The sequence below is a fragment of the Notechis scutatus genome, chromosome 3 (genome assembly GCF_049901735.1).
Source record: "Notechis scutatus isolate UNSWTSFEM ecotype Mainland chromosome 3, rNotScu1.2, whole genome shotgun sequence".
In the NCBI taxonomy this organism is placed as follows: Eukaryota; Metazoa; Chordata; class Lepidosauria; order Squamata; family Elapidae; genus Notechis; species Notechis scutatus.
The window spans coordinates 37,749,634-37,890,140 of NC_142011.1; the positions used below are offsets into that span (position 1 = coordinate 37,749,634).

The 140,507-nt window shown below is 37.1% G+C and overlaps 4 protein-coding genes across 7 annotated transcripts; 2 read left to right on the plus strand and 2 right to left on the minus strand.

Annotated features, from left to right (window-relative positions):
• Positions 1–16,016: 16,016 nt before the first annotated feature.
• IGFN1 (immunoglobulin like and fibronectin type III domain containing 1) lies at positions 16,017–45,620 on the minus strand. The gene is made up of 24 exons (XM_087958978.1): positions 45,602–45,620; positions 44,388–44,510; positions 43,896–44,035; positions 43,620–43,719; positions 43,127–43,168; positions 42,515–42,560; positions 41,642–41,819; positions 41,195–41,311; positions 40,368–40,539; positions 37,658–37,744; positions 33,693–36,848; positions 33,443–33,567; positions 31,441–31,582; positions 30,177–30,473; positions 28,671–28,970; positions 27,581–27,754; positions 23,341–23,469; positions 22,172–22,474; positions 21,909–21,992; positions 21,143–21,231; positions 20,380–20,575; positions 18,334–18,633; positions 17,471–17,797; positions 16,017–16,553 (listed from the first exon to the last, which is right to left on the minus strand). Exons 1-24 carry the CDS (start codon positions 45,618–45,620, stop codon positions 16,549–16,551), a joined length of 6,651 nt encoding a protein of 2,216 aa, XP_087815104.1. The 3' UTR covers positions 16,017–16,548.
• A 12,516-nt stretch (positions 45,621–58,136) lies between these two features.
• Positions 58,137–79,437, minus strand: LOC113420760 (uncharacterized). 2 transcript variants are annotated; one of them, XM_026680838.2, is made up of 6 exons: positions 79,223–79,437; positions 63,286–63,406; positions 61,211–61,270; positions 60,268–60,429; positions 59,500–59,584; positions 58,137–58,469 (listed from the first exon to the last, which is right to left on the minus strand). In XM_026680838.2, exons 1-6 carry the CDS (start codon positions 79,384–79,386, stop codon positions 58,213–58,215), a joined length of 849 nt encoding a protein of 282 aa, XP_026536623.2. In that variant the 5' UTR covers positions 79,387–79,437; the 3' UTR covers positions 58,137–58,212. The 2 variants fall into 2 exon arrangements, with proteins under 2 accessions (XP_026536623.2, XP_026536624.2); XM_026680839.2 differs by having other exon boundaries at positions 59,489–59,584.
• A 924-nt stretch (positions 79,438–80,361) lies between these two features.
• TMEM9 (transmembrane protein 9) lies at positions 80,362–92,289 on the plus strand. 2 transcript variants are annotated; one of them, XM_087959538.1, is made up of 6 exons: positions 80,362–80,621; positions 85,997–86,091; positions 87,647–87,738; positions 88,061–88,169; positions 88,766–88,897; positions 90,114–92,289. In XM_087959538.1, the coding sequence occupies exons 2-6, from the start codon at positions 86,026–86,028 to the stop codon at positions 90,261–90,263; spliced, it is 549 nt and encodes a 182-aa protein (XP_087815664.1). In that variant the 5' UTR covers positions 80,362–80,621; positions 85,997–86,025; the 3' UTR covers positions 90,264–92,289. The 2 variants fall into 2 exon arrangements, with proteins under 2 accessions (XP_087815664.1, XP_087815665.1); XM_087959539.1 differs by having other exon boundaries at positions 80,615–80,792.
• A 1,553-nt stretch (positions 92,290–93,842) lies between these two features.
• LOC113420762 (proton-transporting V-type ATPase complex assembly regulator TMEM9-like) lies at positions 93,843–110,505 on the plus strand. Of its 2 annotated transcripts, none has more exons than XM_026680842.2 (6): positions 93,843–94,143; positions 101,418–101,512; positions 104,647–104,738; positions 106,016–106,124; positions 106,672–106,803; positions 108,821–110,505. In XM_026680842.2, the coding sequence occupies exons 2-6, from the start codon at positions 101,447–101,449 to the stop codon at positions 108,833–108,835; spliced, it is 414 nt and encodes a 137-aa protein (XP_026536627.1). In that variant the 5' UTR covers positions 93,843–94,143; positions 101,418–101,446; the 3' UTR covers positions 108,836–110,505. The 2 variants fall into 2 exon arrangements, with proteins under 2 accessions (XP_026536627.1, XP_026536629.1); XM_026680844.2 differs by lacking the exon at positions 93,843–94,143 and adding an exon at positions 94,193–94,316.
• The last annotated feature ends 30,002 nt before the right edge of the window (positions 110,506–140,507 follow it).

A 140,507-nucleotide genomic window follows, 5' to 3' on the forward strand; every position in this document is an offset into this window, starting at 1 on the left:
AAGCAGGAGAGGCAGGAGAGAGAGAGAGATCAACAACAGCCACAGCAAATCTCATAGTTCTCTACTCACTCCAGGACAGGTGGAGAATAATGACCCACTTATTGTTATGTAGCCCAACCAGGGAACTTGGAATAGGATAAGATAGGAAAATGAAACATAGAAGCAAGTGTGGAATATTTATTTATTTATTTATTTATTTATTTATTTATTTATTTATTTATTTATTTATTTATTTATTTATTTATTTGTTTGTTTGTTTGTTTGTTTGTTTGTTTGTTTATTTATTTATTCAAGCGATTATAAGATAACAGGTATAAGTATAAACATAGTTATGAATACATGAAATTGATACATATAAGAAAAATAAAAAGAAACAATAGGACAGGGATGGTAGGCACGTTGGTGCACTTATACAGACCTCTTAGGAAAGGGGTGAGATCAATAGTAGACAGTCTAAGGTTAAAGTTTTTGGGGTTTGGGCAATGGTGGGATTCAAATTTTTAACAACCAGTTCTGTGGGCATGGCTTAGATGGTGGGTGTGGCTTGGTGGTCATGTGACTGGGTGGACATGGCTTGGTGGTCATGTTTTTGGCTGGGTGTGGCCAACTCAATATCACTCACATCGAGATACGCATCTCCTTGCCTGGTCTCTCATGATTGTGGGGATGCTACAACAGTTGTAAGTGTGAAAAATGGTCATAAGTCACTTTTTTCAGTGCCATTGTAATTGTAAATGGTCATTCCACACAAGCAAAGTACCAGCAAAGGAGGGGAAAAAAACTCCAGAGATGTTCCTGAGAGAGGAAGTCTAGTCCTGCCAAGAATGTAATAAGGATTAATGGAGAGGCAGTTTCTGTAAAGCAACACCAGAATGTTTCCTTCCTGCCTTCCTTACAGGATTAGGCCAGGAATTTCTTCTAACAACCAGTTCTTCAAACTGTTTAGAATGTTAACAACTGGTTCTAGTGAATAGGTGCAAACTGGTAGAATCCCACCCCTTGGTTTGGGGAAGAAACCACAGAGTCAGGTAGAGTATTCCAGACATTGACCACTCTTTGCTGAAGTCGTATTTCCTGCAATCAAGTTTGGTGCAGTTTACCTTGAGTTTGTATCTATTGTGTGCTCTTGTATTGTTATGGTTGAAGCTGAAGTATTCATTGACAGATAGGACATTGCAATGTATGATTTTATGTACTATACTTAGATCGGACCGAAGGTGGCGTAGTTCTAGGTTTTCTAGGTCTAGAATTTCGAGTCTGGTGGCATAAGGTATTCTGCAACAAGTAGAGGAGTGGAGAATCTTCTTGTGAAATATTTCTGGACTTTCTCAACTGTGTTAATATCAGATATGTAATGCGGGTTCCAAACTGATGAGCTGTATTCAAGTATTGGTCTAGCAAGTGTTTTGTATGCTCTAGTTAGTAGTGTGATATTACCAGAGAAAAAGCTACGTAAGATTAGGTTAACAACTCTTAATGCCTTTTTGGCTATGTAGCTACAGTGGGCTCTAGCACTTAGATGATTTGAGATGAGTACTCCTAGGTCCTGACAGAGTTTGGATCATCAACAAGGTCTTGACTATTCAGCTTGTATTTTATTTTCTGATTTTTTTTTTGCCAATATGTAAGACAGAGCATTTATTTGTTGAGATTTGAAGTTGCCACTTGTTTGACCATTCTGATACATAATCTGGGTCTTTTTGAAGGGTAGCAGTATTGTCTGTGGTGTTGAATAGCTTTACATCATCAGCGAAGAGAATGCAGTTGCTCTTAATATGATCACAGATCACTTATGTAGACCACTTATGTAGAGTATGAAGAGAGTTGGTCCTAGAACACTGCCTTGGGGGACACCACTGGTGACAGGTATAGAATTTGATAGGACACTCTCAATTTTGACCATTTGTTGTCTTTTGACAGGAATGCTTCTATCCAGTTATGCATATGTCCAGAAATACCATAAGATTTTAGTTTTAGGAGTAGTTTGTCGTGTACCACTGAATCGAAGGCTTTACAGAAGTCTGTGTAGATTGCATCTATTGCTTTGCCCTGATTGAGTTGTGTAGTCCATATGTTTTTGCAGTGTAAGAGTTGCAGATTACATGATAGTTTTTTCCTTAAACCAAATTGTTTATTAGAGAGTAGGTTGTTTGTTTCTAAGTGGAGGATGATGGATTGGTTAATAATTGATTCCATGACTTTACAGGTGATGCAGCATAAAGAGATTGGTCTGTAATTTTCAACTAGGCTGGGGTCTCCCTTTTTGAAGATGGGGATGACCGTGGCTTGTGACCATAGGTTTGGCAAGGAGCTGTTCCTGAAAGATTTTTCAAAGATTATGCTTAGAGGTTCGGCTGTGGCAGTGGATAGCTTTTTAAAGAAATAGGCACATATTCCACCCAGTCCAATAGATAGAGATGATTTTAGATTAGTGATTTTTCAACATTGTCTTCTGTAAAATCGATATGTATTAGATCATTGTATTATGTATCATTGTATTATGTATTATCACAAGTTAGTTAGGTAGCAGCTTTCTAGCTTATGTTATTCTGAATAAATCCAAGATTAATTGTGCATAAATGTACAATATTGGGTAACCCAGGAAGGTAGTATACGAAATATCTAAGGTGTGGTTATTTATTTATAAAATTTATAGGCCCCCTATCTTACCTCAAGGCAGTGGTGGGGTTCAATTTTTTTTACTACTGGTTCTGTGGGCGTGGCTTGGTGGACATGGCAGGGGAAGGATACTGTAAAATCTCCAGTCAGAGATGGTATTTGCCGGTTCTCCAAACTACTCAAAATTTCCTCTGTTGGTTCTCCAGAACTGGTTAGAACCTGCTGAATACCACCTCTGCCTCAAGGTAATTCTGGGCAGCCTACAATCATAAAAAATAAAACTGTATCAATTAAATAAGTTAATACCAATTGATAAATTGATGGTTAGCTGCTTATATCTTTTCTGTATTCTCCTACGCCATTAACAAATGACATTCACAAAGGTTGACTGGAAGAAGAGATTGTCATTTTATACATTTAAATGCAGTATAACCATTCATCAGTTTTTCTTGGAATTTTTGCATCTACATCTATTCTACTTTATGTTTATTTCATTGTGATTTCATATTGATGTTTTTTATCATTATATATTATTGGATGGTGCTAACAATAGTTTAGCCTATACAATAAATAAACAAAATGTGATATATATGGCGGGCTATCCATGAGATGGAGAGCCAGTTTGATTTAGTAGTTAAGACAGGGGTGTCAAACTCGCATCGTCATGGTGAAGTCACGTGACGTTTCAGGACTTTTCCCCCTTTGCTAAACTGGGTGTGGCCAGCGCGTGTCGCATCTGGCCCACAGCCCGTGAGATTGACAGTCCTGAGTTAAAGCATCAGGCTAGGAACTGAGAGACTGTGAGTTCTAGTCCTGCTTTAGGCATAAAGCCACCTGGATGATCTTGGATCAGTCACTCTCTCTCAGCCCTAGGGAGGAGATAATGACAATCCACTTATGAAAAACCTTGTCAAAAAAATTGCAGGTAATTGTCTGGGCGGTTTCAAGGAATTGGACATGATTGAACAGAATAAAAAAATGAATACATGAATTATTATTAACCGTTTTTCACTTATTAATTATATTGTTGTGATACCTCCTCTGACAATAATACATCAGAATCAATAGACATATATAATCACTTAATTAAATCAGTATAATAATCAGGGAGGGAAACAAAACAATATTAGCACTGCTGCCATTAGAATCAATGATGTCAAAATGAGCTCAGGTGTGCCCTAATATTGTGACATTGTAATGCAAATTATGCACTTACATCCTGATGCAAATACAGAATTGGTATCATGATATATGAGATGTCAATTGACGTTACCTTCTGGATAGCCATGAATATTAAGAAAGGAAGAGACAGACGCACCATCAAAAAAAAAGTTAATTGTGTAAACAAAGGATAACAAAAGGATGGCTGGTCTGGTCACCTTCATGGCATGGAACCAGGTAGTAACCTGAAGGACCCTCTCTCTCTAATTTCATCTTCCCAATGTACCAGATTCAACACAGAGGGCATGCTATGTGTTCCGGTGCCTAGGGAGCTAATTTGCTGAGCCCTAGGAGGTGGTCCTTTTTTGCTCTGGTGCCTGCACTGTGGAATATTCTCTCTCCCCCCTTCCCCAAGGTGAGGTTGGCCTCATCACTTGAATTTCTGGAGATCCCCCAAAATATGGTTATGCCAGCATGCCTGGGGATCCTAGGGGATGGGAGAACTTGTGTGGTGATTCTGCTGTTTTTAACATCCCTCTGTCTATTATTCTTGGTTTTAGTTGGTTTTTGTATTTCTTAACTTTATTTTTATATGTATTTATTCTTTATTTATTATAGCATTTATTAATTGTTTTTGACTTTGTTGCACGCCACCCAGAGTTGGTTGTTTGTGAGACTGGGCAATTACATAAATTGGTCTAAAAATAAACAAAACTGGTTTTTGCTATATTTGTTGCTTAATTCTACCAATCAGTTTGACAATATTTGGGCCAAAACTCTTGGGAAGCACCCAGCCTGGGGGCAGGGGGGACTCAAGCACAGAATCACTGCACCACTGCAAAATGGCTAGGACCAACCCTCCCCCCCCAAGCTGAAACCTTATCTAATTGTTCCCAAAAGAATGCTATGATATATATTTCATTTTTTTCTTTTTAATAAATTTACAGACATTTCTAAAATTCTGTTTTCACTTTGTCATTATGAGGTACTGAGTGTAGATTAATGAGGACAAAAATGAATTTAAACAACTGTAGAATCAGGCTGCAGCAAAAAACAAATTGACAAAAGTGAAGGGGGTCTGAATACTTTCTGAATACACAGTAATTTCCAGTAGCATATACATTGAGTGGGGGGCAGAATTTTTTTTTCTAGCTTGTAAAATGTAACAAGACAATATTCATTGCTATTTTGAACAAAGTCATTAAAACAATTAAGAGATTATGCTTTTTTTTCAAAAAGTGAGATTGCATAATAAAATACACCTACATTTTATATTGTGTTATTATCTAAAATTAGAACCATGGAATGGCTTCAAGAAGTTAATATATTTCAATAGCAGTTTGATTTTATAATTAGAAAAGTGCAAGGCTCTCAAGTGCTTCATATGTTAGACTTGAGAAAGAACAAGTAGCTGATCTAAACTTTGCTCTTGATTTGGGTACCACCCTTCTCATGATATTGACATCATCACATTCTTCTTTAAGTAGATGCTGTGATATGTATCATTAATGAGAATCTTGCACCATTCTTGGAATGCAGTCACTTGGAACTCACATCCCTCTGTCCTAACACAAACAGCAGGATCTGTGATTTCTCTAGGAGTGGAAAATCTTTTGGCCAATCAGTAATTAAGAATTTATCTTCTTTTTATACATTGGTATAAGGGAGAGACCAAAATGCTTAAGAAATGGTTTCTGAAATAGAGAAAAAAAAAGATTGTATCAGCCTGAGTTCTTTGATTAATAGTGGTCATGTGAAAATTAGAAGTGACTCTAGGAAGTTGAAAATAACAACAACAACCAACCTTCTAATCGCTATAACATGGAATTATTTGAAAGATATCTTGACATCCATCTAGATCAGGGGTGTCAAACTTGCATCGCCATGGCGTCATCCCCCTTCGCTAAACCACGCATGGCACATCAAGCCTGCAAGCTGCGAGTTTGATAGCCCTGATCTAGACCAACAGACTGCCCAATGCAAGAACGTAATAATACAGCATGTCCAATAGAAAAGATTATAAAAACTTCAAACTTATAACCTAATTAAAAAATAGGCCCAAATAAGAAGATTCCAGGAAAATTTCTGCACCAGACATTTTTCATGTGAAGCCTTACATTAATTTTATTTTTGATTTTTTTTATTAAATTTGATGTACTGACCCCCCAAAGAACATCACATATTGTATAACTTTACCATTAGCTACAAGATGCCAAGCATGCCAAAGATTGCACTCAACAGGAAGCTGAGGAAAGGAGTGCACAGAATTCCACCTTTCAAAGATGAGGAAAGGGAACTTTAAGTGGCTTGGATGACCCACCCTGCCCTGTCTGGTCCTTGCTGAATGAGACATCTTAGCAAGTTCCCTGCAGTAGCACGAAATAAATACAAAGAAAAGTATAATGTGTCAGCAATCTGCCTTGGTTCCTTAATTGCTGTTCCACAATTAAGTGGATCCAAATTAAATGCAGAACTTGCTTAAGAACAGACTAGAGTTACCATAATGTTTAAACAAAACAAACAAACAAACAGCTCGTCCAATTAAATAATTTGACCTTTGTGATCTCTATCAAAATTTCACGCAAAACTTTATTCATTTCACTTATATTCAGGAAATGAATACTAAATAGCACTTTTAGATATTTAGGAGCAGGCATGGCATGGCACTGATAACATTCCAAAATAAATCTAAGCAATGGTGGGAAGTGAAGTTCAACTCTTTTTTTTAACCAATCCTCCATAAATCAGCTATCTGAACTTCAAAGAAAGTTCCCTTTGGTAATAGTGGGATTTTTCACTGAAAAAGAAATCAGAACTTTAAACAGGTGATTTTTTTCTTTTTTCTTTTTGGCAGGGAAATAGGGTGCTGGTTCCCCAATCCTACTTTCTTTAGACTATGGTTAATATACAAAGCCATCAACTGTTTTAATATACTTAATTAATGTATCATTTGGGTGTTGCTACTTCAGCAGCAGCCAGTGAAACTCAGTTTGCAGTTGTCTGTTCCCAGGGAAACCAAGGAGGGAGATTATGGGAAAAGTAGCACAACCAATCAGACATGGTGATGTGTGATGGTGCATTCAGGATAGAACTGGGCACATGGCAGAAAAAACCTATGGAGCAGTGTTTCTCAATTTTGGCAGCTTGAAGATGTGTGAAGTTCAGTTCCCATGCTGGCTAGAGAATTCTGGGAGAAGAAATCCACACCTGCCATGGTTGAGAAACACTGGTTTGGAGATGCAGGCCACTGACATGTAAACTAGCCAGTAAAGAATAAGCACAGAATGATATGGAGGGGGGGGGGGGGGGGGGGGGGGGGGGGGGGGGGGGGGGGGGGGGGGGGGGGGGGGGGGGGGGGGGGGGGGGGGGGGGGGGGGGGGGGGGGGGGGGGGGGGGGGGGGGGGGGGGGGGGGGGGGGGGGGGGGGTGGGGGGGGGTGTGTTTTTTTTTTTGTTTTTTGTTTTTTTTTTTTTTTTTTTTGTTTTTGGGGGGGGGGGGTGGTTTTTTTGGTTGGTTTTTTTTGTGGGGGGGGGGGGTGTTTTGTTGGGGGGGGGGGGGGGGGGGGGGGGGGGGGGGGGGGGGGGGGGGGGGGGGGGTTGGGTGTTGTTTTTTTTTTTTTTTTTTTTTTTTTTTTTGGTTTTTTTTTTTTTTTTTTTTTTTTTTTTTTTTTTTTTTTTTTGTTTTTTTGTTTTTTTTGTTTGGTTTTTGTTTGGTTTTTTTGGTTTTTTTTTTTTTTTTTTTTTTTTTTTTTTTTTTTTTTTTTTTTGGTTTTTTGGTGGTTTTTTTTTTTTTTTTTTTTTTTTTTTTTTTTTTTTTTTTTTTTTTTTGGGGGGTTTTTTTTTTGGTTGGGTTTTTTTTGGGGGTTTGTTTTTTGGGTTTTTTTTGTTTTTTTTTTTTTTTTGGGGAATTAACAATATATTTCAATAAATAAGTCCATACAGTAGGGTAGAGGAGAAATACATTTTGCAAGGGTGTAAGGAATATGCTTAAATGTGTCACCAATTCTAGACAAATGACTTGACATTCCATTTCCACCACTGGCCAATCTCAGTTATTTGAGACATGGGGTTTGAGACATGGTGCATAATTTTCAGGCCTTCCTTTATACTAGTCTCCCAAGCCAATATAGCAACAGCCTGAGAGAGTTGAGGAGGAGAAGAAGAACAAGGCAGGGTTTGAAATAATGAGAGCCAACACCCAACATCTGAGCTGGAATACTGGCATGAATGGCAGGAACTGAACCTATGGGCTGTGCTACCTGAAAGTAGCTAAGGAAACTCCCTACATTCATTTAGTCTCTGGAAAACTAGAGATACACCAGCTCTCAAATTTGGCTGGGCGGCAGCTACCATTGTTCTTAGAATTCTGGGGAGGATTCATCCACCCATCATGAAGTTTCTATCAGTAAAACTGTTTTGCTTTTTCTCCCATGGCCTCTTTGAGGATGTCCTGATTTAAGCTGAATGATCTCACGTGGCTGCCATGGGAGTCTTATGATGCAACCTCTTGCCTCTTTCACAGGATTGGCACTGGATGTAATTAACTGCTTGCAAAGTATTGAGGAATGGCCAGATGAAAGGGCAGAGCAGAGAGACCATTTGGGTCTGTGAGATCAAAGACAGGAAGCAGAGCAGAGTCAGAAGGGAGTTGCACTTGAGCAGGCTTTCTCTTGTCCAACAGTAGCATCACATAGACGGAAGAAGCCACAGCATTGATTGACATTCTTTGGGTGGAAAATTAATTAGAGAAAATAAGAAGGTTAATTTCAGAAGTGAGATGGCGCTGCTCCCTGAATTCATTGATACACCAACTGAATCTCAAAAGAGAACTACCTACCAATTGTACATAAAAGTACTTAATATTTCCATTTCCAGTGCTAGAAAATCTCATTTACTTGAAAGATAAATCTCATTTACTTGAAAAATAAAATTAAGTTTGTTAAGCTACTGTTACATATCACCAAGTATCTTGCAATGTACAATAATAAAAGTCATATAATAGGCTTATTAATGTAAAAACATTAAAATGTTCAGCAATTAAAAGCCTTGAAAAATCTAGTAAAGTGGTCATCTCGACACTCAGGCAGGGAATGCATACTAGAGATTTATGGCAGCAACCATGGAGCATCTGTCCCAAGATGCCCCATAAAAACTGCAAAGCATTCTCATGGGTAACCAGAAACCAAACCATACAGGGCTTTCAAGGTCATAATCAGCACTATATCTGATATGGAAATACATTGTAAATAATTTGGACCATGGAATGTGAGAGTTGGATTATATCTTGAAATGATTTTGTCCAACCCCCTGATGAGTACCCATTACTACATCATCTCTAACAGATGGTCAACTAGTCTCTGTATAAATGTCTCTAATGAAGGAAAATCCATTCTCTTCCATGGCAAATTGTTTCATCATTTAACAGCCCTTATTATTATTTGGAAATTCTTCCTGATGCCCAATTGAAATCTTCTTCCTTGTAACTTAAACAATTGTGTTTAGTCTCACCTTCTGTAGCAACACTGTACAATCTACCACATATTGCACATGACAGTTGTTTAGAGACTTGAAGGTAGCTATTATGTCTTTTACTATTGGATTAAAATTATCCAAGTTCAATAATTTTCTTCTTCTGAAACATTGCCATGTCTATTGCTTCCCTTTGCACATAAGGTACTTCAGATTGTTAATGTGCTTTCTAAACTATGATGTTCACAATGGCACATAATATTCTAGGTGTGGACTAAATAATTCAGAATGGCGAAGAACACTGAGTTCTCTTGAACCCGGCACTATTCTTGTATTTTTTTCAGTCTATCATTGCTTTTTTGTTGTTGCTAATGCTCAGCTTGTGATTCACCAAGGCACCAGATCCTCTTCCCATGATTACTGCTGGGTACAATTGCCCCTATTCCTTTATACATCTATGATTTTTCCTACCCAAATAAAGAATCTTGCATTTGTTCTTGATGATAGATTAATCATTGTTTCTGTTTATTGTCAAGATCCCCCTTATTCTTGATATAGTTCTTCAAGACAATTGCTGATCTCTCCATGTTTGCATTATCTACAAACTCATATTAACAATCATTTTTTTCATCCTTCATCCAATTTGTTAATTATCTTAAAACATAACAAGGCCCCATATGTAGCCCTATAATCCATTGCCCCCTTTTGGCTTGATGCAGAGCCATGGATATACACTCACTGCATATAATTATTCAAACAGTTCTATAACCATTTAATGATATTGTCACTTCATTCAGCCCTTTGTTCATAATTTGCTGTCTTCTTTATTGCAGTTACATGGGAGATACTCTCAAAGGTTTTGCTGAAGTCAAGGTGTTATATGTCCTCTGCATTCCCATGATGATGTAAACCAGACATTCTATCAACAGAGAAGATCAAGTTGATTTAGCATGACTTGTACCTGATAAACTCATGCTGGTTTGTGCCAAGCAATGCAGTTTTCCCAAAAATGCTCACAAAGTACTTGTTAATTAATGAGTTCCAAAGTTTTGCTAGTATGGACATCATGGTAATGTATCCATAGTTACCCAAGTCCTCTTTTTCTCCCCCCCCCCCCCATCTTTCATGATTTCTTTATGATCATGGAAAATGACATTAAGATGATATTTGCATACTCCTTTAAGACTTTCAGACACAACTGATCAGGCCTTGGAAACTTAAATTGGAGAGAATTGAACCAAAGTTGATTAGCTCTATCCTCTCCCTGTCACCTATTACTATCCTATCATCTTCTTCAAACAGTGGTCCCACACCTTCCTTCCTTTTTTTTCTATTTAGTCCCTAACACTTCTTTTGTTGCTTTTATTTTACTTTGTGAGCTTAAGTTGCTTTTGTGCTTTGTATTCAGCCTTCTGACTTTCCTTCTGCAGATCAGATATTAGCTATTTTCTGGAAAATCTCCTTGGTGATTATATCCATCTTCTATTTCCTATTCAGGTCCCATTCAACTCTAATCTCAGTAGACAGTCGCTCCCTATTTAGATGAACAATCTTTTGCTCAGAACAGAAAATACATTGAGTGATTCATTCATGGGAGAGGTTGTGGTGTGGTATGTTCTTTCCCAGAGGGTTAATACTTTAAATATCCTGACATGGCCATATGAGAAAACTATGAATCATTATATGGCACTTTCATTTATAAAAACACACATAGAGAGACCAAGAGAGAGAGAGAGAGAGAGACTGTGTCTCCATCTATCAGTTCAAAAAGTTACAGGTGGAACTATTTCTGATAAAAGCAGGATAGAATTTGTAAGAAATACAGAGAAAGTATTTTCTCCCTAGTGACAAAATATTTCTTCCATAAATATTCACTTGTTGGGGGACTATAGCTAATTCTAACTGCATGGTAAGATGCCTACATGTTTGCAAAATATTGCTGGTTTTTTTCTGCTATATTTCTATAAATCTCTTTAAAATATATAGTGTGATGTGAACCTGGCTAAATAAAGGATGGTTACAAGCCAAAACAGTAACAAGGTGTAACAGATCTTCTATTATGACTATAAGTGCAGTTTTGTTGTAAACTGCTAAAGTAACTAATAGCTTGGGATATTTCCAGGGGTGGGATTCTACCAGTTCTGTCCAGCTCTGTAAAACCGGTAGCTCTGAAGAGCAGCAGACATAGAACAGGTTCTATGTCAGCTGATGTTTTGGCCCACCTGCCCACCTGGGCTCTTACCTGACCTTTATTTCCTGCTTTTTCAAGCCCAGCTGCTGTGCGAGGCATAGCTGTAGTTGAAAAAGCAGGAAAAAAGTGTTGTTTCAAATGCTGCTTCTCTGCACTCAGCACTGGTAAGCTGTCCAGGCAGCAAATTGATAATGATTTACAGGCGCACACAGCATGCAGGGAAGCACATCGTAAATCACCAAACCTCATAAATCACCAAACCTCGTAAATCACTGAACCAGTAGTTAACCCTGTCGGATCCCACCCCTGGATATTTCTATATCTTCTATTTAAGAAGTGTCATTTTGAAGAAGGTTGGATTCATCTGCTGAACTAAACCAACATTTTTCTGTAACTGCTGCAGGAAAATATTGTAGGGAAAGCTGAAAAATGCTTTATTACAGTTCATTAAGCAATAGATGCTCTTCACTAGAAAGGGAATCTACTTTATTATAGGCTTCTCTTTGCTTCTTTATTATTCATGTTGTTTTAAGTAAAAAAAACACGTTAGAATAAACTTGGGATAGACTCTAATACCTTATTGTACTCAATAGATACATTGTATTCAGTTCCTTAAATCGTCTTCAAATTATCTATAATTTTCATTTCCATGTTAGTTGGTCACACTGCAGGCAAATTCTGTGCAGCCTGCCAAATAGATATTTTCAGCAAAAACGGCAGTGCATATTGGTTTCCATTTGATTAATGCACACTCCTATATTATATTTCATTTCGTTGATGTATGAACTGTTCATACAAGTATGAACCTAAAAGAAATTTTGATAGGATACATATAACAATATTACACTAAGCAAGTTGTCTGCAGCTGTTTCTGTAGCATGATATTAATATACTGGCAATCTAAAATGTCTGCCAGAGTTCTTGTGTTATGTTGAGACAGGATCACTACTAGACTTTGATACAATACAAGAACCTTCTTCAACCATGGTGGCTTCCCAGGATTCACTAGGCCAGGGGTGGGCAAACTTTTTGGCTCGGGGCCGCATTGACTTTTAAAATTTGACAGACGGGCCGGGTCAGCACAAGATTTTTGGGAATCGCCCCCTTTCCCCCCTCTTCTCCTCCTTCCACTCCCCTCGGAGGCCCCATGAGTCAGGAGTTGCTACCGCCGGCGCGGCTCCGCGCAGCTCCAGTCCCGCGTTGCCTCGGGAAGGGAAAGGCAAAAGGAAGAGCCGCGGCGGTGCTTTGCAATGGGAGCAGCGGCACCGGAGGCTCAGGCTCAGCGGCTCCTGGTTTTGCCTTTTCCTTCCCAAGGCAACGTGGGACTGGAGCCGCACGGAGCTGCGCCGGCGGTAGCAACTCATGACAGCCCCAGCCGGACACCTGAGCGGAGCCCGGGCGAAACTGCCTGTTGCTGCTGCCAGAGCACCGCCGGTCGCCTCCTCCAAGCAGCCTGCCAGCCCACCGGGCTTCCCCTCTGCCACGCGGCTCGGGGCCAGGCGCGAGCGCCCGCGAGTTAAAAGGAAGCCGAAAGTTGCTGGGAAGTTGCTTGGGTGCTGGGAGCAGGCTTTTAAAGTGCCGCCCGAGCAAAGTTTAAGCAGCCCGCCGCCCACCGGGCGGAATCCTTCCTGCTCCTCGGCGGGAAGACGCTCCAGCCTGCAAACTTTGCCTTTGCAAAGTTTAAGCCTGGAAGCCCGGAAACCAAGCAACTTCCCAGCAACTTTGGCTTCCTTTAACTCACAGGCGCCGTGCCTGGCGGGGAGGGAGGCCCGGAGCCTCCTCCAAGCAGGCTTCCCCGCCCGCCCGCCCGCCGGGCTTCCCCTCTGTCGTGCGGCTCAGGGCCAGGCGCAAGCGCCCACGAGTTAAAAGTTGCTGGGAAGTTGCTCGGGTGCTGGGAGCAGGCTTTTAAAGTGCCGCCCGAGCAAAGTTTAAGCAGCCCGCCCGCCCGCTGGGCAGAACCCTTCCCGCTCCTCGGCGGGAAGACGCTCCAGCCTGCAAACTTTGCCTTTGCAAAGTTTAAGCCTGGAAGCCCCGAAATCCGAGCAACTTCCCAGCAACTTTCGGCTTCGCTTTAACTTGTGGGCGCTCGCGCTCGCTCCGAGCTGCACAGCAGCCCGCTCCAAGCAGCCTGCCCCGCCCGCTGGCGGAACCCTTCCGCTCCTCAGCGGGAAGACGCTCCAGCCTGCAAACTTTGCCTTTGCAAAGCCCTGGAAGCTGGAACCCGAGCAACTTCCCAGCAACTTTCTGCTTCGTTTTAACTTGCGGGCGCTCGCGCCGCCCGAGCTGCGCGGCGGAGGGGAAGCCCGGAGCGCCGCCGGTCGCCTCCTCCAACCAGCCCGCCTGCCCGCCTGCTGGGCTTCCCTCCGCCGTGCGGCTCGGGGCCAGGCGCGAGCGCCCGCGAGTTAAAACGAAGCGGAAAGTTGCTGGGAAGTTGCTCGGGTGCTGGGAGCAGGCTTTTAAAGTGCCGCCCGAGCAGGACCGCCGAGCCGGGAAACGGGGCACCAAGGCAGGGCAAGGCTCCACCAGCAGCGGCCTAGCTTTAGGTGGCTCCAAGCAGCCCGCCCGCCCGCCAGGTGGAACCCTTCCCGCTCCTCGGCGGGAAGACGCTCCAGCCTGCAAGCTTTGCCTTTGCAAAGTTTAAGCCTGGAAGCCCCGGAAAAAAAAGGGGATCGGCAGGGACTCACCTTCGGAGAGGTCGCACTCGAAGGTGATTTCGAACTCCCAGCCGAGGCCTTTGCAAATTTCTTTTCTTTCCTACCCCTAGATCGCTCCGCACTGTTTTGCAGCTTTGGGGCCACGCGGCACAGGGCAATACGCCACGCCCAGCGATTTTTTTTCAGGGGCGGGCCGGATTGGACAGACCAATGGCAGCGATTTTTTTTCAGGGCGGGCCGCATTGGACAGACCAACGGGCCGGATGTGGCCCGCGGGCCGTAGTTTGCCCACCCCTGCACTAGGCACTGTGGTGTTGTGGTGCTGGGAATCCTGAGTGTTGAAGCCACATATCTGGAGGCACTAAGTTTAAGGAAGACTATTGAACAACTGCACATATAGCTAACCTCTCTGTTTCTAGTAGCTGTACAATTTCTACCATTAAACTTTTTTGTACATATTATTTATTAAATCTGCATCATTCAGAAACAAGGAAGGATTAACACGAAGATAAAAATATTTGGTAACATTTGAATCAGGGCTTTTTTCTAATTTTTTATTTCCTTTCTTCTCTTCTCCTTTTCTTCTTTCTATTTATCTATCTTTCTTTCTTTCTTTTGTTGGTCTATGCTACATTCATTCAGTTTAGTTATGGTAGTTAAAGTAACACCACTGTTTCGTTTTGTTGTTTAAAAAATAGATAAAATACACTGTAACTTGTTCATATCATTAGTTACAATTTTTGCCTGTTGATGCCCATATGAAAAGGCTTTCCTTTCACATTTAACAACAATCAAATGAACAGAAGTAAATTATTCTCCAGTTTTCACTTTTCCTCAAGATTTCCATGCAGCTTTTGAAATTATGGGCAGTCAATAGTTTAGAAAGAGTCCCTCTAGTGGTAAAATTGGAGAAACTTTCCTACTTCCTGAGGGTTTTCTTTATTCCTTGATTACTTGTAACATTTTGAGGCAGCAGGTTCTATCACTGAACCTTACTCTTCTAAATATCAATTCTGGAGAATCTGCATGTCATTACCCTGGAAGAAATAATCTGAGGATAAACTGATGCGCTGAACAGCTGCAAAGCACATACTTCAATAACATATACACAAGATTTGTGTCACAGATTTGTGCTTGGATAGGATTCCAGAAAGATGCTTCAGAGAACATTAGCACCAGCCTGCAAATATTTTCTAAATTGGCTACTGCTTAGTCCTATTGTATGCAGTTATGATTACTTGAGCAGCAAAACACATTTGCAACCCTTGGCATCTCTAGTTGAAAAGTTTCAAATGATAATCCTACTGTGAGTCAGTGGTTTGAATTAATAATACAGATCTAGGCTTTGCTGATATTTTGTTTAGAACCAAAGATCATTCTGATCAGTGGTAGGATTCAAATTGTTTTACCATCGGTTCGATGGACGTGGCTTGGTGGGCCTGCTTTGTTTAATGCCGGCACGCAGCTTTCCCCATACCAGCTGAGACCTGCAGCGCCATTTAGCTGAGAGGATAAAGAAGAGAAAAGCGCAGGGACAGGTGGGAGGGTCTGAAGATGGGTCATCTAATTGTTCAGTCAGACAGCCTAGAACAGGGCTGTCCAACCTTGGCCCCTTGAAGCCTGGCGGACTTCAACTCCCAGAATTCTGGGAGTTGAAGTCCGCCAGGCTTCAAGGGGCCAAGGTTGGACAGCCCTGGCTTAGAACCTATAGAAATTATAGAAATCTAATGAATGAATGAGTGAGTGAATGAATGAATGTTCTGCTTTTGGCTTTCTGTAATTATTGTTATTTTGATTTAAGATATTAAATGTAAAGATAGTTAGCTGCATAACTTAGTAAAGAATACACCACACCTCCCTGGAATGGGACGTTATTTTATTGAGACATTTGGGAAATAATCAGAACACAACGCTCTCTCCAGAAACACCAAAACGTAGTCTTACCTTGATTCTTTTGATGAAACTAACATTGTTACCTCAAAATAAATTAAGAAATAAAATACTGATGAAAATATTCAACTCTCCTTTATACTCTTTATTGCTTTTTAAACTTCCTGCAGAGAAATACAGGCATAAGTAATGCAATGATTGAAACTAATGAAATATATCTTATAAAGCTTTTCTTTTCTTCTGGATGAAAGTTTTCCAAACATTTAAAATGGCAAAAAATACATAAGTCACAGTTTTCAGCAGAACTATTGTCAGTGGAAAAAGAAGCATTTAAGTATCAGAACATCTTTTAGCTAGGGAAGAGGGTGAATTACGACACTCTAGATTTACCTAAATAATATATTACGTCTGGTTGAATGAATAGTTTTGTTGCTGTGACCTATCACTGTGGATGGTGATTTTTCTTCCACCTGTAATTGACTTTTCAATCATTTCCAGAAGTCACTGATATATTTGGATGTTTTCCCTTCTGCTTGAAACAATTGTATGCATATTTTCAAAAGCTTTCATACTGTAAAAGATAGAAGAAAACAAAAGCTGCTGGTTTTTTTTTACACTTGGAACTTCAAGTAGACAAATCCTTCAGAACAGCGATGTAAAAATAAATTTATTGTTCATAGTGGTACTTCTACAGGAAGCCATTATTATATTGCAGGCTGTGTGAAGCTGGTTCAGTGCAAACTGTAATAATATACAGGTTCTTCCATAGGGAAAAAAAACCAGAGACAAATATAGTTGAAAATTTTGGATTTCATGTATACGTATTTAAAAATGAACAAAATGATTATATATATTAAATTCATTATTAGAAAATGGGATAAAATCTATGAATTACCTAAAAGATCAAAATGCTAAGCATTCTAAGTTCTTAAACTACAAATTTTCTGTAATATTGCACAAAGTATTGAGTTGCCTTTTTAAGCTGGGGTTAATGGGATCAAATGTAATTTAAGTAACTTTTTAAGGTTCCATCTCAGCATAGTTGTGCCATTAGAGTTTGTATGCAGATTCAAATAATCAGTTAACATCAGGGCAATTTAGCCTTGAGATTACTGCAACCACTTTTCCAATTTGGATTTACTTCAAAGGTGCAATCAAGCAAAGTTAAAAATTGTAAAATTTGGGAGGATGATTGCCACTGAGAATGAAGTCATCATTGATAGTGGTGTCAAACTCCATCATCTGAATTTTTTTTAGGATTGGTGCAGAAAAAATGACTGCAGGGAATAGCATGAACTAATTACTGGAGCTGGATTTATTCTAAATATTGAGCCACAATCCTTTTATTATTATCCTTACCCCTTTTCTGTCAGTATTTTTTAAAATATTGCCATCTTAAATTAACTGAATTCATGAAAAACAGTCTAATTTGGAGCAAAGTATGTGATTTTATATGGAAGTGAACTTCAACTACCTTTTAATATCCACCTTTCACTGTTAGTTCAGCTTTGCTGATTGCTTGGCCTAGTTCATTGACAGCCAGCACCTTGTATTGGCCGGCATCTGATGGTGTGACTCCATGGATCACAAGGGAGCAAACCCCAAAATCATTTTTGCAGAAAAAAGCAGGATCCTTAGACAGATTCTTGTTACCCTTGTACCAAGTGACCTGAGGGGCTGGATCTCCAGTCACAGCACAACTCATGTGACAATTAAATCCTAAATTCACCACATGTGGTTTCAGTTGGACAAGGAATCTTGGAGGTTGATCTCGGTTGATCCCCTTATATCTTGGAAGCTTCATTTCAGGTTTATCTGGAAGAAGTACAAAAATAAAACCAGGAAAACAAAGGATTACATTAACAACTAAGGATACCTATTTGTCATTGTTATTTCTATTTGCAATATTGGCTTGATAATGATGAATTACAATAAATTATCTACTATTTCTGATCTCATTTAGGAAAAGTACTAAACCATGTAAGTTCAATCTGATATTATTCTATGTTCCAGTTTGTTGATCATTGATCTGGGAAAGTGCTTAGTCACTTTGTTCCAGGAAATGTGGTCAATCATCAAAAGTTGTCCAATACTATGAAGATATCAGATACCCTAAACATGCCTCAGGAGTACTCCAGTCCATATTGCACATGATTCCATTTGTTATAATGTGAATCCAAATAATCCCAAGCCTGGAAAAAAATGCTATTTTTGGAGTCATGTTATAGATGAACTATTTAACAATCTGATTCATTAAAGCAACAGCCTCACATAAAAATGCACTTTCATGAATAGAGATGCTGTTTTTTGAAGTATGCACAGCTCCTCAAACAATAGTTATCTATATTTACCATATTCTTTTTGAATTGTCCAAGGGTTCACTGTTTCAGAAGGCTTGCTGATCCCTACACAATTTTTTGCCAGAACTCTGAAGAAATATTCCCGACCTGAGACAAAATTTACAACTGTACATTTGTTGGTGTAAATATGGTCAGCCACCATTTGCCATGGTCCTTTTCTGGAGTCACATCTCATAACCATGTAGGTTATATTACTGTCTCTCTTTTCTGTGGGTGAGGGCTCCCATATCAGAGTCACCGTCCCAGGGACCTTCTCAATGAGTTGTATAGGGCCAGGAGACTCTGGAATATCTGCAAAATAAAACCAAAATCAGGAAGAATTTCTAAGTGTTTGTAAAGTGGAGCAATTTGATTATTTATTTATCAATAAATTTAGAAACCCTACAGAAACAATATTTAAGTATTACAGATTTAGAAACTATGTGGAAGAGAAAGAATGTAAATATATTGAAGAAAGAAGAGTAGCTCCGTGGACTTCAGTCTCTCATCCTGAAAGTTCTCCTTAATGGATAAAAAAATAGTTCTGTTCAGCTGTTATGTCTTGTTTTTTAATATTTTAAATCCGCTGATATACTTTTATAAGTGTAAATGTGGTCAGCACTTATTTTCCATCTAATAAAGCCAGAGGCAAGGCATAGTAAAGAAGTATGACAAACTAGTTCTTATCAGTGGTGGTATTCAAATTTTTTTACTACCGGTTGTCTGGGCGTGGCTTGGTGGGTGTGGCTTGGTGGGCATGGCAGGGGAAGGATACTGTAAAATCCCCATTTCCACCCCACTCCAGGGGAAGGATACTGTAAAATCCCCATTCCCTCCCCACCCCAGCTCCGTTCTCCTGTGTAGGGCAACAAAAAAAGACCCAGCTGATCAGCTGGGACTTCGATCAGCTGGGACTCAGGAGGCACCGAATAGATGGGGGCAGGACCAACCAGATGTGGTATTTACCAGTTCTCCGAAATACTGAAAATGTCCATTATCAGTTCTCCAGAACCTGTCAGAACTGGCTGAATACCACTTTATCTACTCTTCTCAAGCAAAAGTAATTTACAGGAGGAATCTTTATTAATAGGATTAATATATACTATAAAGATGTTATTAAGAGGTGATGTCTGCTATGATTAAAATAGAAAATAAGGTCAACAGATAACTGTACTAAACTACTACTTCTCTTGAACATAGTAAGACAGGCCTTTTTAACTTTGTATATCTCAGATGGGTTGTTTACAAATCCAAAAATGCCCAGATAATGTGGACAGGAATTTCTGAGAGTTGTTACCTAAGTCCACATTGAAGATGCCAAATCAGGGAGGGGTAAATTAAAATTTTATTCCTATTAAAACATATGTTTCTGTACTACTTTTGCCTATAGTGTCTGTATAATGGACTATTTTCAAATGGCTTCAAACTACTGCTTATAACACGCTAGCATACTCTTGGTTTTAATTAGTTACTCGATCACTTCATAAAAGGTGAGGCAACTAACAGTCTTAAAATCTTCATTGGAACACTTTAGTATATTGCAGGTTCACCCTTCAAATCTAATTGAAAAGGGCAGAGGCTCTCTATAAGTTAGGCAATTTTAGCTTGAAGCTTCATATAGAAAGAAGCACTCGTGGGTAATGCACAGCTGATATTCTTCTTGTAGAAGGGTTGTTATTTAAAGAGTAGTTATGATATTTCTTTTTTTTTCAAGCACTAATGCCTTTGTATACAGAGTTTCTAATGGACAAGGGTGTCTACAGGATAAAGTCAAAAGAGTCAAGATGGTGATCACAGCCATGCAATTAGAGCTCCACCCCATTTATGCAAATGCACATTATATTTAATAATAAATTAAGAATGCATATTAAAAATAGGCAGAACTTCAATTAGGGCCTCCTACTCAAGCAAGGGGTTGGACTAGAAGACCTCCAAAGTCCTTTTCAACCCTACTATTCTAGGCTCTAGGTTCCAAATGACTAGTTTTCCAGGTAAGGTGATAGGCGCAAATGTAGATCTGTAGAAATGTAATTGCAGATTTCCTTGTATGATCTTTACCTTGAACTTGAACTCGAAAACTGAATGTTTCCTTTCTCCCATGCTCAGTTTGAAGGCTGATAGCATAATGTCCACTGTCAGAAAGCTCAGCTTCTGGTATGATGAGTTGGCTCAGTCGTTCTCTGATAGCAGTTGTGGCCTTTACAGGCAGAGGAAGTCCATCTTTCAGCCAAATCACTTCAGAAGATGGAGATGCCTAATAGACATGAAAAAGACATTAATTTTAAATTACTTTTAAAGTATATACATGGCAGTGGTATAAATCAGCTTCCATGTAACAGTACTATATTGCTTCTCCATTTCCCCCCCTTATTGTAGCATAATAGCAGTTGATGACAGAAAGACTGGAGATATGATCCTAACTTTCTTCCATTCGTATTGAAGTGATCTTATCAGTTTGGCTAAGCCAAACAAGAACTTCTTAATTTACTTATATCAGCAAAGAAATATTCCACAGATAATATCTAGAATTCCAAGTAAACATAGAAGACATCATTTTTAAAAAAGATAATGCACATGCACATAATTTTATTGCATTGTCATAGCAGCTCAAGATATACATTTCTCTACTTAGAAGTGATTCCAAATTAGATAACCAAATGATTCTAAGTATTCTAGCTTTTCTTTCATTTCAAGGATTATTATAAAGTAACATATATATTTTTTTAAAAAAATCCAAATCTCTAGATAGCTCCATTTACTGGTATATAAAAAAAGTACAGAAACAAATTTAATACATATTGCTTGCAAAGGCTATACTTACTTCAAAAGGAATACGCACATGGATGGCATCCCCTGCTTTCACATTCATGAAACTTTCAACAGTATCCTTCACTAAGAACTTGGGGTTAACTGGAAATACATACGTAAGTAAGTAAGTAAGTAAGTAAGTAAGTAAGTAAGTAAGTAAGTTTTGGCATCATATTGTTTAGTTCAGTACTGTAACTGCAATATATGAAATGCTCAAAACAAGTCCTCACTCCCCACTGCATATTCTATAGAACCAAGCTGTTTCATCATCTAAGAAGTATACATGCAGACCAGCTGGCTACCAACATCTCAAATGGCCTAATATCCCATTTGATATTAATATATTTCCCTTGTACACTTGTTAAATATCAACAAGGAGAGCAATGCTGTCTTTTCTTCAGAGTCAAGTACAGGCATTTGCAACCATCTCCATTAAAATACTTTCCACAGCTATGAATGATGATAATCCAATATATCTTGAAGGTTTCAAGTTCGGAAATACCCTAGATATGACAGTTGAACTAAATATGTCCCAAGTATTCTTTAGTTTCTTCTTCAATATAACTATGACATGTCTTTTCCAGTTCTCTCTGGATACAATGTCTTCTGGTTTTGGCTTTCTTTCAAAAGTCTTCTGTGTTTTTTCAATAATGTTAGCCTTTTCTAGAACCCTCTAGAGTAACATCCATGATTTATCAGATTGTTTCCTTTTATCTTTCAAGTTCTCCAACAAAACCCAATTCTTTAATAATTGATTTACAGAACTATCCTCAACTTACCTGGGCCTTCATAAGATCTGACTTTTCTGTCCTTATCCTCATTACATTGAATCAAATCATTTCGTTCTCCAGCCTCTTGTCCACCTGTTAAATAACAGCTATATCATAGATTTCACATGCTTTGCTTTTTCCTTTTACTATTTTTGAACAGAATTTCATATAAATAAAAGGAACAGTCATAGAATTTCATATAAATAAGGTATTCCAGAATGATCTCTATAAGTATTTAATTTCCAAAGCAGAATTTACATAGTTTGACTTACCAGAAGAAGGTATCGCCTGAACACAAGTATCAACTTCAACTGGGTCTCCCAAACCACCATCACTAATTGCTCTCACACGTACAAAATATGGCTCCCTGGCTTTTAATCCTCTAAATGTATATGCAGTTGTTTGTATTGGGACAGTATTACACTGGGTCCATTTCAGAGTATCAGAGTGTCGAATCTCAACAATATATCCTTTGACATAACTTTCTTCTGCTGATTCTGGTTTCATCCATGATAAGGAGACACTACAGTAGTCAGTATTAACCACTTTTAGATCTTTTACTGGGCCTGGAGACTCTGGAAAAAAGAGTGTTAAAATGTTGATATCATTTCAGAGTTACTTTTTTACATTGTTTCCCATTGTTTCCTTTGCTTTATTAACTCTTTATGATACATTAGTCTACTGAAAACTAGTAGGAACCCTTGTTCTTGATTCTTTCTTTTCCTCACCACAGAACATTTTATAATAGTAACTTACTTTGTCCTACTGTCAATGGAATAGCTACTGCATTACAATTTCCTAAAAATCGAATATCATCCATTCAATAGAAGCCAGACAAATTCCATTTTATGTATAGATCACCAAATAACTTACTTCATTATTTGGTATATCGTATTCATTCAATTCCTTTTTTAAAAAAATAATCTTATTATATTTTAAAAAAACTAACAGAAATTAATAATTAAATAAATAAGTTTTTTAAAAAGGAATTCGTGAATGTGGTTAATGATTATCTTGTCCTTTGAGAGAATAGGAATGCACAAAATGGACAGGGTGTTTTTTTGAGTATTATGTTTTGGGACGTGAATATATCCAGAATACTGAGAGCTGTTTCAGAAAGGACCCTTCTATAAATAAATAACTATAAACTATTTTGGAATACTTAAACCAGCAAAGAGTAAGTTAAGGGAACTTTCTGGAGAAACACATTTCTGGAGAAACACGTTTCATTTTACTACATAACTGTGAGAGAAGTTATCACATGCCACTACTTTGTATGAAATAACTTTTTCTATTCACATGCTAACTTTGCAGTTTCTCAGTGCCACTACTAATAAACTATTTATTGCAAAATGCTTACAGACACAGTTATAGGGGAAGTAGCATAAATATATATTGAATAATAAGCAAATAAATATAAGAGAGGAAGTAAACTACTTACTCATAGGATCTCGAGCATAAATAGCTTCTGAAGGTGCACTGGCCTCTCCCACACCTGAGTTATTGATGGCAGCCACACGGAATTCATACTGCAGTCCCTCCTTCAAACCATTCACTGTATATTTCCTGTCTACGGCATAAATGAGCTAGTTTTATCTCATAAACAATGGATATATGTATATTATTGCATTTGCAATTATTATCTTGATAACTTAGATAATCCTCTAATATTTGAAAATAATTTATGCATATACTTCATCTTTGCTTTGTTGTGAGGTTTTTGAATTTCATGAAGAAGAAAAAGCTGAGCTAGTAAGAAATATCTATATACATTGGCTTATGCATGAGATTGGGTTCCCAGCTGTTGTCCTAAAGGTGTCATTCTTTCAGTTCTGAGGTCAAAATGAAATATAACTCTTTTGTTATACAGAATTACAATTGTTCTGACCAGATAACAACAATATTCTATATTCTTTGTGTTTGAGTGTTATGATCCATTCTGACCAAATTTCACTGAATTTAAACCTGGAGAATAATAAATAAGGTTCTGCAGCATTCATGAAACATATATAGAAATAGAAGAATAATATCAATCCAATTCTGTGAGTACTGAAATAGAAATGCAAAAAGAATCTCCATGATTGGAGGAGGGGGGAAGGTGCTGTCATATAAATAGGAAATTTCTATTATGACTTTAACACATTATTTTTTATCTGCTGACCAATGATCTTCTGACTTTAAGATCAAATAGACCCAGCGATGTAAAAGGTGTCTGGGGAGTATGACAAAAATGACAGAGAGAAAGTGTATCTTGGGACTGGGACTAATATATGATTGCAGAAATTGAAGAAAGTCAGAAACCACAGGTTGTGGATAAATATCACACACATACACACACACATCTCTGTCTCTATCTCAAATATAAATATAAATATAAATATAAATATAAATATAAATATAAATATAAATAAGTATAAGTATAAGTATATATATATATTTTTTTCTTAAGTTTTCGCGGGTACTTACATGTATGGTATTCAGCTTTGTTCGGGTATTTTCCCACATCATTATAGTTGTGCTTTTAAAGTTGTAGCTACGTTTCGGCAGAATCTCATCTGCCATCATCAGGCTTCTGTATTGTGTTCGTCTGACGAAAGGATTCAATTATGCTATAGCACCCAAAAAAATCCCCACAGAATCCATCATATGTGCAGTAGAATCCAGCCTAACTAAATTAAATACAGATGAAGCTGATAGAATAAGACACCAAGTTACTAACATCCTATGTACAAGCAAACCACCCAAAAGCAACTTGCACAAAGAGGAACTAAAAACCCTGTAAGCCCTAAAGAACGACAGCAGCATAATCATACTTCCAGCAGATAAAGGTAATGCCACAGTAGTAATTGATAGAAAAGACTACGAAACAAAATTGACAGACCTACTCCAAGACTCCACATACAAACTCATAAACACGGACCTAACCACATATCTGGAAAAAATAACCAAGAAGAAAATTATAACCAGCCACATGAGCAAAGAGATCCAACAGACGATCATCCCAAGAGAAAAATCTTCCAGATGCCCCAAACTATACAGCCTCCCAAAAATACACAAAGAAGGCATACCTCTCAGACCCATAGTCAGCTCCAGAGGAGCACCACTACAAAACCTAGCTAAACACTTAGCAAAGCAGCTACAGCAGCAGCTTCACATGTACAAAACTCATACCACTTCTTGGAAATGATCAAAGATCTACACGTGGAACAAGAAGATCTGCTTGTAAGTTTCAACGTGGTTTCACTATTCACTCAAGTCCCAATAAAAGAAACTCTTGAAATCATCAAAAATAAATACCAACCAGCTAAACACCTCATGGAACTAGCAGAACACTGCTTAACCAACACATATTTCATGTACAAAGGTCAAAGTGACAAGCAAATTGAAGGAGCCCCTATGGGATCACCACTGTCACCCATCATTGCAAACCTATTCATGGAAGAATTCGAATCCAGAGCCCTAGCTAATGCCACCCACAAACCCAAACTATGGTTAAGATACATCGATGACACATTTGTGATTTGGCCCCATGGAAAAGAAAACCTAAACAATTTCCTAACACACCTAAACAGCACACACCCCAAAATCAAGTTCACCATGGGAACAGAAACAAACAAACAACTACCATTCCTAGATGTACTAATCTACAAAAAAACAGATGGTACACTAGGACACACCATATACCAGAAGAAAACACACACCAACCGCTACCTCAATGCCCAATCCCACCACCACCCAGCACAGATAAACTCCGTGGCCAAAACACTAATCACCAGAACCAAACACCTGGCAGACAAGACACACTTAAAGACTGAACTATGCACCCTGACAAAAGTACTGACAGCTAATGGCTTCCACAAAAGCAAAATCACCGGCTTGATCCACAAAAACACACTGAGACATAATGGAGACCTAGAAGATGAACAGACCTATGGAATAGCTGTCCTGTCCTACATAAAAAGTACCACAGACAAAATCAGTAAGATACTACACAGGCATCACATCAAGACTGCCTTCAAAACAGACAGAAAAATAGCAGCCATCCTAAGAAACCCCAAAGATAAAATTGATCTGGAAAACCAAGGCATATATGAAGTCCCCTGTGCATCATGCCTGCCACATACATTGGATAGACCAATAGAAGAATAAGTACCCGCCTGGATGAACACAAAAATGCAGTAAAAAAGCTGGAACACACTTCCTCACTAGTCTAACACATGAAAGCCACAGGTCATAGCATCTACTTCAGTGGCACCAAAACCCTAGCCACTGTAGAAAACCCCAGCCACAGAATTATCAGAGGAGCCATAGAGATTGAAAAAAGACCTGAAAGTATGAATAGAAGAGATGATTCCACCAGACTGTCAATTATTTGGAAGCCTGCACTCACAAACAAAAAAATCTCCACACCACTAGCCAGGCAAACACCTGGGCACAAACAGATCCCCCCTGATATCTCCAGCTCAGACACACCCCAACCAGGCACCCAGATAAAACCTAGCTTCCTAATAAATGATAGCCATCCATTTACTCGGAGCCAAGCTGCACTAAAAGCCTCCAATACAGGAACACAATGTTGCCAGCCAATCAAGACAAAAAAAGCCACAAAACAGACAGAAGATATTAGAAACACCAATCAAGCAGAACACAGCAAACTCCAAGACCAATAAACACAGACCAAGACTCCCAACCAATCAGGATGAAAAAAACCAACCATTCTGGCACAGCAGTAGGCTAGCCCCAAATTTAAAACTGAAACGGCTGTGAAAGTCGAACACAGACGAACACAATACAGAAGCCTGATGATGGCAGATGAGATTCTGCTGAAATGTTGCTACAACTTTAAAAGCACAACTATAATGACGTGGGAAAATACCCGAACAAAGCTGAATACCATACATGTAATCCCAACTAATGTGAATATCATTTAATAAATATGATTGTGTTTGGCCACCCAAATTCACCTTCTAACAGCATCAAAATGCCCTATTAAGAGAAGGATTGTTAATTGTTTTGAAACCAATACTTTATTCTGATTAAACTTTACAGAGGTAGTCCTTACAAAGAAAATGTATTTATGGATACTGAGAAAAGAGCAATTTGTACAACTCTAGCCAGATCAAACTTTTTCTAGAGAAAATGCTTCTGACATCTAGTAACATGATCTATTTCAGCATTTAATGGAACTTAATTCAATAATATACTTTCCCAAAATGTTGCAGGTAATTCTTGACATACAACCACCAGAGCCCAAAATTTCTGTTGCTAAGCAAGATCATTGCTAAGTGAGTTTTGCCCCATTTTATGACCTTTCTTGCCGCAGTTGCAATTGTTAAGTTAGTAACATGGCTATAGAGTGAATCTGGATTCTCCATTGACTTTGCTGTTAGAAAGTTGCAAATGGGGATCACATTATCCTCATGATGAATGCAGTACTGGGATCCTGCAACCATTGTAAATTTGAGCTGGTTGCTAAGCATCTGAATTTTTATTATGTGACCCTGGGGATGCTACAACAGTCATAAATCACTTTTTTCAGTGCCATTGTAACTTTGGTCACTAAACAAATGGTTGTAAATTAACCTGCATTGTTAACTATAAAATACAGGTGAGTATTACAATTCCCTTTAATTAAATCTTTTAGCCTCATCCTAGCTCTTATAGAAACATAAATTTCTTACCTGTTATGGGCAAATCAGTGACAGATGTCCAGAAGTTACTGCCCTTCTTGCGTTTCTCAACTCTGTAGCCCAAAATTCGTGAATTCCCTATTTTATGTGGTGCAGACCATGAAATTGTGATGGCATCTTTGTTGGCACTGTTAACTTTAGGTGGAGCAGGAGGGCTTGGAGAAGCTGAGGAATTGTTTCCAAGATTTTAAAATTATGGTTTTTCATTGTCAACTAAGATAATAAAAAACAGCTAAGAGAGGATCTGATTTTAAAAGAGGGATTGGGTCATAGTGAAGATGGCTGTCAACTAATGATCTGCAGATGCGATAATGGTTAACATAATTAGGTTGTGTTGATTTTATTACCATAATATCATATTTTACCCTAAACCCTGACAGGTTTACCCTGAATTTCCCTCCCTCAGTGCTCTAAGACTTCTGCTGTTTTATCTCTGGAGTCCTAAAAATCAGGGAATTCCCTTGGAGCCATTTACAGGGGTATCCCACATCATTGTCCTCTCATTTCCAAGTAGCACCTAAGGTCTCAGTTGCATCATGCATCAGATCCTCAGAAACAAACAGTCTCTCAAGTCCCCTCTGAAACCCAATAGGATCTATCAGATGCCTGGGGATAAATCCTTTCTCCCTGAAATGAGAATCAGCTATACACTATAGTGAATTCCAATATTTTCAGAGAGAGACCTGGCCATAACGAGATGTAGAGATTTTCCTTACAACTGTGAATTTGGCTTTGTTATCCTATCCCAAGAAATAGCAGCAGTTCAGAATGGATTCTTGAATATCTTGGATCCATATTAGCAAAGAGAATAAATCTTGTATTATTATTTATTGTATTAATGAAGATTAATAAAGATAATACATTGGTATTATCTTAGGAGGTTTCTGTAAGAACTGCCAAAATAATGCATCAGATGAATTGCCTGAAATACTCAAGAAATAATATTTGTGCAAAGTACTCATGAGATTGAATGGCAATGCAATCTACATTTAATATTAAAGACAAATTCTTTAGATTTTGCTAGACCATTAGATATTGTCATAATCCTTTGACAAACATACATAAAAAAATGACAAATCACCTTTTGCGGCAGCCATGACTTCATCAGATTCCAGGGCCTCACTGGTACCCAAGGAATTCACTGCTTTCACCCTGAAGTAATAGCTTGTGTCATGTTCTACTTTGTTGGTGGTGAAAATAGTAGAGCTTCCACTTGTTTTTCCCAGTGTCACCCAGGTCTTTCTACCAACCTGTTGCCTTTCAATAATATAACTCTGGATTGATTTACCACCATCATCTCTTGGGGGCTTCCACTGAATAGTTATGCCATTTGCAGAATTGTCTATAACCGCTATGGGGCCTGTTGGCAATTGTGGTTTATCTGAATGAAAGATCAAAACAGAAAACATGGGCAAGGGCTTTATTATAACCACTTGAGAGAAGCTGGCAGACTAAGGCAAATAAGATACAAATAAATTATAAATTATATAAAAAGGAAACTAACAATACTATAAATGCACTATTTACTCCCTTGGTTATATTGAATTAGTGAATCAGACACTAATTGATTAAATACTAGCAACTCATTCTTATTCATCTCCTCATGTTCATCTGTCTACTACTGCAATTGTCTTCTATCTGAGAAACAAGTATTCTGCCCAAATGGAAGAAAGCTCCATCTCTGGTTCCCAATATGAGATTCCCTTTTCCTCAGAAAGAACAGTACACAACAATAATGACCAAACCAAACATTTGGTCAAAGGAAGAGTTCAGAAAGAAAATATTGGTATAATTATAGCAATGTCTCTACCCTCAGTGTGACTGTGGTGCTCCTCAACAAAATATCCATCACATTATATCCGAATATCCATCAAGAGCTTACATCGGTCCTATGTCTGATTTTTTTCATCATAGACCACCCTGTCCATGAATGGCTGGGTGGACTGGACATTAACATTTGAACTACTATAAGTCCACGTATTTGCCATAAACTAAATAAACTAAATAAACAAATAAATTGTATACCAGTATTTCTCAACTTTTTTTTTTGCACATGGCTTTGACCTTTTTTTTTTTCACCTGTAGCTCCTCTATGTCCAGATTTCATTACAGACATGAGACAGTAAGTGATGCATTTTCTGATACAATACACTATTTGGAATATAGTACATTTTGTTTTTCTGTGGCCACCTCACCATATGCTGTGGCCCCTGAAACATGTCTCTCACCAATGGTCCCCTTTAAACGTCCTAGGGACCATAGAGGGCCATGTGGCCCTGGTTGAGCACCACTACTGAACATTGCTTCCATTCAATCACATCCAATATTTGGAGGCTGTCTAGACAAGTCCCTGGGTGGCCCTGGTTGAGCACCACTACTGAACATTATAGTGCTACAAGCAAACTTCTTGTATGTGTCTTTGATTATATTGAAAAGCATTGTCTATTTTATTTCACATCAACTTATTTTTATCCAGCTTCCCATGAAGAAGCAATAAAAATTTATTTCACATACAAATGTTGAATAGTACTTCATTTTTTATATATATTAATAAAAAATAGTTGCCTGAATACTACAGTTACCTCACCTATCACTTCCAGCTTGAAAGGAACTTCAAAACTTCCACACTCATTCTTTAATCTCACTTTATAATCTCCAGTATCCTTCCGGATGGTGCTGGGTAAGGAGAGTCGAGTAAAGTTCTGTGAAGAATCTATGTTTATCTGGTCATCATCCAGAAGTTCCTGGTTATCCTTTAACCACGTTACTCTGATTGGCTTCTGACCTTCAAATGGAATCTTAACCATGGCATTTTTTCCTGCCTTTACCACAATAGGTTCCTTGTTTAGTTTTTCCAGAAGTGTAGAGTCAACATTTGGAGGATCTGAAAAAGGATACACTAAATAAGCACTGAATGTAAACAAAGTTTACATTCTATGTTTGACTTTAAAAAAAAATCTTCTGACAAAAACATGATATTTTCTGGCAAAATCTTCTGGCAAAACATGATATCTTCTGGCAAAACACTTTACTACTCATTGAATGTTTACATTTTCTGTCAACAAATCCCCTGTGGAGACTCAGCTCACTCTCTGACCCTCCTATGCTTCCTATGTTGCTGCTCACGTTTCTCCCTACAACACTGCTTGGGGTCGATCCAAGACTCCTCCTCTTCACTCCCTGTCAGGGGCTGCTCCAACATGCCTTCCTCCTGATTCATCTCAGGCTGTTCCTCTCGGTTGTCTGATGGAACCTGAGGCATTACCAGGGAGGAAGGCATTGCCAGGGAGGAAAGTCCTGGGGAGGAAGGCATTGCCAGTTCCTCCCCTCATCTTCCAGGTCCTCTTCCTCTGACAGCATAGGCTCGGGAGTCGGGGCCACAACATATACCACTTATTAATTCAATGTCATATCCATTCCCTTCAGTCTTATGAACTCACAAAACTCTTATTCTAATGCTAGAATGGTAATTGGTGGCCTACGACTATAGATATCCTTCAACCTAGTTTTATGCATTTTTCCAGCAAATATTGAAAACCCTCTACAAGTGATCAATTACAATTTATGAAAGAAGAATATATGGGGAACCTGGTATGTGAGGACAGTCTCGGAGAAAGCAAAGATGGTATCAGAAAGCAAGAAAGAAAAACAGACAGTATTTGAAAAAGTATTGGAAAAGATCTCCCCAAAAGTGCCTGTCTTTAGTTTCACTAATGTATCGTGACATCTCACTCTGATTGCTTCTAAAGAAAAGGAGAAAAAGATTGCCCATTCATGTATTAAATGCATGATTAACCAGTGGCATTTAGCCATTGCTATTCAATCTGCTAAAATAACATGGCTAGGGTTACCTTCAACAAAAATAGATGCTTCTGTGCAGATGCCTTCAGCTTCAAATTTATATTTTCCAGCATGACTGTCTTCTACTTTGTCAAGTATCAGTTTATGGACTGGGCCATTTTTCTCAATGGAGACTGCTCCTAAACCTGTTATCTTGTGGGAAAGTTGAAAGAATACAGGAAAATATGTTTCTCAAAAAAAAAAAAAAATACATGCAACATTGAACAAACAATTCAGTCTGGTCCAAAGCTAACTTTACTACAGATATGGAGAACCCTGGAGTTAGACGATTGCTTGTTCAGATTTCAAAGATGTGCCAATGAGGTGGACATTTTTCAGAAATCGATAGAATTCACTGATCTTTTTGTAAAAGTCATTAATATTTTTGAATAGATTTATTTTCTCATTTATGAATCATTGCACAACTGTGGTGATTCTTCTTGCTTCAGATTATATTCCAGTCAAATACATATGCATTTTTGTTGTTGATAATTCAACTCCATAATTTATAAACTTATTACATAATTTCATCCCGATGGAATTAAGACACTGTCTCTTTTTACTATAATTTAAATTGGCAGTAAGGAGCTGTTCCTCTGGAATGTTAAATATCTATTTTAGATGTATTTTATTTATGGTTTCTGGTTTTATGTTTGATTGCATTTTTTGTTTATTTATTTATTTTTGCATATCACCAAGCCTAGTAGAAGAAGAATGTAGTTATGACCTCAAGACCAGTTCACTGCAATGTGCGTTATATGGGACTGCCCTTGAAAATTATTTGGAAGCTTTAACTGGTGCAGAAAGGGGTGGTGCAAGCAGTTACTGGCACCAGTTACTTGATGCATGTGATATCATTGGTTCTGAGTGCTTTTGGCGTGCTTCTGGGTGCAATTCAAAGTGCTGTTTGTAATTTTTAAAGTTCTTTGTGGCTTGGAACCTGTTATTACAAGACCATTTTTCCTCAATTGTGTCTATCCACCCTATCTGATTTGGCAGGAGGAGTATGTTCCTGGTACTGATGGCTAAAGAGTCTCAGCAGGTAGGGCCAGAAGGAGAGAATTTTCAGTCATGGAATTTGGCTTTTGACACATCAATTGGAACATTAAGATATGAGATTAGATAGGCCCCATCTGCATTGGCCTTTCATAAAAGCTTGAACAAGCCTAAAGCCCTGAGGAATAGAAAAGAACCTGTTGTCCTGGCTATGTGGCTGATTGGTTGGATAATATCCAGCCTCTATGTCAGGGATGTCAAATTCAAGGCCCACGGCCCACATCCGGCCCATGGGGTGGTTTAATCTGACCCACAGGCCCATCCTGGAAACAGCTAATAACTGGCCTGCAGTGCCTCTGCCAGTGAAAATGGAGCTTGGGAAGGCCATGTGCAGCCCTCCCAGGCTCCATTTTCATCCATAAAGGCCTCCTGAAACCCCCTGCCAATGAAAACTGAGCTCAGGGAGGCTGTGTGTGGCCCGCCTGGGCTTTGGTTTTGGCCGTGACAGCCTCCTAGAGCCCTCTGCCAGTAAAAACAGAGTCCAGGGAGGCCACATACAGCCTCCCCAGCCTCCATTTTCAATGGCAGAAGGCTCCAGGAAGCTTCACAGCCAAAAACAGAGCCTCAATGAGTGACATCAAGATGGCCATGCTTCCCCAGCCACTCCCCGCAGTCCCCCCAAGGTCAAACACAACCCTGATGCGGCCCTCAATGAAATTGAGTTTGACATCCCTGCTCTATGTTATTTTTTATATATATGTTTATATTTATTTTTTCATATTTTATTTATTGTAAGCTATGTAGAGTCATGTAAAAGGGGGATAGGCAGATATATAAATTGAATTAATAAATGGATTAGTTTTATTTTCCTTTTTTTCAAATTATTACATATTACTATGATAGTACATTTGTTCATTGTTGCCAGTACTATCATTTTGATTCCCAAATAAAATTTCATTAGATACAATGTGTGTGAAACAAGGAGTACTTCATCTATCACAAGTTAACAACTCATACCTTCACTCCATCTTTAAACCAAGTTCCCTTGACCTGATCATTGCTGAGACAGCAAGACAACTCAGTTGGTTTTCCTTTCTGAGCATGGACATCAAATAAACCTTGATGCAAATGGCAAATTGGTTCTGAATAATCAAGAGACAGAAACACTCATTTTAAAAAGATGTTTTTTTAAAAAAAATTACACGTCTTATAAATTTATATTAAAACACACTTTAAAAAAAGAACTCATTCATGAATATATAAATACCTCTCAAGTCCTCTTCAAGCAGTTTTTCTCCTCTCCCTTTCCTTGAGAGATCAGCTGGTGTAGATCCACTGGTCTCTAAATCAGACAGCTGCCTTCTTCTGCCACCAGCATGAGATACAGCATCATAAAGGCCAGAAGCCTGGTCATAACCCAGGAACTCTTTGCCAAGTATGTCTGACTTTTTCTCATGTAGTGATCTATTAGCATCTCTAACTCCTATACTATCTGCACAGTGTACGACATCTTCATGGTAGTGATAATTGAAGTTTCTTTCATTATTAAATCCTACCTCACCAGCAATTGTGCTAGTTAATCCACCATCCTTCCCATATTGCCCACTTATTCCCATGACACCACTAATACTTCTACTACCTGGCACTCCATTCTTGCCATAAAGCCCATCTAATTCTCCAGCTACACCATTTCCAATGAGGTAACCATTTTTTTCATAAAGTCCACTTACATTACTAGCACCATCAAGTTTATCTAAGACCTCTCTTTTTGATATATCATTTCTTTCACAGAATCCAGTGCCTTTTTCACCTGCCGTGCAAATAGATTCACTTGCACCATCAATATTCCCAGCTCCAAATTGATTAAATACACTGTCTTTGTCATAAATTCTACCAATAATGACATATCCAGTTGGGCCTGCTCTACATAAAATATTATGTCCACCTACTCTGCCAACATCTCCAAGTCCATAAATGTCTACTACATTTGGCATTTTGTCTTTGCCATAATTTCCATCTACATTACCAATGCCACCAGGTTTATTAGTGCCTGCACTTAATGGTATGCTCTCAATACCATCTTTGTCATATAGACTATGTACTATTGAGCCATGATATCCAATAGTGTATGTTCTATTTGGTATGCTATTCTTATCATAAGATTCATCCATGTCTTTAGAATCAATTTCTTTCCTGCCTGTGACACTTGGTATATCACCCTTGCCATTGAGTTTATTCCCAGCACAGGCTCCATCTGTTGTATCACCCATTCTAAATCCGCCAGTATTTGTATCATTTGGCATGCTGTTCTTGCTATAAAATACAGCAGTGGTTTCACTTCCAATGGGTCCATTAGCACCAATTCCACTTAGTATGCCATCTTTATCATAGAGCCTAGAAACTCCTCCAAGTCTAACAAATCCATCTGACATTCCATTCTTATCATAAATTCTAGCTGTTTCTCCAATAACATTTGCTTTGCTAACTAATCTTTCACCATTACTAAGTTCATCATCAACAGTACCAATTATCATATTATTCTTGTCAAAGATTCCTCCACTAGCACCTACTTTCCCCAATATATCACCTTTCACATAGAGCTCATCTATTTTCCTAACACCATCACCATCCGAATAAAATCCACATGGCATAATACTCTGGCCAGACAGTCCGGTAGTATCTGCTTCATTTTGTATAATATCCTTTCCATAGAATCTACCAGTGTCCTTGCCATATAGCATATCATACCCACTAGAACTATCAGCTCCACAACTGCTTGCTTTATTTGGTATGCCATTCTTGTCATTGAGTCCAGTGATATTCACTGTATTACCATATTCACTAGCTCCAATTTCATCTAGCAGGACATCTTTACCATACAGTGTATCTATTCCACCAATATTACCAGCTATATTAGTGTCTGTTTCACCTAGCATGCCATCCTTGCCACAGTGTCCACTCGTAGTCTCTGTTCTCCCTAGCTTGCCATAGTTTCCTAGTTTCCAATCATAAAGTCCACCGATGCTCCCAGCATCAGCTCCATTTATTTCAACTTCTTTGCCATGGTGTTCATTGATGTTTCTAATAGTATAAGGTCCCCCAACAACAGCTCCATCAAGTGTAGAATGTTTGCAATAAAGACTGCTTATGCTCGTGGCCCTATTTTGTCCAATAGCATCTGTGCCTCTTAATATATCATTCTTATTATAGAGTCCATCTATGTTATTAGCAAGATTGCAAGTACTCATTCCTTGTAGCACAACATCCATATTATAATATCCATCTATGTTCACAGTACCATCAGGTCTAACAGCTCCTTTTAGTACATCCTTCTTGCCACTTATGCAAGCACCAGCATCAACTATCATATTATCCTTGCTATGCAGCACTCTTAGACTTTCAGCATCATTATGTCTATCTGATTCAGGTGACCTTCCTTTTGTCCCACAGTGTACCACTATCCCTCCAGCACTCGGAAATCTAGGCACCACTTCAGATTCAGCTAGCACTACATCATTGACATAAATCTCATTCATTATCCCACCATCTCCAATTTTACCTGCCATATTGCCACAGCTATTTTTCGTGCCATCAAGTCTAAGACCTTTGGCTTTCTCTAAATGATTATCTTTGTCATAAAAATTCCCTGCAACTCCTATATCACCTTCTGTTACACCAGATTCAGCTGTTATGTAAACATCTCTATAAAGTCTACTTCTGTCTCCAACTTCTGAGAGCTTATTATCTTTGAAATAAAGTATATCTGCACCACTTAACCCACCATTTTTAGGACAGAGACTTCCATTGCTATCAAAACTCACTCTTGATTGATCAGAATCACCCAATATAACTTCCTTGCCATAAAGTCCTTCTATCTTTCCTGCTATGTCAAATCCAACTCCAGAGCCACCATTGTATCCGACAATACATTGATTTCTATTGATCTCTGCAGTGCCTAATATGGAATCTTGGAATCCCAGGACTGATCCTCTATTAAATCTGTCTGAAAGATCTGTTCCATTAAGTGTGGAAACTTGTCCTTCTGAATTTTGCCATCCATTTGTACCTTCATGTCCAGTGTTGAAAGCTAACATTGCATTTTTCCCATATTGGGAGGTCTTGTCAGTCAAACTACCTATTCTTCTGATGTTTCCATCTAGCACTACATTCTGACCAAATCCTATCTTCCCATCACTTCTCAAAGATCCATCTTTTTCCAGGCTGTTATAAAGCTGCATATTGCTATCTTGGCCATTTCCATACTGGGCATCTTTGCCCATGTTGAAGTCTGCAAGGAGATCTTGATCTTTCTGCCTTTCTCCTTGGTGACGTTTCTTAGCATGCTCTTCATCTAATGGTTTGCTCCATTGTCCAGCTTTATCACTACTGTCCTCTTCAGATTGCTTTCTCTTTTCTTTAGAAGCTGTATTACAAATATACTGATGGTTAAATTGAAATGGCAAAGCCATTCATTTCTTGTAATTTAATGCAAAATAATGCAATTTAATGAATGAAACACCTTAATTAAATAAACATCACTCCTCCTAGTTTTGCATTGTGATACCAGGTGAGCCTTTTAGTGCCATATCATGATCAGTAGCATAAAAGAATTGTGGGTTTTTTTAAAAAAAAAAACAGCAAATGAAATTATAGCTAATTTATCATTTATAAACATCTCATTTATGAACAGTATATGGTAGCAAAATAACTATTATTATAAACACGGATCTTTAAATTGCAAGGCATTATAACTTCTATGTTATATGAATGATTTGCATTAATTAATATTGATTTAACAATGATCACAGCTATCAGTTTTACAATAGAGTTTTCACATTTAGATAGTTTAGGGATACATATAATGATTCCAGTACTGCTGGAAATATTGCACTATATCAGGCAAATAATTTTTATGTTTTTAGAAACGTATTCTTTGAAATCCTTCAAAGAAAAAAAATTATTTAAGACTAGTACATTAATGGTGTTTGCAAAGCACACTGGACAACATTTCCAAAGCAAATGTTACAGTTTAGAATAACTGGAAGAAGTCATTAATGATTAAGGAATCTTAAAACTTATTCCAGTATTTCTGTCATTTAAATCTCTTTGCAACCCATAATTAGGCATTTCTCATTGAGATCTTGAATATAGCACTGTTAGATGTTTTTAGAAGGGAAAGGGGTACATGTGCAGGGTTATGTTGTAAGAAATCAAGATTAGATCATCACTCACATTTTATTTCAAGCCAAGTACTTGAAGAACAGCTTCCAGTGTCAATGGTGTAAGTCTCTTTGTCAAAGGATTGGATATTTTTAATGCCTAGATGGTAAATAAGGCCATCATTCAAGATTGAGATATCATAATTATAATTTGATTCTAAATGAATTAATAGGCTTCGTAGCAGGCACACTGAAAATAGCATTTTCTTTCTGGTGGCTACTTCATTCTCACTAGGTAGAGAGCAACAGTGTATAGGAATGTCTGAAATAATGAATTAATTGGAAATAGACATACAACAAATTCAAAATGTGGAGCAGAAGAAAACCTGTAGGTGGAAAAAGCATGGCAAATATCTATTTCATTTACCAATGAATGAATTTTACCTATCTACTTTTCAAACTTAGCTTAGAATAATCAGATTTAATATTTAGTGATAAAATGTCTTCCTGACAATGTTGATAACAAAATATCAGGATACATTCATTATTCCAAAAGTATTTTACAATTCATTTTGCCTAGTCAGGATTTCCAGCACACAAACTATTAAAATGTTTTAAATTATATTATTTTGTCTTGTTTTTATATTTAAAATTGGAGGCATATTTTTATATTCAACAAATTTTATATTAAGAAGATAAATTACTCAAATTTCAATTTCACAATATATTAAAATGTATAAAAAGGCTTTAAGCTCACATTTTGAGAAAAATATCCACATCGATACAAGAAGAAATTACCTGACACCAGTTTTTTTCTGTCCTAATTTAAGCTCCCAATTTATACAACAGCTTTCTGCAAATGTTGGCTTCATTTATGAGATTGAGGGTTATTTCATTTTTTGAGGCATTTCAATGTTGATTTTGTACATAATGAATTATACATCTCGGCATCTATGCTTATTATATACTTTGAAAAGGCATGTTTATTCCATGTACATATGATTTACTAATCTGACATTTTTCATATTATTTAAAGAGCTAATATATAAGGATACTATAAAACCTTGGCTTGAATTCTTTAATTGTTCACTTTAATGCCAGTCATACTACAAAATTATGCTTGCTACAATCCTGGCATTAAAGACAATGGGATTTCTTTCCAGGTTACATGCACAAGATCACATATTTGTGCAAAATTGCTTTTCTAGTTGTTTCTATATTAAATTATAATTCATAAAATTATTCATTTGTTAAAATCACATTCATTTTCATTATTATTCTGTTAATTATTGTGCATCATCTTGTTTTCTGCTTTCAACGGAAAACAGAGCTGGAAGTTTAAATCTAGACCTCTATATTTTCTATCCACAAACCATGATGTGAAACATGGCAAACTTTAGGGGGAGAAATGGGGAAAATCTGTCTTTAAGATCACGTTTTTAAACTAATAAAGTTGGGAAAATGTAAGGTTTCTTCACAGTTGTGCTAAGCAAACTGCACTCTTAATATAATATAATATGTGAACCTGAAAGGCAGTTTGGTGTAGTGGTCACATAAGTCTAGGCCTGCCTTAAGGCACAAAGCTGGATGATCTTGGGCCAGTCATTCTCTCTCAGCTCTAGGAAGGAAGCAATGATAAACAACTTCTGAAAACTTTACCAAGAAACTTGCAGGGACTTGTCTAGACAGCCTCCAAATATTGGATGTGATGAATGGAAGCAATGAACCAGTCTCACAATTCGGCATTATTTTTTCCCTATATTTATGATAGTGAACATAAAAGAGGGGAAGAAGAAGGATTGGTGACTCTAAGGAACATGAATATGATTTTTAATATGAAAATACCACTGCTTTTTGATATGCTTTGAAGTTTTCCTCGCTTCTTTGTTTTACTGAAGGGCAGATATTACATGATATTTACCACAGCTGTTCCAGAAATGTGGACACTCAAAAAGTGCTTTGGAAATATAAAGAGCAGCACAAGTAAGATTTGAAAAATCTTTGAATTTAAGTAATGCTATTCTGTATTTTTAATGAGCTCTCTGGAATCCAACTGTGGCTGATAGAAAAAGCTAAGCAGATTTTTACCTGCTTAGGACTTGAATGGTTGACTGCCAGAAATCCATAAGGCTCTAGCTAGAATGGGAAGTTTATGGAAATTATATATAAAAATTATAGGAAGCAAAAGTGGCAAATGCAAATCCCTTTCTTATTGCCAAAAAAAAAAATTGTTCATGCAATCAGGAACAAAGCCTGACTTCGAAGTCTATTTGATTGTTTTATATGTTTATTAGAAGCTGATTTAAAAACAAAACAAGAAGAGAACAAAATGGCTGTCCTATGTCGTTCTCTGGCAGTTTTATCATTTTCTGGCAGTTTTGGTATACCTGATTCTCATGCTCTTTCTAGACCAGGGATGTTAACGTCGTTGTCACTTGAGGTATCAAAACTCCTTTCCCCTTCGTTAAACTGGGTGTGGGCATGGCCAGCGTATGAAGCATCTGGCCCATGGGCCATGAGTTTGATAGCCCTGTTCTACACTCCCTATGTCATAATTAAAATATGACATGCTCCTTCTTATTTCTCATCTATCGTAATTTGAGTCTGCGAAAATGAATGCTAAACATGAGCAACAAATGAATGGCATTTCAAATTTATCTACATCTTTAGCATTTATTTCTTCACTAGTAACAAATGAAAGGAATTAATTTAGTTTGTCAGATATTTCATTTGTTATGAAACAAATGCACACCCACATGGAGTCTTTGGTTGAGAAGGCTTACTTTCTGCTTCCAGTTCAGTGGAGAAGATATCTACATCTTCTACTTTGACCTGATAAATGCCAGCATCGTCTGGCTGCAGATCATTGATTGTAAACTTATAGTTTTTGCCCTCTTGCTGTAGGCGGTGCTTTAAGTTGTCATCATTAACTCCAAAATTGACCTTCTGGCCATCCTAGAAGTAAGATGAGAGAACAAATAAACAGGCAAAGCTACAGCCTTGTAGAATAAATCTGAATTCACTTTAAGATTTGAATTATAGTTACTTTAAGGAAAACATAGTAGGCCCTAATTTGATATTAGCCATATCTGAATTGGTCAAATCTACCAGTAGAATTTTCCTCCTAAAACAATAACTTGTTTAGGGATGAATAGTAGTCAACTTACATTGCTTATGACTGTTATTGAAAAGAAATTAATGCAAAAGAGTACAAAAGACTCAAGAATTAGATTGCTATCACACCCATCAGGACTATTATCTAACCATTTGGAAGGGCTTGCTGTTCTGCTGATTTGTATTCTTTTTATAACATCTAACCTGGATTTGTTTTACTTTCCTCTTCTTTCTTCTTTCCTCTGCTCATTTATCTCTTTCCCTATCACCTCCATTCATTTTTTAAACTGTTCTCCTAATATTTGTGTTTTATATGTTACCACGAAGGAAGTCTATGTATAAAACCATACTGGCAATGTTATTCCTGAGATAAAATTGCTACTGTCGAATGAAGTGTTAATCTGCTTGTTTCCATAGCTGTTTAGTTCCAGTTGAGTCATGGCATTCTCTCATAAACTTCATGTGTCGAGTTAGCCAAATCACTATCCTTCCTTACTTTGTAGAGACAAATTCTGCTCTCTGGGTTTTTCAGTCCCATCTCTAGATCAAATGAAGCATTTTTTTGCTCTTTATTGACTTTCAGATGCTTCAGATTTGCAATACTGTACACATACTGTAAGAACAAGAGAGAGGTAAATAATTTAAGATATTATAACATTTTATGTATAATATTCACACTAGCAAAATAGAACACATTCATTGTTGTCAAAGGAGCAAAACTTTTGCTCCACTTGAAGATGTTAAGACAATTATTTCTCAGTGGAATATACCATGAAATAAACTCAAGACTTGTGACAGTATCCTTTTTAATGATTAGTGGTTACTTTGTCCTTAAAATGCAATGAAAGTTTGCATTCTGATAAAAATTTAATTAACATGTCAATGACAACTTATTGAATATTTATCTAATCAAATCACAGGATATGAAGCAAGATAGTCTCACTTGAGCCTGCTTATCCTCTCTCGCCTTCTTCATTTCCTGAAGTTTTCTCAGCATCCCACGGAAATCAACAACTCCATACTTTATGCAAATCTTCTCATAATCTTTCTTCTCTGCATTTAGCAATATGTGTGCAATCTGGTCCATGTCCATTTTTTTCTTAGGAACAGCTGAAGGTGTTCTACAGGTTAATTCCCAAAAGAGAAACCCAAAATGTACATGAATTGCAAGAGACCTAAAATTTGTCATGTAATTGTGGAAGAAGCATATGAGGAAAATGCTTGGAAGACTACTTTTTATCATTACCTCATTTTTATCATTACATTACATTAGGGAAATTTTGTATACTTTGCAAAAATTTATACTGTTTGGTTTATAATAGCAGACATATGTAAGACATATTAATTACGATGTATTGTTAGAAGCAAAGCTAACTCAGTACTGAAAAACCTAACTTGGGGAGGTGTTGGGTTTTCTCTTGGTTGGTATTGTTAATAAAGAAAACGTTATCAAAAATATTTAACATCTATGCATACATAGTTGAAATAAATAATAAATTTAGGAGTTTTTGCAGGTATCTTTTGTGGGACAGAATCATTTGACATAAATGAAGTCAATATTTAAGAGAAAAAGTTAACTGTAAATAATTGTTGATTATGCCCAATTGTTGATTGATTGATTATATAAAAGATATATTACTGAAGAATCCTTAACTGAAGACAGCTCTTTATTACTAGCAGAAGCAAAACAACAATAAAACAACAGTTTAATTTACTGGAATTGGAACTTCTGTGTGTCATTATTGTACTATTATTGTTAGCACATAACAAAAAGAAAATACAGCTATTTAACATAAGTCGTTGTTGGAAAGCTCACCGTTTCTTTAATGTTTTTCTGAAGTCCTGAATCTCTTTCTTAAGATCTATAAAATATTTTAAACACTAGCATGAAAATTGAGCTTACATCACAAGAAATGTGCAAGCTTTAAAAATGATTTAGAAGAAGTGCTTTGTATCTCCATGTGAACCTAAAACAGTATTTTTAAAACTTGGCAAATTTAAGATGTGTGAACTTCAACTCCCAGAATTTCCCAGCTAGCATATCCAACTTCTGGAAGTTGAAGTCCACACATCTTAAAGCTGCCAATTTTTGTTTAAAAAATACTGGTCTAAAATCAACAGCAGCTTCTTAAAGAGTTGTATTATTAATCTTTTAAAGCAGCAGTATTTTTTCATGAAAAATGCTCTCATGAAAATCTGCAAAAATTCAGATTCCTTTAACGAACAGCAGAGACATGCTACTTGCATGAAGTAAAAAAAACCGTGCTTATTCAAAATCATATTTAAAGGGTACATAACAGCTCATAATTTAAAACTTACTAAAACTTTAAAATGATTCAAAATTGCCAAGCAGCCATTAAAGAACTGGGGTTTGGCCTTCTAGATTACCACTATTATGATTTTTTAAAATAACATTATGGCAACTCACCTGCCTGTTGTGTTACAGGAAGCAATGTTTTCTTTTTGAAGTCTACAGAACCATTTTGATGAGAGATAAAAGAAAAGGAAGAGATAGTGAGACAGAAATTCTTGTTAATTAACAATACCCTGGTAGGACTACTCACAACATAATCAGGTCATGCAGAATTTATAGTAATTATAGTTAGCACTTACACAGTCTTCAGTGAGACAAATGTACATGACTTGTATTAAAACATCTGAACATTGATGGGAAACAGCTTTTTTAGACAACTTACAAGGAACTTAAATTGTGACTTTAGTTTATGAGTAGGCAACATGTGATGCTAGGCAATGTAAAAAAGGAGCAGGCTTTGGTCTTAAGATCATGATATCATCTTTTGGGGGTTTTTTTGACACAAATACACATGCATACTGTTGCTGCCCCTGATTTCAGCCCCAAAATTGCATGTCACCGATAGATTGCTCAGACAGATTATCACATGCTAACACGATTTCATTACCCTCTATAATTTTGAGACCAGCAGTACAGGTCGCTTCCCCATATTCATTCACAGCAATACAATGGTACAAATCAGCATCATCTGAGGTAATTTTGTTTATCTTCAAAGGGAAAATAAAATGAATAAAATTACAGTTTCTTAGACTGGTATAATATATTTCTCACTCTTCTGTTTCCTGAGTAAAAAGGTAGAATGGCTAACCTTGGGAAATTTATATCTGTCTGTCTGTCTGTCCGTCTGTCCATCAATCCTTTAAAATTAAATGCTAAACCTTACCTGCAAGATAAATTCATTTGTGGCAGGATTAAAAGATATTTGGTATTTCTGAGAATCATCCATTTCCCTATTACTGCACTTCCACAAAACCTTTGGTTTTGGTTCACCTTTGACCACAGCTCTGAAAATGGCATTTTTACCTGACAAAGAAGAAAGAAAAAAATACAAGCTGCTTTCATTGGGAAGTAGAAATCTAAAATAATAAATAAAATATTCCCTATGGAACATTGGTCTTGAGTTCTAAAAGCCCACTGTGTATATTAAAAATAAATTCTGCTTTTAGAGAGCAGAATGGGGGAAAGCACAGCAAAAGCCAACAGTGAACTTGTTTTGTTTCTAGCAAAAGATCCCATGCTTCAAATCAGGCATCAGGGAATAACCTGATTAACATTTACCAGGAGTTTTTACACTGATTAAAATAAATTGGTTAAAAGAATTGCTATTCAGTTAGAAATTTAAGAATGGAGGTAGCAAATCCTTAAGAAATCTCACCTTCCTGTAATGTTACAGTGATTGGTTTCCGCTCAAAGTCAGGCAGGCTGTACCCTTTAGGAATATCTTCTACAAATTGTGTAATAGCCACCCCTGGGAGGGCAGATTTATTCAAAGACTTAACTGAAAAGTAATAAAAAGACAAAGTCAAAAATGAAAAGTTAATTGCAAATCAAATAGCTAGATATCTACTTCTACAAGATTGAAAAATGACTTGGCATTAAGGAAATAACATAGATAAATTATGATATACTGTATTGTATTTTTAAACATTTCTATACAAACTAATTAGACCATTCAAATGCAATATGGATATGCCTTTAGATTTATTTATTTATTTATTTATAAATACTATTTATTAATATTATTTATTTGCATTTATATTTATTTATATCCCATCTTTTTTTTTTACAAATAACTCAAGGCAGCAAACATAGCCAACACACTACTTCCTCCTATTTTCCCAATAACAACCACTCTGTCAGGTGGCTTGGGTTAAAAAAGAGTGATTGGCCCAAAGTCACCCACCTGTCTTTCATGGTTAAGGCAAGACTGAAACTCATGACATCCTGGCTTCTAGCCTGGTGTCTTAACCAGCAGACCAACTGGCTCCCCCAAGATGTATTGTTACGGTGATTGATATAGAATCCCAGATTGTAATTGAAAATATGAAATTTTCCAAAATTATCATCTTCGATTCTCTGCTGACATTCCCTCTCTTATTCTATCCACCATTAGAACTCAACATTCTCTGACTCTAAGCGCACACAAAGCTTTTCTTTGAGCTTAATCAGTTATTTACCTCTACACAGATACTGTAGCACTTTCAATTATGAGAACTCCAGAATTATGACATTATATTGGTAATATTTATAAAAGCCAATTTTACTTCTGAACTACCAAAAGTGTGTCAAAAGTGAGACTTGTAGAAATAAATTAGACCTATTTTTATCATATTTTATAAAATTTAAATGATTTATGAGTACATATTTAACTTCAAGAGTTCAGGGGACTTATTTGTTAGAAATGTTCTGTTCGGTAGATCATATATTTTGAAGCATGTGAATTCCAACCATTTACTTCAACTTGAATAAGATTGGATTAAAACTTTAACTGGAGCATAAATATATATGTCCAAGCCATTGAAATAATGTTGAATGAATAAATCCTTTCTTGGAAGAACTAGTTGTCTAAGCTTCTAGTAAAGATCTTACCTCCTCTCCAATTTGCCATTGTTTTCTGTTGACAACTGGAATTCAGCAGTTTTCACTGCAAATCAATGCCTCGTTATTATTAGTGGAAATATCTATCAATATTTAGAAGAAACTGTTTTAAGAGAGGGGGGGAGGGAAGGAAGGAAGGGGGGTGGAGAGGAAGAGAGAATCATAGTGAATAAGCCAAAAATGCTTGTAACACCTTATCCATAATTGGACATTTTCAGAGTTACGTACTTAAGCTTTTAGAATTCTTAGCAGTGCTGTGCTGGTTGAAAATTTTAATTATCAAAGTTCACACATCTGGAAATTGGTCAGCTTACAAAATTCAATAAAGGTACAGTCATGAATGTACTAGAAATAAATTCCACTCATATAGATAGTGTCAATTTTGAGAGCAACTGCTTTTGGATGTTCAATTCTTTTCATGTATTGTTTTTAATCCAGTCTGGACTAATGATCCATATTCTTTCTGGGTGGGGTGGGCATAATGTTATTGACATTATAGTTCCCTGTGCACTGAGATGGGAAGTTGGATTTGCAGAAATGCTGCTCATAAATGGAGAAACTGTTTTCATGCTATCTCATGGATTTCATCTTTAGCATATTTTAATAAGCCAGAAAACTTAGTTTTTAATATCTGTGATTTTGGATAGATTTGTACTCAAATGAGAAAAGAATTGGGAATATCTAGCAAATAAAGACACTAGGTGGTGCTAGAGACAATTCAAAATCAGTAATCATATTTGTAGGCTTAGAAACATTAGCATCTTAGAGACAAAAATGTATTAAAGTTCTGTGCAGTATAGACAGTTAACCCTGGTTGATGAATACAAATATACTGGTGAAAAGGGAAGCAATGGGGAAAAAACTGTGAAACCTATACAAATTTTAAATATAAATCACATAATACTAGGTATTATTTGTAAAGTAATAAAATCATTTTGCTATTCTTAAGCTAATTCTCATATATATATATATATAAGGGTTAAAACAATTCAAGATACAGGTAATGTTATTTTTGACACAATTTTCAACAAAAATAAAATGAATTTTTCTTAGCTGTTGTATACTGGGACCAATATTGTTACTGAAGTATCCAGCTTGGATCTAAGCTCCATTTTTTTGTCAGTTAGAGCCAATAAACCATTATTATTTCTTTCTGGTTCATCACTTTCCACCAATTATAATTGCAAGCTTAAAGGCCATTAATTGAGTTTGGAAATACATATGGATTACTTTGCTGTTGGCTTTTGTTTTTACTATGTGAAATAAGCTGTACCATCCACAAACTCAACCTCCTCGCTGTCACCCCTTCATGAACAAAGAAGGTACAGACCTTTTGGAAAAGAACAGTTCTTACATCCCTTTGGAGATGAGTCTTGTTTGTTAAATCCTTGTCTCTGCCTTTTTTTTTCTAGTTATTAAAGGAACCTGTTTTACTTTTCTTATGCTTTTTAGGATCCTTTGGTGAAAGATTGAAGCTTTTGAAAGCAGTTATGTATTAGATCATCCAGCCATGTGCTGAAATTCTGAAAATATTTGTATTTGTTGTTTAACTGTCCTCAAATGAACATCCTGAAATGCCAAATGTACTTTTTGACCTAGATCTAGCTTTTATTTCCACTGGGCTCAGTCTATTTCTGCTGTGATCCTACCTGCTTAAAGCAGTTGTGAATTTCAGCCTATTTCTTTCATATGACCAAGCACATTTTGCCAGGGTTAATAAAAATGGATCAGGGAAAGCAACTGCCACACTGTCTTGTTGCCTTTCAGTCATTTCAGGATTAACTTTGCAGTGCCCTTTGGAAGAGGTTGGATGTTCTACATTCTCTACTTTTTCCTAACACCAACTCAGAGACTTTGAGAATCACGACGTGATGAAGATATCAAGGATATGGCTAGATTAATCTAGCAGTGTAGAGCTAAAATAGTATGTGGTTTATGATCCAAGCTAATACTATGTGTCATTTCATAGTGCTTTCAAGTGGTTTGATCAGCCAACTTTTACTATTGATCATGATCTATGCTTGATAGCATATTCTTGTAAATGACAGCCAATCAATATTTTAGCATAACTTCACGGGATGGATGGCATAACTGGATGTTTAACAGTTTCAGGGTCTCCAAAGCCTCTGCAAATTTTAAATATACATTTGTACTGTGGTGATTAGCATACAATAAACACCATGGCAGCTGAATGGATTCTAATATGCAGAATTTAGAAATGTCTATAGACAGGTGGACAATCTCCTGAAGCTTATGTAATGTTGATGGAATATTGAGATTAAAGCTGAGTCTTACAACCATTCTATATCTCTTCTCTCCTGGAATAACAATTATTGTTCATTGCAGGCTGTAGCTCTTTGTCCTGTCAATGTCTATCAAGTATACTGATGATTATCCATCAAGTATTTGTATTTTGGTCACCATGACACAAAATAGATATTGAGACTCTAGAAAGGGTGCAGAGATGATTATGGGGCTGGAAGCTAGAATGTATGACAAACAATTGCAGGAACTGGTTATGTCTAATCTAAACAGATTTCCAATACTTGAGGGGCTGCCACAGAGAGAAATTGTGGGTGCAATATTTTTAAGAAGAGGTTTTAAGATGAAATTGGACAGACATTTGGAATGGTGTAGGGTCTCCTGTTTGTTTGGAATAGACCTAGAAGATCCAAGGTCTCTTCCAACTCTGTTAAGTGAGCAGAAGTAGTTGCACTGTTAATGGGTTGCCTAGGCCATTCCAACACAAATATTCTAGCATACAACTAGGCAGCTTGAGAAGACATGCTAAAATTTAACAAATTCAACATTATGTATGTGTTTTTGGCTTAAGCGTGATCACTTCCTTGGCAGCTCCAAATCACTTCAAGGTAAATTTTACTTCATTCTTATGAAACTCTTTGTAGGATTTGAGAACTGTTTCCAGAATTATTTCAAATGTTATATTTTGATACACCATCAAAATTGAGTCATTCATGTGAAAATATAAGGATTAAATGTGCCAGAGAAATGCATACTTCTTTTGAAAAAAAATTAATACAGCAGCCATTTATTACATATTCATTATCTCAGTATTCATTTGTCTTTCAAAGGTCTGATAAGATGTCATAGACTTGAAATTCAGAAGGATCTTGACAGATCTGAGCATTGGGCCCTAGCTAACAAGATGCAGTGGTGAGAAAAATAAGATACTGCAACTAGGCAGGAAAAACCAAATGAACAAATGTAGAAAAGGTTGTATCTGACTCAACTATAGTAACTACAAGAGGGATCTAAGTCAGTGGTGGGATTCAATTTTTTTTACTACCGGTTCTGTGGGCGTGGGTTGGTGGGCGTGACAGGGGCAAGATACTGTAAAATCTCCAGTCAAAGGTGGTATTTGCCGGTTCTCCAAACTACTCCAAACTTCTGCTACCGGTTCTCCAGAACTGGTCAGAACCTGCTGAATACCACCTCTGATCTCAGTGTCCTAGAGGACTACTGCTTAAGCATGAGCCAGCAGTGTGCTACATCTGCAAATTTATAAGTATAAACATGGTTATGAATATATGAAATGGATACGAATAAGAAAAATAAAAGAAACAATAGGACAGGGACGGTAGGCATGTTGGTGTGCTTATGCACACCCACTACAGACCTCTTAGGAAAGGGGTGAGGTCAATAGTAGACAGTCTAAGGTTAAAGTTTTTGGGTTTTGGGGAAGAAACCACAGAGTCGGCTAGAGTATTCCAGACATTGACCACTCTGTTGCTGAAGTGGTATATCCTGCAATCAAGTTTGGTGCGGTTAACCTTGAGTTTGTATCTATTGTGTGCTCTTGTACTGTTATGGTTGAAGCTGAAGTATTCATTGATAGGTAGGACATTGCAATGTATAATTTTATATACTATACTTAGATCAGACCGAAGGCGGCATAGTTCTAGGTTGTCTAGGTCTGGAATTTCAAGTCTGGTGGCATAAGGTATTCTGCAACGAGTAGAGAAATGAAAGTATTAGACAACCATTTGTCTGGGATGTTATAAGTTCTCTTGCCATGGGCAGGGGGTTGGACTAGAAGACCTCCGTGGTCTCTTCCAGTCCTAGATACTATGTAATTAAACAGAGTTATTTGGTCAAACCATGGCTGTTACTTGATTAAATAATTGTGTGTGTGTGTGTGTGTGTGTGTGTGCACATCTGTCATTTGTAGCAGTAATTGGTATACACTTTACCAATTCAGATATTATACATATGAATAAATCTTGTTCAGATATCCAGGGACAGGAATTAATTATGAATACAGTTTTGCTAATGTGAGTTTGTCCCAATGCTAGCTTCATAATGAAGAATGAGATTATCTTTGGAATATGTAGATCTGAATTTCATTCTATGTCCACAGGCTGAAATGCTAAATAATGGTGTATTCTGGATGCATCCAGCAAAACGTGTGTTACGTGTGTTAACTAAAACCTTTACATGTAGCTTTTAAATAACTCTGAAAATGATCTTGACATTGATTATGAAGTATTCAGCACACTTTGAAAAACAGGTGGCCATCTTGCAACTTATAGACCAGAGGCAAGAGATATTTATTTAAAGAGTTCTAAAAGTTTAGCATGCCTTTTCTGCTGTAAGTCCTTTCTCCCAGCAACCAATGTTGACATTCCAATATCCCTATGTAGCTTAAGTAGTTTCTGTATTTGTCTGCCTGTTGGTCAACAAGCAGCAGGGATTAAAATCTAACTTTACAAATATAGAAAGCAATATAGGCAGCTTCCAGCTTTTAAATTAGCTTCTTCCTTTTCCTCAGTTAAATTTGATTTAAAGGGACTGGTCAGCATTGTTTGTTAACCTAATGCATAATTAAAAAAAAATAAAAGCATGCTTTTAAACCTCACATTTAAACTTCTGCCTTAAACACCTTGTTCTTTAGACTTCCAGTTGTTTGTCCCTAAGGTTGCTTTGATGCCTCTGAAAGGCCCTTGCAAGAACAAGTAAAAATATTCGGTAAAAATGTTTGAAAGTAGTTTGAAAATTAACCTAAGCTGATTTTCACTTAATTGTCAGCTAAATTGTTCCACATAGCCTTATATGGTTAACATTCCTGATCAGATGGCTTCTTGCTCCAGGTAAAATTGACATTGCATATTCCAAATGTTGTGTGTGTAATATATCTGGCATATATATTAATATACAAGCAAACTTAAAATATATACATATGGATAAAATCATTGTTTTCCCCATTTGGGAAGAAAGGGTGGTCTTGCCAATTCTGTGCCCTTTTAGACTTCATATCAAATATAAGCATCCTTGCATTCACTAGAATTTATGAGCAAATGACTTAACATACTGTAAAATGCAATCACTGTGATTCTTAAACTCAACATTAACAAAAAAAGCTCTTATGTCCCTCTTTAGATAAATCATCCTTCATATTAGAGTAACCTACACTTAAAAACCAAGTGTAGATTTATCTAATATCCAATTCAAATTATCTTTACATTTTGAATGTACCTATCATTGGTGTGTTGTGTCATGGAATCCACCCAAGTATTATTTCCAATTCATTTTCAATCACTCCACTGACCAGTTGTACAACTCTAATTACAAAAAGGCAATCTTTGAGAAGGGCAACAAAATATGAGAAGAATCCAGAGCAGGGATTCTATGTGCTGCTTCTTTTAGTTCTTTGTACTCCCACTTCCCCAAACAACTTTTAAATTAGCAAAGGAGGGATAAAGGGTCATCAATATGGATTCATAGAGTTCAAATAATACCAATACTAACCAGAAAGTAATTCTTGTCCTATCCTTTTCAATTTATATACCCCGTGAAGATTCAGTTTTAAGTTGAGTTTTGAAATCCACGCATTATTTACTATTGAAAAGTAACATAATTTATTCAATTAATACAGTTAAATCATCAGTTAAATAATTTCCCTGCCGTGCAATAGCAATCTGTAAGAAATCAGGAGCTTCCCAGATTTGTGACTCACCTTGTTACTCTTCCCTTTGCCTTACAAGCATCTCCCTCTTTGCTGCTACTCAGTAGCTTCTGTGTTGCGCCCAAGGCTGTGCAAATGAAGATCTAAGAACTGAATCAGTGGAAGTCTTTTGGCTCCCTCCTAATCTCTCTCTCTCTCTCTCTCTCTCTCTCTTGCCCTCTCTCTTTCATAGGTCAAAACTTGTCAGAGTCGTTGCCCCTGATTTTTGCTGGAAACAGCATCTGTCCTCTGGGCATTATTATTTCAAGCCATGTCAGAAAATGCTGAACAAATTCAAACTGAACTTAATTTTTGACATTTCTTAAATCCAGCTGGTGGGTTAATTTTCTGCCAATCTGATTTTTTTTTTCTTGCAAAAAAGAGCTTTCCCCCCCCCAGAGCTTTCCTCTTGGAAAAGTTTTAAAATATTTCCTTGTAAAGCACACTGCTGCTTCCACAGAACGAAGACTTTTCAAATCTCAGGAGCATATCGCAACCAAATTAAATTTCCAAAGAGTTGTAAATTATGAACAGAATAATTAATATTACTCTTTATTACATTTTTTTTTAATTTTTCAATAACTGAGATTTTAAAGGGTTTATTTTATGAATGAGAGACTGTAAAGGAAATTTACCGAAAGCAAGTTTTAAAAGTTTGCATATTCTCTTTTGACTTGCGGATGAAATTTGACTGCTCAAAGAAGAACATTGGTCACCACTAGATGCTCCATTGGCTTCTGGGTCTTTTTCTGCATTTCAGTAGATGCACACAAACACAGCATAGGAGCCAGGGCAGCAGCATTCATTTGTAAATATAAAGGTAGTTCTCGATTTACAACCACTTGTTTAGTGAACATTTGATGTTACAAAAGCATTATAAGAAGTAACTTACAACCATTCCTGCAGCCCTACAGTCATGTGATCAAAATCCAGGCACTTGGAAAGTGGCATATTTTTACAATTGTTACAGCATTCCAAGATCATGTCATGGCCATTTGCAACTGTCCCAGCTGGCTTCCAACAAGCACTGCAGTAATTCACTTAGCAACCGTGGCAAAAAAAAAAAAGATGAAAAATCAGATGCAACTCAATTAACCTTAGCAATGGAACTTCTGGTCCCTGTTGTAGCTGAAAGTTATGATGGAATATACCTACCTCATTCCTTTTTTACCTTCTGAAGAATTGGAGGGTGCCTGTCTGAGATACTTTTATAAACTTCTGTCTTCATATGGTTTTAGACCATGTTTATCTGTTCATTGCCTTGGTAACAGATCTTCCCTCTCAGTTAAGATCACTGTCTACATAGCATACACTGTCTACATAGCCTGCAATATAATACATTGATCTACATTGACAATAAAGTGTATTGATTTCAAGACACAGTTTTGAACATGCAACATGAGCTGCCCTGAGTACTGTCCTAAAAATCTGCTGTTGACGTTCACCAGGATCTGTATTCCTACTTTTAATCATACAGTACACAAATAAATATTAATACTCACAGTTTAGCAACATGACAAAAACTTCTAGGTGTTTTCCTATGACTTATTAGAATTATAAGTTAGAATTATAATTTAGAATTATGTCAGAAATTTCCATATTTGTTTGAGAAGGTGACAGCATGTGACCACGCTTGACTTATTTCCTCAGCAAGCCAGGTTGAATGTTTGAATAAGAGATCCTAATGGGACTCAAGAGATTTAGAATGTCCTGAGGTATTGGTGAAAAGCTTCCCAGAAAGAGATAGTGGAAAATACCCTTCCTTGAATGCATACATAAAATCAAGCTTAATTTGGAAGATATCCTCTAGTTGAGCTTTATTTCTGACAACTGCATCTATGTAAGCCAGGGGTGTCAAACTCAAGGTCCACTGGCCAGATTGAGCCCGCGGGGTGCTTAGATCTGCCCTGCCCTGCAAACAGCGAACCAGCCCACGGTGCCTCTGCCAGCAAAAATGGAGCTTGGTGGGGGCTGCATGAGGCCCACCCAAGCTCCATTTTTACTGGCGGAAGGCTGCAGGAGGCTGTCACGGCTGAAAACAGAGCCTGGGTGGACTGACATCAGATGGCCACGCCCCCCTGGCCACACACATACACATACTAGCCCCCCAAGGTCAAACATAACCCTGATGCAGCCCTCAATGAAATTGAGTTTCACACCCGATGTAGGTAGCGTTACTGATAGTTATAGAATCTTGTTAAACACAAACATTTCAATGAATAGTCTGGATAGTTTTGCCTTGCCCTGTTCATTTTTCATTCTTAAGGAGTTTAGTTTGTATTTCTGTGATAAATTCTGTATTTCTATGATAAATTCAACCTTACTTAATAAGCAAAAATATACTTGCAATTATACTATTATAAATATAAATAATGTATTCTATATTTTGATAGGCTGTCCAAATCAAAAATGTGCTGAAATTGTAGAAACACAGTATTGGCAATCTTTCCCCCAGATGGAAACCAGTAAAGGAGCAGCATAAAAATATTGATACTTGGCTTCAAATGAAACATCGTGTGTGAATTCAAGAACAATTTCAAAAATTTAAATAGCACATTCCTACACATTTACCGATTCCCTCTTGTGGGTATATCACAGCCTTTGAAAGAATGATGCTGATACTAAACAAATAGCATAGTGTGAACAAGGGACCGGATGCGCTGTGAAATTAGTTGCGATAGTACTTGCATAAAGATGAAGACTTAAAACTAATCTAGTTGGTTATGGAGCAAGATGGGTGTTTGAACAAAAATGAAAAAGAATGATTAAAGCATGAGAAATTAGAGTTACAAAAATTCAAAGAAGTCACAAGAAACAGGTTTGAAAGACAAATCTTTAAAAAATGAATGGAAATCAATATGGAAAAATCTATTATTAGGTTTCCCTTCCCTCACTCAACCTCTTCAACACATTCTTCAGTTCAGTCTTTGTAAATAGCTCATGCCCCACATTCCCTAATCATACCACAACTAACTGCAATGATCTACTACATATTGACTTTTTAGAAGATAACATAGAAAAGGCACTATGTAACCTAAAACCATCCCTATCTATTGGCCCCGACAGATGATGTGCGTATTTCTTTAAAAAGCTCTCCACTGTCATAGCAGGACTCCTAAGCATAATATATGAGATATCATTCAGAACTAGCTTCTTACTGAACCTATGATCCTTAGCAACGGTCATCCCTATCTTCAAAAAAGGTGACCCCAGCCTAGTTGAAAACTACAGACAAATCTCACTGTGTTGCATCACGTGCAAAATCATGGAATCAATCATTAACCAATCCATTACCCTCCACCTAGAGTCAAACAACCTACTCTTCAAAAAACAATTTGGTTTCAGGAAAAAATTGTCCTGCAATCTGCAACCCCTACACTGTAAAAACATATGGATACTCTATTCAACCAGGGTAAAGCAATAGACGCAATTTACATAGACTTCTGCAAAGCCTTTGATTCAGTGGTACACAACAACCTACTGTTATAACTAAACTCTTACAGCATTTCTGGATCCCTTCATAAGTGGATTACTGTGTTCCTGTCAAACAGGCAACTAATAGTAAAAATAGGGAGCGCCCTATCAAACCCTGCACCAGTTAACAGCAGTGTCCCCCAAGGCAGCGTTCTAGAACCCACATTCTTTATACTCTACATAAATGACCTTTGCAACTTTAAATGACCTTAAAAGCAACTGTGTCTTCTTTGCTGATGATTTAAAACTATGCTACCGTCCTTCAAAGCGACCTTGATTATGTGTCTGAATGGTCAAACAATTGGCAACTCCAAATCTCAACCAACAAATGCTCTGTCCTACACATTGTTAAAAAATAAATCAGTACACCAAATACAAGCTAGGCAGATGTGACCTCATTGACGACTCTCACTCTGTCAGGGACCTTGGAGTACACACCTAAGCTCCAGAGCTCACTGCAACAGCATTGCCAAAAAGGTATTAAGAGTTGTAAATCTAATCTTATGAAGCTTCTCCTACGGAAATATCGAATTGCTAACTAGGGCATACAAACTAGGTTCTTTGCTAGACCAATACTCGAATACAGCTCATCTGTCTGGAATCCGCACTGTATATCAGACATTAATACAATTGAGCGAATCCAGAAATATTTCATGACAAGAATACTAACTCCTCTGCTCGCAACAGAATACCCTACATCACCAGGCTTGAAATTTTGGGCTTGGACAACCTAGTACTATGCCGCCTACGGTTGGATTTAAGGGTAGTACACAAAATTATCTACTACAATGTCCTAGCAATCAATGGCTACTTCAGCTTCAATCGCAACAATACAAGAGCACACAACAGATACAAACTCAATGTAAACCATTCCAAACTTGATTGCAGAAAGTATGACTTCAGCAATAGAATGGTCAATGCCTGGAATGCATTACCTGACTTTGTTGTTACATCCTCAAACCCCTACTCCTTTACCCTTAAACCAGTGGTTCCCAAAGTGGGCTTACCGCCCCCTGGGGATGGTGGGATGCCTTAGGGGGGTGCTAAGAGGAAAGGGGGCTGGCAGGGGGCGCTAAGAGGCAGCATGGGGGCACTGGAGGTGGGCCCCTTGCAGGGTGCAATTCAGAGGTGGGATTCTACCAGTTCATTACCATTCCCGGTAGTTTGGAGAACCGGTAAATGGGCCCCTGGCTAGCCCTGCTCCTCTCCACCCACTCCTCCGTTCCCTGTCCAGTCAGTCCTTATTGTGCATGTGCGACATTGCACACATGTGCAACAATTGCTGACGGCCACAGCAGCGCATTGGAGAAGCAGAGCAAGCAAAGCCGGAGGTCGGTAAAAGCATCCAGACGCCATGTTTTTTGGGGGGGGGTTGGGTGCAGCTGGAGTCCAGCCGCACTGAAAAACACATGCTTCTGGAGGTTTTTTGCAGTGAAAACTACCAACCTCTGGCTTTGCTCTGCTTCTCCAATGCGCCACCACCGCTGTGTTCTAGGCACCGGCCATGCAGGCTCACCCCATTGACTGCTGTACCACTCCGCTCGGACTTGCTTGGGCAAGTCCCTCCAGTGCAGCAGGCTTAATGGAGTGGACCTGCGGGGCCTGTGCCTAGAATGCGGTTGCAGCAGCACATTGGAGAAGCAGGGCAAAGCCGGAGGTTGGTAATTTTCGCTGCAAAAAACCTCCAGACACCATGTGTTTTTTTTTCGGTGTGGCTGCACTCCAGCTGCACCGAAAAAAATACACGGCGGCTGCAGGCATTTGTGACAAGGGCAATGTGGGCTGATGGGGAGTCCAGCGACAACAATGGCTCAGCCCTGGCTTGCCTTCCCTGGCAGCCAGTTGCGGGAGCAAGGTAAAATCACGGGGCGATGAAAGAAGGGAGGAAACGGGGAGATTAAGGGCCGGGGCCTCTGAAATGGGAAACGGGGTGATGCCCAGGCCTTTGGCAGGCCATGCCTGCCTGGGTAGAAAATAGGTAGATAGGTTAAGGAAGGGATAGAGACAGAGGGAAAGAGAGAGAGGGAACGAGAGAAAGAGAGAAAGAGAGAGGGAAAGAGAGGGAAAGAGAAAATAAGAAAGAGAGAGAGGGAAAGAGAAAAAGAAAGTGAAAGAGGGGGAAAGAGAGAGGAAAAGAGAGAAGGAACAGACAAGAAAGTAAAGAAAGAAAAAGGGAGAAAGGAAGAAAAGGGATACACAAAGAAAGTTGGGGGGGAATGGAAGGAAGGGACAGAAAGAAAGAGGGGCAGAAGAGATAGAGAAAGAGAGAAAAAAGAGAGAGAATGAGAAAGAAAGAAAGAAAGAAAGAAAGAAAGAAAGAAAGAAAGAAAGAAAGAAAGAAAGAAAGAAAGAAAGAAAGAAAGAAAGAAAGAAAGAAAGAAAGAGGAGAAAGTGAATGGGATATGGAGGGAGGGATGGAGGGAGGGAGGGAGGGAGAGAGAAAGAAAAAGAAAGAAAGGGAGGAAGGAAGAAAGAAAGGAAGAAAGGAAAAAAAAAGAAAGGGAGGGAGGAGAAAGTTAATGAGATATCTAGTCCAACCACCTGCTCCAGCAGGGTTAGAACGGAGTGTGTGTATGTATCTATGTGTGTGTGTGCATGCGCGTGCATGGCTGTCAAAACTCCAAAAACAGGTCAAATAGCTCTGGGGAGGTCAGTCATAAATTAGAACACTTACTAAGCAACTGGCCATTAAGCGAGAACCACTTATATTTGGTTTGCCAGTCACATGGCCACCTGGCCACACCCACCCAGTCAGATGACCACCAGACCATGCCCATCCGGTCATATGACCACCAAGCCATGCCCAGCTGGCAAGCCATGCCCACCCAGTCACATGACCACCAAGCCACACCCACAAATTAGGCCACGCTCACAGAAGCAGTTGTTAAGAACTTTGAATCCCACCCCTGGGTCGGGGGCACTGAGGATGAGTTTATAGCACCAAGAGGCTATCAATGTGACGTGAATATATTGTGTGCTGATATTCAAAATGTTATTGTTTTGCAAGGCGTTAAAAAGTTATGATTTGAATTTGTGAGGTTCACAAAATAACAGAAAACGAATACACACACATATGATTGAAACAAAAAAGTCAGTCAAGAATTTATGAATATTATTGTCCCAGAAATTCTTCTGCACATGATTCAAGATTCCTTTACAAAAGACTTCACGTATCCACAAAGGAAAGCTTTGTGCCTTCGCCTTCTTTCAATTCCCCAGTCAAGCAAGCCTTTATAGCTGCTTCACTGTCCAGTTTGCAGATCAGAACAGGAATGGTTCCATGACTCGAAGAAACTATATTTATGGCAGTTTGTAGTTTCAAGGACACTCCTCCAGTAGAGTCATGTGGTAGTGCAGATGTGAGCACAGATGGCTCCATCGTTCTTTCAGGACCAATAACAATGGAATCCACCAGCCTAGCACCTGTTCCAAAACAAACAGAGGATTTGGATAACAACATACAAAAGCTAATCCTAAAATATAAGAGCACCATGGCATGGAAACAACTAATTTAATTTTGAACATTTACAAGAAATAATTTCCACTGATAGATTTCGAAGAGAAACAAGGTTGGCATAATGCTTAAGACTGTGTTAAATGTAACAAAATAGTGCAATCATGTTTTGCTGTGCTGTTTCTGTGTACTCTTTGTGTTGGAGGCACTGTTTAAGACGCTTCTGGGTTGAAAGGATTAGCCAGTGACATAAACAATTGCCCAGGGAACACCCATGGGGGCTTCTTTCATGACCCCCTCAAGAAACAGGAGTGAATGACAGGAGCTCACTCCCCACAGAGCAGCACTTGAGTCTTGAACGCGGGCTTGCTAACCTCCAACCCACTATCTAACCACAGGAGCCACTGTGCTCCTATCACTATCTGTCACTACTTCCTTAACTAAAGGATGCATTTTATATGACTACAGCGCAAGCCCAAGAAAAAAATAGATGTTTTTTTAAAGGAACTGTTGACAGTTAGTTATACATTTACTTTATTGATTTTGGCCTTTGGCCATAAATCTCTTCTCAGCCTTTTGACCAAAATCAAATGTACTGAACACTACAGTAAACTCTCCCATGCCAAATTTGAAGTTTTCCATTCTGGATCTGAATAGCTGTGCATCCCTAGTTCATCTCTCTACCAAATCTTGGTCTATAAGGAGTACCTATGCATTTTGTTTACTACTCCTAAATCTGCAATTTTTATAATTTATGCCTATATAGATGGTAGCCGCTGAAATATGACCTGTTATATACGTAATTTTAGTATTTTTATTTTTTTCAAAATAGTAAGATAATGTAATCTTACAATTCTTTTCAAAGCTACCTCTTAGATAAAGCATGAGAAAACCCCAAGTTATATCACATCATATAAATACTTCAAAAATTTTCATGCCAATTTTGATATTATCTATTATTCCTCTAGTACTGACAACTTCAGCTTACTTGTTTTGTACCTGGGGTATCAGGTGGACAACTGTAAATTCCATTCACATCTGTGAGAAACACAACTCGCCTAGGAGAGAATGTCTTAGCTAAAACCTGTAATAGAAGAAAACAAAAACAAAAACTGCTTTATCCTAAGTCAAATCATTGATCTGCTAATTTTCAAATTCTCTTGTGATTGACTAGCATCAGCTCTCTAAGTCTTCTTAGAATGATCTTTCACAAACTAGTATCTATTAACATGAGGTGCCAGAGAAGGCACTGAAAGTCCCAATGCCTGGAAATGTGAGGAATAATTTGAGGGAGACTTGTCTGCTTCAGAACCATAGGATGATTTCATTGTACCAGGACTACACTATTTGAGATTGTGGTGTTTTTCACTTAAAATTATTATACATTTTGTCATCCAGATGTTACATGCAAGAAAACTTACCTTTTTCAAACACAACACAAAGGGATTGTGGTTATCTGCACATGGTTGATGGCATTAAGGTTTTGTCTTAATTTGTACACAGCTCTGCATTTCTTTAGGCTACTTCTTAAATTGGTATATATTTTACCCAATTAAGAACATGACCATATATATATTTCTATTTTTTAATCAAACTCAATTTCAATTAACTTCAATTGACTGCAAACAACTTCATCTCAGTAATATTCATTAAAAAGGGGAAAAACAGTCTGAAATAATCAGATATATTTGCAGCATATGAATTTAAAGAGCTCAAATTTCTTGCAAATATCCTGGTGAACTAAGTCAAGTCATTCCCATATCTCACCTCAATAACTGTATCTCCAGATAAGATACAGCAGTGTTGTTCCAAGTCCAGGGTACAATCCCCATGTAATACAGGAACATAACCTGCATCTAAAACATTCTTCACGGTATCAATACCAGCTTTAATGACATTCTTGTTTGTTGTTTGCCAGGTTCCAAAAGGCTGGAGAGAAATAGCAAACAAATAATTCTGTTACTGTTATTAATCAGAAGGAATTACTATTTCTGAAATAAGAATGATCTGAAAATTAAGGCATTTTGGTTCTGGTTATGTTTTATATTCAGGAAATGACCTTTCCTTTTTACATGGATATACAGTAGCATTATTTCTTAAACTGTAAATTTGCCAATTACAGTAGCAACCTGAAAGGCAATTATTAGATGTGTTGGTATTATACAAAAGTATTTAAATTTGTTTCTCAAATTAAAATGCAGGTAAGAAACTGTCAACAAGAACCATTTTGGTGAAATGGTTAAAAAAACCAACCTAGAAACCAGGAGACTGAGTTCTAATTCTGCCTTACAAACAAAACCACCTGGGTGACTTTGGCCAGTCATTTTGTCTCAGCTCTAAGAAGGAAGCAATGGCGAACTACTTTTGAAATCTTGCCAAGAAAACTGCACAGACTTGTCTATTCGCCAGGTAGTCACCAGGAGTCAACACTGACTCAAAGGCAGCAACAAAAACAACAAAAATTATAATAGATTAATATATTATATGAAGCAATAAACTTCAGCAATTTACTTAGTGCAGAAAATTCAGGTTTTTACAAGCTAAAGAAAAATTTCCAAAAAATACTTTCAAGGCAGATTCTCTTGATGATCCCATCATCACATCCCTTCATACTCGAACAGTAATGAAATTAACATTATCTAACCTAGGCAAATTATCAAAATCTACCTCCTTCCAAAAAAAAGGCAAACAAAAATTATAGCCCCCTTACCGAAATCCCCACTGCTGGAACTCCAACACTAATCAATTGTCCTGTTACCAAATGGTTCAACTGTAAATAAATAAATAAATGACTGAGTGTCAAAATCCTGCAGCTTTCCTGCCTCAATTTCCTATTCTTAAATTTCTATATTAGTTCAGTACTACTACTCCTTAGATAATGAAAGGAGTAATAGACCCAGAATGACCTAGGATGAGAGCAAAAAAACAACCAGATAATCAGATAAGGCATGGGCATTTTTACAGATGCTGCACAGAGAATATCTTAAGCATCAGATCATATAATTTTACAAAGTGTTGCTTTTAAGTGTTCTCATGAATGGAGATATAATAAACCATCCTGGTATCCATGTAAAGCATATATTGTGGCTGTGTTGGCAATGCAAGAGAATGCTTATTTTTCATCCATTTGGCCTGGTCTGATATGGCTTTGAAATCCTGTGTTATTATCATTTGCTCCAATTTACTAGTTGGCAATGTGATTTATAATGGAGTGGCCCAGAATAGATATTTCATGACTCTCCTTAAGTCACAGGAATCTGTTAACATCTTCCTTATATTTCAGAACCACTTTCAAAATAAGTTAGGGATATTCCTCATGACCTGGAGTATCTGAATTTAAAATGTGCGGCTTTATCTTCCTTCCTTCCTTCCTTCCTTCCTTCCTTCCTTCCTTCCTTCCTTCCTGCCTGCCTGCCTGCCTGCCTGCCTGCCTGCCTGCCTGCCTGCCTGCCTGCCTGCCTGCCTTCCTGCCTGCCTGGTTTGTATAATTCTGCTTTTAAAAAAAGCATTACTGGAGGGCAGGTAAGATGCCTTGCATGGCTAGTCAGTTGCCAAGCAAATCTTATCCTTTCTGTCTAGCACCTGGGTTGCTATACTGGGTATAAAAAAAACTAAATTGCCCCTCTCTCACAGTTTTAACATATCTCCAGATCCAGTATCATCTGGCTCTCCTTCTGCCACTCTGTTGATGGAATAAAGGGAGATTGATGGATTTGCTTTCTCTGTGAGAATGAGAATTGGTATCTCACTTTTTCTAGCCTCCATCTTCAAGCTGGTTACTGGAGATCTACCCTATACAAGGGTTCAGATTTCTAGCTGGTCAATCAAGTATTCTCTACTGGACTTCTTTCTTGCTGACATGGGGGGGGGGGGATTCTTTCAGGCAGCCATTGGGTTGCAACACTTGTCTAGTTCATCGAGGTGGGTGTGGCTTTCTCTCCTGCCATATTATGTGACTCTTCACTTCCCATGTTCCACTGCTCTTGGAGAACTGGTTGGGCTATTCTTTTGATGTTCCTTCCCCAGTCTCCTTTATCATTCTTCCAGCTAAATCATGTGGCTTTTGCAAAATGCAGTCTTCTACATCAATGGGTTCATAGCTACCGGAAGTCCTTTAGAATGTTGGAGAATCACTGGTCCTCTTCTCTCTCTGTTATTCTCAGTTTCCAAGATGGATCTGATGAAAGGGCTCTGTTTTCTTTAAAGGATAAATATAAGATGAAACAAAGATTTCTTTCATGGGTAGGAAAAAGCCTTAAATGATCCCTATAGCTAGAAGAGGGAAACTTCTTCTGTCAACTACCTTCTGAGTAGCAAATTTACAGTAAAGCTGTAATGTTTTCTGTCTCCTAATTTTAAACCAGAAATTAAGGTATGATTCATGAAACTATTAGAATTCTCACATAATTCCCCTCTTCTTATATTGGTATTGGTATTGGTAGCAAATGGGTGGGTGGGGACTTCCATGATCTCTTCACCATTTTAGGGGGGGAGCCAATTTATAAGGAGAAAATCTGTTCTATAGTAAAGCAAGTAGCAATCAGCATGTATACCAAGTGCAGACATGTATTTCAAGGCACATATTTTGCATTGATTTCATATATCTGTGAAACTATATATCATTTAAGCTTTTCCACATGCTCTCAATTCATCCATCTGTCAGACTTCAGTGCATCTCATACAAGGAACCCAGCAAGGACTACAGCACAATTCAGGAATGAACATGTGATCTGAGAACATTTGCAAGACGCTCAACGATGTTGTTGCATACTGCTCAGTGAATACCTTGGTGACAGAAAGCCTGGTCAAACACAGCCCTCGTCTCAAATTGTCACTTGCAGCTGATCTTCCTCCTGATGTCCCCAAGGCAACATCATACTCTCTTGCTTGGAAATGCCCGAAAGACCTGGAATGGCAAAAGAGTGATTTATATGGTTGGTTCTCATCAAGCAGTTAAAAAAGCAGCATTTGCCCACTGATTTTCAGATCCAAAGACAAAGGCTGTACTGTAAACTAATAAAGGGCAAGTTTGCACTAGTTGCTTATGATTTCTTTTATTTGCTTTGCTATAACTACAAAGTATTAACAAGCAGTGTCTCAATTCACATGAACGGCTACTTGCAGAATCTGTCTGTTATGCTGAAAAAGAAAAAGACTACATTTCTCTATTTTAAGTTACTATTTTTCAAAACAGCATAAATGGAAAGCTCTTAAACTATCACTTAGCATCATTTTATCTGTTACAAATCTGCTATCAGTGAAAACACTGATCTGAGAATATCAGACAAACTGTTCAACTCCTCACTTTCTCTCAGGGAAATCTATCTTTTTTCCACTGAAAACAGGAAAGGGGAAAGATGACTTTGAGATGAGAGAGCTGTTTTCCAACTACATCTGATGTCATCCTGTTACAACAGCTACAACAAACAAAAAAATATCAACAAATATTTGTGTCTGGTATGTCACATCGAATGTATTTTAGTCCAAAGAATGAATGAATACCTAACTGCTTAAGTTATAAAGTACATCACAATATGATGCACAGCATGAGATTGAGCTGTTATTTTTTACAATGAGAGCCAAGAATTTCCAAAATGGGAGAAGAGGGATTATAACCAGAAGAAACAAATCCACCAAGCAAAGCGCTGGGACCAGCAATATCTCTTCACCTTTTTTCACTGAGGAATTTGTATGCTCTGCTAAACTTCCAGAACTCTCCGGTACTATGTGCCTTTTCAATAGTTATTTTAAATTGTGATTGATTTTATGTATTTATTGTTTTTAATTAACTGTTCTATGCTGCCCAGACTCATTTTCATGTGAGATGGGCAGCTATATTAATTAATTAATTAATTACATAAAAAGCAGCAGCAGCAGTTGTGAGGAGAGAAAGCATATACCTATTCTTTCATAGATGTGGTATAATAACCAGTGTTTTTCAACACTCACTTCTGAAGATCTATCTGCCTCTTTCTCTTTTTTTTTAAATTTGTCCAGGGAAATAGAGTTAAATCAATATTGTTTTCCTCCCATTTCTATGTCTCCTTTCAACTTTAAAATGACTTTCCATGCATCCTTTCTTCATCCATTTCCCTGGATCAAAAAACTACTAGTAGCAACACATGCCCAACATGTCAATCATGCTGATATCAAGGAATGCTTACTCTGAAATAAACCCACTTCTCTAACAAGATATATCAAAGAATCCTGCTTGAGATCTCGGAAAACCTGGCAGCCCTCTGAATAATTAATACTGGATTAAACCGGGCTGACAATTGATGGATGCTGTTTTCATGACAGCTTTCTGGAGTGGGGGTGGGGGAGGATTTTTGAAACAATTATCCATCCAGAGTCAGGCTAATTAGAAATTTACAGAACTGTCAAGCATTTATACTACTGCATGACTTCGGTGTGCAGCTAATGAAACTGATGTAAATTTCAAAACAGCTTATTGCAGAAATTTGACAGAAGTCAAAGCAGCTAAAATAAGCCTATAAACTAAATCCATGTAAAAATCTATTTTTGCTTTCCTTTCAGACAAGCACAAGGGATCATTTTAAAAATAGGAAATGGGAGTGTATCAGATACAGCTTCTATTATTTATCACCATGGAATTTATAAATTGTAGTTAAGAGAAAATGAATGTAACTTTTACAAACATAAAATGACTATATCTTAAATGGACTTAAGTCATTTTATCTTGCTGTTATTTCTTCTGCAGCTGTGAATAGGTGATGTGTGTATTCTCAACCTGCTATCCATTCAATTATTGATGGGGATTCTGAAATCCTTATTTTCTTTTTTTATGATTGTTTTAACTGGACTGGGAACTTTAAATTAAACTATGCTTCTTGAAAGAAAAGACTGTCCTAACCATTAAGACACATGGTTATGCTATTACTCCTGATTAACATATTATGTGTGGGTGGGTGGGTGGGTGTCACAGCATACAACAAATAATTGTCAACAAAATCTTTAGAAAAGAAACATTCTGAATTTATTTAAGGAACCATGTAGGTTCAGGAATGGAACAAATTCTGGCAATCCATATATCAAGTCCTATTTTGGAGGTGGGGGAGCCACTTCACACTGTGAAGGAGAAAATCACAACATAAATATGCTTATTTCAATAACAAAGAAATGTGTGTGTTGTTACTGAAATGACAGCTCTTAAGAATTGGAGCCTATTGCCCCAACTGAAATTTTCTGTGGAGAGTTGGGAGAACCCACTAAAGCAGTTTGAAAGAGACAGAAAAGACATTGCCCAAATGGCAAGGGTGATTTTCACCTAATGATGTAGGCTTTTTTTCTTCTCCTGTTAAATTGTATCTGGTTCACAGAGTGCAGATTTAATGTAATCAGCAATGCAAAGTAAAAATAGGTGGTCCATGCTGAACAGAGTCACTGCTCTGGCTATTTTGTGCCTCTACTCACTACTAACTGACCCTTCTCTGTGAATATTTGCAAAGGCATGCAGTAAGGAGAGGCACTGAAGGCTGAAAATGCTAGTTGTCCAAAATGGGACTAAAATCATGCACCTGTTGTGAAGGAGCAGCCAACTCTTAGGTCAGACTACCATAAATATTCCCTCACCACAAAGGCTCCTCCTTTTCAAGCATGTTTTATGCCTCCATTATGTGCTATTTGATCCTCTGTTAATGCCACAATTACAAAAAGGCCATGGAGAGGTTCTTGATTGCTTGTCAATGGAATAAACACCTTTGCTGCAGCAGGAGATGGCTGAAAAGATTCAAGTTTCTCATTTGCTTACCTGCCTAGCTGGTATTTCTAAGCCATCAGATGAATGAAATATTAATTGCACTGCTAGCAACATTAACGTTCTGTCCTCAATTAAAATAAAGCAGATGATATAATTGATTAACACCCTCCCACACACCCACACACATGCATTATGGCAACAGGTGCAATGCTGTTTGGTTTAATTCTCTCCTTATTTATTTCAAAGATCCATCTGGCCGCCCATCTTAAAACATAACTCTGGGTGGTTCACAGTAGTAATGAAATCTCAAACCATAAAACCAAAACAAGAATTTAAAAAGAAACATTTCACTTTTTACTTTACTTTTCTGTAGGAATGACACTTGTATTTGGTCTGCTTGAATATGTATGCAAAGAAACTTTAAAATGGTTCTGTGACAAGAGATTTAAGCAGCTTAGGTAAGTGATTTTAGTAATGTAACCAGAGGCTAATTCTCTATTTGAAGAACCGTCAGAACAAGCTGTGATGATGAGACACCATTTGCACAATTCAATTTGGGTGGGCATCAATAAATGAGACGTAGAAAATCTTCAAGACAAAGCATATAATCCCAGGTTAATAAAAACACAGTAAAACCAATTCTGGGAGGAAGGAAGGAACAACGAGTACACACGTATTAAACTCGCCGTGTAACGTTGCAACATTTTCTGAGAGCCTCTGGAGCCCGGGGAGGCCGTTTTGCCCTCCCAGAGGCTTGAGGAAAGCCTCTGGAGTCCGGGGAGGGCAAAAATGTCCCCCACCATGGTGCCGGAGGCCAACTAGGCCATGCCCCTCATGGCCACTCAGCAACCCGGCAGACAACCCATTGCTAACATTTTAAGCCCACTCCTGCTTTAGAAGCAAATGTTTCTAAAAGGATAAAAGGCCAAAGTAACAAAATTGTGTATCAAAAGTAAGGCATGTTCAACAATCATAAAATGATGGCTCTTCTAACATTTTTCAATTACACACCTAATGGTTGAACTACATGCTTCAGGGACAGGGATAGTGAGCGAGTACTCAAAGCCATGTCCCTGAATTGCTAGAAGTTAGAACAAAGCATAATTAAGAACAGTAATAGTTTTAAATGTTAGGGGATTTTCAAGGTGGTGGCCTAAAAATTGACTAACATAAATCATAGTTGATGATAGTTGATGATATAGTCAAACACAAAGAGGTAAACATAAATGCAATTTACAAGACCAATTTGAAAGAAGCACTGATTTCATATCCATTACTGGTCATCATTTTTAAAGTGGAGCGGATATTTGTTTCAAACTATTTTTAAGTAACAGATGTTATGAGATCACCACACATCCCAAAAGGAAAGGCAGGATGGCTATCACTGGGCTGCTCTGAAGGGTTAGGATGGTATGAAAAAGGCACAAAGACAGGTCAGCAAGCTGAGGGGGTATTTGTAGATAGCTCCATGTGCTACTACAACCATATGCCGGCACGTCCCATGACAACACTGCCACTGAGTCTATAGAATTTCTGTCACATAACTAGCCCTCTATATTGGTTCTCAGACCTCATTCTTTCTAGCCAGTCCTAAGTAGAACGATCAACTTAGTTTACGTTATCCAGTGAGAAAAAGATACGGGAATAACAAGACTCCTTCCATAATGTCACTACACATACATGCATACAGATTAGTAACAAAAGTTGCCTAGGGTGGTTTTTAACTCTCTAAATGGATTGAACAAACTGGCTAGTTAGATTAAACAGTAAAATCTAGAGTAGTTGGTTGTTGTTACAAATTCTACAAAATCAACAATTGTATGTGTGGTCTATTTTTATATACAAAAATATATGCATGTGTGTGTGTATGTGTACACACACACACGTATGTATAGAGAGAGGGAGAGGGAGGGGGGCTGCAAACATCATTGTTTCCTTGAGCAGCTCCATATTTTGATGTTCTAACATCATCTGGCATCAGAAAGCTTTAAGGAAAAAAAGTTATGTGGAATGATCCACATGGCATCCATATTAGCAACTAGATATACCAGTAACCAAAGTGAAGATGAGACACATGAGCTAATGACAGATCCCAATGTGTGTTTCCAGATTCACAAATCTCTCTGGTATCCTTGGCTGGCACATAAGCATGGGTATTTGTCTTAGAAACATGCTTCTCAGTTAGGACATCATATAGAAAGAATCTTTGAACTTTACTGATATGCAAGCCAGCTGACAAGAGCTTCGTATTTGGAGAGAATTACTACATGAGAAAGTCTTGTTTCTTAAAGAACAAAAAGACAAAGGAAATCAGCACCTGTGTTAACATGAAGGGGTTTCCCACTAATAAATTAGCACCCTCACCTTGCTGGGACCTAGCAGTTGGCATAAACACAAAGAGTCATGCCCATTAACTTTTTTATGGGGGATATTTGCCCTGGACCCCATGCAAAGAAGAGACGCTATTCAAAGTATTTCACAATTTTAATTTTAGTATTTGAAATGACCAAACGGATAAATCGTTTTATTCAGAATGTACTCCCCATACATTCTTATTTATGTATGAGGCCACTGATTTCAGTGGACAAAGAACGATGAAAGTAAAATGTCTTAGAGTAGGTTGCAATGGGAAGGGAAGATGACGGCCTAGATATTTCACCATCAGGGCTCCCAGAAAAGATCTGGTTTTGCCTGTGCCAACTACTTAAGGAGAATCAGATTCTATTAATATTTGAATACTGAAAAATACTCAAAAATGGAGAGAAAATCAGATTTCTAGAATCATTAGATATATAGCATTTCCATCATATTATCTCTTAAAACTACACATTCACAGGTCAAAAGTCTGTTGCAACTGAGGAGTCATTCATTTCCTTCAAATACTTATAGAAATTGGAAAGCTAGACCGCTGTAATCTTCTAACTCTCCATGATAACACACAAATAATAAGTCTTATTGTGAAAATATCAGCAAAGGATGTCAGTATATGCAATGGTTCTTTACCCTCTGCACAAAATTGCCTGTGGAAAAAATACACAAAATGCAATGATATCACATACACATTTCTATTATTAGATGAGGAATGGATTACAGCTGAAGCAGGAACCCTATAGCCCTTCAGATGTAGATGACTGATATCTTCCATCAGCTCCAGCCAACTTCATCAATGATCTGGAGGCTTATGATTCTACTTTGATGAATTGGACATTTCTAAAGAAATGCAAAGGAGTGAACTTAAGCAGTTTTCATTCATTTGTTAAACTTATATCCTTTTCTTTGGAGCTCAAGGTGGCATACACAGCATTCATGTCTCCCCCATCCCCCATAATTATCTTGAGAGGTAGGCTGGATTGAGTGACTGGTGCAAAATCATGCCATGAGCCAACATGGATAAAAATGGAATTGAACCTGAGCCTTCAACATCTTAAGCGCCATATCACACAAGAGGCAGGAAGCAGATGACAAAGGAAGCTTAAGCCCTCAAAAAAAATGATAATATTGCCTGCTATTCTGGTCTTCAGTTATGATAGCAATGTTCCAATATCTGCCATGAAGAAGCTAGAGTCAACCTATTCTCCAAAAAACCTAAAGGCAGGACAAGAAGCAATGGACGTAAACTAATAAAAAAGAAAAGCAACCTAGAACTAAGGAGAAATTTCCTGACAGCTAGAACAATTAATGAGTGGAATGATTTGCCTCCAGAAGTAGATGCTCCAACACTGGAGGGTTTTAAGAGGAGACTAGATAACCATTTGTCTGCAATGATATAGGATTTCCTGCCTAATCAGGGGATTAGACTAGAAGTCCTCTAAGGTCCCTTCTAACTCTATTGTTCTGTTCTATTCTGTTCTATTCTATTCTATTCTATTATTCTATTCTATTCTATTCTATTCTACTCTACTCTACTCTACTCTGTTAGAAAATTATGATATCATTGATTGATTTACCTCCTACACTATTGGAATGACTTCCCTCATTCAAATCCTATCTTATAACTGAAAAGTAATAGTGCAGCAACTCTCTTGCACCTCTGAAGAAGTCAGAAGGGAAATTCAATCAAAAGCACCAGCAATGAAAATAATCACAAGTGAGAAGAGCTAGTTGAACTTCACAAACTTGATATCTTCACTAAGGTCCTGAAAAAAAGGCAATCTTGTCTTGATTTTAGAATCCAAATTATAATTTATTTTCTAGACTAATAGTCATATAAGCTAACATGAGAAACAATGGCAAGTCACTGAGCAAGATGGCCATATGTGCACCATATGGGGGCTGCAAATTCCAGATGACTGTTGGATCATAGAAAAAGCTTTCTGCATTTTTTTGCTTTTATGAAGACTAAATTTAAAGATTAAGTATATTAATAAATATTGTTTATGAAATCATTATATAATTATATCACTAAGGAAATAATATTAACAATATTAGGAAGTATTAAGGAATATTTAAAGAATTAAAAATATTTAAGTGAAGAATAGTATGCTCATAAAAGTACAAATTAATATACATCATAAAAAAATAGGATGAATACTTCTATAAGGTTTTTCTACTACTTAGTGGTTGGCTGGATTTTTGCAGCTCATATTGGGTAGACCTAGGTAGCATAACCAATCATTCTGTACTTGGATTTTTCACCCTTCTTATTATGCATTGCTTGTATTTAAGTTTTAAATGCTGCCCTCATAGTCACCTAATATCAGGTTGGGGGAACAGGATATTTTCCCAAGCTCTAGACTGTTAACTAAGTTAATAATCTAGAGCCATGATGCCGTGTGCTGGAACCTATGGCACGTGTGCTGGAAGTGGCATGCAAAGCCACTTCTGCCGGCATGCGAGAGGTCACCCAGAAAAGCCCCTCTGCACATGCACGCACACTGCCCACCCACCAGCTGATTGTTGAGTATCTGGTGCGCATGCACAGGGGGTGCGCACACACATGCACAGAGATGTGGGGGACCTGACCTGCCTTCTGGGTTCTGGGCCCAAAAAGATTATCCACCACTGATCTAGAGTAAGGTATTTTCTGACAAAATGTCCCATAATGCTGCTGGCTAAGAAGCAACAGGACAAAACCAGAAAAGAGTTGAATGAATCGATGAAATACATTTTCAAAAAAATGACACCAGAATCCGTTCACACATAGTACAGATGTGGATATTTTGTTAGCAAACCCACAAATGGCTGAGTTTGTACATCACACTAGGTAAAAGTCACAGTTTACAAACTTCAATGGCTAAGTTTAGACAACTAAATCAATCTCAAGCAAAACATGGCACAGCATAGGAAGTCAGTTTTTGACTCCCTGTACTAATTGCACACTATGCAGTTAGAAATAGCACATTATTTTGGTTCTGAAAATTTCTGAAATGCAGTAACTGAAAGATCTTAAAAGACTCCTGTTTGTGAAGCACGTTCTGAGAGTTGAGCTAAGCCCTTCTGCATCAAAGCACATTTCTCTCAAGAGCTAACATGCTAGAAATCTTCTTGTTGGCTCCAGTTCAGCACCTTAAATGTTTCTATTCCAAGTGCTGATCTATCCGCTAAATAGTAACCCTTAGTGTAATCCAATCACAGTGGGCAACGCTGTGCTGATTCCCTGCCACTAGCATGCCACTCATTACAGACCTTGCCATCTGGCTTTCTTCTTTCCAAAGCTAATCCATGCCAATCAGCAGCAAATGAGAAACAGCAGGAAAGCGAGCAGAAAGCTGGTGAGAATGGAAACATAAAACTGATACTGTATGTCACCAACAGGAAGAGCAGCTTGCTAAAACAAAAACAAGAACCCAGAGTTTTATTAATTGCCAGGTTTAGTAGGCTGGACCACATCTACCAGAATCCACTGCCAGAGTAGCTGGTAAATTCTAGATAGTAATAGCAATAACACTTAGACTTATATACTGCTTTATAGTGCTTTACAGCGCTCTCTGAGCGGTTTTACAGAGTCAGCATATTGCCCCCAACAATCTGGGTCTTCACTTTACCCACCTTAGAAGGATGGAAGGCTGTGCCTCGAGCCTGGTGGGATTTGAACTGCCAAATTGCAGGCAGCTGGTAGTTAGCAGAAGTGGCCTGCAGTATAGCACTCTAACTGCTGCACCACCAGCCGTAGTTCCTACATACCTTTAAAAGCATTCACGTATTAAAGCATGTGATTTGGGGCCATCATACAATCTACATCAGTTAGATAGTTGTGGTCAAGTTCAAACCACCTTAATACAGTACCTTTTCAGAACTTCCAGGCAAATGTGAATATTCTGATTCAATAATTCAATGAGTGATGATCAGAAAACTGCCAGAATCAAAGAGGAGTAAACAGAATCTACCCAACTTTTACAAAGGCTTAATCACTTTCCTAACAGATTATTATGCCATTATTGCTTAGCCTGTATTTTATTCATGTTTATCTGACAGTACACCCCACTGAACTACTTCTGACATGCATAGGACTGCACTGTCTATGGATTCCTTTGGATCTTTAGCCCTATTCATGCAGCCAGAGAACTGAACATCTGAACAGTTCTATTAAGCTCCAGTGCTCACCGATTCTAACTGTCCTGCAGAATTTTCATGTTTAAAGCAAACATGTACAGAGGGAAAACCATGTCTGACTATATGCACACTGAATCATGCAGAGCTCAGAAGTCTGCAATATGAGGATCCTGTGTCAAATAAAACAGTTTCTACTCTGACAGTAAGGGAAGGTGTAGAGAAGTTATCTGAATTTCTCACTAGCAAGAACTCTGGGTTCATAATACCTGAATAGGAGTTTTGATGGTTATGTACCATTTTCAACTCTTAGCAATCATATATTTTTCCTTGCTGATCTGTCCCCAACTTGGTCCTTCAACTCTTCCAATGCTGCCCCCATCACTACTCCCACTGAATCTATCCACTAGCTGGCGATTGTCCTTTTCTTCCATCTTTCTGCTGAAATAACAGCAATGTATTTTATCAGAGATAACAACTGCTGCCACCTGCTGGAAATGAAACTTCACTCTTATTAAAACAAATGAAGTATCTTTAGGTCAATAGTCTGACACGATGGAGGCTATCTATAAAAGATCATGGGATAATAAGCAAGAAAAAGCTGGATATTGGATAACTAATGAATATAATAATTTCTCTGGGAAATCTTATCCATATGCCCATTCTTTAAATTACCAAAGATGCAAAACCATCACAGAAAATTCCAGATTTTAAACTAGGAATTTCAGACTTCATAATTATAATACACCCTATTAAAATATTTACAATTTTGGCCTGAGAACAAGACAAAACATGAACAGTTGATAAAATATTCCTGAATCTCGGGCCAGTTAACAGTTATCTCTTCATATTCATAAGCTTATGATTTCATAAAGGCAAGAAAAAAGGAAGATACCACAAAGATTATTTTTTGGATCAATGCCTCTTCTGGATGGCTCTTTCAAGACTTGAGTACTAAACTAGGCTATTTATTTAGTCCTGTATAAAAAGACTAGGCCACATCCTGTATTTAGTTATATCTGTAGCATTTCAAGAAATGTGTTATACATGAGTGGCTGTTCATACACTGACTTACTCAAGAGGTCAAAACTGCAAAATCAAGGTCCCAGGTCATATAAAACTGCTTATCTCCTCTAGGAAAGATGATGATGTTGGCAAGGAAGGGAGTAAGAAAATTATCTGAATTTCTACACAGCAGATACTCCAGGTTCATAATGCTTGGGCAAGGCTGTTGATGACTATGTGCCATCAAGTCACTGTCAACTCTTAGCAATCACATAGATTGCAATCACATAGATTTTCTTAACCCAATATAATTATGCACCATAGATAAAACAAGTGTAAGTGGCAATGTCAATAACAGCATTGTCAAATGATAAGGTGAAGAAAACTATGTATTACATGTCCTTGTACTAGGGCCAGAGGAATAGAGCCAGGTAGACAACATGTGATCCTCCAGACGTTATTGCATAACATTTTCCATAATCACTTCCTACTTCCCATTGCCCATGTCATTTAGGACTATATGGTGGTTAGGATTCAGTAACATCCATATCTGATCCTTCAAAAAGAGTTACCTATTTCCCAAGTCTGGAAGTTGCCATCCATTGATCTTACCAGGCTTCAGTTTCACTCTCTTGACCAAGTCTTGCAGGATGTCAGAAATATATTTATTTGAAGTATGTAATGATTCTCAATTAATTTCAGAGTATTTTCCACTGACAAGGACAATTTTTCACCTTGAATAATCAAATTGACCTTACTTCTTGATCAGGTTTCAACATATCTAGATGAGGGAAATAATCAATTTACTTCACCAAAGCTACTTCATAAATATATTTGTTAGACAACAGACATTCCTTCAAATAAATTCATTTAGAAACAACATAAAAAGCTTCATTTCTTCTCTTTGCTTTATTGGCCGATGTCCCTGTTTCACTTAGTTTCAATTTATTGTCCCAAGTCCTGATCTAAACCTTCCTAAACTTCTGTAGTTTCAGATCTGAGAAATAGATTTTGAATGCCATCAAAATCCTTGTTTTGATCCCACCCAACTCAAGCTTGGAATGGCTACTTGAATTTGACACTAACACCACCTCTTCTTGCTTTCCATGTCAATTGATTCTGGGATTACAGGGCATAATTTGCAGCTTGCAATTTCTATAAAGGCCTCAGGTTAATTCTTTCTTTTATTTCAGGAGCTTTGCTGCCATTAATCCTGTGCCATAAAATAAGGAACAAAATACCAGATAATCCACCACTTTGTGTGGTTTATTCAAGAAGTAAATTTCAATAGGAGGAAACTCAAGGCCAGTAAACAAACAGATCATATGCTAAATATAACTTAAAATATCTGAAGCATCCATTTATTTCATTTAGTTGCAATACCACACAAGTAGACTGTACTTATCATTTGACAGGATTATACATTTTAAGAATGTTAATTAACATACTTTTATATTTTCACTACCACACCAGGATGAGAAGGCATCATTTTTAACTTTAATGATTCAGAAAATAAAATTATTTTGAGACATATCAGAAAAAATCAATTCTGCGAAGGAACATTTAAAAAGAAAGTTGCTAAACTATAGTTGAAAACTTATATTAGGGATCTTAAATTTCTGGCCGTTATCTTTTGCAGCCCACACGTAACCAACAGGAGAGTGAGGCATAGAAATTGGCTAGCCCCTTTGTGCAATAATCATGAACACACATTATGAATCCTCCCTTGGGTTAGTCACTAACATGAAGCTTTGTTCCTAGGCATTGCAGCCTAAAAGGCAACTGCATTCCTAGCCTTACATCAAGGTGCAATCACAGCCACCGCTGTCAAAACGATGCTTTGTGGACTCTAAGCTTGGCCACTGAAAACACCTCAATGCAGCCTTATCTTCGCCTGTTCTACAGGTTTATAGCTGTACTTTCCCCCCTAAATCCATAGCAAGAAGAAACATGTCAGACCCACTGGTGCAGGTGCCAACTCTGGCCCCAGATGTGATGCCTTAATGCATGGTGAGGAGTGTAACTATATGGGCATGGAGCTGTTTCTTCTGGGCCTTGGATCCATTGTGTCTGACACAACCTTCATGCTGTTGCCTAATTTCCAGCAGTCTTTCTCCTGCTGTCTCAGTAGTACCAGAGGGACTTTCCTCCTTCTTTTCTCCATTGGTTGCCCAGATTTTTAGAACTCTGAAAGTGCACCCGATATGTCAAAGGGCAAGATGGCAATGAAGAAGCATCTCAATTCTCTTTGTGCAATTGCCTCCTATTTATCTCTCAGGAAATATCCACAAAATACTCCACTATGAAGTACTTGAAAGACCAAAAACCAAGACTCTTTCACTCAATTCTTAGTTTGCCATGATAAGCTTTCACTTCAAACACGTGGTAAATGAAATTTTTATAAAATAAACAGGATATCAGTTATTAGGTTAATGTGGATCAAAATTGCATATGTTTATATATAAAATATACCTTATTTCATATGTATTAAATTAGAACTGCTGAGTTTAGTCACAGGAAGTACATAGTTCATGCTCCTTGCAGCATTTTATTGGCAAGAAAACAAATCTTCCAGCCACACAGAATCACATGAGAAATTGATAAGATGCTTGGATGTTGATTAGGGTCATTTGATAAGACTGGACCGATTTAAAAATAAAATCTTCAGTTTTATTAATTTTAATTAAATTGTTAAATATTAGTATATTAATCTTCCCCATTAATTGTAATGAGAAACTAGTCAACAGCAATTGTTTTTTCTCATATGGCAATATCGGATACATCAATACAGCTGGGCTAGGTAATCTTGCTTTGATTGTTTGATTTGACATTCTATCCATGCCCTGCCCTGTGATTACCTGGTTTAGGATTTATGGGTTTAAAACTGGGTACACCGCCCAGCATCACTGTGTGTCAGTTGGGTGGCCATATAAATTGTTTAATAAACATCTTCTCTGAATGTCTATGGAGATTCTCAGTTATCTGGGTCATGGTTGTTCCAAAGGTGTGTTTTCAAGAGGCAACTGGACTTTCTCATTTTTCTTTGAAGAAAGAAGAAAAACCAGAAAGTCCAGTTGCCTCTTGAAAAAGCATCTTTGCGACATCTTCTCTGAATCTAGCCCTTTGTGGGTTCTTCAATAAACCAGGGTTAACCAAAGCATGACTTAAAATAGTCTCTAAACCTAATTAACATATCCAACATGAATGAATGAATAAATGAGCTGGAAGGTCTTGGAGGTCTTCTAGTCCAGATAAGTGACTCTAGATCACGGGTGTCAAACTCACGTCAGATTTTTCCCCCCAGCAGAGCTGGGATGGGTGTGGCCTGCATGTGACACATCCAGCCTGCAGGCCGCCAATTTGACACCCCTGCTCTAGGCTTTTCTTAAAAATATCCAGTGATGGAGCACTTGTGATTTCTGGAGGCAAGCTGTTGCACTGGTTAATTGTCCTCACTGTTAGGAAGTTTCTCCTTAATTCTAGTTGTTCTCTCTTTGATTAGTTTCCAACCATTATTCCTTGTCCTGCCCTCCTGTGCTTTAGAGCAGGGGTCCCCAACCACCGGGCCGCGGACCGGTACCGGGCCGTGGAGCACTCTCTACCGGGCCACAAAGAATTTTTTTTTTAAAAAAATGGCGGCTTTCTTCACCTTCGGTGAATGCTGCTGGGATCGGGATCAAGGACACAAATGAAAGAAGGGAGGGAGGAAGCAACCGAAGCCTGTCCTTCTCTCTGGGTCAGCTCTCTCAGTCGCTGTCTCGCTCCTCCACCAGCCCAGGAAGAAACTGCTTCAAAGAAGCCGGGGGCTTTTCCTGTCACCGGCACCCGTTTCTCCCCACCCCACCCCGTCCGCCCGCCTGCCCGCTCGCCCGCCCGCGCTGGGTTCAACCCAGTGCTCCGTTCTGCCTGCCTGCCTGCCTTCGTTAATGGTTGAATCGGAACAGCTTCGCTGAGTAAAAGAGGCAAATAGTTATTATTCTCAGCCGAAGCTGCTCCCAAACAACCAGAAACTAAGGCAGGCAGGCAGGCAGGCAGAACGGGACACTGTGGATTGAAGCGCATGCTGGCGGGCGGGGTGGGAGTGGGGTGAAACGGGCACTTCGGAATAGCTGCGGCGACAGGAAAAGCCCCCTCCTTCTCTTCCCCCCCGTCCTTGCAAAAATTTTCTGCTTGAAACCGGTCCCTGGTACAAAAAAGGTTGGGGACCACTGCTTTAGAGAATAATTTGACCCACTTTTTTTGTGTGGCAGCCCCTTAAATACTGGAATACTGCTATCATGTCACCCCTAATTCTTTCTTTAGACTAGCCAAACCCAAATCCTTCATGTTTTAGTATCCAGGCCTTTCATCATCTTAGTTGCTCTTCTCTGAACTTTTTCCAAAGTTTCAACATCTTTTTTGTAGGTATGATGACCAAAATTGGTTGCAGTATTCCAGGTGTGGTCTTATTAGGGTTTTATAAAACAGTACTAATATTTCACATGATCTTGATTCTATGCCTGTTTATACAACCCGGGATTGTATTTTATTCCCATATACATAGGCATAACACTGTATCCCTACAGTAGGACTGCACCCCTAAATTATTCCACACATTTCTTGGGAATCAATTCATGGAGCAGGTTGAGAACTTATTTATAAGAAAATGTGCATAGATTTGCAGAGATAGTCTCTCACATTTGTTTCTTAACTTCGTTTTCTATTTTCTGAACACTGTATAATGCAGATTTTTCTCCCTTTATTTTCTACTGTTTGACCCTTCGAAATTACAAGATTTGCTGGATTATGAAAAAACCATGTAACTTGCAAACTAGAAAAAGTATTTTTTAAAAAATAAATCCATCATTTTTCTTTAACAGGTACAATTTATTATTTTCCCAAATCATGATGCAATACACGCTGCATGTACTATTCTAAGCACATCTACCAAGAAAACCCATTAAAACTGCAGCTGGTGCAATCCCAGGAACAAGATTCATTGGGAAAATTGAGCACTTCCAAATAAAAATATGCATGGCTGCATGACAGGATGAGTTTGCTGCTGGTGCAAATTTAAACATAGTGCAATCGCCCTCCCAGGTCAATGGGTTAGGGTCTTCCTTAACTTGGTACTTCCTCCAGATTTATTTATTTGTCAAACATGTACAAGAAAACAAGTATAGGTATGAACATAAACATGAACAAAGGAAATAAATATAGATAAATGGGGATAATAACGCAGGGACAGTATGCACGCTGGTGCGCTTATGCACACCCCCTCTTAGGAATGGGGATGAGGTCCACGGTAGACACTTTGAGATAGAAGCTACGAGGGTTTGAGGCTGTAACAACGGAGTCGGGTAGAGCATTCCAGGCGTTGATGTGTGGGACTTCAGCTCCTTTCATTGGCATTAATTAATTAAGCTCCTTGATTAATTAGTTCAGTCCTTTAATTAATTCCATTGTTTGGGAAAGACGCCATCCTGGCTCAAGGGCAGCAGCCTTTTGCTACTTCGCATGCGTTCCTACCCTGCGCCGTGCACGATTATGCAGCGTCTCTCTCCAGCCTCCCAGAGCTTCGAAACGAGAGCAGCCGCCCTCCGCAAGGACTCCGCTTTCAGCGTCTCCAGCTGGTTTTTCTGCGTCAACGCACTACCACCTAATTTCAGAATGCAATCCACTGCAGCAGCCATAGCGCCCAGACTTGCCCGCTCGCATTTGAACCGGCTGTCTTTTCTTTGCTGACGTCATATCCGGCCGATTTCACCGAAGCGATTTCAGGGTAGGCCGGCGGTTGCAAATGCAGGCCATGGAGTGAAATTGAGGAAAATTTTGAAAAAAATGACCGCTGACTGCCGCATCGAAGAAAATTTATTGCTTTTTTTTTGAGGCGGGGGGTGGGGGAGAGGATATGCAGGTGTTTTTATTTCAACTTTTCTTCCCTAATACTCCTTTAATAGGAGGCTGCTCTTTCTTTCTACCTTGTAATCAAACTCTCGAGGCGGGTTAAAAGCAAGTTGATTCCGGTTGAAGTAGAACTGCAGGTGTTCAAAGGCGCTGTTTTATGAGTTTTGTTTTCACAACTGGAACCAGGCTTATATGCATTTAGATAATTAATCGACAAGGGGAAAAAACGGGCCCTAGGCCACAGGTCTCCAACCTTGGCAACTTTAAGATTTGTGGACTTCAACTCCCAGAATTCTCCAGCTAGCTATGCTGGCTGGAGAATTCTGGGAGTTGAAGTCCACAAGTCTTAAAGTTGCCAAGTTTGGGGACCCCTGCGCTAGGCAATGCAATGCAATGCATTTGCGAACATTACTCTCCTTCCCCCCCCACCCTCCAGATTGCTGTACAATGTAAATCAGATGAGTGGGGTCAGAAAACCCACGGACGTTCAGTATGTGCCAACATAGATAATAGATGCCTTCATGCTCACTGAAACGGCTTATAGTGGTATACTGCACGTATTCATTGGCACTGCTAAGAATGTCTCCTTTTGCTGTTGGGATGGTGCTCAAAGGTAGCAAGGCATGTAAAACAACCCGAAATTCCAAGCACCTCTTGACAGGCAATGAAAAGCTGGCCCTGAAGTTACTCTCCAAGTTGTTTGAGCAATAACTCCCGTTATAGCACAAATCGGTAAAACGACATTGCGTCTTTAATCCCGCACCCGGAGGAACAGCAACGCAGCCTTTTCGCCTCTCCTACTTTAATATTATGCGACCCAGCCTGGAATCCACAGAGCGCAATCATCTGACTGACTTTTTGTTTTTTCTGGTTACTAAAAGGCTTGAAAATTATGAATAGTCCCTTAAATGGCAGAAGCGGTTTTGGTTGGTTTCTAGCAACGTCTATCACGGTGATGTCAGCAGAAAAAATCACAGCGAAAGGCGGACCCGATCGTTTCCAGGAGTCGGCGATGCTAAGGGTGAGTCTCTTGTTTCGTCGCCGGTAGCATTAAACGCCCCCGATGTTGGTTGGGAGAAAACGGGGAGCAGTTTCCTTAGCTTGTGGTACTGGGGGTATAGCGAAGCTCGGAAGGATCCGAACTCTGCCCGTGATCTGCGTGTTTGTCTGATGGTTCGTGTCCTGAAAAATGGTATGGTTTGAAAGGGAATGTAAATTGCCAGGAGAAGGTGATCAGCAGGTACCGGTGGGTAGTAGCTATGAACTGCTGCCGTTCCTTCAGGAGTTGCAGCAAAAGGCACCCTTATTTAATTAGGGGTGGTTGTTTTTTTTATCATGACGTGCATGCAATCTCGTCACCTTTGCATTTACATAAAAAAAATCCAAAACCATCCAAAATCCAAAAATTAAGCAGATGTATCACATGCACACTTTTATGGGAGATGGAGAGGAGCGGGAAGCTATAGTTGGCTATCAAAGTTGGACAGTCTGGGAAATCTGGTCATTGTGCAAGAGAGCTTCTTGTCTCTTTCCCCTCTTTTTCTACTTTTTTTCTTTTTCCCTTAAGCAGGGGGAAATGCCTCCTCTTCCTCTTCCTTCCCTTTAGATTTGGACTACTCTACACCACAAAGAGGAAAAGGAGTGTAAAGTTTAGCAGATGCTTAAGAAAAATACTTTAGTGAAGAATGTATACTGAGACTTTAAGTCATCCAGGTCATGGTTGTCCCAAAGGTGCTTTTTCAAAAAAGGCAACTGGACTTCCTTTGTTTTTCCTTGAATAGGTTTCCCTTCTCATCCAAGATACTTCAGAACTGAAGAATGTCCTTGGATGAGAAGCGAAACATCTTCAGGGAAAAAGAAAGTCCAGTTGCCTTTTGAAAAAGCACCTTTGGGGTTTTAATGAAGTACTCCAGGAATAAGAGAATCAAGCAGAACACACAAGGGATACACAGTCTTTCTTTACAGTACGTGCTTTGGGATGGGGAGGGCGTGTAGAAATCAGAGGAGTGGGGAGAGCTGGGGTGTGAGGAGATGTCTGTTAATGGGTACTCCATTCCCATCACATGGTCACCCAGTTTCTCTCAAGGTATCTCTAAGATTGGAGTAGGTGTGTATCTCTTCAGTCCCTGCATAGACCCATCCCTCTTCAGCCTGAGCTTGACTTAAAACTATAGCTGCAGATGGTGTCATTTTCAAATCAATAACTGCATGTGAGATTCAGGAAAGTTTTTCCAGCTTAAGTTGTGTGGCTATACATAGTTTTCGACTTACAACTGTTTGCTTGGTGTCAGTTCCAAGTTACAACAGCATTGAAAACGTGGATTATGTCTGGTTTTCATGCATCCCCACAGTCACATAATGAAAATTTGGGTGCTTGGCCACTGGCATGTATTTCTGATAATTGCACTGTTCCAGAGTTATGTGATCATCATTTGTAACCTTGCCAACCAACTTCCAACAAAGACAAGGGGGGGGGGGACCAGATTTGCTTAATGACTGCATAATTCACTTAACTGTAGTGATTTGCTTTAACAACTGTGGTAGAAAAGTTGATAAAATGGGACAAATAATCATTTAACAGTTGCCTTGCTTAAGCAATGAAAATTTTGCACTCAATCATGGTTGTAAGTCGAGGACTACTTTCATGATTAATTTCTAGTTTGGTGACTTCTTGAAATGTAGAAATTGGAATACAATTAAAACTATCCTCTTGGACTGAATTAATATAGATGTCTTTCACCCATATCATTAACATTATCTTATCCAATTTTGACCCTATAGAAAAGATTCTATTTTATAATCCATATGTTCGGCTATAGAGCTTATTGGAGATTCAAAGACAAAAAGTATAACTGATAGTAAAAGCACAGAATTTGTTCACAACTTTTAAAACTAAAGGGTTTTTTTTGTTTGGGGTTGTATGACAGCTGTGTAGTTACTCTGAGCAGTGAACAGAACTTAAATAACATAAAAACAATTATAATCATTTACAAAAATTAAAATACAAAGCACTCAAGAAGCAGCAAACTCAAATCACTAACACAACCAAGAGTGAATATTTTCAGTCACTCCTTTTTCCTTTTCTTGAGATAAGAGACTTCATTACCCAATAACTAATCCATTTTAGTTTTTTCCTGGTTGCAAGACCTCATAACTTGAATAATACAACTATGTCTACCTTGTATCTTCCCATATCTTCAGTTGGGAGTAGCCAAAAGAGAGATGGAAGGAGGAGCCGAGAAGCTCCTGAAGTCAGGCCTTTCCCATTCATGACATAGTTCCTCAGTTGGTGGATGCATTCCCTACGGGCTGGGGGCATGCTAGAAGGGGGTGGCAGCAGAGCCGAGATTGGCAATGAGCAGAGCAAGATTTATACAGGCATTCTATGCCAGCTCAAAGATGGCTAGATAACACTTCAACACAATATTCAGGAAAGACAATATTATTGGGTTCTTTGGAAATGTTTGGTTTGTATAAGCATAGGTTTGTGTATCTTACTTTTGTATTTGTTTTTCAAAAAACAATCAGTTTATATGGCTGCTCATCTCAAATACATAAGATGGGTTGATACCAGTATTTAAAAGTAAATAAAATAAGTAAATTACAGTATACAAGAAATTAAAACACAAAGCAGCTAGATAAAAAAAACACACAATGTAACTGAACTTGAAAATTCTTGCATCAGTTTCTATGAAATTTGATATGCTTTATCTCTTCATAATGATGCAGTTTTTCTGTGAATTTCATTTCATTTCCATTCCAATGAACATAAAAATATGTGCCATTCCTCATTTATGCTTTTTCCAGATTGGCTAATTACAGTATGAGAGTAGAACTTTAGTTTTTATATTTATCCAACCAAATTGGGTACAAATTGCAAAGCATTCTCTGGACTGTCACAAGACAGAATGATGTCAAAATGGCTTGGATTGATAGTTGTGATGTCAGAATGGCTGGGTTAGACTTCACAGAGTTAGAAATAATATAGCTGGAGACTTCTGAATTCTACCAGACTTCTGGCAGTTTGTGCAACAAGTATTTCCCATAACAGTGGGTTTGATAATTGGAAGATTTCCCTAGTAATCAAAAAAGAGTATACAGATTGCATAAGTGGGGTTCATATATACAGCCTTTTTTCTAGGTGACATTATTCAATTATTCATTTTCAGCATTGCACGCTGGAGGGAAACATGGCACTAACCATCATCACTCTGTCTTATGAAGAAGTCTACACCAGGCACTGCATAGGAAGGGGAAGAATATTTTGGAATCTTTACATTTATGCAAAATCTTATCCAAATACTGTAGCAGGGTAACATATTAAGTATGTATGCATTAGATATGCTTCAGAAGTTTCGTCAAACTCAGTATGATTCCTTTGAGTCCTTCTTAAGATTCAGAGCTTCTCAGGCATCCAGGAATAACTTGGACATATCTTACATAAGTAAAGAAAGCAGGCTTTCTTCGCTGTCAAGAGAGTTTCTTGATAAATCTATCAATGTTTGATCTGGATCCCCCAGAGTATAAACCGAGAGCAATTTGAATGTCACAAAACTGTCTGTTTTTAAACATATGCTGGGAAACCATCTAAAACTCAAAGAGCATTGGGAAGGAGCAGAGCAGTCCCAATATAGTGAAAAAATAAAGTTACATAAAAACAGGACAGAGAATGAACCCACCCTTGGTGTGGTCTAAGACTAAAGCATTCAGTTCACATTCTTTTCAGATGACACAGTTTTGTGGTCTCTTTTATGTAACTGAACTGGCTTTTCTGTGTCCAGATGTTTGATTGTTTGCTGCCTAAAAGCTGAAACTTTCCAAAATATATGTAAATGTGAAGAGCACCTAAGATAGATGTGGCAGATATTTATGTATGTGGGAAATATGCATACGTAAGATCAAGTATCTTATTAATAATGCTTTTGCTTTTCAATGCTTCAGTAAAATGGAACTGGGAAAAAGTTCATTTTTACATAACTTTTCTTAGTAAAAGATGATCTAATCTAACTTAGTTGCTCTTTTTTATTTTTGCATTTTGAGACATAGCTGCTGGGATCTCAATCTTCATGAAGGTTGACCACTAATTAACTGATCTACCATTTAGAGCAGCTTTTTTTGAAAAATAAATACATATTTCTTTCTTACTATTGTAATTTTCCATTATTGTACTATTAAAGCGATAAGATGTAGCCAATGCAGCTGAAAAGTTTCATTCTTTTATGAACATGGAAATAAGTTAAACTGTGGCCTTCAGGTTACTTAAAAGGATATGAAATTTTAAAGTGTGAAAATGTGATTCAAATGAATTCATCTTTCCTGTATTTACATATATATATTTACATATACATATATATAACGTTGCTGCAACTTTAAAAGCACGACTATAATGACGTGGGAAAATACCCGAACAAAGCTGAATACCATATATATATGTGTGTGTGTGTGTGTGTCTGTGTCTGTGTTTTCTTAAGTTTTCGCGGGTACTTACATGTATGGTATTCAGCTTTGTTCGGGTATTTTCCCATGTCATTATAGTTGTGCTTTTAAAGTTGTAGCAACGTTTCGGCAGAATCTCATCTGCCATCATCAGGCTTCTGTATTGTGTTCGTCTGTGAGTCAGACTTTCACAGCCGTTTGTTTTAAATTTGGGGCTAGCCTACTGCTGTGCATTAAAGAAAAAATGAAGAAAAAACCATTCTGGCACAGCAGTAGGCTAGCCCCAAATTTAAAACAAACGGCTGTGAAAGTCTGACTCACAGACGAACACAATACAGAAGCCTGATGATGGCAGATGAGATTCTGCCGAAATGTTGCTACAACTTTAAAAGCACAACTATAATGACATGGGAAAATACCCGAACAAAGCTGAATACCATACATGTAAGTACCCGCGAAAACTTAAGAAAACATATATATACACACACACACACACACATACATATATATGCATATATATACTGTTATTAGATTATTTGTTGTGTATTCTAATCTGAAACTGAATGTACATCTTTTGTAGAAAATCTAATCCAGTTGCAGAAAAGCACAAGGTGTAACATGATAAAATGATAATATGTAATGAGCTATATTTAAAATCTAATGCAAGACTGGTTCTATTCAAATTGTCTTCTTTGCCCAAGGAATAGGAAAAGGCTGTTTTTTTCTTCTCTTCTAAACACGCTACAAGTTCTTGTGCAAATCTGTTGTGAACTATTGGCTTTTGATACATGTTTTTATTGCTTCAGGTTTTCAGGCCCTAAAAAAAGGAGGTATCATCAAAATTACATATATGCTGAGGAAACCAGCTTGTCACATTTTAGCAGATGAATTGTGATATCTAAATGTCTATAACGTTATAAAGAATTGGCTGATTTCTGTTGTTTTCCCTCCCCCCTCCAGGTAATGTTCATTTACACATCTGAGAAATCATGAAATCGGTGTCACTTGCAGCCATTTTTTGGTGTATCCTAATACCATCATTTGAGACCAGCAAGGTAAGGGAGGAAAATAGAGAAAAAAATTAGTTTATAATTAAATTAAATTTTTGTTTATGGATTTATTTCTAAACACGAACCCGAATTCATTTACTTGCTCTGATTTTTTTGATATCTGAATATAGTCTGCAGTCTGTCACTCTATTTTCTTTGATAAACACAATTATCTCAGCATTCATACATACTGTCAGATCCATGCTCTTCATTGTATCATATACTCTATCAGCCAACAACACAATATTATTAAATACAAACGTACATCTATGTTCATGGTCCCAATCATCACATTTCTAATGTCACCACAAACTTTTGTTATCCATTTCTTTCATAAATACATTAAACAATCAAGGAGATATCATACAGGGAGATCTCTATCCTTATCTCATTCCCTGTTCAGTGTTTAACCATTCACTGAGCATTCTATTTATTCTCACACAGATCTTAATTCCATTATATACTAATCTGATTCCCCTCGGTGATTAATGTTCAATTTTATATGCTGGTGGGGAGCAGTGGCCTGGAACTGGTTCCTGGAAAGACCAAATGACTGAGTTTAGAGTTCTTTGGTTGAGAATTGCTATCTCTGGTCTTGGAAGAGGTGGCACTGCCATAGATAGATCCAGTGTGTAATCTGGAGGTTCTTTTGGACTCACAACTCCTGCTCAAGGGCCTTTGTGCAGCTGTGGCTTGTGCATCAGTTATGCTCTTTCCTGGACCAACGATCCCTCCTCTCAGTTAATCACGCCCTAGTAACCTCCTGTCTTGACTATTGTAATACCCTGTACATGGGGTTGGTCTTGAAAAGAAGCTGGAAGCTCCAATTGGTTCAAAATACAGTGGTCCGTGTTGTTTTGTGCAGATGTAGATGTGCATTGGTGTCATCTCCTGTGGGAGCATCAGTGGCTACCAATCTCTTCTGGGTACAATTCAAGATGCTGGTTGTCACCTTCAAAAAACCCACATGGCTTGGAGGGTAGGTTATCAGAAGGACAGTCTCTTCCTGGTTATAGCCATCTGACCCACCAGAACTGGGTGGCAGCAAATGTGGGTCTCCTCTCCTACGGAGGTACATCTGGTGGGATCCAGAAGAATGGCCTTCTTCATGATGGTTCCCTCTTTTTGGAACATCCCTGTGGAAATTAGAGTGGCCTTCACTTTGACATTCTTTTGCAAGGCCCTGAAGATCTGGTTTTGCCAAAGGGTCTGGGAACCCAGAGTAGGATGGAGCTCATCAAGTGCTTATTTGGTTGATTGTTGTTGCTGGCAAAAGGTATTGCTTTGTATTTTTTGTATATTGAATTTTTATTTTGGTAAGCCGTCCAGTCGCTGAAAGTGAGTGGACAGCCATACAAATTTTCTTAAATAAATAAATGTTACTGAAGTAAAACTTAACAGTTGTAACAACCAAGATGTAGTTCAAGAAAATATCTCAGGTTCTCCAGCATAATATGACATGACTGGAAAGAGTATCGTTAACTACTTTACTTTGCAATGAGGCAAAACTATTGGTCACACATACTGCTTATTCTAGTTGTATCCTATTTTTCTTCTATAGACATTTGAAGACATACGCTGCAAGTGTGTCTGCCCACCATATCGGAATATAACAGGACAGATTTACAAGAACAATGTATCACAGAAAGATTGGTAAGACAAATTTCAGAAGAGATTCTCAAAGCCCATAGAATGTTTGCAAGATGTGATTGTTTTAAAAAGCTGGTTTAAAAACTGGTCTTCAGACAGTGAAATGAACTAATCTCATACTTTCTGTCTCATCAATTGGATACTTTCTCCCTGTACATTTTATCTATTTGTATATCTGTCAAAGGAATTAACTTAGTGATGCAATAACAGACTCAAAATTATCCAGCTAAATGTAACATTAAATTCTGTATCCTTGAAAACAGGTGAATTTCCATATGATAGAAGGCTTTTGATGCCCGTTGTTGCTTCTTGTTTCTCACTACAGTAATTGCCTGCATGTGGTGGACCCTATGCCAGTGCCAGGACATGATGTTGAGGCATATTGCCTGTTGTGTGAGTGCAAATATGAAGAACGAAGCACCACGACTATCAAGGTAAAATACCAATCTATCTCTTACACCAGCTCTCTCTGTCTTCTGTCCTCATTGTATAACACTAAGAATGTTGGCTGTTGACAACTGTCAAGGAAACTGAAAAGAGAATCTGCAAATATACTCACAAAGAAATCAGCATTGTGAGATTGAGGCAAGAGTATCTACATTGGTAGTTCACCCAGTTAGTGTTTCTCATATAGATCTTACCTTCTAGTGAAAGCTGCATTTGAGAATCATATCTTAGATTTCTTAAGAAATCAAGGAAATAATTTTAGTCATGTTTTGGTTATTTACTGTATATAAATGTTTGATTTTGGACTGTTTAACTTCACTGGGAAAGGTGTTTTTTTCATCCTTTCTTAAATCTGATGTCTTCAGACAATGCAGAATTTTGAATGTGCATATACTTCCAGCAGATTGAAAAGGCATCAGATTGGGGAAATCCAACCTGGTATCCTTGCCATATTTTGATCTTAGCACTTTCTAGCACTGGTAATTTTTTAGCTGATTTCCCCTATTACAATATAGATGTTGAAGCTTTGCTCAAAATATGTCCTCTTATCCAGGATCTTTGATGACATTTTGTGTTCATGCAGATTATCATCATCATTTATCTCTCAGTGATTGGAGCTCTTCTACTCTACATGGTCTTTTTAATGGTAGTTGACCCTTTTATCCGCAAACCTGATGCCTATACACAGCCCCTGCACAATGAAGAAGAGTCAGAGGTGAGTTTGATGCTCTTTAAATAGGTTGTTTTTTCTTTCATTTGGACTTCCTGAATCTGGTGTCTTCCGTACGTTGCTTCCCACAATCCCCCACTTATTAGATTGTGGGAATTAAAAGCTAATAATTTTGGAAAGCCTGAGATTCTGGAAAGCTTGGTAGTAATCAGACCTTTAAATCTATGTGTTCAACAGTGGAGATTTCTACATACCAATCACTTTACAGAACAAAACGATTGGTATATAGAAACCTCTATGTATGCTTATTCACTTATTCACATAACATTTTCTGTATGCACAGTAACAGAAGACTTCCCACCCACAGAGGGAAAGGGAAGTCTTTTCCCTCTAGATACCCTTCTCCCAAATGCATACACATCTTCATCCTTTCCAGAGAGCATAATGCTTGAGAAGGGTTTAAGATATGCCTCAAAATCTGTTTCTATAATCAGCACTCAGAACTAACATTTCCAAGCTGAAATATTGCAGATAAGTTGAGACTGTAGCTTTCTGAAGTCTGGGGGTGACTGGGTTAGAGAAGGTACCTTTAAAAAATTAGTGACATAAAGAAATTGGATTTCTTTCTATGATCTCATTCTGGATTGTGGATTGCATCTTTGAAGTTCACGCACATTAAATACGAGCACATTTTATTTTGAAGAAAATGTTTTAAATTCCCATTAATTATGTTTCTGAGATAATTCTGAAAGGATTTTATTTTGTATGTCATTCATTCATTTGAATTAGAACGCTGAAGCAGTGTTTAAAATAAGGCTGTTTGTTTCAGAACACATTTTTCTGAACTACAGCTCATGATCAAGAAAGAGGGAAAGCTAGGAATTATATTTCAGAAATATCTCCAATTCTGCTTTAAAGAATATGGCAACAGTGCAATATAACATGATTGTATTGATTATGGAAACTTATATTTTTGATAGACAGAATGTTACCCAGACATTTCATTGTAATTCCGTTGCATTTGTTTTTATAGAAGGTAACTAACCACTCTTAATAATCTGAAGCATACTGCAGTAATTTCTCTGCCTTGGGATATTTTCTGTTGTTAATGATGAGCAGTTTAACCTTGCTATTTTCACAGTGTGCACCTGTCCATTGTTTTAAAAATATTTTGATTTGTCTTTGTAGCCCAAGGTGGAGTGTTACTACTGCGCATCTGAAATGCTTTTTCTTTGAGATGTTTCTTCTTCTGTTACTGCAGGTTCCCTGTTCCTTGACAGCTATCCGTCCTTCAGCGAATGCTAGAACAAATACAGTGCTGGAGAGAGTGGAAGGAGCCCAGGAAAGGTGGAAGCGTCAGGTGCAGGAACAGCGGAAGACTGTGTTTGATCGGCACAAGATGCTAAGCTAGACCTTTTATTTTAGGTGTGAGCTGCAGCTGCTGGTTAGCTAGGCAAAATTTTGTTCGCCAGTACAGACCCCAAATCTGTAGTTTAAATATCTTGCACCTACTGTTTCTTATTGGATTTGCTTGTTGTCTTCCTCTTCAGTCCACCCAAGAGAATATGCTGCATTTGAAGCAAGCTGCTGGCTGCACATGCCATCTATGATTCTATGAGGACTGCCACTTGCTTTAAATAACTCTAGGATAACTATTTGACTTCAAAAATGAGAAACAATTGCAACTTTGGATTCTATAATCTGCCAAGCATTGGTCTGGTTTGGTGATTAAAAAAAGGCATGCATTTATTTGTTACTGCTTACTAACCTATGGCTTGGCTTTTAGTTTGAGTTGGATGTATTATTAATAGAATGAGAATAGCAACATCCTTTTCATTCCATTGACTGTATGCCGATATATGATCCTTCACTGTTGCAAAATAGAGCAACAAAATAGAGCAAAAGTGGCTTGGGTCTATGTATAACATGCTAGTTTGAAAAGTTGGCACTAAAGATAGAAATGCAATAAGGGAAATTAACTTGCCATAAAGGAGTTACTGTATTTGGCTCATAAATTCTTACAGATTCTTCCTTCAAGGATTTTTTGGGGGATAGTTAACTTTACACCAAAGAAATATGGACAGATTTTTTTTTTAGCACTATCATAGGTAATGGTAACCCATCAGAATAATGCTTCTGGATTAATTCTCAGTCTCCTAAAGGAACCAAACCAAGAAACTTGTGGATGCCTCTTTCACATGCAGATTTTTAAACAATGAAATGGGTATACAGATTGTCGTATTTCTTTGCTTTGGAAACAGCTTAATTACTGCCTAGGTTAGATCTTAATTTTCATAGTATGTTGAACAGATGAAGCCATTGCTGTTCATACAATTTCATATGCAAACAAAGAATGTTTTCCACATATTAACTATTGAAAATCTTTTGCTTTAAGAGTTATCTGCACAGGAAGGAAACTAGATTATTCAGTGCAAAGGAAATAGCCCTTCTACATATGGCAGTTTGTCCCAGTATGTAGAACTGGATTCTACTATCAAAGGACATTTATAGAAATGTAGCCTTAGATTTTAATATCAGTTCAAAGAATGACATGCAATATGCAAAATAAAGTTTAACTTGACGTAATGGAAAATTTCCTGCATGGATTTGGAATTTTTCCCTTGGCCTACATGGCCATAATTATTTTATTGTAATTTTACAATACATCGACCAATTGCTTGCCCAGATATATGGGATATTGTATTGAAATGTGTTTTTATGGTACTTGTAGCAGCCAGATTTATGCCACCAATTAAGGGGAAGTAGTATTACCAGTATGTAATGGTGAAATGTAATTTTGTAATGGTAGCTCAGATGCAAAAGGCACCATCAAGAGATCTTGAAGGTTAGACAGTATTTTTTTCCGCATGCAAAAATATTTATGTATTAAATGACCTACTTTATCTCTTACAATATCTCTTGCAAATTGCATCAGTCTTTGTTACTATGAAGCATCTGTTCATTAAAGTATGTACAATATTACAGACGTCAGGCATAATTCAATAACTAAAAGGAAGTCTGAAGACTGAACCTCATTTCCTAGAACCATCTCAGTGCATAACTATTAAAAATCAATAGCATCATTTCATGTTATTTTGAGATAGAAGAATTTTGGAGAGCATAGTTTAAAACTTCCCATAGATTTAATATAATTTAAAAACAAGTGTTAGCTATCCATTTATATAATTTTTTTCCCAAGAAAATATACATACCATCTTCTATCCAAATCTATGTAAGATAGCAATTCATCTAGAGCCTCAAGTATGCATCTTCCCTCCCACTTCTCTTAATGACTTGAAGCTGAGTAAGAAGCTTAAAATCCCCGAGCAAGAATGGTATACTAAAATATAACAGTACATTATTCTAAATCAGTATACAAATGTACTAAAGCTATATGGGGATTCCTTCAAATTAAAATATAAACATTGCTTCCCTTTTCTATTTCTTCCTGTTGTGTTTCTGCGTATCTCTTATTAAAGCAAGTCTCTTGGTAAAGTTGGGATTGTTCAGCAAAAGTGCATAGGAATCTGAAGAGGTATCCTTAAAGTTATACTGGATTAGCAGGATGCCCTTCCCTTGAATCTACCTCAGCCTCATAATGAAAGCTTTAGATTTTAGAAATGCATAACATTTTTTCCTGTTAGATTTTTTTTCATCAGTCATAATTGATCATTTTTAACAGATGAACAGAAATAATTCACCAGGACATTACTCTGTTGATTTTACAGGAACAAATGATTAAAAAAAACGTTTATGCTGAACTAGTTAGCTTAAGTGAATTTTACTTAGAAGAGGGGCTTTTAGAACCACATCTCTTAGGCGTTCTCTTAATGACTGCCGCAAAACAAGGTATCTAAATCAGATTGATCATATGATAACCTACTTTATGACCATTACAACTTATGACTATAAAGGGCAGGCTCATTTGAAGACCGCCTTTGTTTTGTAAGCATTTTTACTGACAGCTCCAGGAAGGACTGCATTTTAAAGAGGAATTGTGTCACTAGTATGTTATTCCTCCTCTGAGATAAGATGGAGATGATTCCTGAAACTGGATCCCAGACCTATGAAGAACTTAATGGCAAATAAAGGATCCTTCAGTTTTTGATAGACAAACTCCTTTAACAGACAAATTATCATCTTGGCTCCCCTGAGTTGTGACCACTGGAAGACCATAGAACCTTGGATGGTGCTGGATCCATTTCCTGGGCTTTGGCAGTTCAGGAGGATGAGATCTTACTTTATTTTGCTGGCCCCAAAGACCATGGCATTTGATTTCCTTCCATCACTGCCTCTTTCTTAAGCACTTCCACTTTCTCCAGTTTAGCTTCTCCTTCTTCCACACTGCTATTACTTGGACAATATTTATTTTTTTATCCCGCCTTTATAATTTTTATAAGTAACTGAAGGCAGTAGACCTATCCAATACTTCTTCCTCCCACTGTTTTCCACACAACAGTCTTATGAGGTAAGTTGGAGTGAAAAAAAGTGATTGACCCAAAATCACCCAGCTGGCTTCCACATCTGAGGCTGGACTCTGGTCAGCAGGACCAGAACCAGTGGATTGAAATTATGTTGGTGAGATTCAAATTCGATATTGGAAGGTATTTATTAGTTGTTGTTTTAACAAACCATCTTTATTACTTGTATAAGTAACTCAGAGTAGCCTCTTGGTAAGAAATACTGTATTAAAACTACCCCAAATTCCAAGGAAATCTTCACAAGGAATAAGAAGCTAGCACTGAAGTTACTGCATTCACCTATCGCTTCAGCCTTCGTATAGCTTTCCAAATATTATTTATTTTAGTTGTCAAGCATGTACTAGATAACATATAATTAGAACATGATTATGTTACATGATTATACGACATGATTATACTACAAAACATCGCGCATTAAGCCAGCACCCGGCAAAATTGGACATCTCGGTCGAAGCCGAAGATCAGAATAAGATCAGAATAACAGAGTTGGGAGGATCTTGGAGATTTTCGAGTCCAACCCACTGCTCGAGCAGGAGACCTTTTACCATTCCGGGAAAAAGGCTGTCCAATGCCTTCTCGGAAACCACCAGCGAAGGCTACGCGGCCTTTTCGCCTCTCCTGCTTTAAACGTTCTGTCGTCCAACCTGGAATCCAAAGAGCGCGGCCGTTTGACTGAACGTTTAAAATTTGACTAAACGTTCCAAAATTATTAAATCGCGGAGGCGGCTTTGGTTGGTTTCTAGCAACGCCTACTTATGGTGATGATAGCCAAAGGCGGATCCGACCGTTTCTAGGAGCCGTCGCTGCTAGGTATGTCTCTTGTTCCTTCGCCAATAGTATAAAACCCCCCGATGTTGGTTGGGAGAAAACGGGGAGCAGTTTCCATAGCAACCTGTTGTACTATGGGTGTAGCGAAGCTTGGAAGAATCCGAACTCTGCCCGTGATCTGCGTGTTTGTCTGATGGTTCGTGTCCTGAAAAATGGTATGGTTTGAAAGGGAATGTAAATTGCCAGGAGAAGGTGATCGGCAGGTACCGGTGGGTAGTAGCTATGAACTGCTGCCGTTCCTTCAGGAGTTGCAGCAAAAGGCACCCTTATTTAATTAGGGGTGGGTTGTTGTTTTTTATCATGACGTGTATGCAATCTCGTCACCTTTGCATTTACATAAAAAAAATCCAAAACCATCCAAAATCCAAAAATTAAGCAGATGTATCACATGCACACTTTTATGGGAGATAGAGAGGAGCGGGAAGCTATAGTTGGCTATCAAAGTTGGACAGTCTGGGAAATCTGGCCATTGTGCAAGAGAGCTTCTTGTCTCTTTCCCCTCTTTTTCTACTTTTTTCTTTTTCCCTTAAGCAGGGGGAAATGCCTCCTCTTCCTTCCCTTTAGATTTGGACTACTCTACACCACAAAGAGGAAAAGGAGTGTAACGTTTAGCAGATGCTTCAGAAAAATACTTTAGTGAAGAATGTATAAATATTCAATTCACATTCCTTGCAGGTGATGGAAGAGTTTTCTGGTGTCTTTTATGTGACTTGACTGGCTTTTCTATGTCCAGTTTGATTGTTTGCTGCCTAAAAGCTGAAACTTTCCAAAATATATGTAAAAGTGATGAGCATCTAAGATAGAGGTGGTAGGTTGCATATGTAAGATTGAGTATCTTGCTAAGAATGCTTAATGTTCCCATAAAATAGTACTTGGAGGAGGCTCATTTTTACACAAACATTTCTTAGTAAATGATGATCTAATCTGATCAATAGTTCTTTTTATTTTATTTCCCTTTAGGAAGACAGCTGCAGAGATCTTGAGCTTGCTTTTTAATTAAGATGTATCACTAATTAACTTTGGCTCTACCAATAAAAGCAGCTACTGTGAAGAACAAATACATATTTTGTTTCCTATAATTGTTGCACAGTTCATAGTGCTATTAAAGTCATAAGATAAACATGCATTTTAACCAGTGTAGTTGAAATGTTTTGTAAACATGGAAAAATAAGTTACAACGTGGCTTCAATTTTAATTAAAAACATGAAATTTGAAATAATAAAATTGTGATCTTTCCTGTATATTGATTTTTTTCTTAATGTTATTAGATTATTTGCTTTATGTATAAATTCTATGATGAAAACTTATAGTCTTTTACATATCAACTGCAAACCATTTTATTCTCCATGTGTGTTCTCATTTCTCCTAATATTTATTTATTTATTTGATTTGATTTGTCAATCACTTACAAGATAATAGGTATAAGTATATACATAGTTATGAATACATGAAATGGGTACATATAAGAAAAATAAAAGAAACAATAGGACAGGGACGGTAGGCCCGTTGGTGCACTTATTCACGCCCCCTACAGACCTCTTAGGAAAGGGGTGAGGTCAATAGTAGACAGTCTAAGGTTAAAGTTTTTGGGGTTTGGGGAAGAAACCACAGAGTCAGGTAGAGTATTCCAGACATTGACCACTCTGTTGCTGAAGTCGTATTTCCTGCAATCAAGTTTGGTGCGGTTTACCTTGAGTTTGTATCTATTGTTTGCTCTTGTATTGCTATGGTTGAAGCTGAAGTATTCATTGACAGATAGGATATTGCAATGTATGATTTTATGTACTATACTTAGATCGGACCGAAGGTGGCGTAGTTCTAGGTTTTCTAGGTCTAGAATTTCAAGTCTGGTGGCATCAGGTATTCTGCAATGAGTAGAAGAGTGGAGAACTCTTGTGAAATATTTCTGGACTTTCTCAACTGTGTTAATATCAGATACGTAATGCGGGTTCCAGACTGATGAGCTGTATTCAAGTATTGGTCTAGCAAGTGTTTTGTATGCTCTAGTTAGTAGTGTGATATTACCAGAGAAAAAGCTACGTAGGATTAGGTTAACAACTCTTAATGCCTTTTTGGCCATGTAGTTACAGTGGGCTCTAGCACTTAGATCATTAGAGATAAGTATTCCAAGGTCCTTTACAGAGCTTGGATCATCAACAAGGTCTTGACTATTCAGCTTGTATTTTATTTTCTGATTTTTTTTGCCAATATGTAAGACAGAACATTTATTTGTTGAGATTTGAAGTTGCCATTTGTTTGACCATTCTGATACATAGTCAAGATCATTTGAAGGGTAGCAGTATTGTCTGTGGTATTGAACAGCTTTACATCATCAGCGAAAAGAACGTAGTTGCTTTTAATATGATCACAGAGGTCATTTATGTAGAGTATGAAGAGAGTTGGTCCTAGAACACTGCCTTGGGGGACACCACTATTGACAGGTACAGAATTTGATAAGACACTCCCAATTTTGACCATTTGTTGTCTGTTTGACAGGAATGCTTCTATCCAGTTACGCAGTTGTCCAGAGATACCACAAGATTTTAGTTTTAGTAGTAGTTTGTCGAGTACCACTGAATCAAAGGCTTTACAGAAGTCTATGTAGATTGCATCTATTGTTTTGCCCTGATCGAGCTGTGTAGTCCATATGTTTTTGCAGTGTAAGAGTTGCAGATTACAGGATAGTTTTTTTCTGAAACCAAATTGTTTATTAGAGAGTAGGTTGTTTGTGTCTAAGTGGAAGATGATGGATTGGTTAATAATTGATTCCATGACTTTACAGGTGACGCAGCATAAGGAGATTGGTCTGTAATTTTCAACTAGGCAGGGGTCTCCCTTTTTGAAGATGGGGATGACCGTGGCTTGTGACCATAGGTTAGGCAAGGAGCTGGTCCTGAAAGATTTTTCAAAGATTATGCTTAGAGGTTTGGCTATGGCAGTGGATAGCTTTTTTAAGAAGTACGCACATATTCTGTCCGGTCCAATAGATAGAGATGGTTTTAGATTGTGTAGTGCTTTTTCAACATTGTCTTCTGTAAAATCAATATGTATTAGATCATTGTAGTTTTCTGTGGTTCGGCTAGGAAATACTGGGCATGATCCATTGCTGTTTACAAATACTGAGCCAAAGAATGTGTTAAAGATGTTGGCTTTAATGGTGTCATCGTTGCAATCTTTACCATTAGGTCCTATCAGGGGTGGGATGGACCTTGAGTCTTTTAGTTTGTTGTTTACAAAATTGTAAAAAGCGCGGGTGGAATTGGTGCGTAGAAGGTTTTCCTCTTGTTTAATGTGATAATAGGTGCATTCAGTCTTTATCTGGTGGCATAAATTTTTGTATCGGCTTTTGAAATTGGCAACGTGACCAGATTTGTTTTTCCACCAGAGTGATTTCTTTTTGTATTGAAGCTTCCTTATTGTTATGGGTAATCTGTTTTTGTTGTTGTTGTTTTGGGAGTTGTTGTTGGTACATATAGTTTGATGACTCTTTTGAGTTCAAGTAAAAATATGTTGTAATGGTCTTCAACAGTATTGCATCCAGTGAATAGAGATTGCCAATCAAGGGATGAGAGATCGTTGTCTATAAGATCATAGTTGCCTTTTTTTAAATTATAATTGGGGATTACGTCATTGTGATGATTTTTGTGTGGGCATATGTTGAGACAAAAGTCAATCATATTGTGGTCACTGCTGGAAAAGGGTTCTTTAGTTTGTATTCCGTAAATTAAATTCAAACTATTGCAGAAGATGAGATCGAGGCAGTTATTTAGTCTAGTATTGTTGGTTACTAGTTCTTCTAGTCCCAGATTTGTAACAGCATTGTAGAAGGTTACGTGTATGGGTTCAGTTGTACATTCATTTAGGGTCAATATGAGGTAGATTGAAGTCACCAAGAAAGATAAAAGCGTGTGGGCATGATGTTGCCCATGTTAGTAGTAAATTTAGCTTGTTTACATGTTCGATGTCATAATCAGGTGCTCTGTAACATAGAATTGAAATGTGATATTTAAGGATATTTCACAGATGATGGTCTCAGGAAGAGCAAGCTCCTGGGTAACTTGGATGTTTTTTAGATGTAAGGACTTTTTATAGAAGATAGCAACACCACCTCCTCTACGAATTTCACGATTTGATCGGTAAACATGATAGCCTCTTACTGTGGTAATGGAGTCAGGGAGAGATGTGTTGAGCCATGTTTCACAGACAAATATGATGTCGAATTTTGCCATATTTAGTAAGAGGAGAAATTTAGGTAATAATAGCTGTGTATATTCCGCCACAAGCTTGTGTAAACAAGGAATTACAAACTCTAGCTGATCAGATTATGGAGGCTGAAGCCAAACACCCAGATTCCCTTCCCATCATTTTAGGAGATTTCAATCAAGCAAATTTAAGGAAATTCCCAAAATATTTCCAGCAAGTCAATTGTCCCACAAGAGGCAAAAATACTTTAGACCGGGGTTTCCAACCTTGGCAACTTTAAGACCTATGGACTTCAACTCTCAGAGCTGGCTGAGGAATTCTGGGAATTGAAGTCCACAAGTTTTAAAGTTGCCAAGGTTGGAGACCCCTGCTTTAGACCACTGCTACACAACACTAAAAGATGCTTATAGGTCTTTACCACAAGCAGTTGTGGGACACTCTGATCACTGCATGATTCACCTTGTACCTGCCTACAGACAAAGACTTAAAACCATGAAACCAATCAATTAGGACTTGGACTGATGAGGCAAAGCTGAAGCTACAGGCTTGCCTTGATTGCACTGAATGGAATGTTTTTGAAGATACCTCTGCAGATCTAGATGAGTTCAAAGATACTGTAACATTATGTCAGCTTCTGGGAAGACCCATGTGTACTGACAAGGAACCTGTGAATATATAGCAACAATAAACCTTGGTTCACAGCAAAACTTAAGCAGCTACATCATTCCAAAATGGAAGCCTATAGAAAAGGTGACAGTACAATCAGGCCAGAAATGTATGAAGAAGAGAGATCAGAGCAGCAAAAAGAAGCTACTCTGAAAAGTTAAGGAATCAGTTCTCAACAAATGAATCAGCAAATGTGGAAAACTCTACCAACATCACTGGCTACAGCAAACCTCCTTCCCAGGCAGCAGGAAATCAACAACTACCAGATGACCTGAATGTTTTACTGCAGCTTTGAAAGATAAATACAGCCACCTATCTCCACAACCCCCATCTCAAACACACCAATAATAGCCAAGCCTCCTACAACTGACCACATCTCAAACACACCAACATCAGCCAAAGCTCCCACAACTACCCCAACCCATTGGGTTCACAACCTCTGGTGATCACAGAAAAAGAAGTGCAAGATCTGTTTCACAGACAAAAGCCAGGAAAAGCACCAGGGCCAGACAAGATAACTCCTTCTTGTGCTGACCATTTGGCCCCCACCTTCACTTCAATTTTCAATAAATCACTAGAGATGTGCTATGTTCCTATTTGCTTCAAATGCTTGACTGTCATCCCAGTGCCAAAGAAACCCTCCATCAGGGAACTGAATGACTACAGACCAGTTGGTCTAACATTTGTAGTTATGAAAACCTTTGAAAGGCTAGCGCTGTCCCACCTGAAAACCATCACAGATCCGCTGTTAGATCCATGCAATTTACATACCGAGCAAATAGATCGACAGATGATGTTGTTAATATGGCTCTGCACTACATCCTACAACCCTTTGAATCTCCAAATACTTACGCAAGGGTCCTCTTTGTAGACTTCAGTTCAGCATTCAATACCATCATTCCAGACACACTTCTAAGTAAATTAAACCAACTAGCGGTACCTGAACACACTTGTAAGTGGATCATAAGCTTCCTAACAGACAGGAAGCAGCAGGTGAAGCTAGGCAGAATCACATCTGATACCTGTACAATTAGCACAACAACAACACCCCTAGGCTGTGTGCTTTCTCCACTTCTCTCTATATACCAATGACTGCATCTCAAACGATCCATCTGTTAAAATACAGAAGTTTGCAGATGATACAACAGTGATTGATCTCATTCGAGACAATGAATCCGCATACAGATGGGAGGTTGTACAACTTGCCTCGTGGCGTGACTGGAACAATCTGGAACTGAACATACTCAAAACCATAGAAATGGTGGTAGACTTCAGGAGAAACCCTCCCATACTACCACCTCTTACAATACTAAACAACACAGTATCAACAGTAGAGACCTTCAAATTTCTAGGTTCTACTATATCACATGACCTAAAATGGACACCTAACATCAAGAACATCATCAAAAAAGCCCAACAAAGAATGTTCTTTCTGCGTCAACTCAGAAAGCTCAAACTGCCCATAAGGCTGCTGATGCAGTTCTACAGAGGAATTATTGAGTCTGTCTCTATAACTGTCTGGTTTGGTTCTGCAACCCAACAGGACAGACACAGACTTCAGAGGATAATTAGGACTACAGAAAAAAAAACAATCACTCTGCTAAACAAATAATTCCCTCAACACTGTTCAACTATTACAAAGTCTGCACTACTATTACTGTTAATCCTCCCATCCTCCCTTTCACCCTTCTCCTCCCACTTATGACTGTATGATTGTAACCTTGTTGCTTGTATCCTGACAATTTTATTGACTGTTTCCTAGTATGATTGGATTGCTGATTGCTTATGGTGTGCCTATGATTATTATTAAGTGTTGTACCTTATGATTCTTGATGAATGTATTTTTCTGTTACGTACACTGAGAGCATATGCAACAAGACAAATTCCTTGTGTGTCCAAACACACCTGGCCAATAAAGAATTCTATTCTATTCTATTCTATTCTATTCTATTCTATTCTATTCTATTCTATTCTATTCTATTCTATTTATATTTTAACCTGAAAGCCACTGTACATCTTTTGCAGACAAATCAAAAATTTAATCTAGTTGCAGAATAGTACAAGGTGTTGTGCTATTCTTACATATTTGGTAAGATGAGCTATATTTAAAATCTAATTAAAGATTGTTTCTAGTCAAACTGTCTCTGCTGTTGAAGGGTTTGGAAAAGACTGGTTTTGTCTTCTCTTCCACGCATACTGCAAGTTCTTGGCTTTTGATATGTTTTTATTGCTTCAGGTTTTCAGGCCCTAAAAGAAGATATCGTCAAAATTATACATATGCTGAAGAAACCAGCTTGTCACATTTTAGCAGATGAGTTGTGATATCTAAAACTCTATAATGTTATAAAGAATTGGCTGATTTCTGTTGTTTCCCCCCTCCCTTCCAGGTAATATTAATTTACACATCTGAGAAATCATGAAATCGGTGTCACTTGCAGCCATTTTTTGGTGTATCCTAATACCATCATTTGAGACCAGCAAGGTGAGAGTGGAAAATAGGAAGAAAAACTGATTATATTAATGTTTATTATTTGCTTTTGGGTTAATGTAATAGTCATGTCTATCTATGTCACCGTAGCATTATATGAAGCCAGGCCAACATAGCTCAGTTCAAACTAAGTCATGGTTTATTTTTAATATAATTTGTTGATAGCAATAGCATTTAGACTTCTGCAATTATCTGCAATTCAATTACAGTATAACAGATATGCAGAAATGCCTATTACGCTATTCCTTTTTTGGACAGCAGTGTTATATAGAGTAGGGAAAAAAGTAAAAAACAGCAAGCCAAAGAAATTAAAGGCATAAGCTTAAAAAAGGGAAAAGGAGTCATAGCTAAAATTAGTTTATACTTCTTCATATATTTTTATTTGTGCAAGCCGTCCTTTGTTCTACCATATCTATTCACCAGTTCACATACCCCTTTTTTATTCCATAAACTGTTCACCTCTTTCTCTTTGAGAATGTCATCAAATCCATCCAGCATTAATTCCTTATCTCCCATTTCTCTCAACCTATTCAATAATCCCTCACATATTTGTTTTGTAATTTGATCATAATTTACTCTCTCTACATGATTCCGCCCCCCTCAGCATGCTTAAATTGATTTCATGTCTGTAATTCTCTTTTGTATTCAGTTCATATTCATTCAGCAGCCATTCATTTTTTCTCCCATCTCTTCTTGTTTTACCACACACATACTTTTTGTTTCATTGCATCTAATTTACTGTTGTTTCTCCTAACATATCCAATTCTCATATAACAAAGTGTGGACAAGCAGTCTGTTTTATATAGCCTTTTTGCTTTTTTCAAAACAACATTCATTTCTTACAACAGACCTAAAAACGTCACTATATTTGATCAGCATTAATGTTTATCAGTTCATTTTTAGTAAATGTTTTACAGAAGAACCCAAATTCATTAGTTGCTGTTACTATTTTCCTATTATGTTTCCCCGAAAATAAGGCCCAACCAGAAAATAAGCCTTAGCATGATTTTTCAGGATGCTCCCAATATAAGCCCTACCCCCAAAATAAGCCCAAGTTAAGATCAACAGCCCTTGAGGGAGTGTGGCCAGCAGAGAAGGTGGCAAGCACGTGGGGTTTGACTGTGTCTGGCAGCTGCCATAGCCCATTAGCCCCTTGGCTGGTGCATTCTGGTGTGCAGCGTGGGTAAATCCGAGCACTGTGACTGTCAGCCCAGCGCTCCAAGCAGCAGACATAGGCGCAGGGGGGAGACATGATCTAGCCCAGGGGTCCCCAACCACCGGTCCCCGGACTGGTACCGGTCCGTGGAACAATTTCTACCGGGCCGCCGGTTTGCTGGGTGCCACCATCTTGTTTTGGTGAAAAAGTGCTTCCAGTGAGCTTTTCCAGGTAGAAAGCGGCATTTGGGTGCTGAAAGAATCCTCGCGCCTTAGTTTCATTGAGGGGGGGCGGCGGCTTCGAACAAAACTAAGGCACGAGGATTCTTTCAGCACGCATGGCAAGGCGAGCTGAGCGACCGTCCCGAAGCCGTCGCGAAGCCCATCGACACAGGTACAAAGGAGGAGTTGAAGGTGGCGGGGACAAGCGGGGGATGGCTGGCTGGCCGGTTGCTCGGCTCGCCTTGCCATGCGTGCTGATGCCGGTACCGGGCCGCGGATGATTTTGTGATGCCGGTACCGGGCCGCGGATGATTTTGTGATGCCGGTACTGGGCCGCGGCACAAAAAAGGTTGGGGGCCACTGATCTAGCCCACTGGATGTGCCACAAGGCCACCTGCCCTGTCACATCTGCAGGCAAGCAAAGACAGACAGTGGGACACAGTGGGTGAGCAGCCATGTGGCTGGCACAATCTGAGGCTGTGCAGCCTGTGCAGCACAGGTGAGTCCAAGAGTTGTGACTGCTGAATCAGCCCTCCAAGCAGCAGGCAGAGGCACAGGAGAAAGGCACGTAATCCCTCCCACCATCTGCCTTTGCTTGCCCACAATGGGGTAGGTGGCCATGTGGCACATCCAGCAGGCCAGATGTGTGCCTTCCCCCACTTCTGCTTTCTGCCTCCACCTGCTCCTTGAAGGCCAGCCTGGCAGTCACAACACTTGGATTCACCTGAGATGCACAAGTTGTGTAAGCCCAGAGTGTGCCAGCCAAGGGGTCGATGGGCTGCAGCTGCTGCCAGACAGTTGGACCCCACGCGCTTACCACCTCCAGTGCACGTACCAGGGGTGGCACGCCCAGTTGGGGTAGCCTAGGCCAGGGCAGCACAAGCTGGTCCCTCACCATCTCCATTACTGTGTTTTCCTGAAAATAAACCCAAATGTGTCATATGAATATATATGGTATTCAGCTTTGTTTGGGTATTTTCCCACATCTTTATAGTTGTGCTTTTAAAGTTGTAGCAACATTTTGGCAGAATCTCATCTGCCATCATCAGGCTTCGGCAGATGAGATTCTGCCAAAACGTTGCTACAACTTTAAAAGCACAAGTATAATGACGTGGGAAAATACCCGAACAAAGCTGAATACCATACATATAAATACCCGTGAAAACTTAAGAAAATATATATATATAGCTTTGTTTGGGTATTTTCCCACGTCATTATACTTGTGCTTTTAAAGTTGTATAATGTATAACAACTATAATGACGTAGAAAAATACCCAAACAAAGCCTTTCATATATACAATTTCAGTTCCAAGCTCTTTAGCCCAACCATATCAATACAAAAGTGCACATATATCCATGGTCCCAATATCACAATTCTAATAAAAACAAACTTTCCTTATCCATTCTTCCATAACTAAATTAAAAATTAAGGGGATTTTATGCACATATCCTTGTCTTATGATAGCATGTCAGCATTCAATCATTCACAAAAATCTTTCACAAAAAGCATTCTATTTATTCTTCCATAGGTTTTAATTCCATTATATGCCAGTGTTATCATCCTCAGCAACTAATATTCAATTTTATATGATATTAAAATAAAACTTGCAGCTGTAGATCAAGAGGACTTTAAGGGTAACAAGTTCTCCAGCAGGTTATGAAGTGACTGGGGAGAATGTTGTTAATTAGTTTACTTTGCAATGGGGCAAAACAATTTGTCACACACTGCTTATCTTATGTTTCTTCTATAGCAATTTGTGCCTAATGGCTGCTACTGTGTCTGCCCACCATATCAGAATTTAAGTGAAATCATGTTCTGGAAAAAACTAGTTCAGGATGACTGGTGAGTCAAATTTCAAACGTCACAGAATGTCTGCAAGATGTGATTGTTCTAAAAAGCTGATTTTAAAACAGCTCTTCAGTGTAGGAAGTGAGTTCAGTGAAATGAACTAAAGACTCACACTTTCTGTTTGTTTACATTGGATACTTTCACCATGTGCATTTTATTTATTTATGCGTGGTCATTACTGATCAAGGGAATAATAGTCCCAAAATTAGGGATTTTCCAAGAGCTATTAGATTCACGTTTGATATTTTATTTTAGTTTTCATTTATTGGATTTATACGCTACTCCAATATGAATGACTCAAACTGGGAAGAGAAATATTCTAGAAAAGGCCACATTTTTTACATCTGTAATTACTTTCTGTTGTCTCCCTAACGACATTTTCAACGCTTTGATAGAAGTCATAATGTTTTAGGCAGAAATCAACAGCTAAATGCCAGTGTCTTTGTTAGCTACTGGAAGATTAAATTCTGCAGTTCTGGGAATGTTTTGAAGTTGTTATGTAAGAATTATTAAGTCATACTGACAAAAATAGATTCAGAAACATTTTATATGAAAAGTGATTAAATCAAATATTCTTGCTCTATAGATACTGGCCTAAAATTAAACAGTCCAAATAAGCCAAGAGGTACATGACGTTTTTAAAATGGATAGATTCTCTCCTTTTATTCATTACACACAACAATTAAATGTAGAAATTTTCAATTAACTGTGTTTTCTGTTTCATTTAAACTTAGAAACTAGTTATAATTTGGAGCAAATTAGTCTCTTAAATCAACTTGAGACTATGGGTTAAGACTGTAATTTGATATGTTAATCAAAATTTTCCAGATTTGATCAAATAGCAATAGCACTTAGATTATATACCGCTTCATGGTGCTTTTACAGCTCGCTTTAAGTGGTTTAAAGAGTCAGCCTATTGCCCCCAACAATCTGGGTCCTCATTTAACCCACCTTGGAAGGATGGAAGGCTGAGTCAACCTTGAGTCTGGTGAGATTCGATCTGCCAAATTGCAGTCATCTGGCAGTCAGCAGAAGTAGTCTGCAGTACTGCATTCTAACCACTGCGCCACTGTTTAATTGATGTAATGAGTGGAGAAAATAAAGGTGAATGTGTATCTTGGCTTATTAAACCAATATATGATCATTCATAAACAGTCAATATGTCCAGCTAAACATTAAGCCCAATACCCTCTGGAACAGTACCCTCAGGTGGACTTCCATGGGATAGATTTGTATTGCTTGTTGTTGCTTCTGCTTTCTCACAATTGCAGTAATTGCCTGTATACAGTGGACCCAATGCCAGTGCCAAGACATGAAGTTGAGGAGTATTGCCTGCTGTGCGATTGCAAGTTTGTGGAAAGAAATAAAACCACCACTAAGGTAATATATCAGACTGTCTCTTACACCAGCTTTCTCTGTCTTCTTTCCTCAATGTATAGAACTAGGAATTTTGACTGATTCCAACTGTCAAGGAAACTAAAAGAGACTGAAAAAATAATCACAAGGAAATTAGCACTATGACATTCAGGCAAGAGTGTCTACTATGGTATTTCTCATGTAGATCTTGTAGTTAAAACCACAGATGTTGTTGCATGAGAGTTAACTTCTCTAGAGAAGCAAGTACATGCATTGGGGGACTCATCTTATGTGTTTTGGATTGTATAACTCCTAGGAAAGCTGTCATTCTCTTCATCCTTTCCTAATCTGATGCCCTTGAACAATACAGAATTCTGAGGCTGCAGATTGTTCCAAAGTTTGCAAAGGCATCAAATTGGGTAATTCCAGCCTAATACTTTTGTCCATACTTTGATCTTCTCTTTCTAGCAGTGCTGATTTCCCTTTTTGCAATATAGATGTTGACGCCTTGCTTAAAACATGTTCTTTTATCCACTGTGTATGATGATATTTCGCTTCTCGGTTCATGCAGATCATCCTCATCATTTTCCTCTCAGTGTTTGGAGCTATTTTACTCTACACAGTCTTTTCAATGGTAGTTAAGCACTTCATCGATAAACCTGATGCCTACACCAAGCCCCTGCACAATAAAGAAGAGTCAGAGGTGAGTCTGATGCTTTTTAAACGGGTTTTGTTTTCATTCAGACTGTCTGAATCTGGTGTCTCCCATACATTTGTTCCAGTGATGGTATTCAGCCGGTTTGCACCGGATCGGGCGAACCGGTAACAAGAATTTGGCGTGGGTCACCGAATCGGTAGTAAGTTCTGGCTGGCCACGTCCCCCACCTGGTCGCCCGCCCGCCCAATGCTCGCTCACCCCGCCCGCCTGCCTGACATTTGCCTAAGGTATTTCTTTCTTTTTTTCCCTCCCAACAATCAGCTGTAGATAAGATCAGCTGTGCCGAGATCTCTCTTGCTGAGGCCCAGGAAGTCAAAAAATGGAGGGAGGAGCTCAGCCCCCCTCCATTTTTTGCTTTCCAGAGCCTTAGGGGAGCAAAAATGCCTCTCCAGATGCTTCTCTGAGGCTAGGAAGCTCCCAAAACAGAGCTTGGAGGGGTGCTGCATGCCCCTCCCATGCTGTGTTCCTTGTCTTCCAAAGCCCCAGAGGAGCTTTAGGGGAGCAAAAACGACCCCCCCAGAGGCTCCTATGTGACTAGGAAGCTCCCAAAAACGGGTGGGGGCTGCAAAAAAAAGCCACACCCACCCAGTCACATGGCCACGCCCACCAAGCCACGCCCACAGAACCGGTAGTAAAAGTTTTTGAATCCCACCACTGGTTTGTTCCTATACTGCCTCATTCAATTGATTGTGGAAATTAAAAGTTAGTAAATTTGAAAAACCTCAGAATCTTGTAGAAGGTTCATCTTGGCAGTGATCAGGCTGTTAAATGGATGTGTTTAGTAAACTAATTGGTATTTTTACTTGTATTCTTATTCACTTATTCACATAAAGTTTTCTGTATGCATAGAATCCTTCCCACCCACAGAGGACATCTTGTTCAGTGTGCAACCCTTTAGCTTTAGATGTTCTTCAACCCAATGCATGCACAAAGTAATCCTTTCCAGACAGTACAATGTCTCAGGAAAGTTTAAGATACACCTTAAAATCTGTGTCTATAATCAGCACTAATATTTTCAAGCTGAAACACTGCAGATAAGTTGGGACTGCAGCTTTTCGAAGTTTGAAGGTGACTGGGTTAGAGAAGGCAGCTTTAAACAATTAGTAAATGCAGGGTTTCATTCTAGATTGTGGATTACATCTTTGACACATTAAATATGAGCACCTTTTGCTTGTTTTCATAGACAGTAGCCATTCTTAATGGTCTGAAGAATGCTGCACTATTACCATTGTTTGAAAATGTTTCTCAGTGGCATGGATTTCATTAGCATAATATTGGAAGAATCCAAATGTACCACTGATACATTTTGCTATACAAAAAACGTATAAGTGTGCCCAGTTGGAGAGGCTCACACTCAAAATCAATGGGAAGGAGGACACAGATTATTATAGGATATGGGATAAATGGTACAACTGGGTAGATTGTAAAGGGAAAACACGTAAATGAACCCAAGAAACAAATTATATTCAGCTGTCCATACAAAATGTATAAGAATAACAAAGGTGTTAAATCCTCTTTTCTCCTACATTATTATTATTATCATTATATATTAACTATATCTTTTTATTTATTATTTAATTTTTTTTTTGAATGTATTATTAATTAATAGTTATAAACAAACGAGAAGATTAGTAGAGTATTGTGAGTTATTTAGTGATTAAGATGTGATAGTAAATGGAAATGTGAGAAGTATCAGTAATGACTATTAGGACGTATCAAATTCGATATCAAATGTAAAGAAGAATGTGTTATGTATACACTATTGGTTTTGTATTTTTAAATTTGTATGTTTTTAATTCTTGTAAATAAAGTTTAAAATTTAAAAAAAGAAAAAGAAAATGTTTTCTCTTGTTAATAATCAGTAACTTAATTTAATTTTGTCATTTATAATGTGTATATGCTTATATTCATTCTATTTTAAGAGTAGTCCAAGATGAAGCATTATTACTATGCATGTGAAATGTGCTTTTTTTTGGTGATGTTTCTTCTTGTATTACTGCAGGATTCCCACGCTTGATCTCTTCCTCAAGCTACCTAAGAGAATATGCTGCATTTGAAGCAAGCTACTTGTTGCACATTCCATTGATGAGGACTGCCATTTGCTTTATTTGTTGCTTCCAGGAAAATAATAACTGTAGGATAACTATTTGACTTCAAAAGTGAGAAACAATTACAACTTAGTTTCAGTTCTATAATCTGCCAAGCGTTGGTCTGGTTTGGTGATAAAAATGTAGCATGCATTTATTCATTGCTTACAAACCTGAAGCTTAGCTTTTAGCTCGAGCAGGATGTATTATTAATGGAATAAAAACAGCAACATCCTTTTCATTCCATTGACTGCCAATATATGATATTTAACTCTTGCAAAATATTTGCAGAGAAATGTCTTGGATTCTGTCTTTAAAGCACTGATTTGAAAAGTTGGCACCAAAGACAAAAATGTAATAAGGGAAATTAATTTAGCAAAAAAGGAGTTACTGCATTGGGCTCATAAATTACAGATTCTGCCTTCAAGGATTTTTTTTTCAGGATAGTTAACTTTACACCAAAGAAATATGGACAATTTTTTTTAGCACTGTCATAGTTAACCCATCAAAAGAATGACTCTGGATGACCTCCATGCTTCCCAATCTCCTTAAGGGACCAAAGCCAAGAGGCTTGTGAGTGTCTCTTCTACATGCAGATTTTTAAACAGTCAAGTGGTTATACAGAATACAGATTCTTGTACTTTTTGCTGGATTCACTGGATTATTTAGTGCAAAGGAAATTGCCCTTCTACATGTGGCAGTCTATCCCATTATGCAAAACTGAATTCCACTATCAAAGGACATTTAGAGAAATATAGCCTTACATTTTATTATTGTCCCAAGAAGTGCCATGCAACATGCATCTTTTAAAATAAAATTTAAGTTGGCTTAATAGAAAATTTCCTGCATGATACTGGATATTCCCCTTGGCTAACATGACTACAATTACTTATTTTATTCTAATTTTACAATACATCTTGCCCAGATGTAGGGACCTATAGCAATTAGGTCTAGGTCAACAATTAAGGGAAAGTAGCATTAACAGTATGTAACTGTGAAATGTAATGTTTTAATGATCTCTCAGTACCTACTATCAAAAGATCTTGACAGTATTTTTTCAGCATGCTTAAATATTCCAGTATTAAGCAAACTACTTTATCTCTCTTGAAGTATCTCTTGAAGATTGTATCAGTCTTTGTTGCTATGCAGCATCTTTTCATTAAACCCAGAATGTTAGTATAACCTTGATGTCAGGCATAATTCAATACTTTTTGTTCAGAAGGAGATATCATGCAAAGGTTTGGAGAATATATAGAAATGGGGGGGGGGGGGGAATCGTAAAATATATGTTAAGCATACCATATCTGGACTGTAAAAATCCAAATGATCACTTATGGGCAGATGACCACTTATGGGTATCCATATGGTCCAGCCATGTCTAAAATACAGTATGCACATTGTATCATCAGCTGGTTACTAAGTATGCATCTGCAAAAAATGTTATGCATTATTTACATGGAAGTATCTGCTGAGGCATTTGATTTTATGTACTGAAAATATTTACAAGCTATTTTTTAAAATTCAAATATTCAGTGATGTACAAAAAAGAAGTAATAGAAAAAAACTTTCTAAGATGTCAACAATAAAATATAAAATAAAATCACTAAAATGAATCATGTTGTTAATATTATTAATACAATAACTCCAAATATTTCTAGTACATTTTGTAAACTATTGTGTTTTGATTAGCCACTTATGTGGCAGAAATATAGGAAGCCTTCAAAATGTAACATTGGGGTATTAGCTTAACAATAATAACAATGGCCATGCGAGTGTGAGATGAACGAAGGTGCCATCTGGAGGAAAGCAGATGGAAAACTTTTTTTACAACAGTGATTGGCCTTGACTTGTCAGTTTTTCTGGCAAGAATTTCTACAATCTTTCCTAGAGATTTGGGGGATTGAACCTGAGAAACTTTATAAATGGATGTTTGTCACCCCACTGCTAATGAAGAGAAATTAATATCTTATAGTATGTGGGGAAAAGATTTTCCATAAAATGCTTACTGTTTCCATTCCTACCTTCAATCATTGCCCCTTCAATCTTGGTAAATATTTTCTTTCCTTCTTTCTTTTTTGGCACAACTCTTACTGAAGAAGAATGAACAAAAATAACTGGTTTTCTAATTTTTCCATCTTCACTGATTTTTTAAATCATTTTTTTTAGAAGATCATGACCTTTTTGCCCTTAAGTTCAGGTTATTTTGAACTGTAGCTTTCCTGATACTATCCCTGCAATTCAGGAATACCTGTATATATTCTTCCCTGAAACCCTACTGTCATCTTAAGTATTTAGTTTCTCTTACCAACCTCTGCAATTAAACAGTATATTATTGTAAATCAGTATACAGATATATTAAAATTCTATGCAAATTCCCCAAAGCAAATAAAAATATAAACATCAGTGCTCTTTTTCATTTCTCCCCATTATGTCTCTGTATAGTTCTCATTAAAGCAAATTCCTCTTAGTAAAGTTGTTTGGATTGTTCAGCAAATAAACATGAAAACATTTGATGGGGTGTCTCTAAAGTTATCCTGAATCAGCAGAACTCTTTTCACTTGAATCTACCGCAGCCTCGTAATTAAAGCTTTAGATTTTAGGGGTGTACAAACTTCCATTTCTTCATGTTAGATCATTTTTCATCAGTTATAACCAATCATTTTTAACCAATCATTTTATTTTAGGTCCAATAGATTAATAGAAATAATCCACCAGGAGATTATTCTGTGGATGTTTTTAAGGAACAAATCATGAAAGAACAGTTTATGCTGAAGTAGTTAACTTAAGTAAATATTAATTAAATGAGTAGTGGGGCTTTTAAAACAGCCCCTCTTATCCTCTTAGCTTTATAACACTTAATCTAAACACCATGTCCATATTGTGAAGTCTAAAAATAAGATTCTGCAGTTTCAGCAGAGTTCAAGCCATATAGCCATCAACTACAATACATAATATTCTTGTTATTTTTACTTTTTGTCCATGCTGCATCTGCATTTGATGTATTTGGTGCATCTTCCAAAGCACTAGTATTGATGAAAAGTATACTTCTGTCTGTAACCACCTCATAATATCAGTTTATCAACCTTCTGTTTAAAAGAGGATCAACAATCTTCAGTTATCTATCTTTTGAGAGAAGGTGTAACTTTGAAAATAATAATAGAACACTATCTTGCACCTTTAGAAGAATGCTGAAATAAACAATAATGGAAATATTAAGTGGATAAGAACTGTTGGGATTTATTACTTACATATAACAGTTGAACAATGAAATCTGATTCAGTGTCAATACCTACATTTAAAGAATATATTGAAACACTTTTATTGAAGGCTCCAGGGAGGGCTGCATTTTAAAGGGGAATTGTGTCACTGGCATGGTATTTCCTCTCATCCTCCTGAACTAAGATGGAGGTGATAGTTCCTGAAACAGGATCACAGACCCATGAAGAACTTAATGGCATATAAAGGACCCTTCAGTTCTTGAGAATGTTTTGAGACAAACTGTCTTAACAACCTGAGACAAATTATCATCTTGGTTTCCTGAGTTTGGCCACTGGAGGACAGTAGAACCTTGGATGGTGTCCCCTTCGGGCTTTGGCAGTTCAGTTCTGAGGACATCTTATTTTGCAGACTCCAACACCATGGCATCTTGATTTTCTTCCATCACTGCCTCTTTCTTAAGCTCTTCTCCTTCCACATTGCTGTTATTGGTTGGATAATTTCAAGAGCTTTGTGCTTCTGCCTCTTTTGGTAGCTGTTGTCAATCAATAACAACTGCTTCCCGAGGCCTTTTCTTTTTGCAGCCCTTTCTCTTGTACATTTTCTTCCTTTTCCTGATGCCTACAATCTCATCATTCTAAAAACTGCCTGCAAAGATAAATCTGTTCATCCAAAAAATTCTGCACTTAGTTTGGACCCACTCATTTCCTTAGCTGTAGAAATTTCTGCTCTCAGGGGGAAGACATTTTGTCTGAAGGACAAGTAGTGATACTGAGAACCTACTGTGTACATATAGTCCTTTATTTACAATAGTTTGTTTAGTGACTGTTCAAAGTTACAATGACACTGAAAGGTGAGACTTATGACCATTTTTCACAGTTATGGTCTTTGCAGCATCCCCATGATCATGTGATTAAAATTCAGATGCTTGACAACTGGTTCATATTTATGACCATTCTGTGTCCCAAGGTCATGTGATCACCTTTTGTGATCTTCTCACAAGCAAAGGCATTTGAAAGGATGGAAATACTGGATTTTGAAGTCCCTAATAGATTTTTGGGTGGCACCTGCTTGCCTACTTTTTACTTTACTTACTGACTTCATCTGGTAACTCCATTTTTCTCTTTACTGAAATTGTTTGCACACATCTTGAGACCCTTTTCCCATTAGCTTCTTATAATAGAATCCTTTGTATCATTGTTTTAAGTTTATTAAAATCATAGAATTTTCAAATATTTTATATGAAGTTATGCATCTGTTATATGCACATCTTGAAGATGTTTGATGTCTAAGAACTAGATGTCCCCTTGAGGTTAGATAGTTTAGTTCACATCATCCTTTTATATGCTTTCAATCTTTTGGTGGTGGTCATTGTTTTACTTTAAGAATGATTCAATTTCATTTAAGGCTGAGTATTTCCAAATGTTACCTATGTTGAATTTGGGCCAAACCACTTTCAAGTGCATTCCTTTGGACAATGGTGTTTCTGCACCTGGATCCAGTCCTGGCAATCACCACCATTAAGAGAATACCCTAGAGGAGTATAAGGCTTAACCCTTCCATAATGGAAAATCTTATGTGCATAACAGTTAAATACAAACAATCAAGATGCTGTCCTTTATATGTAAACATTTTATGTGCACGAAGAGGAAGCCAGGGGCTGCAGTCCAGAGGTTATGGTTAGGTCTCAGTTACAGCTAAAATTGCTAAGAATTAAACATTCTGCAGTTTGAGGCTTACTGCTGTCTTTGCTTTTTTGGGGGAGGGCTTTACATTTCTAGCATTTGTCAAGATGAAATAAATGTTTGTCTTACAAATTATATGATAGATTGTGGAATAACATGAAACTAGTGTTAACTGAAAGCTATGGCATGGATGTGGGTTTTTAAAAAAATAAAAAAATAAAAGGCCATCAGGGCATGAGGACATCTGTAGCAATGGCCTTCCTAAGATAGGTTTGTGCTTTCTTCCTTCGTGGTATCTTCTATGATCAGACATACTTGATAGCTATTTTTAAATTAACATGTTGTTCTGATAGCTAAGTAGAAGGAGCAGGATCCATGGTTGTAGCACAGAATGGTTTGAAGGTTCTCCAGAGGATAGTTGAACTAGGAGATCAGAAGGTTTTATATGGAAACTATGCAAAATCAGCACTAAACCTGCTTTCTGAACCAAAGGATAAGATCATACTCATACATAGAAAATATTGCTGGATTGGGATAAATTTTATGCAGACCATTGTGCAGAACATCAAAGCTATGCAAATAAAAAAAATGTGGTTTGACCCTGAAACATAGCTCCCACAGCCTGCTTTTTGCTATCACCCTTTCACCCATAAAGTTTTAGCCCAATGCTAGCTGAAACTCTTGGGATTTTTGGTACCACATTAGAAGGAAATCATTTTAGGGATATGCAGAATTAACTCAAAGTCACTACAAAGGGTAACCAATGTTTACACAGCTATGATAATTAATCAGTTTGCATTAACTCCTAATCTTTGAACATGGATTGAATTGATTAATTTATGGGCCTTTATATTTTCACTCTCTTTTATGTTCTCTGAGGCTATATGTATATGTTTAATAATGTATTTAATTCAGCTATCATTTACTGCAGTAAGGAAATTGGCAAGACCTTTCAGTGAATTTATCCATCTGTTGTTAACAAGCCTTGCTGGATTCATCTGAAATGCCTTGGATATCTTCTGGGTCCAATAAATATATTTGGCAGGTCCAGGATAATGCAGTTCAAAAAATAAAGTTATAGAACTGACAGATCAGATTCAGGTTGTCATATGGCAACTTGTGGCATGTTCCCTTTCCCTGGAGCTGTGCTTGAACTTTCATATTAACTGCCAATAGGATTTAGTCATTAGAAGACTCCAGTTGAAGCCCCCTCATAGGCATCCAATACTTTCATCAGTTCTGTCTCATAGCCTTCTTATGATCTTAAAATCATAAAATGAAAAACTGCGTGTCAGCTTGAATTCTGAGGAAAGAGATGGGAAATAATAACAACAGCAATTAAGACAAATGAAGATGTGAAGGTTTTAAAAAGAGGAATGGTTGCAGTTATAGTAGAAAATATTACAGCTACATTATAAATGCAGTCTTGAATATAATGTAATGCCAGCAAAATACTGAATATCAGTATCATTAATAACAAATTTTAGTAGGGAAACGTTTGCCTTATTTTTCTCCCAATCTCCAGCTGTAATAAAGCACAAAAAAGATATTGTAAGAGAAGAAAAAGAAAAATCAAATCATGACTGGACAATACAAATGAAAGACAACGGATAATGACGGCACCATGGATTTTCTAAAGGACTTTCCCTTCAAAATACAATTACTTCATTTTTCATCAGGCCTTGACATCAGTCATCAGTAGACCACATGACAAGCACTTTTTGCCTGGCCAGAATTTTGGGGAGTTATTTTATGGCTGCTGATAAAGCTTGCAGTGTTAAACAATTAATGCTTACCATTGGATTTATGCCTTGCTCTTACAATTTAATCTGCAAAATTAGTTCCAACAATTAGAAGACTGAGCAGAATGATGTCATTCAGCAATTTTTCTCTAGATGGCCTAACAAAACAGAATAAAACACTCTGAGGAAGTGCCTGTTACAGCCTTTAAAATTGTCTCAGTTTTGCAGCTTAGGAAGGCTTCACACACTGAATAGCTAAAAAAATAAAATAAAAAAGCCCCTGGGGTTTTTGCCCCAGCAACTGTGTGTTCACCCTGCTCCCTGATTAGAAATTGTCAACCCTCAGCAAACATTTAAATTCCCAATGCAGATATTAAAGAGCTAAAGGGCTATAAGTAAACAGTGTTTTATTGTATTGCTTTTACAATATAAAAGAAGAATTAACAAAATGAAATGAACGTTGATTAATGAAGTCTAGGTTGTGAATTGAAACAAATTGAGTCAGTGTGTAATCAATATAATCTATGCTTGCCCTCTCAGGTGGTTCATTATGTAGAACTTACGTAGAACCTACAGATTGATAGCTAAACTAAGAAGCAGTGCAGATGTCTGGATTAAAGGAATCAGGAGTTTTCCTGGTCAGCATGAGCATGATGATGTTGAAACAAAGTTTGAATACAAGAAATTCTTCTCACCATTGATCCTTGCATAAGTTGAGACAGATCTATATTTGTAGACTTATCCACCTCCAAGGTACATTTCAGGAAAGTATATTGTACCTGTTCCAGTACCGGAGCATTTATATAACCCCACAGTTCTGCATCATATGCAATCATTGGGACTATTTTGCTGTTATATACCTTTATGATTGGAATTAGAGAACTTGGGTAACTATGGTTGGTAAACTCCCTTATGACATTGGCAGAGGCTGTAGCCCTTAGAGAACTCCTCTTAAAAAGTGGGAGCCAGGAACATTGGTGTAGAGATTTGTCATTGGTCCTGTAACACAAGTTGTTCCTGAGCTATAATCAAGATGATGATTATTTCTCCTAAACATGCCCCAGAAATTCCAAATGCTTATGGAGGAAAAGTTCCCTTCTTGTTGAAGAAACTATTTCATAACTTTCATAGTTGCATTGTGTATGTGTGATTTTGTTTTTCCTAGGAGCTGGGGTGTGTGTATGTGAGATAATTCTGCTTTGCACTTAATCTACTCCAGTAAAAATTATCTCCCTGTGCTTGTAATAACTGACAGAAAAATTGAAACATTGCTGCATGTTACATATTTGCTGTAGTGTGTAGTTTGGCTGAAAGTCACAGCAACATTCGAAGGAAGGAAAGTTTAGCTTGTAGCCTTGGCATCCACCAGTTCCAGAACCACAGAATATTTATGTATTTTTCTTTCTGCAGCTGTTAAGTGTTGGTGTGTTGCTTATTTTATCAAGGCAGAGGTGACTTCAAGTCTAGCTCCCACTTCAGCAAATCTATGAACAAGGATGCTAATGCACTTTTGGCTCAAATTGAAAGTGATATTATCTAAATGTTAAAGAAATAAATGTTAATTTGCAAAATAGAGATTATTTGTAACAGCTGTCTGTCTGAGGGGCTGACAGATAAAAGTCTATAAAGATAGCAAGCTAATAATTTTTTTCCTGTGTGACATGAACCATACAGGAATACTCTCCACGTGCTTAATATTAGTTATGTTAAAAATGGGGATGTGTGAGCTCTGTTTTATGTCTCAGAACCTGCCAAGGTATCTCTCCCATTTTTAAATTTTATTTTAATGTTTCACTCAAGATCCAAAGCTTGCCATTTCTTATCTCTCTCATTCATACCATTGAATAACAGACCAAAAATGCAATGTCTGAACATTTGGGCCTCTTTTTTAAAACATATATTTAAAATAATATGCATCAGATGTATTTGTCTGAATAATAAGAATCCCCCAAATAGGAAGTGAGTTTTTAAAGTTTACCATAGTATCCAAGCATGTTTCTAATAGAGGACTGTTCACTGAACAATCCCAGCTAATTAAAAATATACTTTGAAAAGCATGAATTGAAAGAACATTTATTCCCACAGGGAATATTTTACATGATGCATGACCTATGACTAGGGAAAAAACCAGGGCTGATGATACAATTCTGTAGCTATCACTTCTATATCTTTGGCCTTATATGGCAAAATGTAACTGTATATGTACCAGCTCAGCTGAGCATAATACCCAAATTTCTTCAGATTTTATTGGAAGTAAAATACTGTTACCATTTAGTGAAGCTAAAAGATTTAAGTGAGATAGAAATTAGATGAAATAAATAAAAATCAAAGTGGCACATGCACATTTTAAATATAGATTCTAAGTACCACAGATTTGGGCTATCTATATAAAGGAGGGATGGATGAAAACAATATATTGTTTAAATTCTTAAGCTGACCATGCTGAAGTTGAAAAGAATTTCTCCATACAGTATAAAAATAAAACCAGTCCAAAACACTTTTCATGGATAATTTCTTGAGCCTTTTCTAAGTACTTTTTTCAGCACAAGGATGAAAGCTAGTATATGGATAATGGAGTAATTCTGGTTTTGGAGTAGCTACTTCCAATTCATAGGCAAGTCAGTGTATATTTCACTTTCCAAACATGACTAGCCAATTAAAGGTTAGGATCAGTGCAAATTGTGTTTATATCTCAGTGCTTAAAGGAAAAGTGTGAATATCATGTTTGTTCTTATCTATAATTAAAACTCTCTGCATTAACATTTTTACACATATAGTCATGTTCTTGGCTTAAGGAAGCTTCAGTAGCAACAAGGAAGATTCCAAAATCATTTTGAAATCACTTAACAATCTAATCATCTAATCTATTGCAAATATGCATGTTTTAAAAGACAGAAGGTAAAACATCTAGTTTTGGAAGTCAAGCAGATGAAAAAGGAGACCTTTGATCAGCTGTAGGGTATCTTATTTACTAATGAAGGTGAATATATGTGTCCCAGGATCATGTTGCGGGACCAATTTGTGTCGGTCACCAGACCAGAGGTTGATTCTTCTCAGCTTTTGGCTCGTGCTGGAGCCCATCTTCGGGTAACTTTTCTCTAGCAGAGTGTGTCTCTTATTTAATTATTAGACATACTGTATATCCTGCTTTTTTCCCCTCAAGCTAGCTTACCTATTTTCTTGACCTGCTGTGAGTAGGCTGAACTAAGAGAAAATGGCTAGCTCAAAGTCACCCATCCAGGAAATTTCCACAGCTGAATTTCAACTTGAGCATTGATTATTCCACTCCTAATCCAAGACCTAACCATTATAACACACTATAGTATTATATCTGCTACCAAGTTTTCTACTATTTGGGTGCCAGGGGAGAAAATCTTTTTATTTGATTTGACAAACTATGTCCAATTGTATTAGCTTTTGCTGGTTTACCTTCTATTTTTACCTCTTAATTCAAACAAGAAAGTGAAGGCATTGTGTTTTTATATTCTGACTTGCATTCTAACTGCTTAGGCACTTAGATATAAATAGTATAATAATACGAGCACTGTGAATATACAACACTTTTACTTCAGAAAATAATTGCTCTTCAGGTTTCTGAAAATAAGGTAAAAGCAGTCTTTCACTAAACCAATATTAAGAGAGCAGTTTGCAGAGATAGTTTACATTTTTGATGTTTTCCAGACAGAACCACATACCTGTAACTTTGGGATGACCGTGACTCATTATTTAGATATTCATTATGTTTAGTAATTGAGTAATTCTGACTCTTAGCATTGATTCATGATTCATGATTCATTATTTATGCAAGGAATTCTCATAACTGGGCACATGGCATGCTGTAAAAAGAATCAAAGTTGAGTGTGAGCATCACTGAGGATAAATTTGCATTGCTTATTGGAAGTGAAAGTCATGAGGACACTGATGCCCTGATAATAATGTGATAGTAACTGCCAAACTTTTGAAATGTCCCATTTGTAATTTGCTTTCCTTTCATGGCATTTTTATATCAGGGTTTCTTTTTAGGTGAAAAATTATCCTTTGTTTTATGATAGTTCCAAGAATTATGAGATACTTTTGCTTAGTTGTTCCAACTTTTCATTGTATACAATATGCTATTCTGGATCTCTGCCTTATGCTATTTTAAGCCTTTTGAATTATCTTACAAGAAATTGCTTTCCAGATCAAATCATCTTATGTCTGCTTAGATTTTAATGATTTTAGCAAGGTTTAACTTAGAGTGAGACTGAGATGAGTAAAATACATTAAGCAATTTACAGCAATTGTTACATGAAAAAATATTCAAAAGCTGAAATGATTTATTCAGCTATTACTTTAGCATAACTGAAAAGGCTAATTTATATGTTCATTTATGGGTCCATTAATTTATCTAAACAATATCACTGTAATTCTGCATCCACAAAAAATGATGCCCAAGATTTCATATAGACTTTGAAATCCATATTTTGAAGAGGGTGTGTGCGCTCACATTTTTGGTTCTGCACTAGGTGAACTGGTTGTTTGTTTGTTTTTTGTAAAAAATTTATTTGGGTTTTCACAAAACATAATACAAATAAAATATCTTTTTTTGAGAATAGCATGGTCCCTGGTTATCTCTTCTCCATACAGACACAAACTCATTTTCATATTCATCTTTGTGTTCTATTCCATATCTTATTACTATTTTAACATTTTTTAATAATTTTTCCCTTCCCTTAGTTTTCTCAACCTTGCTTTTAATTATCTCATTCCTTTCTAAATTCAATTATGTATATCTTTTTCTAAGTTTCAAACTCTTTCTAATCATTATATTTATACTTTTGTCTGTCCTGTTTCAATTTCATATTTTCTTTTCTCATTAAACAAAATTTTCCCCTGTAGTTACTGACTGGAGTATGACACCTTTGTATCTTTTAATTTTTGTCCATTCAACTCTTATTTAAACTTCAATTTATGCCTTTACAATTATAGCAGTCAATATAACACATAGCTTCCAGTCTGCTTGGTACATTCTTAAAATACACACTAAGTTCTTAAAGAAAAAGTATATATATAACAATAATAAATAAAATACTTATTCTATTCCAATTCAGCTCTATCATTAATGTTAGTTATAATCTTTAACATCTTTAACATTTCTTTTCAATGGGATATCATACTTCCTTAGGAACACTTATTATATTTCCATATTTTTTTTCATATTTCTTTCATATTCCTCTTCACTTAAATTTTTTATAACTCATTAATAATAATTAAAATGTTCCCATCCTTTCCTAATTTCATTTTCTCATTCTCTTTATTTCATTTATTTATTAACAAACATTCCATTACATTACAATGAGTATTTTATCTATCATTTTAATCACACTTATTTCATATTTTCTAAGTTCATTTCTATTTCTAATATAACAATACTATCTTATGTACCCTTGCAGAATCCCTCTTTCAATTAAATTTTCACCCATTATTTCTGTGTCTTCTAAATAGGCTTATACCTTTAATCCTTGTACGTTTTCCCTGTTTCTCTATATCCTGTTTCTGTCCTTTATAACTTCTTTTCCTTTCCCTCTTCCCCCTCTTCTTCTCCCTCTCCTTTTTGACCACTTGACTCTCTAATTCTAATTCTCTCTTCTGTAATCCTCTCTTCTGTTTCTTCCTAATATTGTACTTACTTTTCAAACTATTCTTTTTTGGGGGTTGTTTTTTCAGATCTTAAATTTTTCACTCTCTTTCCCTCCTTTCCTTTCTTTTCCCCCGCATAGAAATACTTGGTCATTGAAGATGGCTTCTTCTTTGTCCCACCTTTCTTGTTCTACAGGCATTTCTTGTTGTTTCTCATAGTTCAGGATCTCCATTTCTAAAAATTGAAATACGAAGCCAAAAAAACCTGTTCCTTCTTGTGCATTTTCTTTCTGTTTTTTTGTGAACTGGTTGTTAAAGTATGTGCAGCCCACCTCTGATGAAGTATAAGTGAATTGTTAAATTTTGTTAAAAGAAGGAATATGGTTTGACAATTCATAGAGTTAGGGGAGAGACTGCTCACAATTGTATCTCCACTTTTTGTCAGCTACTTCTCTTTTATGAATTTCTTATGTAAACTGTTAAAAGAAATAGAGTTCAACATGGGTGGTGTTTGGTTACACATATTTTTCCCCGAGCTTTATTTTGTAGACAGGCAACAAAAAAAGTGTTTCTACACATATTTATAGGGTGTATCAGATGTTCAACTTAGCTGCTTCTGAGCAGGGTACTGCTTTCTAAATACCCAGTTTGGGATAAAAACAAGCATGTACCTAATCCAATATATACTGTTAGGGACAGACTTAAATTCCAAGCTTGGTCCTGACAATGAAACTCTATGTGTACAATACTATTTCCATTAAATTGGTGCAGAATCTTCCAGATATAAGGCAATCAAAGATCTGAAAGCAACTTTTTCAGGTGTACCTCTGGCCTAAACAACTAATAGCCTCAATCTTTGCATTTTGAACAGGTTCTTTAAAACAACCCACCATTCAGAGCTAACTTATTGGAATGGATCCAAGGGTAACCTTATAGACTATGTACAATCCAATTTAAAATCAAATCACACATAGAAATTACATATGTAACACCAGGAATCATACTCATCACAATAAAAACCAATTCATCACATTATGAGACAATCACTTAACACTTCAGCTCCATTTACTACTGTATTTTATGCACAAGTGTTATTAGTACTGCTGAGCTTCGGTAAATTTAAATACTGCTAATATGATGTAAGTCACATTTGGTTTGGTAAACTTTGGTATGCAAATATATTTGCATCTGTTTGCATATATTTGCTTCTGTCAGGGTGTGTTTTATAATGCAAATATGTTGCTTTGCTCTTGCTTGTTGAAGTTTGGCATATGAGAGTATTCTGCTATGTTCTTACATGTTATTACAAATAAAATTAAACAGTATAACATCATTGTCTGTCAAGGACCTTGGAGTTCTCATATCAAATGACCTAAGCGCCAGAGCTCACTGTAACAGCATTGCCAAAAAGGCATTAAGAGTTGTAAATCTAATCTTATGAAGCTTCTCCTCTGGAAATATTGAATTGCTAACTAGAGCATGCAATACTTTTGCCAGACCAATACTCAAATACAGCTCATCAGTCTGGAATCCACACTGTATATCAGACATTAATACAATCAAGTGAGTCCAGAAGTATTTCACGAGAAGAGTAATACATTCCTCTGCTCACAACAGAATACCTTATATCACCAGGCTTGAGATTTTGGGCTTGGACAACCTTGTCCTACGCTGCTATGGTTAGACTTAAGCATAGCACACAAAATTATCTGCTACAATGTCCTACCAGTCAATGACTACTTCAGCTTCAACCACAACAATACAAGAGCACACAACAGATACAAACTCAATGTAAACCACTCCAAACTTGATTGCAGAAAGTACAACTTCAGCAACAGAGTGGTCAATGCCTGGAATGCACTACCTGACTCTGTTGTTACATCCTCTAACCCCCACTCCTTTAACCTCAAACTAACCACTACTGACCTCACCCCATTCCTAAGAGGTCTGTAAGGGGCATGCATAAGTGCACAATCATGCCTACCATCCCTGTCCTATTGTCCCCATTTATTGTACCTATGTCCTGTATTCTTACTCATGTTTATACTTCTACCTATTATCTTGTAAGTGATTGACAAATCAAATAAATAAATAAAATAAATAAAAATAAACCTCTCATTCTGACTATACTGAGTTGTCAACATTTCCAATTTCCATCCAGAAGTACAATGCTATTTGTATCAAACTTTAGTCCTGATTAAGTTTAACCCTATTTAAACAGAACATTTTAAAGACTGTAACTTCAAGACAGGTTCCAAAGCTACCTTTCCCAGGTACCTTTCCCAAAGCTTTTGTACCCATCAGATTCACAAAGCAAGCTCCACTCATGTCAAGAAAAACATCTTATTCATGTTTATAGTTATACCTATTATCTTGTAAGCAATTGACAAATCAAATCAAAACAAAACAAATCAACTTAATTAATTAATTAATTAATAAAAATTGTATGTACTTCCTAACAAGCAACACCTAAATGCAAAGGAATAGAATAGAATAGAATAGAATAGAATAGAATAGAATAGAATAGAATAGAATAGAATAGAATAGAATAGAATAGAATAGAATAGAATACTTTATTGGCCAAGTGTGATTGGACACACAAGGAATTTGTCTTGGTGTAAATACTCTCAGTGTAGAGAATATGTATACTCTCAGTATACATAAAGAAAAGATACATTCGTTAAGAATCAAGAATCATAACGTACAACACTTAATGATAGTCATAGGGTACAATCAACAATCAAATCATACTAGGAAATAGTTAATATAAATCATAAGGATACAAGCGACAAAGTTACAGTCCTACAATCACAAGTGGGAAGGGATGGGTGATAAGGAGTGATGAGAAGATTAACAGTAATAGTAGTGCACACTTTGTAAATAGTTGAACAGTGTTGAGGGAATTGTTTAGCAGAGTGATGGCTTTTGGGGAAAAAACTGTTCTTGTGTCTAGTTGTTCTGGTGTGCAGTGCTCTATAGCGTCATTTTGAGAGAAGGAGTTGAAGCAGTTTATGTCCGGGATGTGAGGGGTCTGTAAATATTTTCACAGCCCTCTTTTTGACTCGTGCAGTATACAGGTCCTCAATTGAACTCAGGTGGGTAGTAATTATTTTTTCTGCAGTCCTAATTATCCTCTGAGGTCTATGTCTGTCCTGTTGGGTTGCAGAACCAAACCAGACAGTTATAGAGGTGCAGATGACAGATTCAATCATTCCTCTGTAGAACTGTATCAGCAGCTCCTTGGGCAGTCTGAGCTTTCTGAGTTGACGCAGAAAGAACATTCTTTGTTGGGCTTTTTTGATGACGTTTTTGATGTTAGGTGTCCATTTTAGATCATGTGATATGTTAGAACCTAGAAATTTGAAGATCTCTACTGTTGATACTGTGTTATTTAGTATTGTAAGAGGTGGTAGTATGGGAGGGTTTCCTACGGTTTTGAGGCAAGTTGTATAACCTCCTGTCTGTATGTGAATTCATCATTGTCTCGAATGAGGCCTATCACTGTTGTGTCATCAGCAAACTTCAGTATTTTAACAGATGGATCATTTGAGATGCAGTCATTGGTATACAGGGAGAAGAGAAGTGGAGATAGCACACAGCCTTGGGGGGCCCCTGTGCTGATTGTACATGTTAGGAATATAAGTCACCTAACAGGTATTTGGGTTAGAAATATATAAGCCAGGATAGACATTTTAGTACTATATCTTTAAGAAAATGCAAAACTGTAGTTGGGTGTGGTTTTTTCAAATGGCCATAAGATGGAGCCAGAAACCTGGGTTGTTTTAGTCTGAATCTCAGAAGAAAGTGTATCTCTGTTTCCTTCTGTTGGAAAGTATTGCCGTTCCTCCATTTTTCCTAATTGACTGATATTCCCGGATTTAATGTAAGTTTGTTACTGAACTGTTTTTTGACACTGGACTTTGTTATTGGATTATTCCTGGATTGAAAACTGACTGATTTAACCTGTGAATGATTTTGGACTGCCTATTTTGAACTTTGCTTAAACTTTCTGGAAGTAAAAACCTACATTTACTGTACAGTGTATCTGTGTGCTGTGTGTGTATTATTCAAACACTATTCTCTATACGTCTCCCTGTATGTGCTCATTCTCCTAATGAGGAATTACCTCAACAGTACAGGTATCGGATGTGATTCTGCCTAGCTTCACCTGCTGCTTCCTGTCTGTTAGGAAGCTTATGATCCACTTACAAGTGTGTTCAGATACCGCTAGTTGGTTTAATTTACTTAGAAGAGTGTCTGGAATGATGGTATTGAATGCTGAACTGAAGTCTACAAAGAGGACCCTTGCGTAAGTATTTGGAGATTCAAGGTGTTGTAGGATGTAATGCAGAGCCATGTTAACAGCATCATCTGTCGATCTATTTGCTCAGTATGCAAACTGCATGGGATCTAACAGCAGATCCATGATGGTTTTCAGGTGGGACAGCACAAGCCTTTCAAAGATTTTCATAACTACAGATGTTAGAGCAACTGGTCTGTAGTCATTCAGTTCCTTGATGGAGGGCTTCTTTGGCACTGGGACGATGGTAGAACATTTGAAGCAGGAAGGAACATAGCACATCTCTAGTGACCTCTAGTGCTGAAGATTCGGGTGAAGATGGGGGCCAATTGGTCAGCACAGACTTTTAAGCAAGAAAAGCACCAGAAAAGATCAGCATAGTTGCTTTTGCCATGTTTGTGTCTGACATGGGTACCCCAGTTGCCTCCTCTGGCTAAGAAGTAGGTGCCATTATTCTGATTGAAAGTCATGATCTGTTGATTGCATGACCCAAAGAATTGGTTCATAAAAACGGGTTTTGTTTTCCATTTTTGTTCTGACTGAACATGGAGCATTCAAGCCATTTTGACATTTGATCTATTGGACCAACGTCAATCATAGATAGATAGATAGATAGATAGATAGATAGATAGATAGATAGATAGATAGATAGATAGATAGATAGATATAGATATAGATATAGATATAGATATAGATATAGATATAGATATAGATATAGATATAGATATAGATATAGATAGATATAGATATAGATTTTGATATAGATATAGATATAGATATCGATTTTGATATAGATATAGATATAGATATCGATTTTGATATAGATATAGAGATAGAGATTTATGAAGCTTTATGAATGGAAACTTCTCTTTCACTTCAATGTATACATTGTTTTGTCTTCGACACTTCAGCCAAGCAATGTTATAATGGGGATGGGATATTATGTACCCAAGAGATTTGTCAGATTATTTTCATGGTAAAGGGTAACTTTCAAACCAGCTCTTTCTTATTCCCTTTGAATGAAGAAACTGCATAATTCCTGGAATGAAGCCAATTCAATTGTCTGTACCATATATCTGGTCAGACTTGTTACATAATTTTTCTTTTTTACTATATTATATTTTGCTGTCTTTTTTTCTTGCCATTGTAACTTCCCTTTTGTCCTGTTTTTTTTACTCATAGCCATCTTAGGTTTCAGAAAAGGAAAAAAAATACCTCTATATTTTCTTTTCCCTTCTACCCCATTACTTTCTATTCTTTCTGTGTCCTGAAGAATTGACATTTTTATGTAGCTTCTTCTGCAGTGATACAGAAATACTTTCTTCAAAGATACGTTTCCAATTTTCAAATTTTACTTAAAACATGTTTAGAAGAGAAAATTTCAAGATGAAGGTACAAACAATTGAATTGGCTTCATTCCAGGCAGTTTCATCATTCAAAGGGAATAAGAAAGAGCTGGTTTGAAAGTTACCCTTTACCATGAAAATAATCTGACAAATCTCTTGGGTACACAATATCCCATCCCCACTATAACATCGCTTGGCTGGACTGTCGAAGACAAAACAATGTATACATTGAAGCGAAAGAGAAGTTTCCATTCATAAAGCAGGAGCCAGGAAGCTTTCATGACCTTTAGCAAGCATCCAGTTCCCATTTCACTGCAAGTTGAAGAATTTATTTCAGATCAACCCCCAAACAAAAATGCTTTCATGAAATTTTCTTTGAATACACCTCATAACCATTGGTGTGATCTTGGTGCAATCCAGTTGTTTGGAATTATTTCAAAACACACCACCACACACCATATGCTAAGTATGAAATATTATCTGTAGTGGTGCATTTTCCAGCGCAACAATTGTGACATGTTGTGATAACAGGCATGCTTCCAGGAAGATCCATAATCACAAAAGTCATCTTAAATGACAAGCATACAAAGCATTCAGATTGTTAATAAGCCTTTACAGTTAGGTTTATAGATAATAAGGCATAATAAACTAGGAATAAGCTCCAATAAAATTCTATGGTGCTTCCACACTGACAGTATCGTATAGTATAGTATAGACCCCTTTCCTAAGAGGTCTGTAGGGGGCGTGCATAAGCGCATCAACGTGCCTACCGTCCCTGTCCTATTGTTTCTCTTATTCTTTTATTTTTCCTATATGTACCCATTTCATGTATTCATAACTATGTATACACTTATACTTATTATCTTGTAAACAATTGGCAAATCAAATCAAATCAAATCAAATAAATAAATAAATAAATAAATAAATAAATAAATAAAGTATCTTTATTATAAACAATAGGACAAACAATCTTGCTAGCTGAAACATCATCAGGAAAGGAAATGCAAAATAAAACTTGAAAATTTAATTATGTCATCTATTCCCCATGTAAGTCAGGGATCCATGCACTTCTCTGGATGACATTAACACTTCTTTACTAGGACTGGTAGAAAATCCATCTTCATCTTATCAAAATAAACAAAGCCAAAGGGTTTAAATAAAAATTAGTCACTCTGAAAGTGATATATCAAAATATACAATTCTGTACTACATTTCTGGTACTCATCCAGTTTAGAATGTAATCCAGCCTGCTGGGTTTTGAGTTTTTTAAAATTACATATAGCATGCCTAGTGGACATGCCATGTATACTGCTGAAGAAACATCCATCCATCAATTGATCAATATATTAAACGATGCACTTAAAGTTCTCTTCCAACCTGATGATTGCTCTTTGTCTACATCCAAGTTCTTGGTGCTATAGTCATAACTATAATTTAAATGTCTCTTAACCAAAGCATTTCAAATGTTTTCTCTTTTAAACTGCAAAGTCATTGTTTAAAACTAATTTAAAAGTTACATTGCTTTTTTGAGAGAATACTCTGTACAAGTATTTTAAAAAAATAGTAATATTTTACTTAACTATCTGAATTGAATTTTTTTTTTAATTTTTTATAATATGTTGCTTCCTGGATATGAAACAGGGTCAAATGCTTTCCAGTGGTGCGTCAATTTTGTTGAGAAGAATCCAGGAGCATAAGTGGTAGATAATGGGACATTTTATTGCAAGGAGTTGATGATGATTATTATGTAGTATTTCTTGAAAAAGATCCCATTTAGTTTTAGTAGATAAGCTATTTCTTTCAGGGCCAACGGTTTATAGTTCTAATGTGTATGTATGTATGTATGTATGTATGTATGTATGTATGTATGTATGTATGTATGTATGTATATTTCTCAAAAATTGCTTTTAAAACTCTTGTGCTTTTTTCAGTTGATTTCTTATGCCATACTTGGAATTTCCTTTGGAAAATAGTTGCACATGTCTGATGCCAGATTTCATTACTATATTTTAACAGTTTATCTTATAAAGATCTTCATTCGCAAACATTTTATTGAAAAAGGAAGTAAGTGTATGTGTTGAGTCACATTTTTGTATCTGTTTGTACAGTCATTCCAAATAAAGTTTATTATGATAAAAATGATAGAAGTGTTCTTATGATCCATTTCCTCTGTTGTTCTTTGTCGCGTCATATTAACAACTCCAGGATTCAGAGCAGGCAATAAGAACTAGTGTGGTCAAGCACCTGCTCCAGCCCTGCTTCAGCCCTGCTGCCCCAAGATATTTTGATCCCAAATCTATGTAAGAATCTAACCTAGACAGTAAGCCTTAGCTTTGAGCTTTATTCTATCCTACAGTAAGCATTCTATACCACTCTGAAGGCAACAAGCTGCTATAGGGCAGACTAACTGGCAAATGCATCCCTGACTTTCTACACTTAGCTATCACTCCTGTTTCTCCACTTTCCACCTGAGACACCTGTTTCAATCTGCCTAATCATAAAGCCATCCATAAGTCCACTCACCTGCTATCTCCAAGAGAGATTTCCAGAGACAGTAGCAGATACAATATACCTAGCCACAAGTTATGGGTGGTGTTTTAGATCGAACCAAGAAGGGAAAAAAGGAAAGCAAACGAGTTTTAGAAATTATTACAAAGAAGGGGAAAAAATAACAGAAAGAGGAAATATATTAAAGCAGCTAATCCAAGAGTTCCAAGAGAACATTGGCATTTCTTTATAACAAATGCATTGCAATTCTGTGCTCAAGATTTGCACCACACACACATACAAAATCATAAGAATGGGATTTTAGTGACATCAAGTCTAACCACTGCTCAATGCATGACTCTAAATTAAATCATCCTCAACCAATGGCTGTCTAACCACTGACTAAATATTCAATAGAGGAACACACAAACATACCTAGTCCATTTGTTCCATATTCCAAATGTTCTCCAGCAATTCCAGGTAACTCAGGAGGGAATCTTCTTTTATTTTATCCCCAAAATTAGGTACGGAAAGATTGACCTGCCTAAAATCACTAACTGAGCCTCCATACAAAGATGCAGTGATTAAGGTCTTGCATCAGAACCTGGTATCAGTTTGCAACTATTTTCCAAAGGAAATTCCAAACATGGAATAAAAAAATCAAGTGAAAAAAGCATAAGAATTCTAAAAGCCATTTTTGAGAAATACAAAAAATGAAAAATATACTGGAACTATAAGCTGTTGGCCTCGAAAAAAATAGCTTTTCTATTAAAACTAGATAGGGTTTTTTGAAGGAAATACTACATAATATCATCAACTTGTAATAAAATGTCCCATTATCTATCAGTTATGCTCCTGGATCTTTCTCAACAACAATAAAAAATGTTACACTTATTTTTTCATCTCGTGTGACATTCTAAATTAGAAAATAATGCTTTGAATTAATATCATTTGATATATAATATAGATCAGTACTGTGAATTTGACAAAACTGTATTCCAATTAGATGTGGAATTACAGGATTCCAGGAACTTTGATATCAGTGTTTGACAGTGAAACTGACAAATGAATAGTTTGATAAGCTTTGCAGAATTGCCGAAGATATATGTGCTGTCCAATAGTGGGATTCAGATTATTTTACTACCTATTTATTTATTTGATTTGTCAATCGCTTACAAAATAATAGGTATAAGTATAAACATGAGTAAGAATACAGAAAATAGGTATGATTAAATGGCGACAATAGGACAGGGACAGGAAGCACGATGGTGCACTTATGCATGCTCTGTAGGCATGGCTTGGTGGGAGCGGCAGGGGAAGGATACTGTAAAATCTCCAGTCAGAGGTGGTATTTTATGGTTCTCTGAACTTTTCAAAATTTCCACTACCAGTTCTCTAGAACTGGTCAGAACATGCTGAATATCACCTCTGGTGCTGTTCATATGTATGAACAAGATGGATTTAGTCCAATGGAAAAGAGTCATAGCAAGCAACACTTAAACAAAGCAAAAGCAGATATTAATAACTGCTTTGAAGGAATCTGGGAGTATCCATGAAAACTATGAGGTACTCTGCCTTTTTGTTTAAAAATATGGGAAGGAGTGAGAAACCTGGCCAATTCTAAAGTTAATGTGACATTTTAGTTAATTATTCAAAATTTAATGAATGGCAGATTTTTATAAAATTAAAATAATATTCCATAGATAATATTCCATTCCAGGCATGGACATTAAACTTTTGAAGTTATTATTTAGTAAATTATAAATTTCAGTAAATTATAGGTAACAGATAATGTAAAAGAAAAGTTGATTATAATATGTAATATGCTTACTTATACAAGCTTTATTCCAGACAACACTTTGTATCCTAATATTACATTTGTGACCACTTTATGTTAAACTCTATTTTTGCTAATAGTGACTGATATAGCATTAGCAGGCGGTAATGATTTGAAGATGTTTTGAGTATGAAATTAATTTGCAGGAATGCTATCTGTTGAAAAAAGGAATTTCCACTTTTTTTAATTAGGAAACCAATAGTCAAAGAATTTTGCTAAAAGGAAACAAACATTTGAGCCAGAGGTCCACTTTAAGAATTTGGTTTCACAGCAATTGTTTTGCTGTTTATTTTGATGAGATTTCTTGCATTTACTTGCTCTGATTTTGTAATTGAAAATGTAAAACAATGACCTAATATCAACCTCCAAATTATGTGCTCACTTGCAGTCTCTGAAAATAAGCCAGTCCTTGAAGCATTGTCCTTTATTTGCCTGACACAATAGAAAGAATTAAATATCCAGTGATAAGACAATAGCTAATGAAGTGGCAACTGCAGAAAAGGCCCAAGAATGGGCATCAACAGTTTTTCTCCCCAGCCCTTTGTCTCCTTCTCTCCCAGCTGTATGCAGGACTATGTTATTCTTCATTCTTGAATAAACAAAGTTTCAGTTTCATATTAAAATCTGCCCTTTGATTAATAATGATGGAGAAAAATGCAAATGAGGCAGAAACTCAAGAGTCAGTTTTAGGCTGTAATCCTGTACATACTTACCTGATTAGCAGTTCCGACCAAATTCAATGAACACCTCAGCATTATCTCTTTGCTTCCGATTGAAAATCCTCTCAGGAAATGGGAGATGCAGTTTCCAGCATGTTCTAACAAAGCAAATATAATTGTGATGGCTACAGCATTTTGTGCATACCTCAGGCAATTAAATATAGAAAAAGTAAAACAGAAAAAAATATATTTTAGGGATAATTTCCAATAACTGTCACGGGAAATATATGAAGTGAGAATTTGATCTGTATGTGTCATTTGTTAGTTGAAAGTTGGTGGGAAATTACTGATAAAACACACCTTTATTTTAATGAATTCTTTAAACATCTGTCCTTTTTCAAATTGGCTTTAATGTACGGGGGAGAAAGTACACAAAATGTTAAAAGAAAGGAAGAAAAGATACAGTAAAAAGAAAACACAAAATATTAGATGGTATATTTAAAAATAATTCAACCCATTTTTTAAAACTTAACATTAATCCTTGGCATAGTAGTAATGTTGACTCATCATCTCATGGTTCTGATGGCTACCTAGTTCATAAACCAAAAATGAACACATAACAATTACAGAGGTTTATAAATTTGGGGTTGCACATTGAAGTGTACTTTTTTTGGTACCTACCTCTTGTGTTTAATAAATCCATAATTCTTAATATCATCGTAAATTTAAAATTCTTGTAAAATGTTGATACATTATTCAACAGTACATTCACATCTTTAAACCATAATGATTTTTGTAATATTTTATTAAGAAATTTGTGGATAACCAACATGAGGTAACTATGGGACAAGCCCATATCATATCACTGATTCAGAAAATCTGATCACTGTTTAAAAGAGAAGATGCAGCCGAGAATAAGGAGAAATTTTCTGTTTGTGCATTAATATTGACATGGATTTTCATCTGTGGTCTTCATGTCCATTTCATGCTATTCAAATGACAATTTCCTTTGAATGTAAAGACAATCAAAATAGGAGCAACTATTTTTTACTTTTTAAAATTGTTTGTTAATATTTCTGTACTTGAGAGTAAGCATTGCCTCCTTTTCTTGTCAACATTTTTTGGGGGAAAGAAAGCCTTCTTTTTGGATTTTGCCTCTCAGCTCATTTCTCCTTCTGACTTCTTAGCTTCATTCATATATTTTTGAGCTAATAATTTTGTAGAATCTTTCTATGTGTTTTCCCTCATCGCTATTATAAATTCCATCTTTGCAAAGCAGCCCATCTTTCATGGTTTGTACCATCATTGAAAAATCCAAATCTCTGTTTCTGGTATCAGCACCTAGTCTCAGAAAGAAAGAGACAGCGCTACAAAATATTCTGGAAGGTTAATGACTGTGAAAGGAAGCAATGTCTACCAGTCTGATTCCTAGTAAAGAGGCCATTACAGTTATTTTATTAATATACAGTGGGAGTCATTTTAAGAGAACATCCATAATAAGCTTTCAAAATTCCATCCAAAAATGTGAACACATATATCAAGAGATTCAAGTGTTTACTTTTTGTAGGATTTATAATAAAATTTGATTAATATCATAGATGGTTAAACAGCAGGAAAAAATCAAACTAGGATGACTTGATATGATCATGGATGAAAATGCTGAACTTGGGATTTCTAATCCATAGTCATTTATCTGTACACAGTGATATCTTAGTATTTCACTGCTTTGAAACTCATTAAAATTTCACTTCGATATGAAAATTTTGTCCCAGTACTCATTGTTTGTTTAGTACTCAACACACAAGCTAGAACTTCTCAGTGTTGGCTGCCTTGTGACAGATTACATTATTTTTATGGGAAATATTTGTTCGGTACTCATCATTTTTGGTACTCATTGCACCTCCCCAAATGAGTACCAAGGTACCACTGTACACTCTGTGATATTGATTGATACATTGATTTAATATTATAGTCTTAAATACCTGACATAATCAATAGCATAATTTATTTGGGAAATAAAGAAACAAAGACTTAACCAACTTTCACATGGAATTATTGAGCCAGGGTGGCACAATAGTTAGAATGCAATACTGCAAGTTATTTCTGCTAAATGCTGGCAGTTCGAGACTCACTGGCTCAAGGTTGACTCAGCCTTCTAAGGTTGGTAAAATGAGGACCCAGATTGTTGGGGTCAATATGCTGACTCTGTAAACTGTTTAGAGAGGGCAGTAAAGCACTGTGAAGCAGTATATAAGTCTAAGTGCTATTTCTATTTCATGGTATGGTTTCAAATATATTAAAAAGAGAGTAAAAATTGCTGATTAATAATGCTTAGAACTAACCCTTAATTTTGCCTGTATTAAAGAATCCATGTAAAAATCAGTTTAGATTAACTATCTCATATCTCAGAATCATGCCAAATTTTAAAATATTAGAATCATAAGACCATCAAAATATAAGATGCAAAAATAAAGTCATCTACAGGAAAGTTCTCGGACGATTCTCCTAGGCCAAAATAAAGTCTTTTGAAAACATACTTTGGGGTGTTATAAAATTATAAGTGGGTGTTTCCAATACTTGGCAGATACCAGTTCCACCTCTCCAAATATATTAGAATTTAATTTCCATAGTCCATAGCTGTTACCTCCAAAGTGCTTACTGCAATACTCTGGATGCATTTGAGTTTTTTTAAAAAAAGATTGGCCCTTTTAAAAACAAAGAACATATCCATCTGGAAGTGTTAACTTTCCAGCTATCATCTGGAAGAACAGATTTTTATGGGCAGAATGTCTGTAACATTGTTATTCCAAAATCACACATTCTTGGAAATCACCCGGTGTTTAATCATATGTTCTAATTTCAAGCCCCAATCTATATTTTGATGTTGCATTCCAAGCATGCCTCTGTGAAAGGTATAGTTGTCTCCCTTCAGCAAGAATTTTGTCTATCCCTGAATAGCACCCGACTGGAATGCATGTGCCATTATACAGATGGTTTTCTTTAAAAACTTACATATTAGCCACTAATATTATTTGCCTGGGATTTTGAACTTTCTCCTTTACTGAAATGTTTTATTATTACAAAAGTGGATCAGCATGCTAAGTAATAATTTTGTTGTCCCTTTCCATAGTTCATGCTGATGTTTCTGAAAATGAGATTTTCCTCTCATTTTATTTGGCATCTGTGATTTCAGTATTCTTATATGGAGATGTTCTTTGTTTATAAAAGGGCTGATGGTACCTCCAAATTGAAAGTGCATATACACAAACATCCACACCCAAACTAAGCAATCTATCATTTAAGATATATTTCTTTACTACATTCTTCATATGTCTCCCACAAAAGTTCTTTAAAATTCATGGAGATATACAGAGAGTTTAATCTGTTTTGAAAATAGCCCATGTTGAACTGTATAACACAGTCAAATATCAGGAGTTGACCACATGAAATGTTTTATAACATTCTGTATTATGTCACAGATGCTTTATGGTGATTTTTATGTCATAAAGTGTTTTATACAATTTGCCAAATGTCAGGTGAGAATCATGTGTCCTGGATTTTGCACACCTTAGTTCAAAATGTTTTGCTCTATGATACATTGTTTCACCCAATTAAAGGTTATAGCTGTGAAAATTTTGTAGCATTTAGATACATGAACACATATACGGTAGATATTCTCTCTTTTTCTTTCTCTCCCTCTCCCCACCCCACCCCCTCACCTCCACACACACAGACACTTCACATAGCATGAACAGCACTGTTCTCTGGCAGGCAAAATCAAGAACAAGCAAAAAAATGTTTTCTCCTGCTGGATTTTCTTGGCTGTCCTAAGAAGGATATATTGGGCAATTAAATGTGAGAGACACCAGAATTTCTCTACAATACTATGATTTATCCAAGGGTGATGGTATTCAGAGACAGTAGTATCAAAGCTGTTATTCTTTTGTAATGTCAGAAAAGGCCTTGGGGTATAGGTTCATGCAATTAAGAGACCGGCGGTGATAATTTTGGTATGGCTAGCCAATTCTCCAAGGAAAAATGAAATTTTTCAGGAGACTTAATAGTTCTACTTCTATGCACCTGAAACCAGCATAGAAAACTTTGGAGAGTTTCACAGTATATATGTAGATTCTTTCCAAAAATAATTACCCTAGAAGTTTGTGGTTTTGTAAAATACTCCCATGATGGGGATAAATAGACAGTATTTATTTATCAGGGGGGGGAAACCCATCCAGGATGTAGGCACATGGAAGATGAATATATGGGATTGCACCTAGGGATACCATTCTACTTAGCTATACTAACTCCATTTTGCCTTCAAACTTGGAAGTCACTTACTCAGAAAGTTAAGTTACCCACACAGAAAGTTAATGTGGCTAATTTCATAGACAAACATTAGCTACTGCTATTGCAAATGGAATTCCTCCAAAGCTAACTGCTAATTGTGCAATCTCAAATAAAAGACTTCTGTATTTCTTAGTAGTGCAGGCTTAAATAAAACTGACCGGATGCTTATAACAACCAGGATAGATTCTTTTCCTGTATTTCCTTGTATCTGAACTGTCTGAATAAGCTTGCTTGATCCTGTAAAAGCTTTGGTTTTGCCCAAGGAAAATTGCCAAACATATTCTTTGTGTGTTTGACTAAACTACAGAGGCTTAACAAAGGTATTGGAGATTTCAAGAATGGTGTCCTGATTGAGTTGAAGGACAGACCTGAACTTTGTCAGTCAGGTGACTGAAAAAGGAAAAGAATGCTGAGGGAACTAAGGAATTTCTCTGACAATGCAATCAATTTCATTTTGTACAAATGCTTATGGCGCTCTCATAAAGTTGATGTTTGGATTGCTTTGGAGAATGGTATTTCTTCTAATTTTTTAAATTAAATTTATAAAATAATAATTCAGATGTGGTCTACATAAAGAAATAATTCTGCAGACATGGAGATGCTTGTTCCATTCTAGAGATTTCTACCATTAAAGATATAGCATTATGAGCAACAGGTTAACTACTCCTGACCCTGGGTCTTTTTTGTGGCGTTTTCTTTGTGTCTTTGTTCCTTTGTGAATGAGTATACGCATGCGTGTTTTATTAAAGTTATTTTCACAATATTAAAAGATAAACACAAAGCAATATAGAAAAAGATATAAGGAACAAAAAGAAAAAGGTGTTGAGAACAATAAAGAATGAAGACAAGAAAAAGAAGACAAAAGACAATCTATTTTACAACAACTATAAATATACATGAAATCATTTATCCCCTTCAAAATGACATAACATGGTTCCCTTCTCTCCATATGCAACCCATATTAATTGATAAATCCAGAAATCACAAGCTCATTTTTACCAATTGTCATCCAAATATCCAATAAAAGTAGCTATTGTTCCCTCTCTAATCAAAAGTCAATTTAGCCCTTTCTGCAAGTTTTTCCATAGACAGGTCAAACTTTCTAAGAATAAACATATTGGCTAAAAAATCGAGAGCATCTGCATTTCAACTGATTATAGTTGTTGAACCATATGTCTTCACGTAATAAAGTTTTAATTTATATAATAAAACTACAGATTAACAGATTAAGGACATAAGAAAATAGATGGAAGGCTTGAATAAACAGCAAGAATAAAAGCTGATTTATGACTGAGTGTCTGCCACATGTTTCTCAGGTGACATCACAGCTTAATGATGAAAATCTCTGGAATGGAGCTGTAAGATCAAAGCATATGAATATATAGATCTTTTGATCTTAGTGAAATATGTACACTTGAATAGGCAATAGCTTGTCTCTAGATGGTGCTATATAGTCAGAAATTTAGAGGAATTGAAGAATACATTTTTCTAGAGATGATTTAAATTAACCTGTTATTCTAGCATGTCCTTCCAGACACGTATTGACCTCCCTATTTACATCATAGTCTACTATGACATACATGCTTCCTATTAACAGTGAGAAGAATTAAGGGCTTCATTGTTAATAGACTTAAACAGAGAATCCGTTTATCTTTAACTCAGGCTGATGTCAGACTTTATGTTTTAAATTATGGACTTCAATAGTCAAAACCTCTTGTTTATGAGTAGAAAATATTTGCACATTCTTTAAATCTGATTATTATGCTACAGAAGCTTTTATTATATTATTATTATGATTCGTTACACAGTCAGCTGGATGATGAGACTGGATTTGGCGTTTTTATCTAACTATTGAGTCCTTTCCAAGGATCTGGATAGTTAGATGTGGACATTTGATGATGTTACAGATATCGTTGCAGGATGTAAGTTATTCTGTGTAAAGCTACCTTTTCCAATTGACTGGTGGTGAATTTGTCAATGCCGATGATATTTAAATAGTGCTCCAGTTGTTTTTAGATTGTACCCGAGGTGCCTAGTACTATTGGTACTACTTTTGCTTGCTTTTGCCATCGTCGGTCTATTTCTATTTGTAGGTCTTTGTATTTTGTTATCTTCTCCACTACTTTCTTGTCTATTCTGCTCTCTCCAGGTACTGCCATGTCCATTATCCAGACCTTTTTGTCTATCTTATCAACAGTTGCTAAATCTGGGGTGTTATGTGGCAGGTGCCTGTCTGTTTGAATTCTAAAGTCCCAGAGCAATTTAACTTCATTTTCTATGACTTTATTTTATGGTCCCACCATTTCTTTCTTCTAGGCAAATGATATTTCTTGTAGATCTTCCAGTGCATTATTGTTGCTACTTTATCATGCTGCTGCTGTTGCTGATGATGATGATGGAAGCCATAACCGAAAAAATGTTGCAGAGAAACAAAAAATCTTTCCCTGATTCATACAGGCTTGGTTTACTTATCTAATTGTAGACTCATTTAAAATACATTATAATAAGCTGTGACAAGATTTGGTTAAGCATGCTGTGTGCACCCAGCCATTGTGGTCTGCAGATCATGATTTATTGCTTAACATATCCTTCAAGTCAGTCTTAACTCTCAGTGATTGTGCCTTTAGATTTGTTGGCAATGTTTTGGAAATAAATGGTTTGCTTACTGTCTCCTTCCTAGGGCTGATGGTGACTGCCCCAAGATCACTCAGCTGGCTTTGTGCCGAGGTAGAACTAGAACTCACTGTCTCTTGGTTTGTAGTTCTATACCTTAATCACTACACTAAACTGGTTCTCTTATTCCTATAACTATTTAAACTATTTAAATGTGAGTAAACTGGTTTCTGAGAAATGGAATTTTCTGGAAGAAAAGAGGCAAAGGCCTGTGGGAGACAATAGTCATAGCTGTTTGAACAATACTGGAAAAATATTTTGTAATATCCCCAGATGTTCATCAATATCGGTTCCATGACTAACCTGGAAGTTAAAGTATACCAGTAGGCAGGTGCTTCATGCAATTATCCCATGCAATTAGGAATTCCAAATAACTAGAATCAAACATGCTCAATTTAATCATGAATATACTTCTTCAGTCAATGTAGGATATGTTCAGTTGTCTCTGCATGTTTTGAATACATAGGGAAATCATATCTAATGAGGGTAAGTTTAAGGACCAATCTTATATTAAACATTATTAAACAAGAAAAGACCCAAATACATTCAAGGATAAAACAGTTTAATCAGGAAATTAAAAAAAATTGTAGCAATTAAAAGAGACCATTTAAATTCAGCTTACAAATAGAGAATGAAGCAAAACTGGACATTTTTAAAAAATGAATTCAGAATTTTTTTAAAAGAATGCTTGCTTCTATAGACAGATTGTGTTTAAAAGAAGTTATGGAAGAGGAACAAATTTTAGTTGACAGCATTAAGATTGATCTGAAAGTGGCTTTAAATGGCTATAGGCATTATATGAAAAGAGATAATACACTAGACATAAAAAAGAAACTCCCTGATGTTTAATAATAAAAATAACAATAAGAAACCAAGACAGTGACCTGGATAATTTCCCTAAATTGGATTTATAAAAGAGGCTTGTTAAAGTTTTGAAGAATTTTTTGAGAAAGGATAAAGGAAAAAAAGAAACCAAGTTCTAAATCTAGGACATTATTTGGGGAACTGAAGTTCAAGATTGTTGAAAGTAAAAGGAAGGAATGTAAAGTTGGTTTCTTTGATCAAGGTTAAAATAGGTTTGTTCTTATCTCTGGTAATTCTTAATGGATTGTTTCTGATATAATGACTGAAATGTGACAAGGCTTTAAGGATTGTTTATAGATAAGAGATGAGATGTTGAAGAAAAAAAATCATATGTTGTATTTTAAGAGAAGGTGATAAGTTACTAAAATAGTTTACATTTGTTGTGATGAAGGAGGAAGTTACTTCCTTATTTATTTCTTTGCCTTTGTTTACTATGTTCTTTTTTTCTTCCATTTCTCTTTTTCTTTCTATATTTTTCTTTTTATACTTTTCTTTTTTAGTTTGTATTCTTTTTAATTGTTGCAAATGTAATTTTTACTATTTAAAAAACAAATATGTCCAATTTCACATTCTATTAGCACATCAGAATGTATTCAAAAGTTTTCTCAGTCTTAATGAGATTTTCATTTGATATTCTAGTACTATTTAAAGTGATGAATGCTAGCAAGTCCAGTAGACAAACACTTCTGCTTTAAATAATCTTTTACACAAATTATGTTTAAAACTATCAGTATGAGAAAGTTTTCCAATCTTCAGCCACATTTATAGTCAACTTGGATGCAATCACGTTACATAAGCATTTAAATTCAGGCATTTGTATTCAATGA

Excerpts from the sequence above, each read along its gene's own strand:
- TMEM9 (XM_087959538.1), top strand. The coding sequence starts at position 86,026 with ATGAAATCGGTGTCACTTGCAGCCATTTTTTGGTGTATCCTAATACCA. Across the intron at positions 87,739-88,060 it reads AATGTATCACAGAAAGATTG|TAATTGCCTGCATGTGGTGG; the intron begins GTAAGACAAATT and ends TTCTCACTACAG. Across the intron at positions 88,898-90,113 it reads ACAATGAAGAAGAGTCAGAG|GTTCCCTGTTCCTTGACAGC; the intron begins GTGAGTTTGATG and ends CTGTTACTGCAG.
- IGFN1 (XM_087958978.1), bottom strand. Across the intron at positions 43,720-43,895 it reads CAAATGAATTTATCTTGCAG|ATAAACAAAATTACCTCAGA; the intron begins GTAAGGTTTAGC and ends TTCCCTTTGAAG. Across the intron at positions 42,561-43,126 it reads TCCTGTAACACAACAGGCAG|ATCTTAAGAAAGAGATTCAG; the intron begins GTGAGTTGCCAT and ends AATATTTTATAG.
- LOC113420760 (XM_026680838.2), bottom strand. The coding sequence starts at position 79,386 with ATGGCTGCTGCAGTGGATTGCATTCTGAAATTAGGTGGTAGTGCGTTG. Across the intron at positions 63,407-79,222 it reads ATAATCGTGCACGGCGCAGG|GTCTTTCGGGCATTTCCAAG; the intron begins GTAGGAACGCAT and ends TTGCCATTCCAG. Across the intron at positions 58,470-59,499 it reads TTGTCCACCTGATACCCCAG|GTGCTAGGCTGGTGGATTCC; the intron begins GTACAAAACAAG and ends GTTTTGGAACAG.
- LOC113420762 (XM_026680842.2), top strand. The coding sequence starts at position 101,447 with ATGAAATCGGTGTCACTTGCAGCCATTTTTTGGTGTATCCTAATACCA. Across the intron at positions 104,739-106,015 it reads AAACTAGTTCAGGATGACTG|TAATTGCCTGTATACAGTGG; the intron begins GTGAGTCAAATT and ends TCACAATTGCAG. Across the intron at positions 106,125-106,671 it reads GAAATAAAACCACCACTAAG|ATCATCCTCATCATTTTCCT; the intron begins GTAATATATCAG and ends CGGTTCATGCAG.